Source organism: Coenobita brevimanus, chromosome 76 (genome assembly GCF_032717465.1).
Source record: "Coenobita brevimanus isolate Jiangsu-jjx chromosome 76, ASM3271746v2, whole genome shotgun sequence".
NCBI lineage: Eukaryota > Metazoa > Arthropoda > Malacostraca > Decapoda > Coenobitidae > Coenobita > Coenobita brevimanus.
In genome coordinates, this window is record NC_137029.1 from 32915404 (window position 1) to 33059582 (window position 144179).

Consider the following 144179-nt stretch of genomic DNA (forward strand, 5'->3'; position numbering starts at 1 on the left):
ATTTAGGAGAGAGGTTACACAGCGTCAGGTGAATTCATTATCCCTGTATCTCGGAAAAATAGCATAAAAATTACTTAAGCTTCTAGTTTTTTTCCGGAATTATAAACTAAGCTCTTTGCTGTAGGAAATTTGTAGGAAATATGTTGTTGTGCCTCTCATAGGCCAGAAGAATTAGACTTATCAGACGGAAACAGATTGGTATGGAAAAAATGTCTTACCGTTTAGTACAGTGACGCTCATTTTTTTTTGTAACTTTATTCTTGTTACAGAGAGAGAGAGAGAGAGAGAGAGAGAGAGAGAGAGAGAATTGCTTTAATGAAGGAAATTACACTCTCCATTAATCTTCTCACTAAAAAATGTATCCCTATATCTCCCCGTAAACTAAATGAACTCGTCTTGGCGTAGCTGGATTAAGAATATAAAACACGCTTCCTTGTGGTAGATGGGGTTTAGGTTGACATGAAAACTTGTCATAAAATAATAATGAAGTTCTGAGTGAGGATGAATAGTTACCGGTGTGGAAGTGCCCGAGAGTAGTGGTGTGTGTGTGTGTGTGTGTGTGTGTGTGTCACGAGGAATACGAAGAGATAAAAAGTGTGGAAGGAAGGAAAAGGGATAAAAATGGATGGAAGGTAAAGGTTTGACATAAAAGGTGAGGGGGCGAGTTTTGATGATGAAGGACGATTGGAATGACAAGGGTGAAGGTGATGGAGTGTGAGTGATAGTGAGTGAGTGAGGGTGTGAGATGGTACCATCGAAAGATAAGGTGTGTGTGTGTGTGTGTGTGTGTGTGTGTGTGTGTGTGTGTGTGTGTGTGTGTGTACATTAGTATTGACAGATGACAACGAGGTGTGAAACTGGATTATCAAACATGAGAAAGGGGTGGGCAGGTGAGGTGTGGATGATGATGATGATGATGATGATGATGATGATGATGATGATAAGGGTTATGTTGATGGTGATGATGTTAATGTTGGTAATCACGGTGATTTTGATGATGATTATGATGATGAACGTCAGTACACATACCAAGAGTGCTATGAAAAAAATGTTTGAAAGGGAGACAAGAATGGCCCAGAAATTGAGTTATGCATTAAGTGTTCTACCCCACACGAACATAGCTCAGTGAGGGATATAGGTGATGTGGATGATGATGATGATGGACATTTTTATTATGCGAATGCAGAGGGGGAGATGATGAAAGGGTAGAGGGAAAGTGGGAATGGCTGGTGGTGGCGATGGTGGGAGGTGTAGGTATGAATTAAGCGTTATACATCGGATGAAATGCAGTATGGCGAAGTGTATGAACGGTTTTGCTGGATGAGGGTAGATTATAGGGGCGGAAATGCGGCTGGTTCGTTTGGGGGGCATGCAGTGAGGAATGACGTGCTTAGTGAAGTGAGGTGTGGGGTGAAATGGTTATTATTGAGGGGTTTTATTAGGAGTGAATGAAAGTGGGGCACAATATTCGCTCAGAATGTAGCATTAGGTTTCGGAAAAATCGTGCATTCGCGTTTTGCGCATTTGCGAATGGATCTTTTTGCCATTTTGAATTATGGTAGCTATATTGGACATCCATGAGCTCCTTTTTTACGACGAATTCTTGAAAAATATCAGGAAAATGTAAAAATTTACCAACCTGCCATTGCAAATAATACCGGTAGAGTATCGAAGGTGCTGGAGAAGGACGCCTTCACGTGGTGGCACCAATATAACCCTGCAGCTTCACTGCCTGGCTGTGCAAACATTTAACTCCCTCCCTGTCCCCGGAAAGGAGGAGGATGGACTGCTGGAGAAGAGCAGCTTCAATCTATAGATCACTGAGTGCACGTTTCAGATGAACCTGACGCTGTATATGCTACCGTTGTTATACCTACTGTATTCAGAAAAATTGCTGTGAAGGGTGAGAGTGTTGTGAAAGACGAGGGTGTGCTTGTATGTGGTGAGGGTGGATTGTGAAGGAAAATGAGCAAACACCGTAAGGGCGAGGATAATATTAAAGGTGTTGTGTAGTGAGTGAGCCGTGACTGAGAAGAGTAGAACGAGTTTTACATGACAAATGTGATGTGACTGTAAGAGTATTATAGGTTGTTGTTATTTTTGTTGTTGTTGTTGCTTAACTCTGATCTCTCTTGCCGAACAGACCTGTAGACCACAGGTAAACCACTCTTTCTGTGCGGCCGCCCTTGAGGTAGAGTAATAGTACAGACACCGTAAGGATCCGGCGCCCCTTGTAATAGACAGCTCTTCACCAGGGTCGGATCAGGGTCCTTCCCAAGGCTCTTCCACCCAGCAGCGCCACCACGTGTAGGCTCCCGTCAGCAGCAGTGATCTGGGTAATAAGATGAAGTACGTGATACAGGGTGAGATTATTAGATGTGTAGTGAGAGGAAGTAAACCCATTTATCTTTGGTTGTTGCGAGGAGATAATGAGTATAAACTTTTTACGATGAGGCTAATTGTGAGGGTAAGAGTAATAAAGTGAAATCCGCCGTGTCAAGGGGGAAGGATAATATTAAAAGTACGGTGAGAGGGTGGAAGGAAACACATTATATATCACTGATGGGTAGGGATGAAAAGATGGGAGCCGTAGTGCGTTTATATTGAACAGAATTTGGTCATGATGTGCTGGACACTTCAGTAAACTTTAGGCACGAAACAAGGCAGATACCCATACCGAGAGAGAGAGAGAGAGAGAGAAAACAGAATAGAAGAATTATGCCTAAACACTAAAACTTTTTTATTTTTAGAAGATATCGGTAATCTTTGTGAAATCAAGACAGAAATTTTAGTTCTTGTACAAACATAAACCTAGGTAGTGTGTAAAATCTGGCATTAGCTGGAATAAAAGACAAAGGTTAAGTGTTCAGCGAGGTAGTGTCTAATCTTTCCACGCTCAGTTTTTATGTTAGTTGGAGGTTTTAGAATTACCGGTTCTTGGTCAAATGTTAAGTAGTTTGTAATCTTGAAACGGTGGGTGATTTTTAGCTGAAGTAACTGGACGATGTTGTCTGGAATATAACGCAAATATCGCTTTTTCCTTCGAAGGAGAATGTGTGGCTCAGGAGGTTCAACTTTTCGGCTGCGAACAATATTAAGTTTGAAATATATTGTTCTTGGTTCATAGTGTACCCAGCAATCTTGACCCATTTTCTCTTACTCCCTATTGAATCGTCAGCCACTTTTCTGTGTGTGTGTGTGTGTGTGTGTGTGTGTGTGTGTGTGTGTGTGTGTGTGTGTGTGTGTGTGTGTGTGTGTGCACGCGCTTGTGATTCAGTGCGTGCTTGTGAATGTATGTGTTATATCTGCGTCCAAAGAAGGCTGTCCATTCACCAACACGCCGCGCTGCAATATTTTAGAAACAACATAAAATTTACAGTCGGAAGGGACGCCACAAACACTAGTGCTATTTTGGGATCCATCCTTTTTTTCTTTCTTTACATGGATTGAGGGATACTTTACTATTTTTTTTATGCATCCAACTCAGGACACAGATTAGACGGAACATTCCCAGTGGCCCAGAATTTCTCTGACGGGTGGTAGATGGAAGGGTACCGTCTATTGTTTCGGGATCCTAATCGGTATTTTAACATTGATCGATTGATATTTTAATTTTATTTTATTAATGCATCCGATTGTGGTCATAGATTAGAGTCCATTTCCATCAGCCCAGCAGTTCTTTTAATGGAAATACGCAGAAGGTCTATCATTCTTTCATCTGAATGATCGACGTCGCTGTGAAACAAGACACTTTGCTCAGAAACTTATCCTCCTCCTCCGACGATGGTAATGATGATAATGATGATGGCGACAGATGCTGATGATGGATAAATATATAACTTCTATCTTGAGCAAAACTACATATTCACACTTACCAATCCCTGTTTTTTACAACCCCTTCCACCCATACCATTATTCGTAATTACTCAAACACAGACACACGCTCCCTTGGACCTCCGTTAATCTCTTTCCTTGATACGCCTAATTAGATTACTAACCTCTCTCTCTCTCTCTCTCTCTCTCTCTCTCTCTCTCTCTCTCTCTCTCTCTCTCTCTCTCTCTCTCAACCTTACCCTTCCTGTAACGTGATGCTTCCTCTCTCACATGATTCCAGGGGTCATGTATTAACACTCTCAGGCTTCTATGACCCTCAAATGAATAAAAATCGTCTGTCATTAGCTGGAAGAAAATTGCTAGAGTTGTTCACACTATGGGGGGTTGGTAATGGTATTAGTATTATTAGGTTCTAATGACTCAGCTGAATAAAACTATACGGCGTTAGGTTGAATTCAGTGCTGCAGTTACCCCCGATGCTAGAGTTACCCCAACCATGAGAGGGTTAATGGTCCCCGTAATAATCTTCTTTCTTGGTGCGGCCAGATCAGATTACTGACCTATCTGTCCTACCTCGCCCCTCTCACCTTACCCTTCCCCTGCCATGACCCGCCTCTTTCTCACATGTTTCCACGGCCTCTTGTTGTCCCAAATAGAGTTCTCCCGACCATGAGAGGGTTAATGTTACCAGTGTTAATCTCCTTTCATGGTGTGGCCTAATCAGATTACCTAAACCCTCTCTACCTCGCCCCACTCACTTTAACCCTACCCGTAACACGACCCGCCCCTCTCGCACATGACTCCAAGGTTCCTGTTCTTGTCGGTTAAGGAAACTCCCTTGCACATCTTCCTTTATGGTGTATTTTCCATTTTTATGCCATTTTATCCCCCTAAAGGCTGCTTATATTCTTTAAATGCTCATATAGTTTACATACATTAGTGTATGTAAACTATATGTTAAAATGCCTTATTCGGAAGTAACCTTAAGGAAGAGTTGTCAGAAAGCCTGTAGAACTGACAAAATATTGCTCTTTATCTGTTAACCATCATATAAACAATTATTAGTTAAACTATTATCACTACTATAAACAAGGTGGATATTGCCAGAAACAGAACAGAGTAAAACACAAACGCAGCAACACTACAGTATTATAAAAACGTGTAGGGGAAATGGGCCACGTCTCCATTAACGTATCAGTGGAATCTTCTGAGTCCCTTTATTATTATGCATCTTAGATCTCTGTTATAGGCAAATGGAATACGTGGGTATATAGAATGTGTTGTTTGGTAAGTAGAGGTCGTTTTGTCAGGGTAATCATCACAGGATGCGGCATCAGGCAGTAACTCCGGAGATCAATTTATTAATGTTCATCACCAAAACTCTTGTATTTTCATAGCTGTGCATTACATTTTCGTGCCACAGACGGCTTGATTATATGAGTGATTATCTAGTGATGTTAAGGAGAAGGGAAGACCTATTGTCTAGTTCAGCTATTGCTGGACGCCGACAGACAGACAGACGCGAACAGACAAATAAATAGATAAGAGATAGACAGATCCAGACAGACAAGCAGGGAAGCAGATAGACATTTTAACATTAGATGTGGTAATTTCGTCCTCCCCGCCGCCATATCATAGTCTAGCAAGTTTCATGCTCAGAGATAGATAGCTAGATAGATAGATAGATAGATAGATTGATTGATTGGTTGATTATTTGAGATACATAGATAGAGATTACTTGGTTGGTTGATTATTTGATTGATTGAAAGGCAGCCTTTTGAACTCAAGATGTGGCAGTTCCTCCCTGTCACTGTATCATACGATAGCCTAATAAGTTTCCTACTTTTGTATCTATCTGTCAATATGTCAATCTAGATAGATAGATGGGTAGATATTTTTAACGTGAGGCGTGGCAGTTGCTTCCTCCCCGCCGCCGTGTCATAAGATAGCCTAACAAGTTTCCTACTCAGAATCTGGACTTGTTGAGGCGGCCCCTGAAAGCTTTGACAGAGTTAAGCCAACTTTTAATATGGCGGTGCACCGAACGCTGAGCCCACGCACTCTCTGGAGAATATGGGATTTTTTAAAACTGGAATTTGATGTGCTAAAACTGTTTTATATCTGTTCTTCACCTTGCTGTTCGGTCTAGGCAATGGTATATACCGTATATATATACCATATATATATATATATATATATGAAGGTAAGTGATGTTAACCAAAAATTTTCTGTGAATAGGAGTTATCAAAATGCGTCAGCTGTTTAGCACAGCAAGAATAAACAAGGTAACCAACAGTGTTTCCATCATCATCATCACCATGTCATTCTTAGCTCTTTTCCCACCCCAGGATGGAGTGAAGTAGAGTCCAGGGAGCCACGAAAAAAAATTCTTTTTTCAGGAAACGTACTCCCAGCTATTTTCCGTGTCGTAGCTTTACTGCCAAGTTTATTCCCGACCTCGCAATATGCACGGGAAAGAGAGAGAGGAAAAAGTGAATGAATTATACCCCACGAACTGGAATGTTTTTGTGTTTTCTGTGAATGGAGGTGGTGTGCCAGTGGTGGAGACGTGAACTGTTGACCGTAAGTGGTGTGAAAATGGTGGAGAAGTTTCATTGTTTCTTAGGATCATTGTCACGTAACTAATAGCGATAAAACTTAATCCACTACCTTATTTACCTCAGTAGTATCATTGTTTCTTAGTTTCACTGTCAAGGAACCGCATTTCGTTTCACTGTCAGTGAACAGCTAAACGCAAGTGGAAATGTACGGTAATAGCAGGCCTTGAACAACAGTACCAACCGAAGGAAAATATGTTCTCTTAGCTTCATCGTTAAAAAATATTTACTCATCAGTACGCCCGGTAAAAAATATACATATATATATATATTTCTTCTAGCATTACCAGACCAACCTCACATTCGTATCACACCATTCTACCGCACCCACCTGACCATTTTTTTTTTTTTTCATGGGTGCTTAGTGGGTAGAGAGAAGGTTAGATCAGGTTAGAATATGTGAAGCGGAAAATAGCCCATATCTTCAGCACCCTAACCCTACCCCACTACCAGCCCCACTCCACTCCACCTCTCTTCTCCATCTCGCAGCATCCCTCCCTCCACCACCCTAACCCTCACCCACGCCACCCCTTTCCCACTACAGCACTCTCACTTATCCTACTTCACCTTCTCGCACCCCCCCCCCCCACCGTACCCCAACCTCACAGTCCTCTACCCACCTAGACCCGCCGCCCCTGCACATCTGTTACCACCCACCTCCATTCCTCTCATCCGCTTTCCAGACACACACCACCACTTCTTACCCCACCATTTCCCCACTGCCGTCCGCCTCCTCTCCACCATCCACACCCAGCCATCCAGCCCACCTCTCCAACACAGACAGCCATCCACCCACCTCAGCTCTCCAATACCCCCACCCCCACCCACTTACCCACCTCTACCTTTCCAATACCCACACCCACCCACTCATCCCCTCTAGTACACTTGTTACCGTACTTCTCCATTACCATTGTCTCCAGTACTCTTACCCATACCCCTTATCCATCCCAGTACACTCCTTTCTTTCCCCATCAACACCCTAATCAGCCCCACTACACACCGTTCTTTCTCAGCCAACACCCAAATCAATCCACATCACATTATTTCTCTACCAGCACCCTTCCCAACCCCACTACACCTCATTCTTTCTCTGCAAGCACCGTAATCAACCCACTACATAATCCTCTACCAACACCCAGAATACCCGACAACACCCCATTCTCTTTCTACCAACACCCATATCTACCCAATTACATCCTATTCTTTCCCTGACAACCATCAGCCCTAGTTCACCCCATTCTTTCTCTGCCAACACCAACCCCACAACAATCAACCCCATCCCCCAAGGCCCTCATCTCACTTCCCCCTCCATTCCACCCTCACCAGCAGCCCCCCCTCCCCTCCCACCCTCACTCTTACTGCATCTGTTACCACCCAGGGCAAGAGAGAGAGAGAGAGGGAGAGAGAGAGAGAGAGAGAGGTGGTGCTGGCTGTTATTGATCCTCTTACCCTCAACACTGACGGAATCCCCAACACATTCTCTCGCCAAAACATCCTCGCTAAATATCCACACATTCAAATAAATCTACAGTTTCTATTTTAAACATCCACCTGTTCATATATATCCACACATTCCGTCCTAAACATTCACATTCATAAATATCCACATCTTTCACATTATACATCCACACATTCGCTCTGTCAGTTATGCATCCACCCACCCATTCATTCTTTTGGGAACACATTCACTCTTTCTCACGGCCTTGCTTCCACACATTACTTGCTACACATTCATACATTTTCTTCATTACTGAGTTCATATAGCCACCCACCCATTCATTCTCTTTGGAACACATTCACTCATTCTCTCAGCCAAACATCCACATATTTTTTTTTTCCACATCCTGGTTACCCCCGTCCAGCTGATGGGCATAAATCTAAGTTAGCGTAAAAAGTGGACACACACACACACACACACACACACACACACACACACACACACACACACACACACACACACACACACACACACACACACACACACACACACACACACACACACACACACTCTCAAATATCCATCCTCTTATTTCGGTCAAGAATATTCAACCCTACAACCCTTAGACGCAAGACCAAAGTAGAATGGAAGTGTCTAACTAAAAAAATAAAAAAAAATAACCTAACTGATGAAGAGATTGTTATTTTTGTTACTAATCACCAAGGTCTTTATTTTTGCTCTCAGCGGGACTTTCAACCTTTTTTTTTTTCTTTTTTTTTCTTTTTTTTCGGCGTCTGCTTGGCATTTGGAGCACGTGTGTTGAGTAAGCGTCCTTCTACAGCTTATATGAGGCAGCGGAACAACAGAGCCCCCCCCCCATTCCCTCTCTCTCTCTCTCTCTCTCTCTCTCTCTCTATTGCGGGGGCGGCCTGGTGTGCTTTCGTGAGAAGCGAAAACATTTGACTGTTTCATGAATTCCTAATTAACCATGTAGCCATTTGACGTAAAAAGAAAAAAAGACACAATAAAGTATAAAAAGGGTTAACGTTGACATAGCCATCCCGGCAACACAAGAAAACTGGGTTGCGTAATGTTTGGACTACCCTGTATTTTCTTTCCCCCATCCAGTTCTTTTTCTGCGTTCGCTTGCCATTTGAAGCAGGTGCGTTGAGTAAGCGTCCCTCCACAGAAAACACGTGAGTCAGCTAAATATCCTTCCTCTGGGAACACACGCGTCACAGTACACGGAGGTAATTTCGTCCTTTGAGTACCGTAATGCTTTTTCTTTTATGTGTGTGTGTGTGTGTGTGTGTGTGTGTGTGTGTGTGTGTGTGTGTGTGTGTGTGTGTGTGTGTGGTCAACGTGGCAGCCTGCCTGGCTGCTTACCTGTTTAGGACCTACCTGCCTACCTACCCGTCTATCTTCTTGCATATCTACGCCTACCTACCTACCTACCTACCTACCTATGTACCCCTACCTTCTTACCTACTGTACACGCCTACCTTCCTGCCCACCTATCTACTTACTAACCTTACCTACCCTGCAGCCTACTTACCTACGTATCTATATACTTTTATATTTGTCTTTTGCCTGACACTTCCTCCTGCGACAAGAGGACCTTAAACCATTCCTCTTCCTACTTAGTAACGATCCCTCATCTCACCCTCATCTCACGACATATCACCTTCTTTTACATACTTTGCTCCTCCATCCTCCTTTACATACCATCCTCCTCCTCCTCCTCCTTCTCCTAGCTTGGTTGATGGTCGAATTTACTGGAGGGGTCACTTTAACCAGCAATCAAGTCGCTGTTAGGCAAAGTTAAAGAGAAAGAGTATTATCTCCTTGCCCTTTGCCTTTATTCTTCTCTGTATTCCTTATATACGTGACAGGCACAATAATGTAGTGTTAATATGATGTTACAGCTCGGGACTCAAGATAAAAGATGGCAATGTTAGGCCAAGTTAAAGTGAAAAGGATATACCACCTTGCCCTCATCCCTTATTCTTCTCAGCGTCCTTTACTTACTTCTTCGTAACTTATATTTTTATTAATAACAGAACAAAGGAAGGAAAAACAAATGAATAAAAAAATAATCCATACATCAGATTACTGGCGTCCTCTGTTCATAAAAAATCTGCAACAGTTGGACTTGAACAGATGTAGGATGAAGTTTAGGGGGAAACAACTCTAGGGAAGCGAGTTCCAAAGAGATGCAGTTCGGGGAATAAAAGATTTCTGATTGGCGGAAATTTTGTATTATGGCAGTGTGACATTCCAGTCATGAGCGCTACCAGATGCCCGCCTAGCACAGGGGAAGGCATGGAGAGGTGGCACAATGGATGCAACTTCGTCCGAGCATTTGCCATAGAAGTATGTAAAATAATGGTAAGGAGGCAGCATTCCTTCCTACCTGTAGGGGAGGTAGTTTATTTGTAATACCAGGGTCACTAATAATTCTAACAGTTTTGTTCTGAGTTTTGTCTAGTTGCTTTTGTGCAGCCTCTCCACATCAACTCCACAAGGGTAAGCAATAGGCTGCTCCAGCTGAGAGCTCACATGGCTTGTAAACTATAGCCAACAGCTCGTCAGTGAAGAAACAACGAACTCTGTACAATAATCCAAGTTTCTTTGAGGCGGTTTTAGCAAGTGATCTGACTTGAGAGGTCCAGCTGAGGTCATTGTTAAGTGAAACACCGAGAATTTCAATACTTTTGGAGACAGGAATGTTATTAGCATTGAAGGTAATATCAGAATCTGGCAGTATCTGTCTTTTAGCAAATTGTATATATTTGGTTCTACTAGCATTAAATGATACATGGTTATTTTTTCCCCTTCTCTGTTATTCCCCCCCTCCCCTCCCACGCTGCACTTCACGTCCTCGTAAGGGAATGAAAGGGCAGTAACATCCACGTCAGCAGAGTAATGACAACGCCTCCACCCCAGACAAGCAAGAACACTCAGTCACGCACACACAACCCTCTACCCCCTCCTCCCACACCGCCTTAACTTACATCCTCGTACACACACACACACACACACACACACACACACACACACACACACACACACACACACACACACACACACACACTATATATATATATATATATATATATATATATAAGCAGAACACTGCCTTACCGTGGCCAAGATCCTTATTTATCCCAGCGATCAGTGAAGCTATATCAGTGAGGTGCAATCACACTCTCCAGGCTTCCTGGCAAAGATCACACAAAGAAGTGTATCCCTTGGCAGTCCCCAGTCCCCAGGGCTGTGTACAGCCCTCCTTACGAGCATCATGATAGGTCCGAGTAGTTCACTACTGCCTACTCCTGACAGCAGTGGAGCAGCTGACCAATGCATGGTGTTGATCAGATCTGCTTTAGAAAAAGATTCCTAGAAACTAAGCTTGGCTCGAAAGTCTTTGGCTTAGTCCTGAGAAGCAGACTTTCCTTATCATCATGTAGTAATGGAGGAAAAAAAAAATGAAATAACGTTAAGCTTACTGTGGTCAGTAAATAACACGAGACATTCATAGAGCTGAGCGACTGAAAAATAATGTACTCTAGGCGCAAAGAGGGGAAAAAAAATGATATAGAATTTTTTCTTTACGATAATATGATAGTGCGAAAGAACATTATGCTTGAATTAAAGAGTAAAACATTTTACTGATGTAATAAAAGGTATTTTCCCCACTTAAAATACAGAGGCTTACAGTCACCATATTCTTCCTTTCTGGGAAGGCAAAATCCGGATAGTGTAAAGCTATAAGAGTACTTTGAAACGTATGGAAGCAATAATGTTAGTTTTCAAAGATGAGAATAAGAGAAGTTTTTGAATATGGGGACAGATGAAAGTAGAAAATATTATCGCTACAAACAAATGGCAGACGTGCACTTAATAACGTTGCGTTTTAAATTTTCTTGTTCCAGGTGACTGATGTTTATTATGGTGATACAGAGTACTTGAGTATGCATATGCCACACAATACAAGGGTATATTAATGTATATTTTACATGAGTACGCCAGCATGCACCACATAATAATACATATGCATCCGGTAAATGAATATATTTATGTATAGAGTGCCCGAGTATAAGTGTGCAGTGCGTGTACCTTTAATCTGCATACAGGCAGTCATGCAGGCACCCTCACAATATCTCATAGCCTAATTGAGTTACACTTATCATACGACACCATCACTCGTACCACCATCACAGAGCCATATATACGTCTTCTCATTGATGGGTATAAGTATGCAGTGCGTGGACAACTAATCTTCATACAGGCAGCCATGCAGGCGCCCTCACAGTCTCTCCCAGCCTAATACAGTCACAGTGTTCACGCGGCAACATTACTCCTACCACCATCACAGATCCACATATACGTCTTCTCTCATTGCTGACACACACACCTGCCAAGTTGACCCAGATTTTCCTTTTGCAACATAAGTCTTATCTCAGTACAGATGCACACACCTGCCTCACCTGTCACATATGCTGTCGTCGTTCGCCTAAACTTGGCCCGAATTTTCGTCGTTTTACAACATACGTCTTCTCCCAGTGCTGACTTAACACACCTGCCTCACGTCTCACCTCACCTGAACGTGGCCTGGATTTTCGTCCTGTTAGAAGTCATTTCTCATTACTAACACACACACACACACACACACACACACACACACACACACACACACACACACACACACACACCTACCTCACCTATTGCTTGTTCTTTCATCTTAACTTGGCCCAGATTTTCGTCCTTTCTGCAACTTATTTCCAGTAGTTCGATGGCAGAATAAGAAAATACTACGGCTCTATATTCTTTCCCTAGCACTTCTTCGTGACTGATATCATATTCTAGTGCTAATTTGTTGGTACAGTTTAGAATTTAAGTTGGAGATGAGAGAATTAAGCCAAGTTAAAGTGAAAAGAGCATAGTGAGGGATAGTGTAGACTTGAGTAAGAGAAACTGCCACACAAGACATTCACCTTGAAGAAGAAGAATATGTGAGAGAAATCTACAGTAGTAGTTATGGAGGAACCTCTGTTTATATAGCACGTCTGGCGTCCATTATTTCAAGGGTAATATCGTAACGTGTCATGATAATACCGCTATTGTCTCATGATAATACCGCTATTGTCTGTAAGCCGTATTCTCTTTGGCAGAGAATTCGTGGCTTCTTTTGCAGTTTATTTTGCGTATTGATATTCACGTGAGTGGTATCTGTATCTGGTTAACAGTAACATGATTTTAGTAAATAAAATTCAAGGGGATATTCAAGGTTTAATAGGGAGGATAAGTCGGAAATGAAGAGGTGTTACAAACCCTCTTAGGCAACGAGAATATAACTCCAGTGATTGCTGTCTCTAGGGAGGCTGATGGACAATGCACACCAATATTTTGTGTATAAAATGTGTGCAGGTCGTGCTGGGGCTCCATTTAACTTAATAATTTGGCACGTGTTTGCCATTTGGCTGAGGTGAATATGGTTATTACATATATAATCTGCAGCCTCAGGTGGTTGGGTAGGTAGCTCCTCACCCACTCCCCATTTATTTATTTTTTTACACGAGTTACTGAAGCAGGGAATGATATATTGTTAGGCTTGTGTGTGTGTGTGTGTGTGTGTGTGTGTGTGTGTGTGTGTGTGTGTGTGTGTGTGTGTGTGTGTGTGTGTGTGTGTGTGTGTGTGTGTGTGACGAAACTTGGTGGAAGGGTTGAGAAGCGACCATTAGATTTACCTATCGTTTCTAAGAAAAGCAGGTCAGAGGTTAAGGTCAGAGGGTGAGGTTAACTCAGTTTGATCCGATTTGGATTTAGTGGAAGGGTTGAGGGTCAGACAAGCGTCAAGTAATTCGATTTTGAGAAAAGTTTGTCGAAGGTCGGGGTCACAGGCCAGAGTCAGCCGATTCTAGGGCACGACTTTGAGTACTGTTTCTTTCTTTCCTTTTTTCTTTCTTTCTGTCGGTCTGTCTGTCTGTTTTATTTTATCTTTTTTTTTTAGATGGGCGAATAACAGACACGAGGGTGTTAATATTGGTAAACACTCATGGTCGAAACTACTGTTTTATCCCAGCTAACGCCAAGTTGTTTTATTTAGATGAGTGAGGCATAGGAGCTTGAGAGTGAAAGAAAAAAAAATCCATGGCGTAAGGTCAATTTTTTAGTATCCATAAAAAAAATTCAATAATTTTCAGAAACTTATAACCGAGTTCTGATTATCACTAACAATATCGGAGGTTTAAAATAATGCTGGCCGTCCACAGCTGTGATTAGTTAAATGAATTATTATAATCTACCACAAATTATACTGGTAATTCTTGTTGCAGGTCATAATAAAACCAATGTGTATTTTTATATTAATTATTTCGAAACTGTGATTATGGTATAGTATTTTAACCTCTTCTGTACGACATTACTTTATTCTTCTATCACTGGGGGGGATGGGGCATACGGCTCACTTGATTGAACTTATGCCTAACAAATAATCTGAAGAACAACAAAAATCTGGTCCAACTTAAAGTAAAAGTACTGTATCTTAGAAACGCGAAGATTTTTCACCCGAGCCAAATGGAGTGGCGGAAAGGGTGTGAGGTCTCGTGTGAGCCTTGACTGGGATCCTGCCACATAAAAGATCCAGAACTCCAACTTTGACAAAGGAGATTATAAGGGACAAGGCAGCGTGTGGAGGAGACGTAATCCTCTTTGTCACCGCTCACTACACGCACAACACACCACATAACAACACTACACCCCGCCACTACACTCCATAACACTACACTTCTCATCTCCACACCACAGCACTACACATCTCCACTCTACACAACACTACATCCCGCCACTCCACTCCACACCACTGCACTTCTCATCTCCACACCACAACATTACATCCCGCCATTCCACACTGCTCTACTGTACATTACACCCTACCACCACACCGCACTCTACTGCACCACCTCACCACACTGCTGCATCACACCTTATCACTCCCTGCCACACCACATCATTCTCTACCACACTACACTCTGAGACACCACGCTTAATCACACCACACTTGCCTGCCACACCACACCGTACTATATCACACCTTCCCACACCACACCCTGCCTCACATCTTGGCACAACACACCTGCAAACCATACCTGCCTGTCTTACCACACCAACCTACCACACTACTTTACCACACCAGCCAACCAAACCTACCTATTTCATCACACCAACGTATCACAACACCTGTCTGCCTTGCCACACCTACCAACCATACCTGCCTACCTTACCACACCAGCCAACCATACCTCCTTACCTTTCCACACCAACTTACCACATCAGCTTACCACACCTGCCTGCCTTACCACACCAGCTTACCTTACCACACCAGCCAACCATACCTACCTACTTTACCAGAATGTTCCGACCTTGAGCGGGTTAAAATATGGAGAGAAATGGTTCAGATCCTCTTTTCTAGAACGTTATAAGGGATAGGATGCAGCTGATGTTTACTGCTCTTGCTTCCCACACTAGTGCTGCTAAACTACTTGGGAAAAAAATGTTTAGAATAAGTTTGCAGGATACCTATAAGGGTTTGAATATGTCTGTTGTTGATTGCACATCTCTCGAACGAGAACTGCTTAGTCATATGGAGGAAAAATATATCCATTTTTACAGAGCATAGGATTGGGATACGTCTGTTGTTAACTGTTTTGCTAAAAGTTATGGAGAAAAAATAATCGTTCAGGTACAGTTTTCTAGAACGTATAAGGGTCTGGCTGTGTCTGTCGTTGACAGTAGTGTTAAAACATACGGAGAAAAAAATAGATTCAGTTTCCTGGGTATGAATGAAACTTCGGAAATGTCTATTGGTCGACTTTACTGCTAAAACATTTAGGGGGAAAATAGATTAAATTTCTGAGGTTGAAGACGACTGTTGTTGATTGTACTATTGAAATATGCAGAGAATAAATAGCTCAGATTGAATTTTCGGATACGTGTAAGGTTTTGGATACGTCTATTGTTGCCAGTACTTGCCTTTCGCACCAGTACTCTCCAAACCCGACTAAGCCTAAACCAAACCGGCTTAGAGTACGAGGCATACTTTACGGCAAAGGGGGTTTTCAAAGCGAGGAGAGTGATAGGCGCGTGGTGAATGTGATGGAGCCTGGTGAAATAGGTGAAGGATGGTGAAAATGATGGTGAATTGAAAGTGATGGTGAGTGACTGCCCCTGTGGATAGTGATGTATCATGCAATAGGTGAAGGGTGGTGAAAATGATGGCGAAAGTGATGGTTAATTGAAAGTGATGGTGAGTGACTTTCCCTGTACTATATCTTGGTCAGAGTGATGGAGCCTGGCGAAATTGGTGAGGGATGGTGAAAGTGATGGGTCATGGTGAAAATGATGGTACAAGGGACACACCTTGGTGAGGGTGATAGGCTGTGTTGCAAGTAATAGTCGACCCTTGTGAAAGTGACTGTAAAAGAGTTAACATGGTAAAGGTGATGGAGAAAGTGACAGGCATGGATAAAGCGATAGACAGCTCTCTCTCTCTCTCTCTCTCTCTCTCTCTCTCTCTCTCTCTCTCTCTCTCACACACACACACACACACACACACACACACACACACACACACTGAATAATATACCGGTAATATGGCTGCAGTGAGGTGTTAAATAAAGAAGGCATCGTCGCACCCAAGGGACGAAAAATCATTCATTAAATTATTTCCCCATTGGTGTTTTCACATTATAAAAGATAAATAAAGAGGTAAATAAATACATTGAATTACATCATACACGACTGATGGGCCTAATGAATGAGATACCTGCAAAAGAAAAAAAAAATGGAAGTGTTTGATGTCTGCTTGCTTTGATGTTCTCAAACTGCCTTAATTCTTTTCAGTCAGACTCAAAATTTTCATCACCCCATTGTAGCTGCTTTAAAAATATACTTTTTTTTTGAACGAATATCTATATGCATTGCTTTTTTTTTTTTTTTCTAAACTTTCGACCTATCAATTTTACTGTGACTTATTCCAATCAGTTTTACTCGCCAATAAAAAGCACTCCGGAATGTACAATAAATGTTAACAGACACCTTTTTTGAGTAAATATTCAAACAGCTTTAGCATTTTTTCAGACGGCTTTTTGAAGAGTTAGTATTCTTAGATATTTTGAGTTTTTAATAGAGTTTTTTACAATTTTTTTCCACCTTCCTTGCAGCCTACAGAGAAGCTTCTATTTTTTATCGCTACACAGCAGCTTCATTTCTTTTTTACCATGCAAAGAAATTTCCATATATTTTTAACGTAACACAAAACTATAATTGACTTTTGTTCTGCCCAGAATAGAAAGTTTTCATTACACCTTATACAGAACCCTACACAACGCCCCACTCCCCATGCAACGATTTAATCACGGTCTATTGTTTTTTTGTTTTTTTTGCAACCTACTCCCCTGTCCCACTTTTTTTTTTTATTGGGCCTACATCGTTTTTCGTCGTACCATACATAGTACACAGTAGTTGTACCTTACACTTTTTTTTTTTCCTTTGCAAGCTATACCTTTTTTTCTTTACCTACACTTATTTTTTCACACTTTTTCTGTTGTACTCTGCACCCTTTATTCCATCATGATTCATATTCCTTTATAATGAGTCCAGCACTTTTTATTCAGTGTGCCATACACATTTTTCATTGTGACTTACACTTTTTTAATTGCACCATTCACCTTCATATTACACCCTAGACCTTTTTATTACACCCTGCATCTCTTTATTGCCGTGTACATGTTTTTCTGTTACAAATTACAGTGTTGATTTTGTTGCACATTTTCATTGCACTCTCCAACTTTTTTTTAAATTGTACCATTCACCTGTCATTGCATCATACGTGCTTATTCTTTTTTCCACGTAACACTTCTTCCTGCACTGATGATTTTTTCTTTTTTCATATTATCCAACACCTTTTTCTCTTGCAACCTACCTTTTATATTTATTCTACCATACACTCTGTTTTCACAACACCCAAGACTGTACGCAGGAGTTTACACCCTACACTTTATCCACGACTCCCTGTACAGCAGTTCTCATGCATTCAGCCACTGCGAGTCATTGGGGTTGTTGTCACAGTTTTCCAAAGAGTTTTTTGTGCTAATGTCTTTCCTGTAACTCGATATTCGGTGAATGGACTAATTGCTGGAAGAGAGAGAGAGAGAAAGAGAGAGAGAATGTGTGTGTGTGTGGGGGGGGGGGGGGCGCGCGCGTGTACATTCAATGATTGATTCTTTTGTGCATACATACATACATACATAAATGCGTAAATAGATAGACAGATGAATCTAAGTACACACACACACACACACACACACACACACACACACACACACACACACACACACACACACACACACACACACACACACACACACACACACACACACACACCGATAAAAGCGTACTCCCTGACTTTGACATCCCTCCTTGCTCACCCTCCCCTCTCAGAACCATCACCAGTTTAATGGGCGGCATCAGTCCACAGCACACACACACTGCGTAAAAGTGAGAGAGAGAGAGAGAGAGAGAGAGAGAGAGAGAGAGAGAGGGAGAGAGGGGGAGGGGAGGGTGAAAATGAGGAAGACAAGGACAATGTTGAGGACAAAAAACAAAGTTAGTGACAACAGGAAAACAAGAAGGGCAGACACAACAGTTTCTGCTTAACTTGAACCTTTATCTGGTCTGTATATACTGTAGGAAAAGAGCTGAAGCAAGACGAAAACGAGAAAAAAATACGGTAACGTAAAGGGCACAAGATGCTGATGACAGAAGGGAAAGCGGGGGAAAAATGTCAAGGAAAATGAGAGGTCCAGAGCGTACTGACACCACCAGACAAGGAGAAAAAGAAAAAGAAATGATGACAAAGGGGACAAAGGACGATGAGAGACAGGAGAGCTGGAAAAAAAAGTTGAAGACAAATGGGAGAAAAAAAAAAGGGAGAAATCTAGTGCACTAATAACTGAAAAGGAAAGAGAAATTGCCAAAAAAAAAGAACAGATCGACAAAAAGAAAGGAAGAAATAAGTTGAAGACAAATGGTTGAGGGGGGAAAAAAACGAGAAAAATGTCAGAGGGAAAAGAGTCGAGGAGACATGGCAAAGAGGGGAAAATGAGGACAAGGAGGAAAGAAAACTAAGGCAAATGGCAGAGGGAAAAAGTAGGACAGAGAGCAGATGAAAATTAGAACAAATAGCCGAGGAAAAAAACTAAGACAGATAGCAAACGGGAAAAAGCTGAGGGCAAATGGCGAAGAGAATTGTGGAAATATTTACCAAAGAACTGAAATAAAACGAGCAGACTGACAAGAAACAGCGGTCATAAGTCGACAATATATATATATAAGAAATAAGTTGAGGACAGATGGCAAAGAGGAAAAAACTGAAGACAAATGACAAACAGGAAAAAAGATAAGGACAAATGGCAAAAAGAGAAAGGGAAAGAGTTGGTGTACGCGTTAGTGAACAACAGGGGGGTGAGGGGGATTTGCACATTCCGACTAGGTGTCTCTCTCGCACAGGACAAATTCTCTCTGTCAGTAACATCGGAGGAGTTGAGAAGAGAGAGAGAGAGAGAGAGAGAGAGAGAGCGTTTTCTCTTTCCAAGACCACTAGCCAGTTTGTTTTCTACGGTAACTGTTAACCCATTACTGCCCTGGGTAAATGCATGTGGGATTTTGCGGGTAGGATACTGAACGTACCGCCCTCGGCCTGTCGGTTCGTAGTCTCGAGGCTCATAGGTCCAAGGCTTGGGGTTCTTTTTCTTGGCTAATAGGGTACTTAGAAATGCCCAGTTCCGTCGCTCCTGAAAAACCCTGCTTACAAATGAGTTTGGAGGTTCTGTTATTACTATTCAGAGCAAGTCCCAACACACTGGGGGACGATATCGCTGAAGGCTAGTCATGAATTAGAAGAAATTTTAACTACACAGGGAGTAATTCTGACCGCAAGGGAGAAATTTTAGCTACACCGGGAGAAATAGCAACTTCGTAGAACTTGTTCATTACACTCGGGGAAATTTTAGCTATACAGTGGGAAATTTTACAGTGGGAAATTTAACTACACGGGGAAAATGTAGCCACACAAGGGTAAAATTTAGCTACAATTGAAAATTTTAGCTACATCTGAAGACAGTGCAACTGTACAAGGGGAAACTGTAAACAAGACAGAATATATAGGCTAGGAAGTTTTTCTGGGGGGTCAGTAGTGCAACGAAGTGCCAATATATGTGTCCACACTCGCCCACACTCCATCACTTGGACGTTGCTATGCCTCTCTTGCCGGTGTGGTCCGCCCGCCCAACTCTCTCGCGCACCATTCATTCCTGGTACCTCGACTCTAACAAATAACCTCACCACCCCGCCACGCATTAACCTTGACCAGAGTTGGCGAGAGGAAATGCAGAGAACTGTGCGTTGCATCCTAAGACTTTGCTAGTGACCTTGGCGGTGCAGTGTAGCTTTATCCTGATCGTATATTATGTTGTGAAACTATATGACGTGGTTGATATCGCTTGCTTTATATAGGTGTGTGGTTGTTTTCGGCTGGATATATAAAACTTCATACTGTGCATTGTATATGGTATCAATAATAATCATCGTCGTCGTCGTCGTCTTTTCCCTTCAAAGACGGAAACAAGCAAGTTCCGAAGCAAGGAAAGAAAGCATGCCCTTTGAAAAAGACCACAAATAATGTACTGTATAAGGCGTTTGTTGCCAAGTAATATTGAAATTGCTATCAAATAGACTGAAGTGGCGAAAGAAAGTACAGAATTTCACTTATATCGGTACATTTGTAACGAAATTATTGAACTAACTGTGGGGCCTCAGAGTAGTGAATCGCCCCATAGAATACAGTTTTTCGCATGGCAGATTATATGGCAACACAGACTCCGTGCCACCAAATACATATACCAACAAAGCCATGTGTTTTGCAATAGCTGAGCCGTGTTATTTTGGTGATAGTGATATTGATGGTGATGGTAAAAGCTGCGCAGTTTTCAGAGTGGTGTTTAATCATGCAAGTGAATGCTGGAGGTGCGAGTTTTATTTGATGGGAAACACGGAAAAATTGATTCCCTTCATCAGTGACAAAAATTAAAACACTGGTATTGCAAATCGAGTACCAGTTATTCAGATCTGGATCATATTTATCTTTTTACCTGCTGTGTTTATCTTTAGGTCTGGTGTGTACCTTTTTCTTGAGGTCTGTATCATGATTATATTTTCACGTGATGTGTGTTTCTTTATCATAATTTGATGGGAAGCATAAAAGCTCTTTTCATTAGTGGCCAGAATTAAAACACTGATGTTGCAAGTCGAATATTAGGTATTTAGATCTGCATTTTTTTTTTTTTTCTGTGTGTATCTATAGCTCGATATTTTGAAGATGTGAAGTCATGGACCCTACACAACACCGACTCTTCTGAAATACTGATCCCTTCATTTAATACTTGACAAAATTGGTGTGCTTTTTTTTTTTTACTGCAACATAAAATCATTATTCATTTTAAATAAATATTCTCAAGTTATTATATTTCCAGTATCGGAGTATAATGTACCAGCATATTTCCCCCCGTTTAGAGTTATTTATTTCCGTTTTGAATATTGAACTATCTATCTATCTATCTATATACCTAGGCTGCTTCCCCCAAGGAAAGGGAGGTAGCCGAGACAGGACGACTCACTCTCCATTTACTCATCCATTCAAACACATTCATTCGCATCTTAGCCCCAAAGGGGAGAACGGACAGATCCTCACCGCATCACACCGCACAAGGGTCAACTGCGCAATGCAAGCAGTGACATCCACAGCAGGGCCCGACAGCAGAACTGGTTTACCCCTGCCACATCATAACAGACCCATCCCCTTACCCGCACCTGACCTGACTAGCTGATCAGACCAAATGCAGGAGAATATCCCCTCAGGGCTGCGTCATCACTTATTCATTCACAGTTTCTCTCCATTTATTTCTGTCACGCACAGCCACTCTTCCTTGCTCAACAGACATCCCTCTCGCATCCAGCGCTCTCTTCACACTGTCCATCCATCCTATTCGTGGTCTTCCTCTCAGTCTTCCACCTCTCACATCAGATCTAGTTATCTTTTTCACCAATCGCTCATTATCCATTCTCTCCATATGCCCAAACCATTGCAACACCCTCTGCTCAACTCTACCAGCCATCTCCCGAACAACTCCAGTTCTCCTTCGCACTTCATCATTTCGCACTCGATCCATACGCGTCACTCCACACATACTCCTCAGACATCTCATCTCCATTACATTCAAACTTTTCCTCTCTGCTACACCCATATTCCATGTTTCAGCCCCATATAACGCAGTCGGTACCACAACACCCTCATACAGCCTTCTCTTTACATCCATTCTAAGCGAACGACATTTAAACACTTTTTTCATTCACTCCCAGCACCTTTCCTACTTCATTAATTCTAAACTTCACTTCTGCATCTATTCTTCCATCCACAGCAACATGTGACCCTAGATATTTAAAACAATCTACCTCCTCAAGCAACTCACCATTCAAAACTATATTCATCCCCTTACCATCTATCAACCTCGTACACTTCATCACTTTACTCTTATTCTCATTTACTTTCAATTTCCTCCTTTCACACACCCTTCCAAACTCCTCTACCAACTGTCTCAATTTCTCCTCTGAATCAGTCACCAATGCCGTATCATCTGCAAACAGCAGTTGCTTCAGATTCCACTCTCCTCCATCAACATTTACCAGACTCAGACCACCTAAAACTCTTGCATTCACCTCCCTTACAACACCATCCATGTAAATATTAAACAACCAAGGCGACATCACACATCCCTGTCGCAGCCCCACTCTCACGAAACCAATCACTCACAGCATTTCCCACTCTTACACACGCTCTACTATTTACATAAAAACTTTTCACCCCTTTTAGTAACCTACCATCAAGTCCATACAATCTTAAAACAGTCCACAAAGCCTCCCTATCAATTCTATCATACGCTTTCTCTAAATCCATAAATGCCCAAAACACATCCTTGCCTTTCGCTAAATACTTTTCACACACTTGTCTCACAGCAAACACCTGATCAACGCATCCCCTCCCTCTCCTAAAGCCACACTGCTCATCACTAATCACTCCCTCTGTACCCTCTCTAACTCTCTCATAATTAACACTCTACCATACACTTTACCTACAACACTCAACAGACTTATACCCCTAAAGCTAGTACATTCATACTTATCACCCTTGCCTTTATACAACGGGACCACACAAGCACTTGCCCAGTCAATTGGCACCATACTTTTCTCAAAGCACACATTCAATAATCTTACTAACCAGTCAACAATAGTCACTCCACCACCCTTCAGGCATTCCACAGCACACCCATCCATACCTGCAGCTTTCCCTGTTTTCATCTCCTTTACTGCCTTCTCCACTTCCTCCTTCGTGATCAAAGAATCATTCAACTCTCCCAACACATTTATTCCTTGCCCCTTCTATCTGCCACAATCTCAGCCACGTTTTCCTCCTCTACATTTAACAATCTTTCAAAATACTCTGCCCATCTCTTCCTTACTGCATCCATCTCAATTAACATCCTTCCATCCTCTGCTTTTACTCGTTCTTCCTTCCCAGACTCTCCCTTTCGCACCCTTTTCACCTCCTTCCAAAACATTTTCTTATTCTGTTGAAAATTCTCTGTCAGCCGCCTACCCCACCTCTCATCTGCTGCCACTTTAGCATCACGCACAGCCCTTCTCGCTCTATTCCTCTTTTCCTTATACCTTTCATATGACATCTCATCCTTCCTCTGCAGCCACACTTCATATGCAAGTCTCTTCTCAGCCACAGCCATACTTACTTCCTCGCACCACCATTCACTTCCTTTTCTTACACCACCACCCACACGTCTCACACCACACACCTCTTCTGCATGCTCCACCACAGCACTCTTAAACAACTGCCATTCCTCCTCCACACTGCCATTTTCCCGATCTTTCACTGCGTTCCACTCATCTTTCAATTTCTCCTGATACTCTATCTTTTTCTCTCTTTTATCCAACTCACTCACTTTCAAAACCTCCCCTGCCACACCTAACCCTCCCTAGCTCTCACCCATCTCTTACCTACTCTTAATTTTCCCTCCACCAGGTAGTGGTCAGACATACCTCCACCCTCTCCTCTCAGAACTCTCACATCCAACAATCTTCCTATTACATTCTTGACACAACCACATAGTCCATCAAGGCTCTATCAACAACCCTTCCACCCTCCTGTCTCACCCATGTATACTTATAAATATCTTTCTTCTCAAACAGCGTATTCCCAATCACCATCTCTCGCTCAACACACATCGCTATCATTCGTTCCCCATTTTCATTTCTTCCAGGCACACCATGCATACCAACTACGCCTTCAACTGCTACATTTCCCACTCTAGCATTCAGATCTCCCATCATTACCACATTCACATTCGCTCCAAAACTCTGCAGACACTCATCAACATCATTCCAGAAAGACTCCCTCTCTTGTTCATCCCTTTCACTACCAGGCCCATATGCACTCACAAACACCCACAACTCACGTTCAAATTTCGCTTTCACCCACATCAGTCTCGATGACACCTCCTTCCATTCAATCACACACTGCTGCACTTCCGGACTCACTAACAAGGCCACACCTTCTCTTGCCCTTCCTCTATCAACACCTGACAATCTTCCATTCACACTTCCATACTATAGTATTAGTCATGAAAAAGAGCTATGAAAAGGATGTAGAGTCTTAGTCATGTCTAATTTTGCCACCGGGTCACAGAAAATAAACTGCAGAAGACAAAAATACGTGAAATAAGCAGCAAAAGAACAATATTGTGCCAGGTCAGAGTCAAATGGTTATAGTAGCCATGTACTCTTGGCCTTTCCCAGTAGTTCCCTGTCTGTATCTGGAATCTTTCTTGACATAGAATGAATTGAGGCCGATCCTTTAGCGACGGCACCGCTGAACGAGAGTAGGTGACGGTGATGTGTGAGCTGGCGTTTGGGGACTTGGTGGGTGTTGGCATTAGCTTGTGTGTGTATGTGTGTGTGTGTGTGTGTGTGTGTGTGTGTTTTAGAGAGAGAGACAGACAGACAGACAGACAGAGAAAGAGAGAGAGGGAGAGAGGGGGGTTGGGGAAATGGGAGAGAGGTTAAGGGATAAAGGAAATGGTTGAAAGGAAACAAGGATGGTGGAGAGAGAGAGAAAGAGAGAGAGAGAGAGAGAGAGAGAGAATGGGAGTGTGTGAGAGAGAGCCAGGGTGGGGCGGGATGGTGTGGTGTGGGTAGGCAGTGTGGTGGTGGTCTGGGCGTGTGTGATAAGTGGTAATGGAAGGCAAGGCAACACCCTCACACCAACACCACTGCTTCTGCTGTGAGGGTTATTGCTTGTTGGCCAGAGTAACCTGAAATATAGAACGTCCGAGAGAACAGCAAGGTATAGTAAGCAGAATAGACAAAATAATTTGCTGTGGAAAAGGAGAAATATGAAGCAGACGAGATAAAAACACGCTGACATTGATGCTGATGCTGTTCTTAAAGGTTATTGTTTGTTGGCCGGAGTAACGTGAAACGTAAACGTCCGCGAGAATAGCAAGGTATAGTAGTTAAAACGGGGAAAATATATGGACCACCTTGTATGACAATCTGTCCGGGTGTGTAAGTGCCTGTGTGGTCCATGTCACTGAGAGAGCTGTTTGGTTGTTTTTGGTGGGAATTAAGGTAGTGAAGAGAGACTCCTTCCCATGGTGGCACCGATATAACCGGCTGGCTCCACTTTCCAGATTATATATACTTCCAGTAGCTCCCTTCCTGTCCACCGAAAGAGGATGGTGAACTGCAGGGGAAGGACAACTTCATATTCAAATAAGCCTGGGGTTGTGAATGGGAAAAAAATGATTGGAATTGGGGTTGGAATGATGATGATGAGGATGATGAACACTTTACGTAACTATAAGCTTCCTGAATTAAATGTAATCTGTGCAAAAGTCCACAATTTCCTCCAAATGACGCTGAGTTTATTGAATATATATAAAAAGAAATAATGGTATCCAGAAAATGGTAGAGAAGTCAGTGGGTCTGGCCCCACAGCGACCCCCTGGCGTTACTCCCCGACACCTATTGATTTTGAGGTCATTTAGTGCATTACCCACCCTGTTAGCTGCCACATTACCTTGGCCAGGAGTTTTCACCCTTTTCCAGCTTATTTCACGTGGTCCAGTGGCAGAAAAAAAAAATTCTATGGCGTAATTGCGGAAATAAAATGCTTGGTTTGTACGTCCTTGCCGTAACACTTCTTTGTAGCTATAGTTCTTTCACCTTAACTTGGTTCTGGTCTTTTGTCCTCCTGAGCTTTTTCACGTGGCCCAGAGACAGAAAAAAATAATGCAGCGGTTCCGTGTCATTTCCATAGCACTTCTTCATGGCTAGTATCATATTCTACGGTTAATCTCTTCTTACAAGTCAGTGGTGGAAAAAGATAATGCATAGATAGATAGCTAGATAGGTAGGTAGATTTACAGCTCAGCCTTGAAGATAGAAAGACGGTCATTTTAGCCAAGTTAGTGTGAAAAGAGTATAAGTGCCACATTACGTCAAATGACCATCTCTGCTTGGTGCCTCCCTTTCCCTGTACGGGCTGGCAATTCTCTTGGTTTTTATTCACTTGCATGAGGAGGAGGAGGGGGTGGAGGTCGGGGTCGGGGTGAGGGTGGGGGTGGGGGTTGGGTTGGAAGCGCATGGCCGCGTTCCAGCCAATTTACAAATACTGATGGGCAGGTTTGGTGCAAATTTGAATTTTACCGCTGTTTTTCCTGTCTTTTCGCTCCGATGGTATGGTGGGCGTCATAGGGTAGTTTCCTAGTGCTAAAATGATATGAATTTCGGTGTATACTCTGTTTAACTTGGCCTGAAATTGCCGTCAATTCATCTTAAATGCTGGTCACGAAGAAGAGCTTTGGAAAGGATGTACAGACGTAGCATTCTTATTTTGCCAATGAATTACATGAAATCGGCCACTTAACTACGAATTTGCTGCAAAAAGACAAAAATCTGGGCCGGGATAGGATAAAAGAATGTAGTTAAGTAAATAAGCACTGTGTTTTGCAACGCACTGTACCAGAGTCGAACGATAAAAATTGTTATTGCGTATACTTGGCCTCTTTCTTCTTGTGACAGTTTTGTGGACTTCTAGCCTCTGACTCCTCCTTTCTTGCATAGAGAAAAAAAAATATATATATATACAGTATTTAGACACGACTTAAAAAAGGGGGGGGGAGGCTCTTAATAGAATACCATCATTTATTACTAAAATTATGCATATTGCTGCATGCCTCGAAATTAGCTCATGCAGTACACGTATTTTACTAGGTAATTTGTAACGTTAAGATTAATTTCGAAAACTTCAGTGGTGAACGAACGGATGCAGGACACATTTTCATTGGCGCTTTTTTTGATGGTTCTCATGATTTTGTTTCCTGTTAATGAAGATCCTATGGACCCCATCAATATCGTCATCATGATCGTCGTCGTCGTCGTCGTCGTCGGCGTCGTCTTCGTCGTCGTCGTCGTTGTGCGAGTAATCAGACTGGTTTGGGGGGGAAATTCTGCGAACTCTTAACCACAACAAATTATTATGTATGTCATTCTTACTGCCGCCAAACTGTTATGTTAACAAAAATGGTTGATTGATTACACTAAAATATCGTGGCAGTGTAACAACGGAGGCCATTGCCGTCATATTTTCAGCGTCGGACACTCTCTCTTAACGAAAGAATGGAAAGCTATGTCCCTTAACCCATTTCATCCCCCATTAACCTATTTTATCTCTGTTAAGTCATTTTATTTTATCCCTGTCACCCCCGAACTACTTATATTCAGCCTAGGGAGAGCTCTCGCCACGAAGGAGAAAAATGATTGTATTATAGAAGCCGCGGAGGCGTTCCCAGGTGGGAGTTTTTGTGGCCCTTCCTTCATCCTCTCCTTTCCCACCTCTTTTTCCTCTCCCCCTTCATCTCTCCTTTCTTTTCGACCCTCCCCACTCCCCTCCCCTCGTCTCCTCATCTTCCTCTTATTCTCTCCTCCATCCCTCCCACTTCTTCCTCCTTCTTAATCCTCCCACTTCACTCCTCCCCCCCTCCTGTCTCCTCTAGTCTCCTTCCCCTCCCCATCCCTCTCCATCTCTTCTCCCCTTCCATATTTCCTCATCTTCCACCTCTCCTCCCCTTCTACATTCTCCCCTATTCCTCTCCTCTCTCCTCCTTCATCTCTTCTCCTCCCCATCTCTTCCTGACCCGCCTGCCCTTCTCCCTTCCTATATGATCTTTAACACTTTCAGTGCAACGGTGTCTTTACGTCATTACTTTTTTCTGGCCACCTCCAACTGATTTTCAGCTGACGGGAGACCTCTTATGGTTGCGATAATGATGACTATAACAACCCCTGTAGTTCGAGAGAATTTTTTTTCTTATGCTAAGTAAAATCATCTGGGGATATCAGTAAATGCACAACAAATATATACCCAGACTAAACTAGAAACTATGACATCATCGAGTATTAACCTCATTGCTAATATGACCCCCATTGAATTTATTTCTTGCTTTTTCCCGGCGAACTTAATAAGGCTTTTGAGGTGGAAGGGCTAGATACTGTATATCCTTCATTAGTCCCTTCAGTACTAAAGGCTGTACTACGATGAATAAAATCGTTGGGTATTAGTATAAACGAGAATAAGGCTTCATCAAATTGATGCTGTGAACCCAAAGAATCTGGCGGTGTATATTATTTACCTTGTTGCTTTGTTGTTATTCTTGGAAATCCCTGTTTCAGTGATGGGCTTAAGGAAGGAAAAATCTAAAACTCCTCTCTATGAAAAGACCCTCCTAAGCTGAATAAAATCGTCTGAAAACAATCACAGTGGGGAAAAAAATACCGCGTTTCTTCAAAAACAGTTATAAGTTTCGTTGGGTACAGGTGCAGAAAATTTTTCAGAAATCTTAAAGTGAGAAAAAGTAGGAGAAAGGGGATGAAACTGAAAGAGTGCTCACAAATCAATGAGATATATGAGACAGCCGGAAAGAATATTTTGAAAAATGAACAAAGGCCGGTATGATTGGCTTTGGGGAGGCACGAAGGAGGGAGAATATATTGCCGGGGCAGAAAAAGGGCTCAGAAATAGTTTGAAGAATGTAGAGGGCAACAGGTGTGGATGAGGTGTGTGTGGGAGAGAAGGAATGTGCGAGGGAGGAAGTGCAAAGAATGATTTGTCTTCAGCCTGAGGATTTAGTGGTCAGTATAGGGGAGACTTTTTGAACACACACACACACACACACACACACACACACACACACACACACACACACACACACACACACACACACACACACACACACACACACACACACACACACACACACACACACACACACAAATACTGCCGTGTCACTTACCTTCGTGCCACATTCACATCCTTGTATCGCACACACACACACCTCATTGTCATACACACATTCCCGTGTCATACACACATATCCCTGTTTTACATACACAGCTGCTCCTGTGTCGTGCACATAGCCAACACTTCTGTGTCACACTCACACATATATCCTTGTGTTACACATATCTCCGTGTCACACACACACACACACACACACACACACACACACACACACACACACACACACACACACACACACACACACACACACACACACACACACACACACACACCCATGTCACATACTCACACCGATTCATCACATCATCTTCTGCCAGCCCAGCAGCAAGTCCCCCCCGGCGGGTCACTGTACTCATTACGTCACTACTAAATTAACTGGTAAAGATTAATGACCAATTAAGCTGTTGCCGAGAGGGTGAAGGAGGGAGGGAGGCTTGAAGGATCGCGGGAACAAGGCAGAAGAGGCTGTGATGAGAGAGAGAGAGAGAGAGAGAGAGAGAGAGAGAGAGAGAGAGATGGGGGCATGAAGGCTCTTAGGCACAAGGGAGAAGAGGCTGTGATGAGACGGAGTGAGGGGGGGGTGAAGTATGGAGGAAGGAAAAAGAAAAAGAGAAGAAGAGGGAATGAAGATGTGTGGAAAAGAAAGAGAGAAGGGAACAGCAGGTGAAGGAAGGGGAAAGTAAAGAAATTGGTAGGGAGTAGAGCGAAAAAAAGGAGAGAGAGAGAGAGAGCAGGGAAGGGGGATGAAGGATCGCAGAACAAGGAAAGAGAGGCTGTGATGAGGAGGTCGGAGAGAGGTGATGAAGAATGAAGAGAGGAGAGGGAAGGGAGAAGAGAGGAAGAAAAGAGAGTGAAGAAGAAGAAGAGAGAAAGAAAAGGGAGCTTATTCGTAGAAGTATGAGGAAAGGAATGGGAGGAAGCAGGAAAGGAAAAAAAGGAGGAGGATGGAGAGGTGTTGAGAAAGGAGAGTAGGATAGAAAAGAGACGGTAGATGAGGGGAAATGACAGGGAGGGGATAGGGAAGGGATAAGAAGGGAAGAAAATGGGAAGATGTGAGGGATAGGGCGAGGCTTGAAGGATCACAGGGACAAAGGAGGGCCTCTGATGAAGTGGGAGGGGGGAGGAGAAGGAGGGGAGAAAGGGAGGTTGAGGAGATGGGAGAGGAAAGAAGGAAGGAAATGGGACCGAAGAGGCACTGGAAAGGCAGGTGAAACGGTGAGAGGTGTGTCGAAAAAGTGACATTTCTGTGACAATGATTACGATGGGGTGCTGGAGAGGGACGCATCATGTGTGCTCCGGATGTAACCGTGCGAGTCAGTTGCCTAGTTATACAGTCGCCCCTCAGCTCTCTCCCTGTCCACCAAAATTCAAATGGTAGCCTGTGGTCCACTGTGTTCACGTTCAGATGTGCCCGGAGTTGCATCTCCTACTACTTCAGTTCTGGTAACGATGGCGATTACAGTAATAACGACTACGAAAACTACTATAAAGATGACAATAACGAAAAGACGAGGGGAAAAAAAAACGATCAAGACTAAATTTAAGGAATGGCTGTGAAAATAGTGAAGGGAGCGAGGATAATTAAGAGAGGCCTAGAGCACCCCAGGCCTATACACCCTTGGACATCAACCCAGCCTAATTACGAGAGAGAGAGAGAGAGAGAGAGAGAGAGAGAGAGAGAGAAGAATCTAGGTCATCGTCAGCCCAGTTCAGGGACATCAAAGCATTTTAAAATCCTTTATTAAACCCTTCAGTAAGAGAGACCTTTCTTGGGTTAAGTATAGGGCTACTGCATTCCAACTTAATTAAAGAAAAATGGGGTCTCAAGAGCTCAGGTCCAAGATGTTGCGGGTTATCTCATTTTCTTGCTATCTCCAGGCGATTCTCTTCACGTTAGATTTTTTGAATTGGAGGTAATAGTTACAGCCATCATTGACTCCTTTCATTGCTATACCTTTCTTTATTTTACCCTAATCTGGCCTAGATTTGCCATCCCTTCATCTTGAGTACTGAGTTCCAGCGATAGATTAGCACTGTAATCTGATGCTAGTCACGAAAAAGTGCTATGAAAATGACGTAGAACCATAGAATTGTCCTGTTCTTTCGTTGAGCTACGTGAAATAAGCTGCCGAAGGAAAAAATATCTGAGCCCGATTAAGGTAAAAGGACTGTAATATGCTCTTAGCTGGAGACGTACTGAAATTCTTGCTATCTTGGACGATTTGGTGCCTGAGCCGATATAATTGGGAGGTGGAGCTGTCTAGTTACACAAACGCCTTACAGCTCTCTCCCCAGTCGAAGAAAGGGGGATGGTCGACTGCAAGAGAAGCATATTCAGCGTTCCCCAGATTGTTGGGGCTTGAACTGAATGGTAAAAAAAAAAAAAAAAAATCAGTTCTCTGGGTTCACGACCAGATAAGCCTGGCGTTGCAACTACTACTACTCAGATCTTATTATTTAGTTTAGGCGAGAATTCATGATATGAAGGGAGTTAATGAAGGCTGTCTAAATCCTCCTGTGCGATAGGCCTTTCTAAGCTGAATAAAACCGTCCAAACTGCAAGAGCAAGTAGAGAATATTGACTGACATGTAGTACTTTATAGCAGAAGTGTACATGAAAGCGGGTAGTCCTTGAAACGTTAACTGATATTTTGCTATACTAAAGTTCATTGTTGTTGTGCTGAAGGGTACTGCGGAATGAAAGAGTGACGCATTAATCTGCAAGAACTTCGATTTTTTTTCCACTTTGTGAGAGAACAGTACAGCTTTAATGGGTAGGGAACGCAGAAACAAAGAATATACAAGAGTGAATTTGGAAAAGAATGAGTTTAATTATATGATTTGTCATGTATTTGTAATTTTAAACTTCCTTCTGAGATATGACATTGAATTAAAACGTCAGGCCCCTTAGGCATTTATCAGTACATCGTCCGACTGAGGTGTATTGAGAAGAATTATACCAGAGTGAAATAGTATAGAGTGAGTTTAAAATATGGTCACTCTTTCATTTAGGTATTATTTTAATCACCCCTCTGATATGAAACACTGAATAAAAGCCTAAACCCCACCAAGCATGCATCAATACTGCTTCCAACTGAGGTGTATTGTTGCCGTGCTAAAGATTACTGCGGAATGAAAGAATGGCGTATTAATCTGGGGCCGCTTTAGAATTCCAATTGATTTTTTTTCCCCTCAGCTTTGCAGGAGGAGAGTACAGCTTTAAAGGGCAGGAAACACCGAAACGAAGAATACCGTAGAGTGAATTTGGCCAGGGAGTTTGATTAGAGTGTGGTTTGATTTTACCGAATTCGCGTTGTCATTTTACTGTTCATCATCGTCATTATCATCGTCATCATAATCATCGCTATCGTCGTCATCGTTTTCATCATCATCGTTGTCATCATCATCATCATCATCATCATCATCATCATCATCATCATCAATCATCCAGAACCTTCTTTTCGCACCTCCTTTCCCATCCCTGGAATTATATTAAGCATCATACTGTATATTAGCCTAAAACGTAAAGCTCTTGAAATGCATAGTGGTCCACATTTAACACTCCCCTTCCACGCTGCCTGGCGATTTTGTACGTGTTGCAGTGACGGCACAGTCAGTGTTATCATTGGCTGGTCTGCATCGTTTATACATTCCCCACTCCTTACCACATCCACGCCCACACCAGTAGAATGAGCCGCCCTGCAACACGTAAGTTACCGCCAAGCGAGTTTCTAGTGCAGCGCTATTAACGGACTACCCTGACTGGAATGTTGTTGTTGTCGAGGTAAATATTATTGCAGAAAAGTGGCGCGTTCACCTGGACGAACTTTAGAATTCCAATTGATTACTAGCTTTGTAAAATATGCGTACAACTTTAACCATTTGGCTGTGGGGTACGAATTGTTTATTATATTCAGGAACACCAGACTTTATTTAGCTTATAGAGACACGTAACTTAATAACGATGAAGTTTATACCAGCTAGCGCCACGCAGTTTTTGTTCACCTGAAGTGAAAGTAAAATATCGAAATTAATAATGGGGTAAGGACGTCAGTAACAGAATATACAGTACCATGTCATAGTTTGATGAGAATGCGTTTGTCTAAAATTAATTTTGGATAAATCTTATTGTCGGCAGTGCCTCCACAAAGTATCTCTAAAAAGATGTCTTTAGTATTTATCGTTTTTCCGGCTTGAAACAATGGATGTAACTGGGAAAATCTTCTGTGATCGCTGGTTTATACGTTTTACTGCTGTTTGTATTAATATAAATGTTGCAGGAATCGCAATGCACATCCAGGAATACACACACACACACACACACACACACACACACACACACACACACACACACACACACACACACACACACACACACACACACACACACACACACACACACACACACACACACACACACACACACAACGTCGAGTAAAACATCACCCCGGTCTGGCATCACGAGCGCGGATGTAAATATATTTTTTGTTCTTCTGATGGTTTTCCTCCCTCTCTGGTATTAAAGAGGTCATTGAGGAAGAGTAGCGCTCCACCCTCTTAGCCGTAAATCTGGTATATGCAGTTTGGCCACGACGCTTTAAGATTTAGTGCAGGTTAAGCCACTTGACGGCCTTCACTGATGACTTATTTGCCGGCCATTATGTTCTGTTTACAATACACCTTAATGGACTCGCTCTCCTTATGCTCAGAAGCAGTGCATTTGTTTTTGCGTGTTTGACTGATACAGAAAGTATCTAAACATTCCCATAGTACGACACTCAACCTTCACCGTACACCCAGATCCCTTTTTCAGTTTTAGTTGAGAACATATGCGATATTGTGTCCGATTATAATCATGCAGGTTCGACAGTCACTGTAGCGCTTGTCTCTTACATGACATGATTCCAGACCCATTTCAGTTGGGTAAATGACCAAGTGCAGTCAGATCTGAGTGTTGATTTGACTAGTAACCCAGGAGACTCATTTCTGCCTCATAGTTAAAGCTTATCGAACTTAATGTAGAGAAGCCATGACAGAGTATACAAGTTTTTGGAGTAGCCTAGTTCCATCAGATGAAAACAAATTCACTCTAGTCTTTAACCAATCCTTCAGTCAGTAAAAGCGTGAGAAGACACTGGCAATATCCCATCACTCGTAACCCCCAAAACATGACCATAAAACTGGGCTGCAGAATCCTCAACGTATTTTCAAAGGTGGGCTTTAAGAAGATATATAGGGGTGTGCTGAGTTCCCTGCTTCGTTTTAACGACGGTTGTCTTAAAGGAAATATTTCTCTCTCTCTCTCTCTCTCTCTCTCTCTCTCTCTCTCTCTCTCTCTCTCTCTCTCTCACTGTTCTTTTCCTTCCCCCATCCCTCTCTCCTACCCTTTTTCCTCAGTCTTTCAGTCACTTCGTCCTGTTCCCTCCTTTTTCTCTTCTCTCTCCATTTCCTCCTGCTTCCTTCTTTTCCACTCGCTCGATTCACCATGCTCCTTTCCTCTCCAACTCCCCCTCTTCATCTCTTTCCCCTCCTTGTTTCTTTCCACCCCATTCCCCCTCCTTCCTCTTCTCCCTCTTTCCCTCCCTCCTTTCCCATTCCCCCTTTCTTCCTTTCCAGGCTCTTCCTTTTGTTTTCCCTTCTTCCCCTCTCTCTTCCACTCACTTTTTGCGTCTCTCACTCTCCCCCACTCCTCTCGTCTCTTGATCCCTTTCTCCCTTTTTCGTTCTCTTTTCCTTTTCCCCTCTCTTCATTTCCTCCCTTCCCCCTCTCTCCTTTTCTTTCCTTCCCCCCTCCTCCTTTCCTTCCCTTCCGTCTCTTTCTCCTCTTCTCCTCTCTGTAGCTGTCTCCTTCCCTCTGTCTCCTGTCTCTCCTTCCCTCCATCCATTCTCTCTCTCCCTCCCTCCCTTCATCACGACCTTGTAACCTTGAGTCTTAAAAAATAAAAGAGAAAAATTAGAGCAGCAGTTATCAGAGGACGCACTCACTCCCCCCCCCCCTCTCTCTCTCTCTCTCTCTCTCTCTCTCATTACTCTTCCTTCCATTAGCGCCCGTTCATTCTTTTCCGTCTTTTCTTTCCTTCAGTTTCTCTTTTTATTCACTCCTTTCTCCTCCCCCTCCTCCTCTCATTTCTCTCTCTCTCCTTTGTCTTTCCCTAAATCCTCTCTCATTTAAGTATTTTCTTTCCCTTAATCAATTTCATTTACCTACTTTTTCTTTGTGATTCTGACTCTCCTCTTCCTCTCTCTTTTCTTAATTCACGGCCCACTCTTTCTCTATTTCTATATTCCCTTTTCTCTCTCCCTCTCCTCATTTTTCTTGATTCTTTTTTCTTTTAAAATTTCCCTCTTAACTTGGCTTCTTTCCAGTAGTTTCCAGCTTTCTTTCGTTCCCACTTACATTCTTTCTCCTTCAGTTGTTTCTTACTCCTCTCCAGTAATTACATTCTTAACATTCTCTCTCTCTCTCTCTCTCTCTCTCTCTCTCTCTCTCTCTCTCTCTCTCTCTCTCTCTCTCGTAGGGACCGTAAGGTCTGTGTGGTCTGTGTATCTATGTAACTATGTAACTCTCTCTCAGGCTGGAGTGGTGGGAGCAGTCTTTCCTTTCTGTTGTCATTAAATTGCATCTGTAGTTCTTTCCTACTTGATCTCTTCTCATTCGAGGAAAATATTTTATTGTCAACGAAAGTGAAAATGCTGAAATGGATTCATCATAATGGCGATGGGTTATAAAAAAAATGGAATAGAAATAAATACTGATGATGGTGGTGGTTTTGGAGATGGTAATAAGAATATAATAATGATAATAATAATGATAATAGTAATAATTATAAAAATAGTAAAAGATGTGATGGCGATGATGATGACTATTGTAGTCAGTCGTACTCCAGTTTGACTGTATTCCAGTATTGCGTCTGTAAAGGAATGAGCAAGATATGGTTGGGGGTGAGGAATGGAGTACTAGTCAGTTTACACGTGAAATATAATGTTGTTCAGCTGATGTATGTGATTGCGTGAGTCGTCTTGTAGACTGCTTTAGGGAGCTCTCTTTACTCATTTCACTTAGACTTGGCCTAAAATTACCATCTTTCCATCTTGAATGCTGAGATTGTTTTAGGGAGCTTTCTTCACTCTTTTCACTTTAACTTGGCCTAAAATTGTCTTATCTCCATCTTGAATGCTGAGGTGTAACAATAGAATAACGCTGGAATATGTTGCTCGACGCGAAAAATTGCTGGAAAGGATGAAGTGTCGTATTATTGTTTTATTTCTTCCTTTCTTTCCTGAATTGGGACAGAGATGGCTCATTTCTCTTGACCATGCCACACAGAATTTAGAGTCAGATAGTAGTCAGATAGGCTATACGGGATGACAAACAGACAGGCAGACATATATGAAGACAAACAGACAAAAGCTCTGCAAAAACACCAATGAAAAGCCTGAATTTCCAGAAGCCTGAAAAAAGATTACATTCTGCCCAGACAAAGGAAAGTGGATTTTGTACTCAACTTTTCCGTTTGTTTTTTCCGCCTGGATATGTTTAAAACCAATAACCCGGCGGGGGAGGGATTTCATTTCTCTTACCGACAACCTAGATGTGTGTGAAGACGATAAGACTCGGACGTGTAGGAGAAAACTGTGTGTGTGTGTGTGTGTGTGTGTGACTGTGAGATATAGACACATATAGATAGGTAGATGGTTGGAAGCTAGAGAGAGAGAGAGAGAGAGAGAGAGAGCAGGGAGGGGGAATGAGAGCCAGAAGACCCCACAAGAACGCGAGGAAATGCTGTTAGACGCGTCATTAAAACTTGGAGGCAGTAAGAATGCGTGTGTGTGTCCTAGTAGTGGTGGTCGTGGCTTAGGCTGGTCGTAGGTGTGGTCGTGGTAGTAGATGTTAGTTGTCGTGGTCGTAGCTGTAGTTGTAGTCATGGCTGGAGATGTAGTCGCGGTCGTAGTTGTAGAAGTCATGGTCATATTTGTAGTCGTGGGGGTGGTGGCTTCGGCTGGTCGTAGAAAGGAACTTAGTCGCAGTCATGATCGTAGAAAAAGACGTAGTAGTAGTAGTAGTCGTAATAGTAGTAGTAGTAATTATTGTGGCTTAGGATAGTCGTAAGAATGTCGTAGTCATGGTCGTTGTTGTAGTCGTGGTGGTCGTGGTTTAGCGTGGTCTTGGGATGAGGCTGTGATAGTTGTAGCGGTGGTCGTAGGAATAATCGTAGTCGTTATCGTGGACGTAGTCGTGATCGTGGCTTAGACTGGTCGTAGAATTTCACTCATGGTGGTGGCTTCAACTGGTCTTAGGGGAGTCGTAATCATGGCCATAGGAATAGTAATAATTTTTCTTTTTTTACCTTTGGCTGATCTTAATAATCGGCGTAATGTTCGTGACTTAGGCTTACAAAAAGAGTCGGTGTAGAAGTCGTACTGTTCTTTTATTATTGTACTTATTTATTCATTCATTCATGCATTCATTCATTCATTCCCCCCCGTCAGGAACGTCAAGAAAACAGATTATCAAGCTCTTTAATATGATGTTTTGTGATAGACCAAAGAAGACTTATTTCGGCCTTTTTTTCACAGGATATAAGAGTATAAGATGAAAAAACTGGAGCTAGTTGGTAGTTTACATATATAATTAGGTAAAGAAAAGAGTGGAAAGTCTTATTAATAAAACTCTGAAGCACAAGTTTGACCCAAAGTTTTCCCCGAAGCGCACACAAACAGCTTAAGAGGATATTATTTATGCAAGTGAGTAACAAAACCCACAAGTAAACAACGATAAAACCGACTGTATAATTGTGAAATATATTATGACTGTATCTCTTTGTCGTATGAGAATGAGACCCATGTGTCTGGGCGTGAACACTTTTTAATCTGATTTCAGTGTAAATGGAATGGTGGAGAAACACCCAAGGGGTTGACATACTGTTTTGGAAGACAACGGGTATAAGGTCTGTACCATATGGCAAAGTTTTTTTTTTTTTCCGATGTAGACCAACTTTTGTGGAAGGCTTCAGGGTAAAGCAAAAATTGGGGATTCGATTTGAGAACAATCCAAGGTCAAGGGCGCAGGGAAAGGTCAAAAGTTAGGATCACAGGACAAGGTCAACTCAGTTCTGATGTGATTTAAAGCAACTAGGTCGGAGCTGTAAGGGCTAGGCAAGGATGATGTGATTCGATGAACGCATTCGGCTGAAAGGCAGGATCACCGGCCAGAGTCAAATGTTCGACCCGTAGACCAATTGGTAGACGCATTTGCTGTGCCCTCTGATTGCTTCTTCATATTATTTATTGTATCGTTGTGGCCACAGGCTCATAGGAACGCGAACCCAGTGGACTACAGACAAGTTCTTCTCCTGCAGTCCACTACACCCCTTTCAGAGACGAACTTGCATAATTTTTTTGTATTTAGCCCCTGACGATTGTATCCACTGCATTCAGATAATATTAGTTGTAGCACCAGGTTAAACGTGAATCCAATGGACTGCAGACTGACGTTGTCATTCTTCAGCAGTTCACCATCCTCTTTTCCGGGGTAGAGAGGGGGTGAGGGATGTCTGTATAGCCGGGCAGAAGAGCCGCACTGTTTCATTGGATGCTGCCACGAAAAGGCATCCTTTCCCAGAGTTACCCAGTAATTATACTAAATTCTGCACATATGGTTCATGGTGAGAATGGCTCAGTTCCCTCAGGTGAATACAGACCGGCTATAGTGGTGCTAAATTCCACACAGGCTGCGTCCAATTATTGCGAGTGGCTCAGTTCCCTCACGTGAAAACAAAATTCAGCACAGCGTTAACTGATCGTGAGAGGCAAAATTGCACACAACAGCGTCCCTTAATAGTGAGTGACCCAGTTCTGTCAGGTAAAAACAAACCTAACTATAATGCTGCTAAATTCCACACGGCAGCGTCCATTCATCTCCTCTCCGGAACATTAGGAGACAACAAGCCAGGATGCAGCCTCCCTGAAAATGCATTTATTAATTCTCAAAGCCGTAGCCTTTCTATTGTTTACCAGTACAAAAGCTATTGTTCATGAGGGGATACAGACACACACACACACACACACACACACACACACACACACACACACACGTACTTACGCCTGGCTGGAGTAACTCTGTCTCTGTCTGTCTGTCTGTCTGTCTGTCTGATGATAATAATTTAGCTATAGTGGTGAGTCCTGGTAGTCTAGTTGTATAAGGCAGTTAAACTGGTTGGGCCCAGAAAGGTTACATTTAAGGGTTAGGCTGAGGAATATTGTTCAAATATTACTATTTAAGGAACTGTCGCTGGTCACCCTTGCCTTAAATGTCGGAATTTAGGATCCTAGCCCCGGGCCCCTACGCTTCTGATGGTGTAGAATAGAGTTGGGTAATAAGTAGAACAGAATAGACATAGGCCATAATGCTTATCAATAAAAAAGTTTACAAAAGTAAGCTTTTTATTGTGTGTGTGTGTGTGTGTGTGTGTGTGTGTGTGTGTCTGTGTGTCTGTGAGAGAGAGAGAGAGAGAGAGAGAGAGAGAGAGAGAGAGAGAGAGATAGGGGACATATATACAGTATCCAGCGTATTCTCACTTGGTTGAGACCTTTTTTTAAAGCGATTGTTTTTCCCTGTTACACCGTATGTCTTCATGTTTGTTACTGATGAATACTATGTCGATATTATAAAGGCATGAATAACATACAAGATGATATGAAAATGTAATTTACAAATTGAATGAATCGCCAAGTAGGAAGTGCGACGGGGACCATGTGGGTAAACAGTTATTTCAGGGCAGGATTTTTCCCTGGAAGGAAAGTAAGCCCGGCTGCCTCTATATTGGGTTGTAAGTTAAACTGCCCTGTCGTCACGGTGAAGACAGGGGGAGAGGAGTAAAGGGAGAAATAGAGCTAGAATGAAGATGAGTGGGAGACGTTATTGGTGTCTTCCTCCTTCCAGTATACACGCCTTTACCTTCTACGCCTTTAAGTCCAGAAGTCTTTCCTAAGCTGGGAAAAAGAGTTAAGTCGAATGTCATCCAGAGCCAATCCAAATTAAAAAAAAAAGAAAGTGGAGCAAGAATGAAGATAAGTGGGGGTATGTTATTGGTCTCTCGGCCTTTACACTCACCCCTATATGTTTAATCCTTTAGTTCGGAAATTTCTCCTAAGCTGGGATAAAGTCTTTCAAACTGAAAGTCATTCTAACACAATTCAGACGTAAAAAAATCTGGGAGAATTAAGCAGAAATGAAGATGAATGCGAGACGTTATTGGTGTCTAGCCCTTTACACTTGCCTTTATATCCTGTAAGTCTTTAGTTTGGAATTTTCCATTATTTTAAAGTAATAGAGTCATCTGGCATGTACTTTAGTCAAACAAAAAAAATATTTGCGAAATAGAGCGAGAATGATGACTGTAGGAAGTCTCGAAGATTTATGAAGTCTTTGTTGAGCTTTATCAGTCACTCAATCCAACTTCATTATATATATATATATATATATATATATATATATATATATATATATATATATATATATATATATTTATATGTGTGTGTGTGTGTGTGTGTATGTGTGTGTTTGTGTGTGTGTGTGTATTGAGAGACACATGCAGACAGAGACAAATAGATGGATAGATAGATGTTATTAGTAAAAGTAGAGGAAAATAGTACTTCATATTTGGCGTGTAATATTATTGGGCACGTTTTTACCGGCGACAGCTTGTTATTATGTCTGCAATGTGGAATTATGATATAGGCTAAACAAAACTCCTCATCAAAGCTTTCATTTTATGCCCCACAAATATATTACCTACAGTAAGCTCATTTGCATTTAAAAAAAAAAAAAAATAGCGTATTTTGTATTCGTGATCAATTGGGTGATTAGCCTGGAATACACAAACATTGCATGGCCGCCAGCCTATTAGCCCAACGACAGGTATATATATATATATATATATATATATATATATATATATATATACAGAGAGAGAGAGAGAGAGAGAGAGAATGATTTAAAAGACAGACATAAAGTGTCGATGAAAGTCCTGTGTCGAAATGGACGTCTGTTTACGTGTTTACAAGCTGGAGAGGAAGGGAAAGGGTTAGGGGGGAGGAGAGGAGAAGAGAGGAGAAGAGGAGGAGGAGAAGGAAACAAAGATGAGGAACAGTAGCTGTTTGTTTATATGTTTGCATAGTGCCAGACGTGATCAAGAGACAAAGGGAAAGAGAAAAAAGACGATGATGATAGTGGTGTTGATGGAATCGATAGTGATGATGATGATGATGATGTTGATGGTTGTCTTTGGGGTTGAGAATAGAGGGAGTTTTGTGTACGTGATACATACGAAAAAGGGAAAATAAATGAGAAGAGAAAAATTATGGAGTAAGAAGGGGCGATAGACAAATAAAAATGAGGAAGAGAGAACAAAGAAGAGGAGAGAAAGATCAGAATAGGGAGGTAAGCAACAGAAAACATGAAAAAAGAATTTAAGGCAAAACAGAGAAAATGGTGAGGGGGGGGATGGGAAGAGAAGAGGGAAGACAAAGGGAGACAGAACATAAAAGAGCAAAGAGAAGGGGGAAGAGGAAAAAGGAGGAAAGAGAGGAAGGAAAGAAAGAAAGAAAGAAATGAGGATATAAGAACGAAAGAAGAGATAAAACATGGGGGAACGAAGAAAAAGAATAAGAGAGAATGAAGAGAAAGAGCAAGGGAGAGGTGCAATAAAAAGAGAGGAAATTATAAAAGAAGAGGGGACGTAAGGAAAGAACAGGAAGGGGCAACGGTGAGGGAGAGACAGAGAGGAGAAAGGAGAAAAAAAAGAGGGAGAGGGAAAAGAGAAATAAACATAAGAGGAAAGGAAGAAAGAGAGGAGCAGGGAAAAGAAGAATTGAGGAGAAAGAGGTGGAGGGGAAGAGATAGAGAGAGAAGAGCACCAAAGGAAAGATTAGTTTGGATAAGAGGAGTGGAGGGAGAGAGAGAGAGAGAGAGAGAGAGAGAGAGAGACCAACAAATACCCGGACACTCGGCAAGGGAAAACACAAGAGAAACAAACAAACAACAACAATATCAAACTCCTTCCTTCTCTTCTGATGGTTTCTCAAGAAAAAAAGAAAAAAAAAGCGTCTTGCACAAATATACAGTATTTAGGACAAAAAAGGAGATTTCGAAACAGAAGGAGAGACGAATTAACAAAGTCAGAAACACAAGAATGGAAATATATAAAATGGAGATATACAATACATACGATACAAAAGGAAAGTAGAAAATAGATGCAGTGCCAAGTAGATGAAGAACACACACACACACACACACACACACACACACACACACACACACACACACACACACACACACACACACACACACACACACACACACACACACACACACACACACACATATTCATATGACTATGTATAGTAAAAAAAAATATACAGATTAATAGAGATACAAATGGATGAAAACAGAGAAAGAGAGAGAGAGAGAGAGAGAGAGAGAGAGGACGAGGACAAAGGGAATTTAGGGAGAAGAAAAATGAATAATGGATGGGAGGAGCAAGAGAGAGAGAGAGTAAGGGAGAGGAGAAGACAGGAGGGCGAGGAGAAAGCTGGTCATGAGAGAGAGAGGGGGGGCGGGTTGTAGATAAATAAATTATGATAGAAAAGGGTAGAAACAAGGATATCATGAAGAAAATGTTGTGGCAATAAACTGAACTTGGAGACAGAATAAGGAAGAGGTAATTTCTCTCTCTCTCTCTCTCTCCCTCCCCTCCCCCAAACACCACTGATATAAAACCACAAACACACCATACACAACTCAGAGGGTCCTCACTAGACAGGTTGTGTGTAGTGAGAAATATTGTACGATTTTGCAAAAGAAATAAAGTGGCACAACTCTGCTGGACGCGGCGGAACATTTTGCTATTTATATGCTCGTAAGCCTCCATATTTCAAGGAATTTTTTCAGAGTAGTTTTCCAAGTGCTGTATTATTGAATGTTTGAGAATGCAGATAATGCGTTTTTATTTGTGAGAGTATCTCTGGGCATGGATCTGTCTGGCTCTCCTTCACTAATGGTTATCGGATGCGAGGCACTTTGCTATCGTAGACTTAACGAAGCCACAGCACCCTTTCATCCCACACCATACCACACCACTCTAAACCACCCTCTCACGCCACATCACACCACACAAAATCAACCTCCAACACTACATCACCAGCATCTGTTACTCTCGTACTTGTGTTTAACCTCACGAAGACTCCAAATCCCTCCTAGTTTAGGTGGTGGTCATGAGCAGTCAGAGTAGAAGGTTATTTTGAAGAGTACTAACCTAGGAAATTCATTCGTACCTCGTAACTAAGGCTCATTGATTTTCACATAACCGCGAGTTATGAGAGAGGCTTAGTTCCAAATCCAAGGACACTCATTCATGTCTAATATCAAGGGCCATTGGCGATTCACACAACCACGACTTAGTATTGAAGAGGTGGAAGTGGACAAGTTTCGTCAGGTAGGGACAAACCAACTATGCTTGTTGGAATAATATATGTTTTTGCAATGTAATTTTTGAAAATCCACTCCAGCCTCGTGATGGATGATTTCAGTATTATAAAAGTCCATTAATGTCCGAAGCACGACCATCTTCAGATTTTTAAATATGGTGACCGCTGACAAGGCTCCACTAATAACTTACCTGGCAGTATATTGTGTGTTGCGGGAACAGCGCAGTCGGCAGGTGTGGGCGTAGTTGTGGCATTTGGAGTATATGAATAAATGATGCTGGGTAAGTACTGATGACACTGACTGAGACGTTCCCGTAACATACGAGAAATCGCCTGGCGGAGAAGAAATGAAGCGTTATATATGGACTATCCTGTATATACGGTACAAGAAGCTCGGCCGGCGCATCGTTAACCTGGAGCCTTTTAATGTACCTTCTTTACTTTAACATTGCCTAAATTGTCGTCTCTCGATCTTTAATGCTGAGTTATAGCAAGAGGTTAATACTAGAATAAGATGCTAGTTACGAAAAATGCTGTTACAAAATTGCGAAAAGCCCTCTTACATAACTCGCCGCGATGTAGCCTACATAGTGCTGCTCACCACCTCACACTGTCGGTACCTTGTGATTCTTGGAGTGTCATTGGTTCAAGACAGTCAGCTGAATCCTAAAGTACCTTCAACCATAAGGAGATTATATTAACTTGGTACGTGCGATATTTTTCTGAGTATGAGAGGTTAATAATGCCTCAAGAAGATAATACTCTGCTGCTAAGCCACTGCAGCATCGCAGGCAGTGTAACTTACAGGGATTTTAGTCAGGTTCGTCGTGTATTAGTTGGGATAACACAAGAAGATTTTATTCGTTTGAGAGATATCCGATTTAAAGAGGTGGGGGTAAGATTGGAGTTGCTATTATTTATGGGTACGAAAACAACAGAGAAATGCGAAAACAAAGTGGGATACAAGAGAGACAAACGCAGGGGCTGGGTAAGTTTTGTGTGGCTAATATTCATGGATAAGAAAATAGCTGAGAAATGCGAAAACAAAGAGGGATGCGAGAGAGACATATACGTGAGAGCGTTTCCCCACCCGCCATTGTCTTGAGTAATCTGCCACCACTATTGGCAACGTCACACGAGGAGAGGCAGTGGTGCAACAGTGGAGGAGAGGGAGGGGTAGTGAGGAGAGGGATGAAGGAAGGAGTGGAGAGAGGGGTTAGGTTGGAGAGGTGGGAGTGGATGAGAGAGAGGAAGGGAAGAGGAAGAAGGGCTGATTGGAGGGGGGGGGGAGTGAAATGGGATGGAAAAGAATGAAGAGTGGGAAGGGATGAGTTGAGGAAGAGGAAAGAGTAAAATAGGAAGAGAGAGAGAGAGAGAGAGAGAGAAGGTTAACAGAAAAGGAGGGGGATATGCGGGGGGGGGAGGGAAGAGGACAGAGGCGGAGAGGGTGGATGGGAGAAGGAGATGGAGAGGGGAGGGAAGAGGAAAGGAGAGTGAGCGTTGTGCAACTGCAAGGTAGGAGAGAAGCTTAATCAACATGAGGATTGTAATGCGACTGCAGTGTGGGAAGATAAAACAATGATTGAATATGCTCATTGTTATTATTATTATTATTATTATTATTATTGGTGGTGGTAATAGTAGTAGTAGTGTAGCAGTAGTAGTTGTATTTGGGATGAGAGGTGTTTGCGGAAGACAGAAAAATGGAGAGGAAGCTGTAAACACTGTATATTACCACAGCCACTTTCATAGTCCTCTTTCTCGTAATTATAAACGTGGTGAGCATGATCCAGAAACAGATGAAAATAGTGCCGTAAAATTAGATAAAGTATTATATATTGTTAAACAGCATCTTTTTCAATTTTGTAATATTTTGAGTTGTGATGATTAAAGTTTTCAGTTGTAAGTTATGTCTTTGTTGTGGTGCTAAAGTGTAGTTTAGTATGCTTTGGGTGAATCTACGAGGTATATTCAATGTGTGGGAGCATCTCTGGGAGCGATCCTTTCCGTTTGTCTCTGAACAGCGATTTTTAGGAGTGAAGTGCTTCGCATCCCGTAGACTATTGATTTGTGAAGTCACACCACCCCCTCACACACCATTACACCACACTTGACCACTCACACTACACTACGCCACACCACACCACGCCAAACCCCACACCACACCACACCACACCACACCACATCACATCACATCAAGGACATCAAATGGAGGGCCCTCAAGATCCCTTATCCCGTATATCTATATGGTACATATTCCATTACTACGTTCGTACTCCTCTCATTATTTAATTTTCATTAGAGAAGCAATATTTACACGAACGTACTGATTATTTATGTAAGATTCCATTAAGCCATGACACCTATTTGGAGACACTGGAAAGATAATTAGTACGCTGCTTTTCACTGAGGTACTTTATTGTCCGTTCTGATGAGATCATTTATTTTATTGATATTGTCACGTAGATGCTTTATTAATATGCGCTGTTGATTTTTATCATGCAGAAGAAACAACCAAAGGCTGTAGGTATGTAAAAAGTTTTCCACCTTAAAGAAAACTGTACAAAAGCTTTCCAGCACCTGCCGGTGCTTTATTAACTTTGAAATACTAGCAAAAAATACATTAATTATGTCCAGGCTTTATAACAGCCTTGTTATTAACTCAAGAATAATTTTTTTCAATTCGTTGACGTGGTTCAACTTACTGAGATCACCTTCAGACGATTTGATTGAAGATGAGAAAGAATTTGCTTGTAGTAGTTGTTGTTGTAGCCCAGATTCATTTGAATGAGATCTCAGTGGACTGCAGGCTGATGCTGCCCTTACCTTGCAGCCCATCATCTTCCTTTCGGGAGAGATGGAGGGAATTGAGAGACATTGTATAACAGGACGAAGGAGCCGACAGGTTGTCTTTTTCACCACGTGAAGGCGTCCCTCTCCAGCACCAATAAATGTGTGTGTGTGTGTGTGTGTGTGTGTGTGTGTGTGTGTGTGTGTGTGTGTGTGTGTGTGTGTGTTTAATGTACAGTATATCCATACCCTCCAGTGTGAGAGTGTGACAATTAGAGACAGATAAAACCGTCAGCAAGGAGCGAGATTAAAACGAAATTTTACGCCATTGGAGTGAAAGGGTTTAACTGAATATGCATAATAATTTCGAGGCAGCAAGCGCATTATTCAACCCCTGCCAGACACGTCAACGCCAGGCACATCGTCTCGTCATATTTCCGCCTTGCACACCATCATAATCATCATCATTATTATTATCATCATTGCCCCTCCATATATTTCTTTCCACACTTGCAAACGTAATTTACTTCTCGGGGATTACAATTACGCATCGAGGTATATATTTCTATTGACCTGTTTCAGTTGTATTTAACCTTAGCACAATATGTTCTGGAGAGAGAGGCCCTCATGTGGTGGCATCGATATAATCAGGCGGCTCCTCTGCCTAGCTACACAAACGTCGTCAGACTCATTCCCTTATCTCCAAAATGAAGATGGTGGACTGCATGAGGACACAGTAAGCCTGAAGTCCATTGGGATCAAGTTTAGATGACCCTGGGATTGCAACCACTAATAATAAATCTACGCCATCATCATCATCAACAATAATTTTCATCGATATATTCGCTCTCACTTCTTAAGAAATAATTTGCTCTGTGCACATAATCATCACGCATCGTTGTATTTCATCCGATTTTTTCCTGATTTATTTACTCGAGGCTGTTAACGCTTTCAGCCTCCTTTGACTCATTCTCCGCCGCATAAATTTGTTGGCGTGAGCTGCATAAGAATAGCAGAGTAATGCATACCTTGAGAAGGTAAATTCTCACCCTCCACACCAGCGTCACGCTTCGATGTTGTGCATCCAAATTCTTGCAGCTTAATTCTCGGCTACTATGACTCACTCTCAGCTGAATAAAATCGTCTGGCGCTAGAACAAGAGTTGTTCCCGCCAGTAGAGGGCATATTTTTACCTTCCACGCGAACCCTAATCGATTTAATTCTCCCTAATTCTTCCAACTTAATTTTATCGATATAGATTGATACTTTTCGGACTCAGCTCACTCTCAGCTGATTACTGGAACAGAATATCAGACTTGTCCTCACCATAAGAGGGTCAGTTTTCACCTTCCGCACGACCCCTCATCAATATATTTCTGCTGATTTCTTGCCGGTTAATTTACAGGTTGCAGCAAATTACGGACGGAGCCACGAACCCGTCCCTTTCATCTGCTTCGGAGCTGTAGGAGGGAGGTGGGATTTTTGGGACAGGGACCTTCGCTTTAATTATAACTCCATACAGCGCGCCCCTTTGATACCCCATCGCTAAGTTGTGACGTGGAGGGCTGGCGACGGAGGGGCTAGCCTGTTCCTTAGCGATTTATTTTGCTTATTACACTTCGATATTCTGTTTTATGTTACCGCCTTTGTATGTTTCTAGTATCCCATTATTTTGCCCTAGTAATGTGCAAGCGAATAAAGGAGTTGTGACGCGGGGTGGTGCCAGTTAGCCGTGACCATTAGATGGCTTAGGAACTCCGTAGCACCTTTATCTTATCTGTTTATTTTGCTGGACGCGAGATTTATTATGTTGAACGTTGTAACTCGTATACCTACTACAAGTTATTCATTACCAGGAAACCCTTGTACTAAGCGACAGTTACGTAGAAGAGTAATACATACCCTCCCGGAGAGAGAGAGAGAGAGAGAGAGAGAGAGAGAGAGAGAGAGAGAGAGAGAGAGAGAGAGAGTATGGGGTATAATATGAACATACGCTATAAGGAAGGGTTGTTCCGTTCAGGAAAACATATAGGGACATATGGAACTCGTCATTTCTTGTAATCGGCTTCATTAGTTAATTAAGAGACGGGCTGCTGATTAAACAAAAATGTCATTTAGGAATTTTGGCATCAGTGTATGGCTGCGGTGGTGGAAATAGTACGATAGGGAAATTATGTATTACACTTTCGCTGAGTTTTTTTTTTTTCCAAAGTTCTTTGAAATCGTTCCCTGGTATATCTGCCAGTCTCTATGTCTGTCTGTCTGCCCATGTGCCATTGTCTGTGTCTGTCTGTCTATTTGTATTTATCTGTGCCCGTCTTCCTGTCATTGTGTCTGTCTCGATCGGTCTATGTATATATATCTGGTTGTCCATCTGTGTGTACCCATCTGTCTGTCTGTTCACACACACACACACACACACACACACACACACACACACACACACACACACACACACACACACACACACACACGTACCTAGAAATCCATAAGCGCTGAGATTGATTTTTTCGACAATAGATCCGACCATCCAAAAGTGCATCATTTTTCTCTCTCATCTTTCTCGTAAGCTTTTTCCGGCTTAATTGACTTCACTACTTTTACCCGTGCAGAAGTACAGCGTTACTGTACTTTTTTCAGCGAGTTTACTTTTAGAGTGTGTTAGTTTTTTCTTAGTGTACTTTTTTCAGCGGTGCACATTCTCTGGAGGAGTGTACAGCGGATGCGTTTCTTTTCCAGTGCAGTGTTCCTTTTTTTAGTGCAGATGTATATCGGATGAAGCATTACTGTACTTCTCTCAGCCGAGGGTACTTTTAGAGTGCAGGACTTCCAAGGATATGGTGACGAATCGGAATATGGTAACGGAACGGGATATGATGACGAAACGGGTTGGTGATAACGGGGTATGATGACGAAACGGGTTGGTGATAACGGGGTATGATGACGAAACGGATTGATAACGAAGCGGCATATGGTGACGAAACGTGGTTTAGGTTACGAATCGGGTTGCGACGAAATGGGATATGACGAGATATGGTAACGGAACGGGTTGGTGACGAAACAACTTTATTTTGAAGGGGGCAGTGAGGGAACAGGCAAGGTAGGGCAAAGGGGCAGTGACTAGCCTCTTTGAGCCTTACTTGTGCACGTCCCTCCTGACTCCTTTATCCACTCAGCCACAACCTCCTCCACAGAACTGAGATGTACCAGTAGATTATACTGTGGGCGAATTATTATATGCCCAATAATTGCTATGTCCTTCACTTTATGATAACAAAAGATGAGATCGCGATTCTTTTTTTTTTTTTTTCTGTGCCATGTTCCGTTGACGCAAGCGAGCAATTGGTTTATTTGAAATACATGGAGTTTGATGGAAGCGTTCTGAGTGCACAGGAAACAGACCTATGAGAGTGGCTAGTAGTGTAGGCTATGTGTGTGTGTGTGTGTGTATGTGTGTGTGTGTGTGTGACGTCACGCTGCGATTGTGTGTACCCCTGCTGACGTTATTGCCAGTGATCTGACATCAGTGAACTGGCAGTGAGCGAGTCTGAGCGTCCTATTGAGCTGCTCTTTGTATCCGCCCTGAACGCTTGATGACCCTGCCTGCATACAACACAGTTCTCTCCCTCCAGTCATTCCCAGCCTGAAGTGAATATATATACCGTATATGATCCTTTACAGCCCCAAATGGAGCGTAGAAGGTAAAGCAGTAGTAGTGAGCAGAGTAATTGAATTTAGCACTAGCATTCATCATTATATTCTTTACATCCAGCTTCAGACTAATCATCTATTGTAACACGAAATTCGCTGAAAGAAATGTAAGTTAACAGAAACTCATTTATCTTAACTTCTGTTCACGACCTTATCTTAACTTCTGTTCACGACCCTACATATTTTACCTAATTTGTCCATGTTCATCCACTTTTCCTTTTTTGATATTGGTACATATGTAAAATACCTTGGGATCATACGATCTCGAGAGGAAGCAGGAGCAGCCACATCCCCTTTCGCCCACTCTTCTCTTGACTGAGTGTGGGTACGGGCCGGGGAAGTTTGGTCCTCGTGATCAGTGACTGCGCGCCTCATTAATTTGCGGCCGGTGGGGACGAAAGACGCGAAGTTCTCCAGTTTGCTTCAGAGGCAGCACTGCCTTGCTCGTGTCTTGTGGGTAGCCGTCATTACTCGTGGAGGAAGGGGATTCCAAAAGCTGGACCAATTTTCGTATTGTACACTCTGTTTTCAGTCTGTTGATATAATTCTTTCACCTTAACTTGGTCCAGATTTTTTGTCTGTCCCTATAGTATAATTCACTTATCCAAGTTGAAGGGAAAAAAGTGCTTTGCCACTACGTCATTTCCTTAGCATCTCTAAGTGAGTTGCACCTTATTCTAGTGTAAATCTGTTACCACTGAGCAGTTATGTTGCGGTGGCAATATAAGGACAATTTGAAATGATATGAGTATAGCTGTGGTAGTAGTGTTGGTGGTGTTGAGGGACGTAGCAGCAGCTGAGGTAGCAGTGGTTGTAGTGGTAGTGGTGGTGTGGTGGTGTGAGTCGTTTGATGTGCCCAGTTATCACTTTAGCATCAGTGCTGGTGGGTAATTATGGCGCTGGACTGTTGATTACGTCTGCATTGAGTTGATGTTGCTAAAAGTGATTGATACTGATTGTTGTTGATTGGCGGTGAGAGTGATACATGGTTTCTGTGATGGTGATGCATGTTTTTTGTGATAGTGATACGTGTCTTGTGACAGTGATCCGTGTTTTTGTAATGGTGATACATTGCAGTGTTAGGCTAGGTTAGAGTGAAACGAGTAAAGGAGTGCGAGGCGAAGGAAAGACTGATGCTTAACCAGGCGATTCGTTTTCCCTAGTGATGTAGTCATTACTGCTGTAATTTACAGTGACAATATGGTGCCTCTTTATTAATGGCTATAAATAGTGATAGTACTAGTGGTGGTGGTAGTAGTAGTAGTAGTAGTAGCAGTGGTAGTGTGGTAGTACCTGTAACCCCAGGCTCATGTGAACCCAGTGGACTGGAGACCGAAGTTACCCTCTCCTGCAGTCCACCATCATCCTTTTGGGGGACAGAGATGGAACTGAGGGACGCTTCTATGACCAGGCAGTGGAACCCCCCGGGCATATCGTCACCACCACGTGAAGCTGTCCCTCTCCAGAACATGTATACTTGTATACAGGGCGAAAATAGAACGAAATAAAAGTATGCTTGATAACAGATTGGCAGTTGGATTGATAGTCATTACTGCCGTAGTCATTAGTGATGTAAATGTACGATGACAGTGTAGTGGCTGTTACTGATGGTTACTGGAGCAAATGGTGATAGTACCGGTACTGATAGCGGTGATAGTAGCGAATAGATGAAAGTGACTGATAATGATGGTATGTTGTAATGTGGTGAGAAGTGTTTGTAGCAAAAGGGGCACCGAGTCCCAGCACGGTACATGAACTGTACTCTACTGTACTGTATCCCACAGATGCCGTTGCTTACCTGTGGCCGACGGGTTTGCTCTGGTAAACTGACCGGGGTTAAACAACGGTAGCGGCAGCAATACTGTCAGGCTCCAATGAATTGCTCTCAGCTAACGAAAATCATCTAGAATTGACTGGAATAAAATATTTGATGTGTCCTGACCGTGAGAGAGTTAGTATTAAACACATATATCCCAGAATGACGGTGGGGTAGTGACAGATTAAAGTCAACAATTATTAACAAAATGCTGGTGTATCACTTTTTCTCTAGTTGGCCAGGCAATACCCCGCAAAAATATTCGCGAAACCCGCATATAATTAATCAGAAGTTGAGGTTATACGGTGAGGTCATTATCTGGGAATTTTGTCCGATGTTGAGTTTCGAAGGCTGGGATGATGAGGGAATGAAATGTGACCCATATTCGCTGTACCTATTTGCTGATAACTCGCAAACTTTTTTTGTGAGGGGGGGGAAGGAGGAGGGACATCCTACACACATGATTTTACCACTTGAACAGGGTTAGAATGGTGGTGATGATGATCATGATGGTGGTGATGATGATGATGATAATGATGATGATGATGATAATTGATATTGATGATGATAGTGATGATGATGAGATTTTGCATTAGTGGTTTAGCCTGCTTATCTTTCATATTATGATGAATTCCTTTATTAGTAAAATTGGTATTTGCTGTGCCATGAGTGCACTTCAGATTAGAATGTTAATACTGGATTCTGTTTAATGGTTTCCCTTTTTGGATGCAGCCGAGAAAAAGGTAAGCGTATCGTCATGCTTTATGAAATAAGAAAATGCCATAGGATGTGAATCTGCAAATAGTTGCCCTTTCCAGAGGAAACTTAACGAAAGCCAAAATCATGATCCATTCACTTTGAATGTTACGATGACTCATTTGAAGTGTAACCTATTTTCGGCGGGTACATGCCGGTTTGTTTTCACCCAACAGAACTGTACGATTTCCTCAGCTTAATACTAAGTTGTGGTTGCATGCAAGACAATGATCCTTAGTTTTGAAGTAGTAGTGAGTCTCCTTGGCTTCTGGTCTAATCGACGCTCCAATCTGACTACACTTGGCCATAAACAGAGTTGAAAGAATTAGGGACCTTTGTCAGGACAGAGCAGACGCTCTAGAGTAATAGTTCTGCATCTGTGATTCCCCCACTTTTTTTATATACTCTCTCTAGATGCCTACCCCTCCCTGAATGACGGAAAAAATATTGTTTCCCCTACTCGTCCTTTATCCTTACCTCACAAACCTTATTTCTCATACTCATTTCTTTGTACACCACATACTCGTAAACAAATATCATACACTTCATTTCTCACGCTCATACTTCTTATGCCACATATACTCACACTCACATCTTATACATCTTACTTCCCACACTCATACGCCATACACAGCATACTCATACCCCTTCCTTACACCACGTACTCACACTGCCCCCCTCCTCATACTACTCACATCTTGCAGTCTGTGCTCTTACCTGGGCAGTCCATTCCCGTTATGACAATGTATGGTATCCTGGCAGCCCCATTACTAATATTAAAAGTAATGTAAGGAAGATGTAATGAAATACGTCATGTGTACAGAGTTGTAAAAGAACACACACACACACACACACACACACACACACACACACACACACACACACACACACACACACACACACACACACACACACACACACACACACACACACACACACAAAACCAACGAGTCCATTAAGCTGATCTCCACAAATCCATAGTGTATTAATATTATTGTTGTTGTTTTTATTGTTTTTATTATTACTATTATTATTATTATTATTATTATTATTATTATTATTATTATTAATTACAGGTAAAGGTAGACGATTTTATGCAGCTCAGAAAGATCACAGGAAGATTTAATAAATGCCTTTAAGAGTTACCCACCCCATTCATTCCACTTCCTTCACTCATGTCAGATAATTATAACATCTCTCTGCTCACCGATTCCTACAGTTCTCTTTCCACCTTCATGACTTATCTTGTATTTTTCCCTCTTCCAGTTTTCCAATCGTCCTTCCGTACTCTTTTTTTTTTCTGCTTCCTCCATTCTTTCTTGCATCTATCCTCCTCCTCCTTCTCTTCTGATTTTCATCTACTCCCACTACCATTCTATGGGCTCATCCACCTCTCCTAAATATGTTATACTTCCGCCATTCTTCCTCCCATGTATCCACCTTCACAGCCACCTCTTCTAATTTATTTTTTTCATCCTCGTATTCTCCCATCCATCCACCATCTCTTCCACCACCTCTTCTTTTCCTCCATTGTTAAAAATTCTATCTCACCTCGACAGGCGTGAATCCATTTAAGAATTTGGTTATGTTTTCCTGAATTTAAGCAATTTCGAGACAGAGCTTAGAAGATACGTTTATTACTGTACAAGGAGCTACATGCTGAAGATGTGCGCCATCAAGTGGTGGCACTAATATGACCAAGTTATAGAGCTGACCATTTAACAAACGTCCCTCAATCACCCTCTCCCCCAACAGGAGGATGGTCGACTGCAAAAGAAGCTAAATTTTGGTCTGCAGTCTATTGGATTAGCATTCATATATGACTAGGGTTGCAGCTACCACTACTACTACTACTACTACTACTACTACGACAGAGTAGGACGATCACGCAGGAACATTTCCTTTGCTGTGGCTATATTTCTTTTTATTACTCTGAGGTGGAATGGTCTTTTTACTCTCACCAGCGCTGTCTTCCTTCCTTTATCATATCAAGGAATCTCTCTCACACACACACACACACACACACACACACACACACACACACACACACACACACACACACACACACACACACACACACACACACACACACACACACACACACACACACACACACACACACACACACACACACACATATGAAGGAAACTCTGTATATATCAAAAACTCTGCAAATGTCGAGACAAAACTTGACCAAAAGTTTCTTGCAGTCCGACGCTGACTGGGGTTGGGTACTAGGGGACTGGAAGGAGGTAAAGGAGAGAGAAATGGAGGGGAAATTGAGAGAAAGAGGCATTGGTGAGAGAGAGAGAGAGAGAGGGGGGGTAGGACCCCTCTCTCTCTCTCTCTCTCTCTCTCAGGGTGTACTCACATTCATCTTGATATGTCGACGCGATTTTAAGCCCTAATGGTGATGCATGGATCTCGGGGTCGGCGGGGCTTTTAAAATGCTGATAGAGCCAGAGGAAGATTCGAATCCTTTAGAGGTTGCTGGAGGAATTTCTTACGTGTGATGCCACGAGAGGCTTATGGCTGTATATTATCCCCAACCTCTGATATACGATTGACTGCATTTTTCGTAATATTTTAGCTGGCAACAGACAATTTTTTCGCTTATTTTAACATTACCCTTGCAGTGGATACGTGAATGAAAGATTTGTCATATTACATCGCTTCAAAACTTCTCCTCTTGGCAAAGGAAATCTTATGAAGAGAGCGAAAATATAAGTACAGAGGCCTCTTAATGGATTTAATTAATGTTGTATCAGTATCTTAAAATTCTTACCTTTTTTAAACCTTCCATCAGATTCCTCTGGTACACTATTCAAATAAGATCGTACAGAGTTTTTTCATACTCTCTTTCCCTAACCCCTCTGTCCCTTCCCTAACTTATCAACCTCCTCCCTTACCATTCCACCCTCTCACTCATCGTCCCACCCGCCCCCGTAATACTTCAGCTCCCCTTGCCTTTCCATCCTCTCCCTAACTCGTCAACCCCTTCCCTCACCCTTCTACCCTCTCTCTTACCCTTCTACCCACTTTCTCACCCTTCTATCCCCTCCCTCGCTCTTCTTTCCACTCTGTCATCCTTCCTCCCCTCTCTCATCATCGTATCCCTCCACTTCCTTTACCCCAACCTTTCTTCTCCCCTTCCTCACCCTTCCACACTGTCCCTCCTCAGCTTTCCACCCCCTCCCTCGCCCTGCTACCCCTTTCCCTTCAACACCCCTCTCATCATCCCTTAACCCCCCCTGGATCTAATGGAAACAAGGGGGCGGGTGGTACAGCCTGGTACAGCCTTGAGCAAAAGTTCGCCGACAGTCCTCTGCCAGCAATATGTCGTATCTCCCATAACTTTCATTCCTCATCAGAAAACAAAAAGCATCCTTCATTCATTCATTCATTCATTCATCCTCACACACTCTTTATTGTTTGGTTCCTGTTACTCTCGCATAAAATAAATAATCATGTAACACCTCCCATTGCCATAGTCGGGCGAGATGTCGAAAAAAAAACAAAAAACAATACTGTAACACCTTCCTTTGCCACAGCCGTCAGAGAAGTATAGGCGACCTTCTGCTCCTGGCGGTACCTTTAGTTGATACAGATTGCCATATTACGCCCCATCTCTTGAGGCGCCCATTTGTTCCCATTTCTCTGGTTTCCCAAACACAGGACAGTAAATAATAATAATAATAATAATAATAATAATAGTAATAATAATAATAATGAGTTTACGGCAGTGTCACCTAGGGCTGTATTAATCCGGTGAAGTCTGATGACGTGATGTTTATAATTTTCTTGCTACCACCAGACGGCTTTATTTGGCTTTGGGGAGACCTCTTGTAGTGAAGGGAGTAAATGAAAGTTGTATCTAATCCCTTCAGTTCGAAAAGCTCCACTGAACTGATTTGATCGCCAGGTGGTAGGAACAACAACATGAACAACACGCCATGGGACTGAATGAGTTAATAAAGTTGAGAATAGTAAAAAAATTAGAAACTGAAAATTCACTGGCTCAGTTAAACGAAATTAAAAGCTGAGCACTCCAAATCATATCTGTACAATAATGAGCACTCTAAAACTGAGCACTTCTGGACCGAGCACTCCAAAACTGAGCACTCAAATTATGGACTTAAATTGCGCACTCTTAAATTGTTTACTCAGGTGCGCATTTTAATTGCGCTCTGTAGAATTTCTCACTCAGTGCTTAATATGATGTCGCGCATACAAATTGCGCACTCAGTATTATTAGTACAAAAAAACACTCGTATCATCTCCTCATTCTCCTTCCTCTTCGTCTCCTTCCTCTTCCTCATTCTCTCCTTCACTTCCTCTTCTTCATAATCCTCTCCCAAAATCAGAAATAATTGTCTAGATCCGGAAACAGAAGTACAGACCTCAAAACCCGAAAACCTGTCTGCAGACTTTCGAGCGAAAATTGGGCTACACCTCCATTCACCCTTCATTCAAAGCCAGACAACTCTGCACCAGAATTAGGACTCAGTGATTTGGAGAGTGGAAGCTATCAGGGTATTGTGGGATCTGGTGGATATGCCGAGAAACTGAAGTACTGCGTGAAGTGAAAGGATTGTTTGAGAGTTAAAGGGACGTTTAGTAGGAGATACAGGGCATTGGAAAGTCTGTTAGCGATAGAAGGCGCCATCGTGATATTATCTCATGTACATCTTACACTGACATATCACGCATTACCACACACGAAAAAAATCACAGATCTCGGTCCTGCACCTCTAGTCACACTTCACAACCATCGTACATTGCCACACCATACATTACCACACCTCATACTGCCACACCTGGCAGTCATACCCTGCACCACATGTCATTCTACCACACCTCACACTACTACATGTCACAGTATTTCACCTCACGCACACTGTACACTGTTACAGCACATACTGTCACACCAAACTACAGCTTTATACACACCCACACGCATGGGCGTCCGGAGGGGGGGGGGGCAAGGGAGGGCAGTTGCTCCCTTTGGAGTTCCAAAGTGTGTTCCAGTTCTTTTTCAAGGATGGTTGAGTGATTTGAGTCGATTCATTCATTATCACTTTATGCATTTGATGTAAGTAATGTAACTCATGTAAGTATATGCCTATACCTATTTGGAGTGTGTGTATTTTGGTATATTTTAGCCGCACATATATGTATATTGTACAGTAATTTCTTTTATTTTGCCCCCCCCCCCTTACAAAACATCCTGCGGACGCCCCTGCCCACACACACACACACACACACACACACACACACACAGGATCCATAAGATGCAGGGTGAGGCTAAGGCATTTGTCCCAGCGGTGCAATATGAGTGTCTCGACAGTACCACGCAGCATCCACCCACCCGCCGCCTAAATATTTGTCTTCACCCTCTGTTTGTTTTTCCTCGCCCTGAAGGAGTGATGGCGCGCTGTGGAGGATGCCATATGGGTTTGGTCTCTCTCTCTCTCTCTCTCTCTCTCTCTCTCTCTCTCTCTCTCTCTCTCTCTCTCTCTCTGTCGTGTCCTTCAGTGTATTTGTCACAGAGGTATCTCTCGCACGAGAATTTACTGGTTTACGAAATATTCTTGAGTATTAATCTCACAGGATATGAGTCTAGGTCCATCAGATAGCAAACCAAACCTGTAACACAGAACCAGTCAGAATCTAACAACTGTGCTATACTAAGCTCCTCTGGATCCACCACTAATGATCCTGTGATTTTTGCCTCAGAATCGTTCATAATAGAGCTCATCATCATTCCCTGCCTATCAGCAGTGGTGGTAGTGCCGCCGTACTTGCAGGATTCTCATATTTACGGAGCCAGTGTTGGTATAGATGCAGTATTATGGTTTGTCCCTTGGTGAGACCAAGTTTTAAGTCTTTTGAAGATGTAATTACGTACGATAATGTGAGCTGTCTTAGGTACTTTTTTTTTACCGACCCTTGCCTACCTTTTTATAATGTCTGGTGATCCTTCAGGCTAAGGCGATTGTCAGGTGAAGGCCGAGCATTGTGCGTGTGGGTTCGAATCTGGAAGATAGCAAAAGTTTGTGTGTGTGTGTGTGTGTGTGTGTGTGTGTGTGTGTGTGTGTGTGTGTGTGTGTGTGTGTAGCCACTTTGGGATTACGGCGATCACCTACATAGGTTGGTGACTAAAAAAAGCTTAGCCACAAACCCTTTGATCTTCTAAAGGATGATATCGGCGCTAATATTACCATCTTTTTTTACCATTTTTCCCCTTAATGCGGATGTGTTGTGATGCTATACGAGTTTGTTTTTGTGGCTGTGATGATTTGCAAGCCGGTGTATGAGTCAGGCAGGTGTGTGGCGGCCGGATTTGCATGAGGATTTGTCTTTTGTTTTTTCCCTGGATGTGTTTGGCGGGGGAGTTTGTCAGAATGGAAAACTATGCGAATTTTTTGTGTGGGTAGACCTCTGTGTTTCAGTATGTTTTTAATGTATATAGAGTTATTATGTGTGATTTTCTTCCTAGGGCTTGAATGGTGAGTGAAAGAGTGAGGCCCATTCAGTTAGACAGACTTGTGGTTGTTTTCTCCTGTCAGGTTTTTTCTTGCGCCTAAACCTACCTAACCCATCTAAGGTGGGAAAAGAGGTCTGGATGATGATGATGATGATGATGATGATGATGATGATGATGATGATGATGATGATGATGATGATGATGATGATGATGACGACGACAATGATGATAACTTTTTTTTTTTTTTTTTAGCATCTCCTGCCCTGCTTTTGTGTATTGTTTCTGCTGGATTACTGCGTATTTCATACGTGACAGTGAGATAAAATGCCAGAATGAGGATGAAGAAGATAATCACCTTCAGTTCCGCAATCATAGTCAGGCTTCTAGTTGGACAGTAGGTCTGAATCCACAAATTTTGTTCAGTAAATTTTTAGTTACCTAGATTCCATAGTGCCTTACATAAAGGTTTTTCCGGTCGAAAATAAACAAACTATGCATTGCCAATTTGCAAGCAGTTAGATGGCTGCCACTAGAAACCTGCGGAGAAGAGGGGGCGTTGGGAGGACTGAATAGCCATAGCAAAAGTTCGCCGACACTGCTGGCTGTGGCAGTGAAGCGTGTTACGTAAACTGTTATTGTGTGATAGCAATATGTAGTACACAATAAAAGTATGAAAAGGTTGGATACACTGTCGTTTGGGAAGGAAGGAGAAATATGGAAGACAGGACACAGTGCCGCCAGAACATTGTCGGTGAATTTTTGCCCATGACTGAAAGTAACCTCTTAAGCTCACTGGAATATATATCACTTTGTTGCGGAGACCTGGCATCTCTCCTGCAATGAATATGAAAATGAGCATCAAAAGGACACCACGCACCCTTTGAAGCAGGGGACATTATGTAATATTTTTCTTCTTGCTACATGCAGACGATTGTATTCATCTGAGGCAAGGCATTTTACAGCTGTGTATAACCTTCCTACTTCAAAATGGCTCTATTAAACAGGAAGAAAAATATTGTTTGGGGCTGGACCGACTGATAGAGTATGAAAAACAGGATATAGTTCTCTCACCTCAACTTGGTCCAAATTCAACGTTTTTTTTTTTTTCATGTTTCTTGTAACAATGGCAGAAACAAACAATCCTCCGGCAGTTTTAGGCCAAGTTAAAATAAAAAGAGTATAGCAGAAAACGCAATTCGCCTACGACACACACACACACACACACACACACACACACACACACACACACACACACACACACACACACACACACACACACACACACAGCGCCTGTGAAGATAATTGCTCCATAATTAAGGGTATCACGCGGCTATTACACCACGAAGGATGAAGGACCGGGCCCTGCAACAATTAAATGAGATAATGCAAAGGATGGCACTATGAATATCGTCTTGGAACTATTTAATTTCAATCAGAAAAATACGATGGGAATTTTTCTTGGGTCCGATGAGAATATAGATTAGGATAAGCCTTTTTTTTTATGGGGGGGGATGGAGTAATTATGTCTGAGCTGGCGTGACGCAGTGTTGTTTATGGATTGATAGATAGATGACTAAATTGAGAGGTAGATGAATGGATGAGTGGATGGATAGATAGATAGATAGATATAGACACATAGATAGATACAAGAGAAACAGATACAGACAGGCACACAGATTGATACACAGGTACAAAGATAGACTGATAAAGATGTAGATAAAAAATAAGAGAATATTGTCCATAAGATCTAATGATTTTTTGAATGTGGGTATAACTCTTCCCAGAAAAGGGGAGTTAGAATCTCTCTCTCTCTCTCTCTCTCTCTCTCTCTCTCTCTCTCTCTCTATCTCTCTCATCATCATCATCACTACCACCACCATCGTCGTCATTGTCGTAATCATCATCCCTAATTCAAACCTGAAACAAAGGAGAAAGCCTATAAGTAGCAGGACAACTAAATAGCATAACCCGTGAAATGGCCACGCAGTCATTCACAAATACAAAATACAAATAAATAAGTAAATATAGGTACAGTTTCAAATATATCAGATTATGTCAACAGGTTTGCTTCATAATATTACTGGAAATGCTAGCAAGTCAAATATTCCCAAATCAGGCAAAATAAATAAATAAAAAACGTAACATGCACCAAAAATATATTCGTATTTAACAACCATCCAGCTCAGCGATAAGTGTTCGTTCACATCCCGGTTTTACGGGTTCACGTAATTTATTCAGCATCGGGGGTTGACGTACGAGTTGCTTCATTAAATTAAACTAAAAGCCATTCCGTCAGATTACATCCACGTTAACGTATACAGGGACACGCGTACATACATAACACACACACACACACACACACACACACACACACACACACACACACACAGGCACGCATGCACGCGCGCGCGAGTCGATACGCCAGCATGGGTTTGGCGTCCAGTTTATTCACACAAACGCCCTGAATGTCAGCGATATAATGGCTAATGGCATTTGATTCAAGGCTGGGAGAGAGAGAGAGAGAGAGAGAGAGAGAGAGAATTACGAGTGTGGAAGAAGTCAGAGGGCATCCAGAGAGGTTGTCTAAAGCTGGGTGACTAAAAGCCTCTGGGGCAGCACTGTTTGGGATTTCTTTTGAAGTTATCTGTGGGGAAGATAGCGTGGAGAGAAATGTGCGGGAGTGCTGACGCTGATGAGAAGGCGGTGAAAGACCTTATGAAAAACTAAGAGGAAATTGTGTGTGTGTGTGTGTGTGTGTGTGTGTGTGTGTGTGTGTGTGTGTGTGTGTGTGTTCTTCCTCATGACGTACACCTGCCCATGGCCACTATTTTCATTTCCCATATCAGATTGGAGCTAGTTGAGTTATCCGGAGGTTGATCTAAAATCAGGTTCAGTTATATTCATTTTTAACAAGATACTTCGTAGTGAAGGGAAGCTTGGGGCCTGTTCAAATGGGGTGCAGTAAATCTTAGAAAGCTGAGAGATGTGAGCGAGGGCATATCAGATTGCACTGAAATGAATCTTGATGTGCGTCCAAAGCTTCGACTGGGGTCTGGACTCATGTTGTAGACCAAAGACCACGTTTATCTATGGAACTCGTAATTTTTTGTGGGGGAGATCAGATTTAGCACTCTTTATGGTAACAAAATTACTAAAAATTATATTAATCTCAAATGAAATGGGTCGAGATATGTGTACGAAACTTGGACCGGGATCAGGGCTAATGTTCAATACTAAGAACCCTTCTTATGTGGAGTCCATTTAATCTCAGAGGCCCTGGAGGGGAATAGACATACCTTAACCTACCAAAATTATATGAAACTCGAGTAAAGTTGGTCGAGATGTGTCTCTAAACTTCATCCGGGATCATGGGCTAATGTCACGGACTTTGGGCCACATTGTACTTAGGATCCGAGTCTTAGGGAGCTAGATCGCTTGGGAGACAAATCAAAGTGCCGTAATTAACAAAAATGTATTAAACTTGAGTGAAAGGGGTCTAGCTCTGTGTCTGAACCTTCGGCCAGGATAAGGGCTAATGTTGCAGAGTTAGGGTCACGCTGAACTCAGGGACCATGTTTTTATGTCGGGGATCGGGGCGGGTATCTAGGGAGGGATTGGGCGGCTTTGGACGGGAACGACAGGGTCCATTCCGTGCTGGAGGTTTGGTGGTGGCCACACATAAACAGTACTGTGGTGGGTGTGGGGATGTGGAAAGGGGAGAATTAGGGAGTATAAAAGAAATGGGCTGCGAATGACAAAATTACGATCAATTATCTGTCGTAACTAGGAATGGGCTGAGACTGAGAGTTGAATTCACGGTCTCTTTTCTTCCGTAACTAAGAGTATTTTTGATCGGAATGAAGTACGTGAGGGATTGTGGGAAGGAGAGAGTACATGAAATGCATTGAAATTCACGAACTTTCGACCGGTTCCGTGTGGTAACCAAGATGTGTTTTTCCAGGAATTGGGTACGTGATAGGTTGTGGAAAGGAGTAAAAGAAATGTGCTAAGATTCACGAAGTTACGACCTATTCCCTATTGTAACTACAGTAAAATTTGTATTTCCAGGGAGGGGTAGATAGGGGCGAGGTAAATGAAATGAATTGAGATTCACAAAGTTACGGCCAACTGCCTGACGTAATTGTGATGTGTTTTTGCAGACGAGATATCTGAAGGTCTGTCGGTAGGCGAGAGCAAATTAAATGTTTTGAGGTTCACAAAGTTACGATCCATTCTCATTCGTTTTTCTAGGAAGAAGTTCTGTGAAGATTTGTGGAAAGGAGACAATAAATGAACTAGACTAAGATTCACAGTTTACGGTCAGTTTCCACTCGTATCAATGATTTGATTTTGCAGCACTTGGGTATTGGAAGGTTTTACTGAAACTGATGGCCATATGCTTAGACTTTGGATCTCAAAGTGGAATGCACACTCCCGATTTTTTGCGGTAGCTTCTGAAGTACGTAACAAAGTTTGAACAAGTTTGGCCTTCGTATATGATTGCTGACTACATTCTGTAATATAGGATGTAGGCTGACCATACGTAACACCCACAGACGTTCCATAAATGACTGTCAAAAATTAGGGGTTTGCATGCCACACAGCGATATAAAGTTAATCATACGACTCTTAGACTTATACTTGCATAAAGGGCATGTAAAGGAGAATACAATATACTTCCACGGCTCCTTTTCTTTGGACAGTAACAAATCTTTCGTGTTAGTTTGGTGGTTTTGTTAAAAATGGAAGCCAGACAGCAAAATGATAACAAATAGTAGAAAAATGAGAAAGCGCTGGACTCTTTTACCAGTGCGTGTGATACGCCGGTATAAAATGTTTTGACGCTAATTGGCTGGCTGCTTTTAGACTGGAATTGAAAGCAACTGGAAATGAGAGAGTTTGAGTTCCGAGTACTGAACAGATGAAACTGAAAAAAAAATATATATAAAATTGACCGGGTAGTTTTGAAGTTCACACACGGAAAAAAAGGGGGGCATGGAAAATGAAAGTGAATATGTAGCATGGTAGAAACCAGGTGAATTTTTGTCTGGCAAGAAATCGGATTATTTTCATACCCCTTCACTACGAGAGACTTCCATAAAGCAGAATAATACAATTTGGGAGCAACTAGCTTTAAATAAGAAAGTCGTACTCTTACTGAAATTTTCAAATGATATTGCTTCCAACTTCCTCTATGATAATTCTCCCTTAAACTGAGTGTAATCGTGTAGCGGGAGCAAAAATAATGTAAAAAGAGCCATCGTCATACTGAGGAGAGTAAATTGTTAGTCATCAGATGACAGTGGATCCTATGATCAGGAATAATGTCAGAGCAAAAAAGAGTATTGGAAAACATTCAATAGTTGTAGTAGGTACAACCTCACACTTATCTGAATGTGAACCCGGTGGACTGCAGGCTAAAGATGCCCTTAGTTTGCTGGGCACCATCATCCTCTCAAGGAATAGGGAAAGAAAACAGGATTATTTGTATAACTAGGTATTAAATCCTAACAAGTATTTCGGTACCATCACGTGAAGGCGTCCCTCTCCAGCAGCAGAAGTCATTCAGTAATTTAAGTATGTAATTAGTGTGTATCAGAGATTGATTACATTCATAAATGGTCTCTTTTGTAGAATCGTTCATGTAGATTTTTGGAGGTAATTATTAGACATCAAATATTGAGCATATGAATATTGCATTAAATATATTGTTCAGTGGTTCACATAACAGGTATGTCATTTTTTTTTATTACAGACATTAAAGGGAGGTTGTGTGTATCATGTTCATGGGCTATTATTGTGTGACTAAGAGCAATGACACGCGGGTAAGAAAAAAGTGTTTACGTTGTATATCAAGGAAAATACAGTTGGATCACTAGTAAGGATGATATCTTGATATGATAAAAGTAACAGTAAACAGACACGAGTTTCATTTGAACGGTTTACGAATAGGTTAATTAAAGCTCCGTTCAGCGGTAAGGGCTTTTATTTTCTTAAGAGAAACGTTTCACCGAGTGAAGGGCATCTTAAGACTCGTTTCGCTTAAGAAAAGAAATTCCTTTCCCTCCAGATAATTCATTCATTAACCAGTTTGTCAGACATACTTTGTCACAAAAAAATGAAGAGAACTAAAGAGAAGAAAATAAACCAGAATATCGGGATTAGTAAGACACATACCTGAGTAGCCGTACTCATTAGAGTGTTTACCTCATCCAAGGCAGTACCTTCCCCCCTTAATGTTTTTCGTAACTTTGACATTGACCTTCGATTTTTTTTTCGGCCCAAATTTACTCACATGTCCCTGCGATGGTCCTCAAGCAGTACGAGTATGCTGAATTTGGCGCAGTGCCATTGAATATTTGTTTTTTCCGTTATGTTGCTAACACAGGCAGGCAGGCAGGCAAACAAACATACATTCAGAGCATCACCGCCTTGATAGAAGTAATTATTACCATAAGCATTTATATAATAGGTTTCAGGGGTTCGGAGCCAACAATATCAAGAAGGAAAATATTACTCTCATCAGGTCAACAGAGGGAAGGCAGGCGTATTTATAGGAACAGCATTCAAACCAGTTCCCATTATAACTGTATCAGGTATTCAGCCGGGAGCTTGATTAGATGATTACACAAGATGCCTCTGATACGATTGACCTAAATTTCAGTATTACCGATGTAGCACAGAGAAGAGCTCATCCATTCAGAATAACAGCATATTGTTAAATGTGTAATTATTGTGTGTTACCAGCAGACTTTTTTCATTTAGATTTCTCCTTTCATTTTCTCGTCTTTTATCGTATTTTATTCCAACTAACGCCAGACACTCTCTCTCTCTCTCTCTCTCTCTCTCTCTCTCTCTCTCACACACACACACACACACACACACACACACACACACACACACACACACACACACACACACACACACACACACACACACACAAAACGGCGCCCTCAACTGCATCTGTCGAATTATTATTATTATTTTTTTTATTATTAGTGTTTATGAACATTTCAGTCGATTTTATTCAGCTTTGGGAAAATTCACTGAGCTTAGGAAATAACCTATAGCCTTTGTAAGCCCTTTCAGAACCAGAGATAATTTCCAAGTCGGGTGAAATTGATTGATGGTGACGTGGTTAAAAAAAAAAAAAAAAAGCTGATTGAAAAGGGTAATCAGGTTCATCCTAATAAATTTTTTTAGAGGTAAGCAAGAATGAAATAGAAAAGGCGGTCTGGCAGTGAAGGACTCGACCTCCTCTGTCACTTAACCCCCTCGGGATCCTCACCAAGATAAGACTCTCTAGTTGAACTCTTTTTTCCTTGCTCTTTGTCTTTGATCAGAGCCTCTCCTTTCCTCCTACTCTTCCTCTTGTCTTTACTTGCCGACTCTTCACTTTTCTTATATTCTCCCCCCCCCCCTCCTTTTTTTTACTCCTCTGTTTGTCTCCTTTTACTCTTCTCTATACTTTTTTTTTTCAGCGTTTTTTCTTTGCTCCTTTTCTTAGTCTGTTTAATGGTCTTCATAATATTCTTGCTCTCCCTTCATCTTCCACCTCCTGTCTTTATTTTTACTTTTATGTTATTGTTGGTCCTGTTCTTAGCTTTGATTGAATTCTTAGTTATTTTTTCTCTTTTCATTCCTCCTCTTCATATCTTCTTTGTATTTCCTTTTCGCTCTTCTTACCCTCCATCTTCCCCTTTACTCTTCTCAGTCTTCATCCATCCATTTGATCCCTCACATCACCATCGACTTCAAATTTCTAGGCCATTTTATTTTTAATGTCCTCTGATTCCTCTTTTTATTCTTCTCACCTCCTCCTCTCCTCCTTTTACTCATCTTGTCTCCTCTTCCTCTCCACTTTTTACTCTTTTTCACTGCTTTCTTTTTTCTCTCTCTCTACTTTCACTGCTCTTCCTCTCCTCTTTTTCTTCATCTTCACACTCCTCTTCGTCTTGCCCTTTTACTCATCTCACTCCTCTTCCTCTCCTCTTCCTCTTTACTCCTCTCACTCTTCATTTGTCCATTTGATCCCTCACATCCACAGTCAGCCGTAAATCCCTCAGGCCCTCTTATTCTCTCCTGCCTCCCTGTACGACCTTTGTCCTTCTTGCCTACGTTTATCCCTTCTTTTGATCTGATACTACTTGAAAGTCTAACCCTTCTTATGCTCTAACCATTTTTATGATCTAACTCATCTTTTGATCTAAGTCTTCCATCTTACCTAACCTGGATCTAGATTAGTCCATATTAAGTCCACTGCAGGGTCGAACCTTCTCGGAGGGAGAGTGATAATCAGAAGTAACTATTTTCCATGGTGGTGAAGTACGAATAGGGAAGATGAATGATACAAGACATGCATGTGAGAGCTGTACTGCTGGAATGGCCATGTGTCAGTATCTGTATATTACTGATATAAGCGACAGGGTGCGAACATTAGCAAACATGTGAGAGGACATACTACCAGCAGCTACTTAGGCATCCGCCACGAAATGGGATCGCGTCCTAGACTCAGGGCTCATGTATCACGAGATGAGTACACTAACCACTGAGCCGCCGTAGCCAAAACTGATCTAATCAAACTTTAATTTAATGTTTTCTATGTGTGCCGGACCTAAAGAACCCTAACGATTACACTAAACTGAATAAAAGTGGTCCGGAAGCAAGGAGTCCAAAAGGAAAAATGAGGTCCTGGAGGTGAAAGGGTTAGGTTGCTGTCAGTCTGCCGCCTACTCTCCGCATGGTACTTGTTGGGACACTCGCATCCGAAAGACGTCACCTTCTTCCAGCACTGTAGTAGAGATGGGGTGTACTTGCTTCTCCGCCTTAAGAGTAATATTCTTGGGGAAGACGGTGACTAAGCAGAACCTGATTGTATGCCTCAAAAACTCTCACGCACTAGATAGGCATTAATTTTTCTTTTAATAATAGTGGACGTAGGCATATAAAAAACGTGAATATCTCTAAGAAGGAATATCAGAAGATACCTCAGTACACCTAACACTTTCATAAGGGAAAATAGAGCATTAGTAAAATTTCATTGTGTACCTTAATTATCCATATATATGTAACCGACAGGCATAAATCTAATTATTCTTTTCCGTCTTTTCAGATTAGTGGACACTGGATGTTCTGTATAAAGACCAAAGGATAATCATATTGAAAAATGTTAGAAGTTACCAATACCGCCTAACGCATCAAAAGGACCCCTGCTCGAACACCCTCATCGGAAGCCCCTCACAAGCATTCGAGACGGAATCTTGGAGGGAGCGGCTGCCTGCATCTCTCTCTTTCAGGGGATGGTGAGTGTTGCTGTGATTTTCGGCCATATTCTTAAAGATAATTCCTCCCCTAAATTTTTCCTTTCCTTCGATGAATTTTTCCGTCCCTTCGGTATGCTTAAAGACCCAGCATGCTGATAGTATGTTGGAGCGTTAGATTCATAAATGAATACTTTAAAGCACACATCTCATGCTGGATAATGAAAGCACAACACATTAAAGATACGGGAGGTCGCCAACACATCCATACTGTTGGTTTGTATTCAGCCATAAATACCATTATAGCCAACACCACAGAGATGTTTACTCCTCAAGACACAATATTTTATAGCGAATTATACTGGAGGAATATCATTAACTTCGGTCTGGTTATTCATAAGTATAAGAATCACCTGCTAATTGTCCGTCTCATAAACTTGCATGGCAACCTTGATGGCAAAATTTCCTTTTCCAGGCAAATTACCAAGCAAAATATTTCTTGAAGAAATCCTCATGTGACCCTGGCCTTAATAAAGAAGATTTGTCAGTGTCAGATATAAGACTGGATGAATATAGGAGGCAGTACGTTGTCTGCATTGTTTATGTCTGGCTTAACATCTCAGTCGACATGGGTAACGCTTGAAAACATATACAAATAGCGCTTAAGCATTAGTATAGCGTTGTAAATTGCAGTAGTATAATTATACAGTGACTTCAACATTTTTAATATATATAAGACAATGAACCACAACAGAACGCAAAGAGAAAAAAAAATTGCGAAGGAGTTTTTGAAGAGACGGATCAAGTAATTCCTTCAAATTTCAATAATTTCTAATGACCGAAGGAAAACTCTTTCACCTCGAGCGGCTCAGGAAAGGAAGGAATATTTTAAGAATACCAATGCAACTAAGTATTACCTTGCCATGCCTTTACAAGGGAAGAAACTGTTTAAGAATATGGCCGTTACTTTGTTGTGGTGGTGGTGGTTGTTTTATTTTGTGTTTTTCGTGTGATATTTTATTTACCTGAGGTTTTTGCTATTTTTTGTATTTTTTGATGTTTTTGTTGCTTGTTTTTGCCTTTTTTTTTATGGAAACATGTCGTGCCCTCAGAGTAACGGTAAATGATGATGACCAGTGATGATCTTATTCATGTTATTGTATTAGCTATATTGCTACTTTCGTTATTGATTTGGTGTTTTTATTGCATATATGATTCTTGTTACTGTTTTTTTTTTTTTTAGTGGTTTGGTTTGGTTTTTCTTGTTTATTTTTTTAATACTACTATTATTATTGTGTTGAATTTGTGTTTTCTTTTATTCTTGATGTCATGTTTCTTTATACTGTTACTGTTATTCTTTGGTACCGTTGATAACCCGGTTTTTTTATTGCTTGTGCTGATTGATTTTTTTTCCCTGTTGATTTCACTTCAGGTCATTGTTCGTTACGACCGTAATTTTAAATTAGTTGTGGAAAACCATGTACGCTATTATTGTTATTATTATTATTATTATTATTATTATCATTATTATTATTATTATCATTATTATTATTATTATTAATATTATTATTATCATTATTATTATTATTATTAATATTATTATTATTATCATTATTATTATTATTATTAATATTATTATTATCATTATTATTATTATTATTAATATTATTATTATCATTATTATTATTATTATTTTGTTATTATTGTATACTTAAAAAAAAAATAAGGGATTTTTTTTCCCGGGACAGCTTATACAAAAATCACACACAAAGATGAAGTTTTTATGATGAGATTAGGATACTTTAAATTAGCTTAGAATGTGTGTGGTTAAGTTAGGATGAATTACAGTAGGTATCGTTTGGTTCAAGTGTTTGTGGTTTGATTTGGATACATTAGGACAGGTTAGATTAGATTTGGTTAAGGAAAGATGGAACAGAGAAGGATAAAATATTATGCATTGTGTAATTTTGTGTGTTTCGTTTGAATAGATTCTGCATTGAACGAGGAGAGAGAGCAGGGGAAGAGATAGGGTAGTAAGTGGAGAGGAGAGAAAGATGGGGTATCGTAGCATGAGGAGGGTGGAAGAGGTAGGAAAAGACGAGGAACGGTAGTTAGAGGAGAAGGAGTGTGAAAGAGGATGACCAGAGGCACAGTAGTTTGAGAAGAAGGAGGAGGAGGAGGAGGAGGAGGAGGAGGTCGGGAACGGAAAGAAAGTTGAACGGAGGTTGATTATTTTTCTGTCTTAGCACCAGATGAATGTATTATCCTGTTCATGAAACGTTCGTATACGGCAGTGTCGAACGTCGCTTATTTCTCATATATATAGTCACACCACCACGCAGGACCTCCCCCTCCCCCTTTTTTTACATGCATGTACTTCTCTGTGCTTTTACACAAAATGTCACTTTTTCCATTAGGAAACACACACACACACACACACACACACACACACACACACACACACACACACACACACACACACACACACACACACACACACACATCATCTAATAATTACTGTGTTGGTTTCTGTGTTGGTAATTAACCATGGAAAACAGCGACCGAGAATCTTATCCAAAACTAACATCTCATGGTCGGCACAGCTTTCGTATTCTAGTCCAGTTGACTCCGGGCGATTTTATTTTACTGAATGAGTTATAGGAACCCGAGAGTGTTAATACCAGAAGCATTAACCCTTTCGTGGTCGTATCAGCTCTAGTATTATGTTCAAGCGAAAACCAGACGTCACTGTTCAGCTGAGATTAAGTCCTAGGAGTCTGAGAGAGTTAACTCCGGTCCTGCATACACATTCGTTCATTTGTTTCCTCGTCACTCCTGCTGTCTCCACACACGCTCCACAAACTCATTTCTCCCGGTCTCTGTCCTAACTTTTTGTCGAAGGACCACATTTTTGTGAGCTTGGAGAGTCTCCATTATTTCTTGGCGTTTTGTGTCTAATGTTTCACCACGATATTCTCTTGGATGTTGCATATGTCTTTTTTTTTTTTAATGGATAAGACAGCACGAATATTTTCAGATATATTCATGTCTTTTGTGGCAGTTTGTACACGTCAAGGTTTCCGAGCTATTAAGTCGAGATTGTAACATTCCAACTTGCTTTGATATTGATTGTCGGTTTAGTAATTACATTACGTTTTCACACGTCCAAGATTTTGAGCTATTGAGGCGAGACTGTAAACCATCCAACTCGCGCTAAAATTGCCGGGTTAGTTCTGCAAGGTCATTATGTGTTGACAGTTCCGAGGCAGTGTAACAAAACTGTTGATTGAAGCTTTACCCTGTACACGAAGATGATGCATTGGAGGTCGGTTTTCTTATCTGATATTCATACCAAATGTGTTCTGACTGCAAGATCTCAATATTTATGATTGCCAGTGGTGGTATTATCAGATTGTGTCACAAAAACATATTTACTGCTGTTAGTCTCATCAGTGTGCCACAAAATGTGGTAAAATGCTTTCCCTATTAATACAAAATTGTCAACATTAGTCGTTATAAAGTTGATTATATGTTTAGTCAATCATTGCTATAATGTCTGTTACCTGCAGGAAATTGCTTTATGTTATCCTAAATAAAATGCCTTGATTTGTTCGTATCAGCAAAAAACTTCATCGAGATAATCCATTGGTCAAGCCGAAATGTTAGTACTATCATTGTACCCTTATTCACGCGAATTAATTGTTTTATTGGAATTTGGCATAGCTTCAATCTAAACGGCATTTTTCGAATGAAGAACAGATGAGGATTTTGCTCCTTTCGCTGGAAAACGTCCATTAAAATTTAAATGTCAAAATCTAATTTAAAAAAAAAATCAAATGAAAGATATATAATGCAGTATCGATATCGTCATTTCGGCTTGAAATACTGCCTAATATTTAGCTCTTTGGCTCCTAGGATGAAATACTTGATTACGTCCATAATGGCGGAAATGTTAATCTTGGCGTAATGGGGTTTTGATATAGTTCACCTCTGCAGGGTCCAAATAATGTCCGGGATTTTACGGTCCACCCAGCCGCTCGCTCTCACACCCAAGCTGTAAAGCCCCGCCAAATTTACTCACGGACTCAAAGCAAGATTTTTTTTCTTCTTCCCCCGTGTGTGTTGTGTTGGTACCGGGTTTTCCTCTTGCCTCCCTCTCCTTGCTAGATAATTACTTTTGGCCGTGAAATATTAGCAGACCCGGAAACATAATTAGGGAAAGACACAGACTCTGACATTATTTCGTAAAGCTGGCCAGTGCAACGCTTACGTTTTAAGAAGCAAGATCACTTTTAGCCAGTATGACGACAGATTTTAATATGCATTTCTTAATTTCGCTGCTGCGGTTAGATGATTGCTTCTGTTTGAGAAATATGACAGACCAGGAAACAGCCTTCTGTCATTATTTCGTAAACATAGCTAATACAACACTTACGTTTTAACAATATCACTTTTATCTACTCAAACGAGAGAATTTAACATTCATTCCTTATTTTCGCTTGTGCATTTAGATGATTACTTCTGTATTGAGATATAACAGACCCGGAAACATAATTACGGAGATACAGACTCTGATAAACACAATTACGTAAACATAGCCAACACAGCACTTAGATTTTAACATGAACATCTTCAGCTGGGACAAAAACAAATTTTATAACGCTATCCTTCCTTTTCGCTGCTGCTGTTAGGTAATTACTTCGATCATGAAATATAAGACTCAACACTATCTTAACATAGCGAGTTTAACACTTAATGCAGATTTTAACATGGGCACCTCTGAGGAATACAGAAAATGAAGTTGCACACCTTTCTTTCGCTGCTATTTCGCTACTTCAGCCTGCGAAATACGCTGGTTATGATGCCTGATTAAATATATACCAGTAATTCACTACGATTTCTCCTCACCGCCTGCCAGTTTTATTAACCATGCAATAGGCCTGTCGTGGTAAAGGAGATAAGAGTAGATGTTGCGACTGTTCCTCACGGTGTGTGTCTCTGTGCAGAGGGAATAATTCAGGCGGTGCATATCTCGATTACTCAGCCTGTGGCAGCATAACATGTTGGTGTGTTGACTCCACGATAGCTCAGCGTTAAGACCCGACCAGTGTTGATTAAGTGAACCTTCGAGCTATTTAAATGTTGCGTTGATATTAAGGAAGTTATGTACCGCAACCTTCGTGATTTAATTTTGTCCATGACTTCCCTACGAAAGGATTTTCCTAAGATGAGTGAAATGATCTGACTTATGCCAAAATGCATGAAAATATAAAAGCCAACTTGATAGTGTGAAGTAATTGATCAGTGTACACACACACACACACACACACACACACACACACACACACACACACACACACACACACACACACACACACACACACACAAATAGATCAATATAAATAGATGAACAAATGGATATATTATTTGTGTGTGTGTGTGTGTGTGTGTGTGTGTGTGTGTGTGTGTAGGTTATAATCGTCCCGTTACTGTTAATGCAAATCGTATACTGCTGCTTCATGTAATGTTTTGTCAGGAGCTTTTACTGTTCATTAATGAGGCATAGAAATATTCAACGATTATATTATATAAAGAGTATTACTCGAGTCAGGTCTCCTCATTTTAATGTTGCACCTGTAATATTAAGGCTAATGCTAATCTCCTTATTCAATACATAATTCCTTTGCACAGTACGAACATACTTCTCTATCAGTGGGTTTTTGGTTTCATATGTTGTATCTTTACACTTGCATCGTCCTTACTATTTACGTTGGTCTGCACCGGTGATGTTTTGCGCAGCTTTCATTTTTTGTTTCCAGAAATGGACAGAGGAAGGAAAAACATTTTAAATACAAAAAAATTCCGTGCACCAGACTACAGGTGACCTCCATTTATAAGAAATCTGTAACAGTTGGTCGAAATGCTGCGGGTTGAAACTGGGAATGTGGGGATGGAAGTAAATTCATGTGATGTCCTACTATTACAACAGTGCAACGTGCTAGTTTCTGTGCTTCGAATTGCTAGTGTTTAAAATATTCTTTATCCAGACTGCATTCCCAACATGCAGCAGTACAGGGGCTGGGGAAGGAGTCGAAAGCCCAAGGGAATAGCAAGTAGGTCGACGCACTTACGTTAAAGTGGAGGGAGCGCATGCGACGCCACTTAACGCACTGCACCCGCCCTCGCGCACACTGCCACCTACACACTGCCACCACATACATACTGCATTGAACTACACACAGCCACCACGCATACACTCCTACCACCTACATTCCTCCACCACAACCATCCCTCATACTCCACAGTCACAAACACATTGCTCCCACCGACCTATCGTCGCCACCTTTACGCTGCCAACACCACCATGTACAAACTACGACACATACACTGCAGCTCCTACACACTGCTAACACTTCCACACTTACACGCTGCCACACCTACTTACGGCCAGTACTTACTACTTGCCATCACCAGATACACTGTTTCCCCAACCTCCCTGCACACGCTGCTAGAGCTGCATACTTACTACAACTGCCTCACTTACATGCTGCCACACCTACTTACGGCCAGTACTTACTACTTACCATCACCAGATACACTCTTTCCCCCCCCCCCCGCACACGCTGCTAGAGCTGCATACTTACTACCACCACGTCCCACACATTGTCTCCATCACATACACACTGCCACTGCCCTTAAACAGCAGCATCCACATACTCCCGCCACTTGCATACATACATTCATTACACTTGCTATTGTAGATAGAGAGAGAAGACAAAACGAGCCTAGCTCAAATCCTCTATGCAACCAGGTAAATACAACTAGGTAAAACACACACACACACACACACACACACACACACACACACACACACACACACACACACACACACACACACACACACACACACACACACACACACACACACCACCAAGCCCTTCATCAGCTTATTTCTGTCTGTGTTGCTTCGTAAAATTTTTGGGATCAAGGTCTTAACGAAACTTTCCCGTGTACAATATTTACCAAAACTTAATTCTCTCGGTACGAAGGCGTCTTTATTTTTATTTTATTATTTTGTATCCAGACGATTTTATTTAGCATAGAAGGGACCTCACAGATGTTTATTGTCATCTTCCCCTGATTTTACTCAGCCTAGGAGAGTTTTCGAACTGTAGAGGTTAGACATAGCCTTCAATAACCTCTTAACTACTAGGGTTGTCTATAAAGTTGAATAAGGTTGACTGTAAGCAACAATAATTATAAAACAAAGTATATCCCAGTAGGTTAAACGTATTTCCATTTCAGTATGGGAATAGAAACTGAAAAGCCGCTTAGCATTTTTAGATCTTTCAGAATTCCTGGATATATTTAGATGTTTTTAATCTCTGGAAAACCAACCTTTTCTTCAGTGGATATGGATTGTTTCAGCCACTGACTCTTTACTCGCAACTCCTCCACTACGAGATGTCTGTCCCGAATGGAAGAAAATAGTAGGGTTGTTCAAGAGTATATCGTACAGTTTATATAAAGATTCATCCTATTGACTTTGAATGTTGAGAATGTGGCAGTCCTCTGGTTAATGTAATCTGAATACAGGAAAAGCTCAGTCGGTATTCTTTAATAGCGATACACGGTCCTGTAACACCAATATAAGAGCAGTCTAGCACCATTTCAAATTTATCCCTCCTCCCTCCTTACCTTTCTGACTAGATTTCATTTTTGTTATCCTTATTTAACCTGACACCTTTGAATCGACCTCTGAATCTATCACATCCTCACCCCATATCCTCACCCCATCTTTAACACCGTCGCACCAACACTGCAACACTACTTCACATTCCCTTCACATTGTCACCCCTTTCATATAATCCCTCCACGTCCTTCCACCATTGCGCAAAAGCCATCTCTTCACGCTGTCACATTTAGTTATCCGCACACCATTTAACACCACCACATCAGCACCCTAACTCCGCTTCATACTTCCCTCGTCCTCTCAATCTTTTCCTACCCTCGTTTAACTTTGTCACTTCCACATAACCTTCTGACACCTCGGAACCATCTCGCGTCTCTTTCACATCTCTTTATATCATCTTACCAATATCTTACACTACCAAACGAGCGCACTAACACCATCCCACACTCCCTTCATCCTATCCCCTTCCTTTAAACTTCCGAAATTTCTTTAAACTTCTCTCTCTCTCTCCCTCTTCTTACCTCAGTACCATCATTTGACACACCTCACGGCCACCTTCTGACACTACTGTATTTCTTGTTAATATCTTAACATCAAGCTTTATCACCACACCAGCACTCAAACATCCTTCTGAACTGCTTTTACCCCATATCCTTCTCATACGCTATATACCAACTTGCTCCCACTTTTGCACAGTCCCTTGAAGTCTTTAATGCATCTCTGGAAGCTGGCAGACTATCTTTATACCAGCCTTACTACCATCACAGCAGCACTGTGACACTATTATTTTCACACTGCCCTCGCCCTGTTTCCTTTTTCTGACGCTTCCCCAAATTAGTCACCTTAACAGTACCATTTCCTGACATTATCACGCCTAGTGATATGCTTCCACTAGTCTATAAGACCTGCACACACACTGTTCCACACTGCCCTCACCTTGACATCTCTCTATCGTCTGTCAGCCACCTTTTCATTATTTTCCGACATCTCAAAACCATCTCGCGGCAATATCACATCTTAATGCCCTCGTGCTATCCTTGAACACCACCACAACGGCATCTTAAAACCATCCCACGCTGCCCTTGCCCAACCTTCCTACTTCTGATATTTCCCCAGCTTCTTATCACCTTCACACTTAACCATCTTCTGTCACCTGTCACATCTCATCTTGATACCTTTACACAAACTAATTACACCTCTACTCCGATGTGGTATTTATTGTTATATTATTACTATCTTCTGACGATTTGTTTAACTTAGCTTTTCGAACTGCAGGGGTACACACACACACACACACACACACACACACACACACACACACACACACACACACACACACACACACACACACACACACACACACACACACACACACACATTCCCCCCCTCTCTCTTCCTTTCCCCCAAGCACACGCACTCCCGCCCCTCTTGGCTATCTGCATGTGTATTTTATAGCCCCGCGTAACTCGTAACCTGAGGAAATAGCCAAACTTTAGTGGCGGGGTCGGGGGAGGAAGGATGTGTGTTGTAACCTTCACTGTTTTCTCCTTCCAAATGAACAGCAATGCCTAGAGCTAAATGAGAGCGTGGTCCCTGTGCCTTTTCTTCTCTTGATGCTTCTTCCTTCTCTCTCTCTCTCCTTCTCTCTCTCTCTCTCTCCCTTTAATTCATCTTCATTAACTCACATTATCACTCCCCCACTTTTTTGTGTCGCTTTAGTATTATTTTTTCCTTGACTCTCCCCCCGCTAATCCTGATCACACACACACACACACACACACACACACACACACACACACACACACACACACACACACACACACACACACACACACACACACACACACACACACACACACACACACACACACACACACACACACACACACACTCTCTCTCTCTCTCTCTCTCTCTCTCTCTCTCACAGCCGTGCCCCTTTCATTATTCTCGCTCTCCACCAACCTCTCTGTAGGTCTCATCATCATTTTTTCAGCTCTGTCCACTATTTTTTTTTAATATTTCTTTTTTCCTCGCTCACTCCCTCTCCCTTGCACTCGTTCTCACTTCAGTTTTTCTAGCCACCGATATCCCTTCTATTCAGTCACTCGTCACCTGCTGCTGCTCTCTCTCTCTCTCTCTCTCTCTCTCTCTCTCTCTCTCTCTCTCTCTCTCTCTCTCACCCTTCTGCATACCCTGTCTATTACCATACATTCTCCATTCATCTTCGTCTTCCTAGGCATTCCTTATTGATTACTGAAGGTGTTAGGTGAGCGTCTGTGTTGTTGAAGACGGGAAGTGTGTGTGTGTGTGTGTGTGTGTGTGTGTGTGTGTGTGTATGAAATATAGCAGTATGGGGAGTGGCAAAAAAAAAAATGAAGTGACAGTATGAAGAGCATTAAACGTGTTGCAGCGTGAAATGTGTCAATGTGAAGTGTGAGTGTGAAGTGTGGTACTGTGAAGTGTGGCTTCGTGAAATCTGCCAGTTTGAGATGCAGTAGTGTGAAGTGTGTCGGCATGTGGAGAGGCAGCGAAAGGTGTGTTAGTGTGAACTGTGGTTGTGTGAAAACTGCGTGTGTGAGCTGTACTAGCGTGAAGTGTTTCAGTGTGAGGTGCAGTAGCTCGAAGTTGAAGTGTCGTAATGTATGTAGTGGCTGTTTGAAGTGTGGCAGCGTTTGAAGTGGTAGTGTGAAGTGTGGCAGTGTGTGTAGTACTGTAGTGCGATGTAGTGTGAGGTGTCAGTGTGAGGTAATAGTGTGAGGTGTGGCAGTGCGAGGAGTGGCATTGTGAAGTGTGGCAGTGTGAGGTAGCAGGATGAAATGTGACAGTGTGAAGAGTGGTAGTGTGAGGTGGTGTGGTGTGGTAAGGACAGTGACCCCTCGGGCCCCCTGTATGCAACCCATTCCCTTTCTGGAACTCATCAGGGTCGTGCCATATATTTCTCTCTCTCTCTCTCTCTCTCTCTCTCTCTCTCTCTCTCTCATAAACAGTAGACAGAAAGGTAGGTAGGTAGATAAATAGATGGATATATATACGTACCAGTCATTACTTCATGTTTAATTTTTCGCGGCTCTTTTCTTTAAGCAATTTACCAAAATTTTCTTCATGTGTCAACTTTTTATGTTAAATTTTGCTTCTTCCAGACGATCCTATTAAGCTTAGAAGACCTTTTTCGAGCTGGAGGAGTTAGACACAGCCGTTAACCCAATTATGGTGAGAAATTTTTCCTATTTTATAAAAATTCTCTTGGACGTAGTGTTTTTCTTTATCATATATTGTTTAATATTCTGTTCTCAGTTTGATAAAAACAAATCTCCCATGATATTTTTTTTTTTCAGTAAAGGGATCAACAGCTTTTTCTCCTCATGCTTACGATCTCTAATATTTATTCCATCTGTTTCCCCACATATCCTGGCTCAATGCAAGTATTTCACAAGGTGTCGATGATCCTGATTTTTTCTCCCACGTTTACAATTCGCGTCAGGCGTATCAGGCTGTGTCTCAGTTTATCATATATCAAAACTCTCTCTCTCTCTCTCTCTCTCTCTCTCTCTCTCTCTCTCTCTCTCTCTCTCTTTCTGGACTGTATATAAAAATCAGTCTGTCTGTCTGTCTGTCAGTCCATCCATGCCTGCCTGTCCATCTGTGTATCCCTCCATCAGTCTCTATATTTTCGCGTTTCATCAGCAATTATATCACTTTCTCTCTCACTTTGTCCCTCCCCTCTCACCCTCACGGCCACCATTCCATATAATATCTGCCTGGTATGTTTTATTCATTTATGCCTTAATATTTGAGGCCTCACATCTCCCCTACCCGCACAGCTGCCGCCACCAGCCCCTTCACTACGACGGATTAGTGTTATTTTATTTTACTTTTTCTAATATAAGAAGGTTGAACATAATAAGACGCTTACACTTTAATAAATTGAGAGCCACAGTCGTAGTGGAAGGGTTAACCACATTAACTGGAGTAAATATTGCAGTGGTTGCTAACGTCAGACCACCACAGTTATAACACGCTTGGTGTGTCTGTTTCTCGTCGTCGTCGTCCTCCTCCTCCTCTTCATCTCCAACTTCCTCCTCTTCCTCCTCCTCCTCCTCCTCCTCCTCCTCCACTCTAATCGCTAATCACAGGAGCCGCTAATCCACACTAGCTTCAGTAAATTGAGCTCTCTGGGTGATGAAGCGTAAGTGTGGAACGGTGGCTAAAAGCAGGGAGGGAGGGGAGGGGAAGGGAGGGGAAGGCAGTGGTGTGGAAAGGAAGTGAAGGGAGGGGAAGGCAGGGGAGGGTAAAGGAAGTGAAGGGGTAGGATGGGATGGGATTGGATGGGGAGGATAAGGGAGATGAAGGGAGGGGAGTGGAGGAGAGGGAAGTAGGGGGATGTTTGTATCAAGGTCCAGACCAGACACCTTTTTATACTGAAGCGTTATGATATAAATGGAGCCGGATTGGTTAAGAAGATTTGTGGTAGGAGACATATGATCGGGAAATGAGAGAATTTGGTTAAGTAAACAGTTTAATTGTGTAAGCGTTTAATTCAATAATTACGAAAGGAACCTCAAGTTAAATAAAATCATTTGTCGTTGTAAAGGTAAAATAATATCAATAGCTTATACCGAGAGCAATAACAATGCAGATTGATTGATTTCTTACACCTTCACTTGCAATATTTGCCCGAATCAGAGTTTGTCCCTCTGCCGCTAGCAAAAGAAAAATAGTAATTTTAAAAAGTCGCCGTAAATAAAGGTTGTTTTAAATCGAATGATATGATCGGATGCGGTTTGATGGAGTGGGCGGAAGGTTTGAGACAGATATGACGGAGAAATGAGAGACTTTAGATAAGAAAACAGATTAATTATGTAAGCGTTTAGCTCTTTGATTATGAGAGGAAAACCTAATTTCGAATAATATCGTAACGAGAAGAGAATACGACAAGAGGTGATCGTAGTGAAGAAATTGCTGTAATGGAGACTTTCTTGCTCTGTGTCAGGAATTGTCTCTCCGTAGCTCAAAAAAAGAAAAAAAAAAAGAATGGTAGCAAGAATAAAGAATAGCCATTTATTATTTAAGATAGGGACAGAGAGATATACTTAAGAAATACCATAATGACGACTATCTCTAATCCCTCAGTCAGAAAATGTTTCCTAAGCTGTAAAACTCGCCAGACGTTGGGGAGAAAAACTGTACATAAGAATTTAAAAAAGAAAAGATATGAGCCGGTTTGATTACGCACACGGGAGGTGGGAGACGGAAATGACAGACTTGAAAAGAGTTAGTCAAAGAAACAAAATTAATTATGTAAGCTTTTAACTCCTTAATTACGAAATAAATCCCGTGAGTTATATAAAATCGACTGACGGCAGTAAGGATAAAATTATAATGACCCACCAAAGTTAGGAGAGAAATCTGTTAAGTAACTTGTGACCTACGAAAGTTAGAAGAGGAATCTGTTAAGTTATTCGGATGTAAAATAATGCCTTCGAAATTTTATATAATATTCTTACGGTGCTACTACAGTCATTATACCTTAACCTAGCTCAGATTTTTGTCCTTTTGCAGCTTATTTCACGTAGCTCAGTGGCAGAATTAAGGCAGTACTATAGCTGTACATTCCTTCCACAGCACTTCTTCATGACTTGCATCATATTCTAGCTTTAATCTGTTATAACTCGGTATTCAAGATGGAGAGATGGCAGTTCTAGGCCAAGTTGAGTAAAACGAGTATACCAGATTATTTAATTCAGTTTAAGGGATACCTACCGTAGTGAACGAGTTTGAATTAATATCCACTTAACCTCGCATTTTTATATCTTGCAATAGCTGTCCAGAAGATTTTATTCAGCTCAGGCTTGACCGTTGGTAATGAAGATGTTAAGAGCATAATTATGATAAGACCAGAGCATATTTGATGGATAAAGCGAGAGGTAAGAGAGAAAGATATGACGGAGAAGCTGAGGGAATTAATGAAATATCGGCTAAGTTATTCGGCTTTTCGTTAACCTGTTTTGCATTCTGATATTACGCTGGGAACTGAGTGTGTGATAATGGGATGGGAAAGTGCTTGGTGTATACCTGCGACAGTTTTACATTGTAATCTCATATTTCTTATGTTTATTGCTGTTATTATTATTATTATTATTATTATTATTATTATTATTATCATTATTATTATTTCTGTTGTTCTTATCCATCCATCCATCCATCATCCAATCCTATGTCGCCCCATGAGGAGCGTAGGAACCCTGGGCTAGGCAAGTTGGTCCTGACATTCAGGATGAGAGTGACCACCCTCACTCATCCCTGAGTGGTATTACGTGAGCAATAAACCCCAACCATCCCTTGGATATAAACCTTCACTTGCTCAATCCGATTGGAACACCTCAATTACCCACTAAACCACCAGGCGCCATAGTTTGATTGTATGGTTACCACCCAGCATAGTAAATGGTTTCCTAGTGTACAGGAAACCATTTGGCTTGTCACTCAGTGTAGAGTCATCCATAGGCAGAAAGAAGAGGAAAGAATGAAGGAAAGAAAGACAGAAGAGGGAGTGTAGTATCACCGTAGCCAGAAGAAAGAGGAAAGAGTGAAGGAAAGACAGAAGAGGAAGAATGGCAAAGAGGAAAGAGCAGACACCCAAAGCAGCACTACATCGAATGAGTAGATGGTGAGAGTCCACACCTACCACTGATTATTATTATTATTATTATTATTATTATTATTATTATTATTATTATTATTATTACTATTATTATTCACTTAAATGTCAAGACCAACGTGCCCAGTCCCGGGCTCCTACGCTCCTCATGGGGCAACGTAGGATTGGATGATGAATGAATGTATGATTATCCGTCATCATCATCAACATTTATCAGTCTCATCATTATCATAAGCAACTTTAACACTAGAGTATGGTTTTAGTCACGGAAAGAGGTGACATGTAGAGGTGTGTGGTATAAAGGAGGACTACTGGGCCTTGAGAGCAGGCTGTGAAGCCTATGCCAACGTGGGACACATTAAAAAAAAAATGGAAAGTTTTTGAGCCGTAGTAATGTCTTATTCTGCCACTGGACCACCGGAATTACTCACAAGATGCAAAACGACGAAAATCTCCGCGAAGTTAAGATGGACTGACTATAGTGTTCTGGGCTTTAGGATGTGTAAATATAAAAGATCAGCGCCAAGTTTAAGTCAATAAACTATAGTGTGTCTTGGTTTCAGGAGGTGTAAATAAGTGAAAATAAGTGCCAGATTTGTTGGCATAATATGACACTTGTATCAGAACAAAAGACGCGGGTGTGCTGTTGACCCCCGATGGTGTAGCTGGACACAGGCTGATGTCCATAATGACAATGAAAAAAACTAACCATATGAAATTCACAATTTAAGAAACATCCCATTGGAGGTAAGTCACTGCGTTTTGAGTTGTCCTTTAATATAACCCGATCTGTCTTCAGCATATAATATAGTTTATTCATCTTTTATCTACGGGCGATTTCTCAATAGTCAGAGGTAGATATATCATTGAATTCCGTCTCTGTTACAGGTCCATTCATAAGCTATAAATCGTCTGGAATGACATGTAAAGATACACAAAACCAAATGAATTTTGTGTGAAAAATAACGCAACACACATGCATTGTAGATTCACCATTATCAAGAACCCAGTATCCTTGCAAGTAATAAAAGGACTGCGCCATCAGTCACTCCTGGTAAACGAGCTATGCACATGCATGTAAATTCTATCTTACGGCCTCTTATTTTTGCAACTTTAATTTTACAGTATATCATGATTATGTGGAAAAGAGTTAGGGCTGTACTTTAAGGATATTCTCAGGTGTTATAAGTATATTTTCTCGGTGACAGTCTTTCCCATGCATACTTCATTCAAGCCTTTGGAATTCTGGCTGCACCTCACAGTGTTATCAGTGGGTGATGTAGAGCAGGGGAAGTTGATGTTGTGGTAGGATAGCGTAATTTGTCTCAGCACAGACTGGAGAGAGTATATAGACAGATTTTTGTGGTTTAGTAGATTAATTGCATTATAAGCTTGCTAAGTCGGGACTCGTCACTTCCTGGCCGAGACTCTCAATAATGTTCGTAATTCGATGGAAAGTTTCCTATATCAGAATGAGAAGGACCAGAAATGCAGTCGACGATTAACTAACCTTTGTTTCGCTTCAGCCGTACGCCTGTTTTAAACCAATATTGTTCTATTGTTTTCTCAGTATGATGCAGTACATACTGACCGTATGAAAGGACGGTTCTTTTCGTAAACTTTTCATACAAATATTATTTTTAAAAAGTAAAATTTTGCCTCAACTGTTGTATTTTAAATCTTGGCTTCTGCATTTCTCCATTTTTCTTGCCAACAAACTTTTTTATTCTTGTACCATAAAAATCATTACATTTTAAGTGCGGCCACATTTTTGGCCGGTTGTGCACTCAGTTAATTATAAAATGAATGAGTTTTCTCTAGAGGAAAATGGTTTGACGTTGTGTTTTTATGTCCATATGTTTTTAAGGAATTTTTCAATACTCATGGTGATTCTGTGTGTGTGTGTGTGTGTGTGTGTGTGTGTGTGTGTGTGTGTGTGTGTGTGTGTGTGTGTGATAGAGAAAGGGAGAGAGAGAGAGACATGAGAGGAGTAAACATTAAAACTGGAGAGGAAAACACTGGAACAAAAATTACTGATCAGGAAAATAGTCGACGGGAATATAATGGAGATGAAAATACGGAAAAATAGTTTAGTCATTTTTTTTTACAATAACCGAACAGAGGAAGGAAATACAAAAGATTTAAAAAAATAATCCATATACCAGATTACAGGTGTCCTCCATTCATTAAAAATCTGTAACAGTTGGACTTGAACAGCCGTAGGTTGAAGTTTGGGGGGGAAATCACTCTGGGGAAGCGAGTTCCAAACAGATAAGAAAATAATGGTGAGGTAGGAAAACAAGAAAATATTGGACAGAAAAAGAATAATAGAAAGTAGAGGAAAATACTGCCTAAAGGAAAAGTATGTGAACTCTCACATGAACAGGAAAATATAAAATATAAAACGGAGAAAACGCAGGAAAAATATGCTCAGGTAAAAAAATATGGACAATACCTCTTCGGCAGGAAAATAAAAGGTATAAACGGAAGAAAATGCATGAAAATGGTGGATAATATGACATCGGCAGGAAAACGGTAGAACAATATTTTTTCCTGTCAATTTTCTGCCCCTGTGCGAGTGAAGAGAACAGGAGGAAATAAAAATTGCACCCCGCTTCGCTCGCTCAGTGCCCTGTGCTCTTGTTCAGTGTGTGTGTGTGTGTGTGTGTGTGTGTTTCGCTTATTCTCTCGGGGTCGTAGTGTTGTGTTGTTAGGAGGCTGCATATAGTACTACTGCCTATTTGTATCTGTTTTATCTGACTTCCCCGCAACACGCCTTTGTTTTTCCTTCCTCCATTCATTATCTTAAAAAAAAAAAAAATGTTGAGTGCTATTCATAGATCACCCTGCATACTGAAAAGCATTATAAATAATTTTGTTAATAGATTGACGGACTGAGGTATATAAACGCATATTTTCACATGGTCTTGTCCCTGCGCTATACCCTGAAAATCGTGGCGTGTGTGTCACCTTTACGTGGGGAATCCAAGTCCTCAACAACTAGACGGGTTTAACGAAACTTACCATGCAAATGGAGGCAGCATGTCCCAGGAGCTAGTCAAGAAGTGGCTTCATCCCCTCGTTTGTCCCTGTGCATATAGGTGTGTCTGTCTATCTATCTGTCTGTCTATCTATTTGTCTATTTATTTATCTATTTATCTGTCTATTATCTATGTCTATCTATCTATTATTATACTTCTCCAACCGCTACATCTCTTTGATAGAAATACTAGGAAATCAGTTACCCATTACAGTCTATACCCATAAATAGACGTTAATTAATGATAAAATTTCGAGATCTTTTTATTTATAGGCATTTAAAATAGCTGTAGTGATCGTCTAACAATTTTTGTCCGTTTCTTTGCCTTTTCTTGAGATTATTGTGTTGGGCGAAATTCTGTCATTGTTTGAGAGCAAGTTTAGAAATATTTGTGAATTCGGTTTGCCGGTTCGAAGTATCAGTCAATCTCCCGAGCAACGTTGTAGCAGCCGGACCCCCAGTAAAATACGAGTCTGTTAAAGCATATATCCGAATTCCGTAGGCGATATTTTGTCCGGCACTGATATGAGTATTCGCTTCAAACTGTGCACATAAAGTCAGGCGACAAAAAAAGATTAAAAAAGAAAAGAAAAACAGTAAAAAAAAGAAAATAGTAAAAATGAAGAGAGAAAAAATATCGGAACCTGAAACAAGATTATTAATTACTGTTGAAAGATTTTTTTTTTTTTCCAGAATTATAAATATGATAAAAATATTTTGATATAAAAGTATGAGAATCGTATGTCAAAAAAGTTGAAGGTTATGATGTTAATTGTAATGATATTGGTGGTCATTGTGATGGTGATGTGTGTGGTGATTGTGGTGGCATTGGTCGTGTTGATGTGGTACTGGTATTGATAGTAATGGTGATGATGGGTGATTATGATTGTGATAATTATTGTGATGATTGTAGTGGTGATCGTGGTACAGATGGTGGTAGTAATGGCAGATGGTGACTGATCACGAACGAGGGCTAAGCCCTCCCGAGTCCCTCGTCAAGCAGTGGCATTTTCTCACATATGAGCGTCCCAACCCGGCCCGGCCCGACCCGGCCCGACCGTAACACTTTTAAGAAGCTTTTATCTCAGCGACCACAGGGTGAGTCACGCAAGGTTTGTACCATATGATAGCCCAATTCTTGAAGACATTTTTTGGACAGGTCTCATCGCATCCAGGCAGCGCACGTGGCACGTGACACGCGCCAAGTGCAGCATACTGAAAATCTTCAAAAGAGGGCCACAGGCCAGACAGTTTTGTCGTAAAGGCATGAAACTTGGTAGGTAGCTAGTCATCAACATACTCTAGGCATCCTCGGGGTGTAAGGCGACATTTCGGTGCTTTAGGATTTAAATGGCTGCGCTCGTACCTCGCCGACAATGGCGTTTTACTGGTGGTGATGAGTATGAAGGCTGTAATGATGCTGGTGATGCCTTTTTTTTTTTTTTTTTTTTAATTCTAACCACATCCACGCGATCTTAATCAGCTTAGAGATAATTCTGTCAGTGAAAGAATTAAGGGAGATCATTCCTATCCCCATGAGTGCAAGTGGTTCCTGCTAAACAAAATTGCTATAAAGAGCCTACAACAAAACACAAAATATGCGTGGTAGTGAAGAGACAAATCCACATTGCAGAGTGTAACCAAATATTAAATACTGATGGAAGAGCATCCAGTTAATCTCTACTTCCATTAGATGTTGAAACTTAATCAGTTCAGGGGTTGTGGCGTTGTTTCTCTCCTGTACTATTATTTTTTAAAATATCAGATTTTTTTATCCTACTTTTCATATGTATTCGGGTTTCGTGTATATATCCGACTCTGTACGTGTCGGATTTTATATGTATCCCATTCTGTGTGTATCTGTTTCTGTGTGTATTCGATTCTGTATGTATCAAGATTATTTTTTTTTATGTATCCGACTTTGGGCAATGGCTACATATCCCGTTCCCTTAGGCTCAGCAGTCCTCTTGCGTACACCAACGGATGGCATTGCAGTCCGTCATATGTCACCACTTGGGCAGTAACACCGTCCTGTTAATACTGGATGTGTACTAGAGAAGCCTCATTGATTAATAGTGGGATGGTATCAACTGGGATGTTTTTATGAAATGCTGGATGGTCTTGTGGGAGATGTGATAAGGTGTGTTTCAATATAATGTGATTCCTAAAACCTTAACTCTGCTTCTAATGTTTCATAAAAAGAAAAGAAAACATCTAGTATGCAGTTTAATAGCTTGAGATATCCAGCTCAGGTTCGGGTGTCTGTCACGTTAATTGTCTCCGTGTCTTTCACCTGTTGGCAGGGACCTCGTCAAGGATGGCCATGCGAGGAGTGAGGGTTGCCATGTGAGGTGTGAGTAGTGGCCAAGAGGAGTGAGGATTGGCCATGAAAGGTGTGGAATACATCATCATCGTCATCAAAATTTTTACTTTTATAACATGTGTTGCCTGATTTGTGAGGATGGCGTGTGCTTAGGGAATGGCCAGGAGAGAGAGAGAGAGAGAGAGAGAGAGAGAGAGAGAGAGTAGGCGAGGATGGCCATGTGGAGTTCGGTACTGTCTCTGGTCGCGACACACGACTGATGTCCCTCTTGTGCTCGCAAATTGAACTGTTGGACGAATGGAACATGAGAGAGAGAGAGAGAGAGAGAGAGAGAGAGAGAGAGATGGAGGAGGGTAGACATAATGACTGACAGCAGGTGATGAGTCATCTTACCTTGCACCCCGTGGGACGACACCCTCATTTTCCCCTTCACTACGTGGACGGCTTTTTTTCTAATTTAATTTGTGTTTTTTTTTATTTTGGAGAGAAGGGGTGAGAATGTAGAAATTTTGTGAAAGATTGTGTTTTATTGGAGGGCTATAGATATTTCCACTTTAACTCATGAGAGAATTTTATTGAGAAATTATTTGACCTGGAAGAATCCAGACATTATGGTACCTTCAGTACTCATGTTAGAAAAAAATCGTAAGCATAGAATTTGAGAGAGCTTCTTCCTAGCTGTAGGGGACAAGAGATTACTTCCAATGTTTTATTAAGAGGGCAGTTTTTATACGAGAGATTTTTTTACAGGTGTCTAGATATTTATTGAGCATTTGGAGAGAATTTTATTTAGTTTTGGATTGAAGAGAAATTACTCTAACTGGAAGGGTTTTGATATTACCTTCACTTCTTCATTCAGGACATCACCGTCGTTTAGGGTTTAAAGTATGGCCGTGAACCCTGCAATATAAATCCTAAACAAACACCTGAGGGACCTGTGATCAAGCCTTCCTGATCCTACGTCGTTTCTCCATTAACCCCCATTAGTTTGATGATCCTCCTCCTCCCCTCCCTTTTTTTGTTTATATTATCATAAGGCGATTGTATTCATCTTTGGCGAGACTTCTCGAACTGGAACAATTAATATGTAACCTTTCATAATCCCTTCAGTACGAGTTTTTTGGTACTTGAGTAAGATCGTTGGGAAGTAGCAAGATTATTAACGTAAAAGATGTCAGTGTATCCGTGAAATTAGTCTGATATAATTTTTTTTTTTTTAGTGAGTTCTTGAAGTTAATCTGAAGGTCTTTTGTAAATCCGAATACCTGAACTAGAAATCACAAGTAAATATCTCTTGGACTTGTGACCTATCTCAGAAGTTAGTCTGATTTTTAAAGTTTGAATTTCTTAATTTAATTTGAAATTCATTTGTAAGAGTTAAATTATAACATATGAATCTTATGTAAATATCTCCTAGCCCTGTGATTATGTCTTCCTGGGCTTAATGCCACCTTGTCTGACCATTAGGGTTATCAGCGTTATGAGTTAGGGATTAATGGAGATTTAATGTTGGGCTATAAAGAGACCGGAGCAGTTTGTGATAAAATGGTTCCCCTACCCCCACGCCTTTGCTTATGTTGAGGGTTAGGCTTCATTAAGTCACAAACTAACCCCGTCCATCTACCTACCCACCCACTCACACCTCTTCTCGCCCCTCCTACCTACCCACTCACCCACACCTCTTCTCCCACCCCCCACTTACCCACCCACTTACCCACATCTCGTCTCCCCTTCTCTACTTACCCACCCACTTACCCACATCTCGTCTCCCCTTCCCTACCTACCCACCCACTCACCACTCTTCTTCCTCCCCTCTCCCCTACCTGCCTCTGTTTTGGCTTACCTTCTTTTCATCCTCGTCTTTTTTCCTCGTTTCAGCCGTTCTTTCTGTCTGTTTTTTTTCTCTCCCTGCCTCTTTTTGTCTTCTTTCGTTTCCTTCTTGTTTTCCTTCCCCTACCCCCGCTCACCACATTCGACATCGTTCTGTTCCTCACTGTTCTCCTTTTCACACACACACACACACACACACACACACACACACACACACACACACACACACACACACACACACACACACACACACACACACGCTTGCTCTCTCTCTCTCTCTCTCTCTCTCTCTCTCTCTCTCTCTCTCTGATCTCCGCTTTTTTCTTTTTTTCCTTCCTGTCTCCTCCCCTCCGTCTTTATTCTCTTTTTCATACCCTCATCTCATTTCTTCTGTCTGCCCTTCCCTTCTTTCTACCCAGTCTTCCCACACTTTATCATCACCTCATCCTCCCATTTACTGCGTTCTCCCTCTCCCAGTTTCGTCTCCCATCACTCGTTCTTCCCTCCCGCCCTTTCCTCTTCCTTATCGTATCCTACCTCTTTCCATCGTTCCTCTACCCCCTCCCTCTTTCCAGCCTGTTTTTTCTTCAGCACCTTTCTCCACTCTACCTTTCTCCCTCTTCTCTCCTCCCTCTCCCTCTTCCCCCTCCCTCTCCTCTTTCGCCCCCAGTCACCACCATCCCCCGTATTTTTCCAGACACAAGTTAAAAGAAGTATGTTTAGACACCTGTTCATTTTTCCCCGTCCTGGATAGCTTACGTAATCATCTTCGGTGAGAAACTCGAGTCAGATTAAATTGCCTTCACTATTAAGAGATCTCACCGAAATTGAGTTAAGACGTCACCGAACACCTTCTGTACGAGGAGAGAGAGAGAGAGAGAGAGAGAGAGAGAGAGAGAGAGAGAGAGATACTGGCACACATAACACTAAAACACACAGAGGAAAGAGAAAGAGAGAGAGAAGAAGCAAACCAGTGCACATGAAAAAAGACAAAAAATAGAATGGAGACGAAAGGAAAGTGGTATTGGTCGCAGTGGTAAAAAGAAGCCAGGTCACTCTTAATCTACGTTCACCTTAAATAAAAAGAAAGAACTGGAAAAATGTAAGGAAAAGTTTGGAAAGAGAAGAAAAAAAAAACACAGAGAGAAGAGGCGAAAGAAATGAAAAAGAGAAGAGAAAAACAATGAGCGATGCAGTGGCAGAGGATCAGATAAAACAATTGAGATGTGTGTAAAATAGAGAGGAAAGTAAAAGGATGAAAAAATAGTTGGGAACCCCCTCCCCTAAAAAAATATCAGTGAAAGGGATTGAAAAAAGATTAGGAGCAGATGCAAGAGAGGAGAGAGAGAGAGAGAGAGAGAGAGAGAGGCAGAGAGACAGACAGAGACAGAGAGCAGGAGTGGTAGTGTGAGCAAGATAGAGAGAGGGGGACAGGGAGATAGGGAGAAGAAGTGAAAGATAGAGGGAGAGGGTGAGAATGACAACATGAGCGAACGAGAGAGCTAGAGATGGAGAGGGTGAGAGAGCGAGTGAGGGAGAAAAATCACAAGGGAGATATTGAGAGAGAGAGAAAAGGGCAAGAGAGGGCGAAAAATAGAGGGGGAGAGTTAGGGTGTAAACGACATAGTGAGCGCGATAGCATAAGGAAGAGAGAGAGAGAGAGAGAGCACAAAGGAAAAATTGTCAGTGTATGAGATTGTGTCTGGGTGAGAGAGAATGTGAGCGAAAAGGAGAGGGAAATAAATAAATAAGGAGAGAGAGAGAGAGAGAGAGAGAGAGAGAGAGAGAGTGGACGCAGAAGGGAAGGAAAACGGAAGCTTTTTTTGTTGGGTGAGAAAAAGGAGGGAGAGAGGGGCGGGGGGGGGGGAAGACGCAACAGGGAAGGCAAACTGAAACTTTTACTGTCAGGTAAAAAATAAAAAAGAGGAAAAGGTGGGAAAGGAGACAGAAAAAATACTAGAAGATAGATATTAGAGAGAGAGAGAGAGAGAGAGAGAGAGAGAGAGATGGGGGAGAGGGGAGAGGGAGATGAATGTAGTGAATCTAGTATTCGAGTCGGAATTAACGAAAATCAAATTAAGTCCTTTTTTGTTGTTAAGGAGGACGACAGAGACAGACACAGACAGGGAGACAGACAGGAACAGACAAGGACAGACACAGACAGGCAGACAGGGAATGGCAGAGACAGGGAGGCACTGATAACTTATAAGAGACAGGGTGTGTGTGTGTGTGTGTGTGTGTTTGTGTGTGTATATGTGTGTGTGTGTGAGAGAGAGAGAGAGAGAGAGAGAGAGAGAGAGAGAGGGAGATTAATGATCCTCCAAGAGATTACCAGGAATATTGAAAACAGACAACGAGAAAGATAAACTCCCGCCGAAAGAGGAGGAGGAGGAAGAGGAGGAGGAGGAGGAGGAGGAGGAGGAGAGGGGAGAAAAGAGATAGGTGATGATGATGATGATGATGATGATGATGATGATGATGATGATGAGGATGATGATGATGATGATGATGAGGAGGAGGAGGAGGAGGAGGAAAAGGAGGAGGAGAGAGAGGACGAGTAGAGGGGAGAAGAGAAAGGTGATGAGGAGAAGGAGAGGGAAGAGGAGGAGGAGGAGGAGGGTGGGAAATAAGAAATATAAGGAGAATGGAAAGGGATGAGAAAGAGGAGGAGGAGAGGAGAGAGGAATGAGGAGAGGAGGAAGAGGAAGAGGAGGAGGAGGAGGAGGAGGAGGAGGAGCGTCTGGCGTGGGAACTGACAGACGCTGATACAAGAGAGATGAGAAAATATTCAAATTTGATAAATAGAGAACTTCTGTATAAATAATGAAGAGCGGTTCGTGTGTGATGGACAGCTGGATGGAGAGGGAGAGAGAGAGAGAGAGAGAGAGAGAATGAAACGTGAAAGAGTAAACTCGACAAGCACTTAAAGGAACACATACTGTAGAATAAAATAGAGTTGAGGAATTGCAAATATATGGATGAAGGAACGAAAGAGTGGAAGGAAATAGAGGGATGGAAAGATATTTGAAATGCTCTTAAATTTGTAACTTCAGTGTAAATGAATGACATTTGGTTTATATGCTTAGTTTTCCTGGAAGGAGAGAGAGAGAAAGAAGGAAGGAAGGAAAGAAGGAAGGAAGGAAAGAGGGAAAGCCTGAAGGAAGGAGGAAAAGATGGTAGGAAATGTATATGAGGTTGATGAATGGGAGACTTATGTATAAATAATGTCTGCCGATTTGCCTGTGAGGGACAGGTGGAAGGAATGTGAGAGAAGACGGAAGGAAGAAAGAATGAGAGAAGGGAGAGAAAAGAATGAAAAAAGATCGGTAGTGAGAAAAGATGCGAGAGAGAGTGAAGAAAGAAGAATGAGTGAAAAGAAAGGAGAAAGAAAGAATGAAAGTAAAGGAGGAGAGAAAAGAATCAGAGAAGAGAGAGAGAGAAAAAAAGAATTGAGGAACTGAAGGAGGAGGAAAGAGATATAAGATGTTGATGAATGGGAGACTTATGTAAAAATAATGCTTGGTGGTTTGCATGTGAGGGGCAGGTGAAAAGGAAAGGAAGAAGGACGGATGGAAGGACGGATGGAAGGACGGATGGAAGGAAGGAAGGTGAAGAGGATGGTTGGAGAAAGAAAACAGAGCGATTAAAATCATTTTATATACGACGAATATATGTATAAATTATGAAGAGTGAGTTTGCTTGTGAGGCAGAGGGAGGGAAGAAAGTGATAAAATAGGAAAGGAGAGAAGGAGGGAAAGAAGGAAGAGTGGATGGAGGAAACTGGAGGAAACTGAAGGAAGTGGGAGAAGAGATGGAAAATATGAGTTTGAAAAATGGCCAACTTTTGTATAAATAATGACGGTTGTTTTGCGTATGAAGTACAGTTGAAGAGAGAGAGAGAGAGAGAGAGGAGGGGGAGGAACGGAAGCAGGAACGAGAAAACAGAAATCAGTAAACCAAGGATCTGGAAAGAAATTAGGAACAAAAATAAATAAAATAAATGATACTAACAAACTGGAAAAGAAACGTGATAAAATGAATGAACCTAACAAACTGGAAAGGAAATCGAAAGGAAAGGGAAAAAATTAATAAATGGAAACTGAAAAGAAAATGAAATGAACAAAGTGAAAACAAACTGAACAGACTGGAAAGAAACTGGGAAGAAGCGAACGAGGAAAAATGAAATAGGAAGGAGAAGGATTAAGAAAGCATGACGATAATGAAAGTGGCGAGAAATAATCTAGTATACAGGAGCACTGGCCGTGTGTGTGTGTGTGTGTGTGTGTGTGTTTTGGGCAGCCGAAACTGCACATTCAAATCGCACCAAGATTGGCACAAAAATCGCAAAAAAATTTAGCTGATGTGAAAAAACTTGGTTCCATCACGATTGAAAAACCTTTACCATATTTAATGAGCGATCACATTTTGACCAAAAAACTCCGCACCCGGCGCCCTGTATAGGATCTCCGTAGAATTTTTTGCCCACAGCTATAACTAAAATATATTATAGCAGCGCGAGAGCCCTCCGCAGGAGTAAGTGCGAGGGGCCCGAAGGGCCCACGAGCGCTTGTATGAAAAAAAAAAAAAAAATGATGGTGTAATGATTAGAGAAAGAAAATGGTGGAAAAACAGAGGGAAATGACGGAAAAAGAAAGGGAATAAAAGAGAAATGTTAAAGAAAATCATGAAAATAAGAAAATTTAAAGAATATTATGGGGCAAGAAAGAGAATAATAGAGAAATGTTAAAGAAAATGGTGGAAATGGAAAGATGATAAAGAGTGGATGAAAGGTGACACAAAGAATAAGAAAAAAAAAATTACTCGACAGGTTAAAAAGCATAAATGGAAGCGAATGAGAAAATTATAGAGAAATGTTATAGGAAAATGGTGGCGAAGAAAGGAGGATAAAGATGGGAGTACATGTGAAAGAAAGAATGTAAGAAAAAAATTACCCTGGGAGGTAAAAATCATAAATAGAAATGAAAGGAGGGAAGAGAGCACGAGGGAATGAAATGGACTCAATTAAGGAAGAGAGAAAGGGAGGAGATACCTTGAATAGAGAGAAGAAAGATGCGACAAAGGAAAATTCAAGGGATGGGGGAGACAAGAAGGAAGTAGAAAGTGTGGCTGGAATAAGGTGTGACTGGAAAGAGTTGTAACTGGAAGGAGTTGTGACTGGAAGGAACTGTGACTGGAAGAAGTTGTGGGAGGAAGAATTTGCGGGGGGGGGGAGGGAGGGAAGTTGTGGAGCAAGGATATGTGGGAGGAAGGAGTTGTGGTTGGATGGAATTGTGGGGGAAAGAGTTGTGGGAGGAAGGAGTTGTGGGAGGGATTTGTGAGAGGAAGGAGTTCATGAGAAGAAGGAGTTGTGGGGGAAAAGAGTTGTAGGGGGAAGGAGTTGTGTGAAGAAGAAGTTGCGACTGGAAGGAGTAGTGGGTGGAAACGAAGGAACCTGAAATGCCTGGTGTACCCAGAATAACACAAAAGTGACGTCTGTGAGCTGAAGGCATTAATGGAGATTATTTTTAGCTTCTTGACACGGATAAATCTCTTGAGCTGTATAACGTCACAGAATGATAACTAGAATGTTGTTAACGGAAACTCTCTAACTGAAACGATTAAGGAAACTGTTGTGGCAGGAGAATCATATGGGGGGCAAGGATTATGGAAGGAATGGGACTGGAAAGGGAATACCTGTGTCCCCGGAGTGTCGTATAATAGTATATGCTGAGTGTCATTTGGGTGTCTGGCTACGTTCCTTCTCTCTCTCTGTAGTGGTAAGAGCTTCTCATTCTTCTGTTCTTTTCCATGGTTTACAATTAGTTATCTGTGATTCCCTTCGACATATTCATGTGTAACAGTCTTTCAAATAAACAGTCTAACTCTCCTTTCAATTGACCCCCCCATTTCCCCCCTTTACCTCCCCCTTAAACTCCCCCCTTCAACCCCCTCACCTCCAACCCCCTCACCCCCAACCCGTCTTAAATTTCCCTCATCCCCACCCATTCAACTCACTACGCAACTTCCTCCTCTTCATTTGTCCCCTTTAACTGCCTCTCCTTTCAAGTCCATCCTTAACTTCCCCATACAACCCCTCCCCCCATACAACTCTCAGTTTCCCTCCTCAGTTTCCTTTTATACTTCCCTTAACTCCTTCCTTCAGCTCCTTCCTTTAACTTATACTTTCATTTCTCTGTTAATATCCTGCTTATCTGTCACTTTCACCTCCCTCCCCTTCAACTGCCCCTTCAGCTCGCCCCTTCCCCACCCCTTCAACTCCCTTTTTCCCCATCCCGCTACACTCCATTTCCCACCGCGCTACTCTCCTTTCATCTACCCCTCTTTCAACCCCTTCTTTCTACTCCCCTGCTCAACTTTACTTCCCCCTTCAACTCCCCCACTTCCACTCCCCATTCAACCCTCCCCAGTCCTAAAAGCCAGTGTTTCCATCACACGTGAAGTCTTTTCTCTCGAGACGAGCGTCATATTTCACCATCAGCGGCGTTATTCTGTATTCCTGCCTGGTTTTTAGCCTCTCTACCCCTGGGCGATTCTATTTCGCTGGAAAAGGGCATTTCATACTGTAAGGGTTAGATATAGCCATCAGTAGCTCATTCTTTAGATACAGCCTTCATTAAGTATCTTTACTAGACTTATAATATCCCTTGCATCTCCAGGCGATTTTATTCAGCTGAGGGAGATTTTGGAACTGATGGATTCACATAAACTCTTCACTAATCCCTCTTCAACTAGATTATTACCTCTCTGGGGCGGAGTCCGGCGAGGTATTGTTTTTGGTCGTTTCTTTGTTAGCAACATCACGGAAACACAGCTAAATGAAAATACATGAAACTTTGAGGATATGTGGGCACTGGTCTCAAAAGGAACTGATTAAATTTTAAAGGTAATCGAGTGACCCTGAAAGGTCAAAATCAAGGTCACGGATTTTTAGAGGGCCATAACTTGAAACCGGTTGAAGATTAAGATAATTTCTAGTATCAGCATACAGGAACTCCCATGAATTTTCATTTGGCACGAAGACCTTTGACCTTGAGTGACCTTGAAAGGTCAGACCCAAGTCACGGTCCACGGATATTCAGGAGGCTTTAACCCGAAAGTGGTTGCAGATAGATATTTACTATTAACAGCATATAAGAAGTCCCGTATGGGCCTTAATTCGTACCATGACCTCTGAATCAGGTGACCTTGAAAGGTCACACTCATGGTCACGGATATTCAGGGGGCTATAACTCGAAACTAATAATTACTATTGACAGATAACAAGTTCCATTTCATTTGCGCATTTACCTTAGACATTAGTTGTTTACTAACACTAAATGGCAGTAACGATTCAGTATTTAACAGCAATAAAATAACTGCTGTCGGGCGAGGTTTGTTGTGCCTGGAATCACTTGTTTGGTTTTATTATTGTTGCCTCCAGACGATTTTATTCGGCTTAGAGAGAGAGGGGGGGGGGAGGAGAGAGAGATTAAGGTTGAGAGGAAAGGAGAGAAAGGTATCAAGGTAGAGAGGTGAGGAGAGGAGAGGTTTAAAGGCAGAAGAGAGGAGAGGAATGAAAGGGGTAAAAGTAGAGCAGAGAGGAAAGAAGTGAAAGGGATAAAAGTAGAGAGGAGACGAGAGGAGAGACGGGGAAGGGAGGGGAAGGGCGCAGAGGAAACGGAAGGGGAAGAGGGAAGGTAAAAATGGTGGTGAGGGAAAATTAACTGGCCGGAAGAGCTTTTGTACGCTTGTTAAAGGAGAGGAAACAATGAATACCCATGGTTCATAAATACAGGAAGAAGAGGGAGTGGGTGAGGAAGGGGAAAAGAAGGAACAGAGGACTTACTAAAGGTATATTGCTGTTCTTGCTGTGTTTATATTTGGTAACACGTTTTTATCATCATCATCATCGTCGTCGTCATCACTGTCGTTGTTCTAGTTGTCATCATCATCACATCATCATCATCATCATCATCATCTTTATGATCAACACCTTCGCTGTCTTTGTCGTCATCATCATCATCACGACGCTAATTTTTTTAATGGGATAAGGTAAAGTGCAGAAGCAAACAGAGAGAAAGCACGAAAGTCAGCCTGTCCTTCTCTGTTGTAATGATTAATGTGTTTGAATTCGTCTGTATTCATTCATCTGCAGGATGGAACGTTTTCCAGCCACCCATCGTTTTGACTCAAACGAGGAGAATTAATAACATATTCTACCAATCTAATAGCTCCTTTTATTTTTCCGTATTGTTGTTTTGTCTTTGTGTGTGTGTGTGTGTGTGTGTGTGTTGTAAACATGACTGGTTGATCCGTATGTTCAAATATTGTTATACGACACCAATACTGAGGCATTTTGCATCTTTCCATCACCTCTCCCACACCCTCTTGACTGGAGTGGGTAACAAAGCCTACCCATTCAGCGCCTGTCACCCGCCCCACCGATGTGTAGAACCATCACATCGCCAGGCAAGGGACACAACAATACAAGGCTCATGGAAGCTGTCACCCAAATTCAACACGACAACCGAGGGTCTTAGGGGAGAAGAGATTAGGAGCTCAATATTGCCATGTTAGTTCTCTCTAGTTTATTTTGGCTCTTTATGCATGATTTTATTACCTCCGCCAACAAACTAGGAGGAGGTTATGTATTCACATATGTTTGTCTGTTTATTTGTCTTTCCACACAATATCTCGAAAAGTTCTCAATGGGTTTCAATGAAATTTTGTGGAAGGATGGGCCATGGGCCAAGGAAGAATTTATTAAATTTGGGGGCGGATCCGGATCCGGATCCCACCGCACAGTATCTCCAAAATTTCTCGATGAATTTCAACTAAATTTTGTGGAAGGGTGGATTACGGGCCAGGAAAGAATTTATTAAATTTTGTGGCGGATCCAGATCAGGATTTTACCGGACGATATCTCCAAAAGTTCTCTATGAATTTCAGTGACATTTTGTGGAAGGGTGGGCCATAGGCTAAGAAAGAATTGGTTAAATTTGGGGGCGGATCCGGATCCGGATCCTTTTTAATGCCAGTGGCATTGGCAGAGGTATGCGCTTTCTGATTGCTTTTTAGTTAGAGTTTGTAAAAGGTTAAAGATGGCTGATAAAAGCTGCCTCAGGGGAAAAGCGAAGAACAGAAGAACCTTCATATAGTTTGTTCCTGTTGCTTCTGTAATTTCATCAGCACCATCCATCATCATCATGATCATCATCGTGTCGCCCACAATGTCTCTATAGGACCATCACCACGCCAGGCAAGGAGCCCGCAGACTGTCACCCTAATTCAGCATGACACCTGCGTGCCTTAGGGGAGAGGAGACATTGGGGAATCAGTTACCCCATGTTGAGTTTATATTTTATACTTTCCAGTCAGTTAAAGAAGGCAACATTAAGGCGACCTCGGAGGCGAAAGAAAGAATGGAAGCCCTTTTTTCTAACTTTACGCCAACACCTGTACGCGATTTTCATCATCATCATCATCATCATCATCCTGATTCTCGCCTGAAGATAAAATAACACGTTTGGAGAGAGCAATAATTTAATAAAATTTCCACAGAGCGAAATGCTTAAGGAAGAAGCCAGGATGAAGCGGTTTAACCCTTTTATGGTCAAGACAGCTCTAGCATTTTATTCCAGCTTACAACAGACGACTTTATACAGCGGAATGTGTCATAAGAGTATTGATATGGTCACCGCTAACTCGTACAGATGGTGGGGATATCTCTTGCGCCAAACATTTAATTTCACCTGAGAGTCATAGGATCATCAGTGTGTTAAGAAGTGAAAAAAAAATTTATGCACAAACTCAACTTCCAGGTCACTGAATAGATGGACACTCTCGGAATAGTTAAGGAAATCATACCGGGGAAATATTTCACGGTGGAATATATACCATCTTCCGGGTACATCTAAAATATTTTTCGAATGCCTGAACGGTGAGTGATTGGAGGTTTGGCCTATTATCGCTTGGCACATCGACAATAATATTTTGCCTTTGTGTTTCTCATTCCTGGATCGTGACCAGTGTATTTATAACAGTGGAAATACAGTGATTACGGATATTATCGTAATAGGCAGTGATGGATGGATGATGGATGGATGGGTGAATGAGTGGATGGATCAATGATGGATGACCATGAATGATGGATGATTGTGATTAGGACGATGATAATGATGACTAGGTAAAGTAAACCATCCATTTCACCTGCAGCACACGCTTTTTTTTTTTTTTAACCTCTTTACGACAGTAACGTCTATTTCATATTGTATTCTTCCTTCCGCTCTCTTTCTTCATCATGTTCTCTGTCTCCATCTCACTTTGCCTCTCCACCTTGTTCTTTTTCCCTCCTTCCTAATCTCTCCCCCTCGTTCTCAGTCTTCCTCTCCTTAATCAACACTCAGGCTACTATGACTCACTTTCATCTGATGAGAACTGGGTAAATAAAAAATTTGTAATTTATAAATGTGGAATAGGGATTGCTAAAAATAAACAAACAAGGAAGGATCGCTGGAGAGCACGCAAAACCAGCAACGATTCAAGTAACGTTGAAAATGTAAACCCACAGTTCCTTTTTGACTCTGGTATTAACAGTTTGTAAAGAGTCAAAACAGGGATTTATGGGTTCACATTGTCAACGTCACTTTAATCCTTGCTGGTTTTGCATGCTCTCCAGCGATCCATCCTTGTTTGTTTACTTTTTTTAGCGATCCCTATTCCCCATTATTAAATTACCATTTTTTTTATTTACCTAATTTGCTTGCTTTTTTGTGATCCATTTATGAATTAAACAATCAGAATTCTTGCGTTTCAGTTTCCAGTAGAGCTTTTATGTTATGACACTAAACACTTGGCATTTTCTAATAATTTTCATTGTTGTGGTATTGTGGCTTTGCACTCACTGATTGTTGGTTGTTAGTTTAAAGTCTGGTCTTCATTTTGTTTACTATAGTTGTTAGACCTCTTACAGTGGACATTGATTGTTTCAGAGTCTCTGTATTTTGCAAATTGATTAAAAAAATATATTATTTTTAAGAAGTTACATTGAGTGAATTCTGATACGCTATATATTCAGATTGATTACAAGATAGAATCCAAATCAGCTGTGTATGCTTTGCACGACTGTTTTGCATATTAGTGTTTTTTTTGTGAAATTGAAAATGCAACATTACTACATTAGTTACAGTAATAATTGATGTAGGGGGCACTTCATGTGTCTCCCCCAATCCCTCTTCGTCCCCTTCCTCTGCCTCGTCCTCATCCCCCTCCTCCGTCTCTTCCTCTTCCCCCTTCTCTGCGTCCCCCTGCAGTTGACTCATGAGATGGTTACTGTAACGATGAATTCCAATAACGTTAAAAACTGATCCAAGTTGGGCGTTAGTTCGCATTAAGAAATGGTCAAGATATCACAACGTAGTCACTTCCAGTTAAAGCGCAAAGCACAAACCCATTCTTTTCAGTTGTCTCACGTGACGTTTACACACAAGCCTGCTGGGACTTCAGCGATGAACTAAAAAAAAAAAAGTTAAATAGAGCCTTGGGTTAAAAATTTATGTAATTTTGTAAAATGGCACTGGTGCGTGTTAATTACTCAAAGACCCGTTCCCGCAGTGGTGCTTCACTGCCTGCGTAAGTAATCTACTATTAGAGTTTTCCACTTAGTAATAACATAGTACGATAAAGAAACTGAGTATAGTCACGCTGCTAGAGATACACTGTTGGTACTTGACGCAATTCCGTGCTTGAATGGCTTCTCACGTGCCTGCAATGGCGTACAGGAATCTCTGTGTATCCGGAAGGTGGATGATCATCTTTCGATTAGGTGTTTTGAAATAGGTCATGGACACGCGCACTGACCCCTTGAGTACGACTGGCTAGTTTTTATCCCGAAATACCGAATAGATTTTCTTGTAGACGTGTCAGACAACAATACTCGTAGTAATAATAATGTGAACAAACTGGCAAATTTCTGATGTATCAAACTTTCTTTTAAAACTTCTTTTCCACATTATCAATGCTTGGATGACCTAAATTATTGAAAAGGAACCTCTGGATGTTATCTCAAAAATAAGTTTGCTTTCTAAGACGGTTTTTAGGTGACTGTTCTGTTAGGGTTTTCAGGAAATTCCTGGCGATCCCTGTTGTGAACCACTACCGTTGTTCATGATTCTGTACCAGACTACCAGAGTTGTCCAGACCATGAAGGAGTTCTCTCTCTCTCTCTCTCTCTCTCTCTCTCTCCCCAAGTATTTTTGTGACTACATACACTAAATATTCCCCAGCCATCCTTATTTTTCATCTTTATTTTGCTAAAGTTTACGAAGGCGTTTATCAGGCTGGAAAATGCAACAACACTAGTAACTCTGCACAGCCTGCAACTTTATAATGCAACTTTACTGTCATGGAATATCAATGGGTGGAATAGGTGGAAGGACTGAGACTTTCAATACTTTTTGCTGCAGTGTGTGTGTGTGTGTGTGTGTGTGTGTGTGTGTGTGTGTGTGCGTGTGTGTGTGCGCGCGCGCGCTCTGAATGAAATCATCTTGAGGGAGCATGAATATAAAATAATATCTTCGTTCTTACTCTGCAGTGTATGATACTGAAATAGTAATTTTAAATCTTTCATTGCGGAGGGTGTGTTTTCCGCTGAATAAAATCATCTGGAGTTAGCAGGCGTATTCAGTGACTTGTGCGTTTTATACTGTACAGCTTTTGCAAATAGTATGCTTACCATAGCTGTAGCATGTTATTCTGACCTCTAAATAAAATCGTCTGGCTTTATGGAGAAATAATCGTCAAACGCGTCCATCCCAGTGAAGTGATAAACAATTTTTAACCACTTCTGCATAAATTGCCCCTTTCTTGAGTATAATCGTCTGAGAGTAGCAGAAATTAAGTATCTATCTATCTACCTATCTATTGCCAGACGCCTCAATCCCGTTTGGGGTGGCCACAAACAAATCGCCTCCAAGTCGCCCTGTCCCCTGCCATTTCACTGCCCTGCTCCCAACTCACACCCCCCTCTCTCATATACCTCTCCACCCCATCCCTCCATCTCATCCTCGGCCTCCCCCTCCCTCTTCCCCCCTCCACCTCACTCACATACACTCTCTTCGTCAGTTCTCGTCAGTCTTTCACCCTCCATAAGTATCTGCGTCCTTAAATTACTTGCTATCACTTCCCCTCTACAGTACCAATACAAGATAATCCATTGTACCCACACTATAATGCCACCGCTCCATCACCAGCACCATATCACAGCGCTCTGACTCGCCTCGTGCTCTACACTCTAACAACATTGGCAGTCCTTCAACATATCCCCAACAAAAGATCTCTGGGAGCGACCGGTAGAAGTGTCCTATTTCCTGTGGTCCACCGGGTTCACAAGCTGCCACTAGACAATTTAGAAAGCCCAGGAATGGTTAAATATTCCTCCTTTTCATCCACCACTGTAAATTCAGCAATGCCTATGCAGTACACTGAAAACTGCTGCGAAAATCCTTTGTCGCTTTTAGAGTAATACATTTTCACTGCTTAGAATTTATTTGTCGGCACAGCGAGTAGAATGTGGCCTCAACATGTAGTGCAGGATGGGTGGGAAGGGGAAGGGGACGAGAGGAGAGGAAGGGGAGGGAACAAGGAGGAGAGGGAGGTGAGAGGCTGGAGAGAGAGAAGAAGGAGGGGAGAGAGGGGAGAGGATGGAGAGGGGGGAGAGGGAAGAGAGAGGGAGGGGAGAGAGGAGAAGGAGGAGGGTGTGGATGGATGGAGTGGAGTGGAATGTGGGGTCAGTAATTGGTGATGATGATGATGGTGGTGGTGGTTGCTGCGGTGATTTTTAAGTTAGAATTTTCTTTATAATGTGAAAATCGGTTTTAACTTTATCCTTTTACATTTTTTTTTTTTAATGTGTCCGACCCTGGGCAAAGGCTTCAGGGTCTATACCCAGTGCATATCCCTAAGGCCCGCTAGTCCTCCTACATTCCACATGTCACAACACCGGCGCAAACACCCACCGTCCATATTGAATACATGCAAGGGCTGTCTCATACAGGACTGGTGTATTGGTATTAGCGGAGGTGTTTTTACGATGTGTCGTCGGGGCTTCTGGTAGATCAGTAAAGTCTACTTTTTATGAAATTCAGATCTGTAAACTGTTCCCTGCCCCAGCGGGGATATGAACCTAGGTCCGTTAGGACTGCAGGCCACCTCTCCACTGATTGAGCCATTCCCCCCCCCCCACGTCCTACTATTCCGCTTCTCCTAATATTCCTCCCAGCATTTCTTCTTCACGCGAGCTCATGCAAATATGGAGTCAACAATCCACCAAGAATTATGCAGTAAATTTTCATTTTTTCTTGGGTTACAATTTGTTGTTCTTTTTCCACTCTTTTTTGCTCTTTTCTTTCCTTCTGACTCCTGCCCACAAGATTTATGGTCGTACAGGTGTGGAGCGGGACTGCAGATTACTCGGGGAATGGGGTAGATGAGAGAGAGAGAGAGAGGGGGGGGGGAGGTGAGGGAACGGGAAGCGGAGCAAACAAATATGGAAAAACTAGATGATGAGAATGGAGGAAAGATAATGAGGTTAAGTAGTGAGAGAGAGAGAGAGAGAGAGAGAGAATGGGCAAATGAGGAGTGAGGGGGACATGTTGGAGAATAAGAACCTGTTAGATTGTAGGATGTAGAGACCTCATGGGAAGAGAGTTAGGCAATAAGGAGTGGGGTTGGGGGTGGTAGATGATAAGGGAGATAAAGGATTGGGGGAGAGATAGTAGGGGTAGAGGCTGGATGGGGACGTAGGTAATGAAGAATGCGGGTAAAATTGTAGGGATAGGAGTTGGGGAAACAGAGGATCGAGTGAGGGGATGGGACGATCGAGAATATCAGTTCGGGATGAGGGTGAGATGTTGAAGATGGGGATTTTAATGTGGGGACTACCACTTCTGAGTTAACAGAAAGTGAATGTGGGAGATGGAGAGGATTAGGAAGGGGGTGATACATAATGAATGTGGGGAGATGAGGAATATCGGTTGAATTTGGGGAGAGGTGTAGAACATGGAGACCGTGAGATGGGGAATATCAATTGAGGTTAGAGAGGGAGTTAATAGACAGAGAGTGTGAAATATCACCTGGGTTTGAATGGGGTGTAGAAGTTGAAGGTGACGACTTGGGAAATGTCATTTGGGGTTGGGGTAGGGATTAGTGGAGAGGGTGGAGGGATGAGAAGGAGGAAGTATATGAAAGATGACAAGGATAACCAGGAAGATGCTCGCAGGAGAGACAGAATCAGTAGAAGGATGAAATGTGTGAGAAGAAAGGGAAAGAAAGGGTAATAACCAAAAAACACTAAGAAATACAAAAGTAGAAAAAAGGCAAAGAAAATTGTATCATACAAAACCACAAAAAAACAATCGTTTGAGGCGCCAAACAGCAACAAGGAAGGAATGAAAGAGAAAAGTAAAGAAGGAATACTTATGGAAAGAGTGACGGAAGAGAAATCAGTAAAGACAGGAAGTGGGAAAGTTCAGGAAGCAAAATGAGGAAGAGGTGGGAGAGAATGAAGGAAGTCAGAGAGGACAGTAGCGTGAGGAAAGTTGCCAAGAGAGAGAGAGAGAGAGAGAGTTGCAAACTTCCTCTTACACAACCTGCCTTCCTGCAAGTTTAGTGTTTGAGTCGTGTTGTTGGTTGCTTGGTAAAATGAGCTCCTTCTTAGGACCTCATCCTTAGCTATTTACTCCGCACATTAAATTTCAATATCCTCTTGTGTGATGATGATTAGCCGATATTTAAAAAAGTATAGCATAGGAGAAAATGTTGAGGTGCATGATGAAAAATAAATCGCAAAGGAAGAGGTACTATTACGTTGATATCTACTATAAGACAAGGATAGTATAGAATGGAGACTTAGGTTACCATAAGAGGAGTTTGTTCTGCTTAGGGAAATTCTAATGGGTAAAAGGCAGAAATGTGTCGATTAATCTTGGGAATGCTCTAATTTTCCCTACTTTATTAAAATAATATCGATCCAGCCTGAATATAATACACAAGTGTCCATGGCAACAAAAGTGTTAAGGTCCCCCCTCTCTATCTGCATCTATCTATTTGTCTGTGTGTCAGTCTGTCTGTTTGTCTGTCGGTGTCTATATGTCTGCTTATTTTGTCTTATCATTTTATGAGATGTTAGGAACGTAAATCTCTGTCTAGCTGGAGGTGAAAGGTTTGGAAGTGTACAGTATGTGAGGAAGGGGGGACGGTGATAGTGTGTGATGTGGTAAGGCGAGGTGCAAGAATGTGAAGCTTTTTTGAGGTGTGGCAGCGTAAGGTGTGGAGATGTGTGACGTGGTAGTGTGTCTAGTGGCCGTGTAGTATGGTAGTGTGTGGTATGGTAATGCACAGTGTGGTAGTGTGCGGTATGGTAGTGTATTATGTGATTGTGTGGGTTGGGGTAGTGTGTGCTTTGTTAGTTTTAGGAAAGGAAGGCTGTGGTGAGAAATTGTGAGGTGTGATTGTGTGTTGAATGACAGCGTGTGGTGTGGCAGTGTGACATGTGCTAGTATGAAAAGTGCAACAGTGTAAAATGTGACAGTGCAGTGTGTGATGTGTAGCACTGAGTTGCAAAACAGCTGTAGTAAACTCGCACTGGACTTTAGCGATCAAAACAGCTTAAAATACGTAAAACCTTCCATACTCCACAAATCCCTCCAGATTAAAATACCGTATGTGTAAGTCAGCCCACTAAAGTACAGAAATTAATGAAGTAGACATCAGACACTCTGCCCCTTCCCCTTCCCTCTCTCTCGTATAGCTCAGAGGCCAAAATTCTTTTACAAATGAGCAAACACGGGTATTTAAGTGGGTAATTTCGCCTGCCTCGCCCATCATGTCATTAAAGTGGCCAGCCCCAGCGAGTTGGTAGTCCCCCGCTGTTGTAGGAGGAGGTCGGGAGGGAACTGTGGCTATGAACGAGCTTATGACAGATTTTCACTACTTAGAGAGGGACAGGAATGTTTGATTTACGTAACTATGCAACACTCTGTGTGTGTGTGTGTGTGTGTGTGTGTGTGTGTGTGTGTGTGTGTGTGTGTGTCTTGTCTCCCCTATCAGTTCCCATTCTGTAACCCAACTAACTACCCCCCGTTAACGGTTGATTCCCCCCTCACTCTTAAAACCAAACATGCACACCCAATGATACAACTAGAAAAAACATACACAAACGTAGTTGCCACTCATCTGAAAGCAATACTCTTTAATTTTTATTGGCACTGCTCAGCGCTAGGCCACAATTTACCAAAAAAAAAAAAAATGGAATTGGACCGAAAGCCAACGGTGCACGGGAAATAATTGCCTGGGAACGAAGACATAACTTTAACTCAGAACATTTTATTTTACAGTAGGGATTACTATGATTTAACTCCCTTCAGTTCAATAGGGTCTTTTATTGTTTTCGTGCAGTCACGTGACGATTTATTCTGCCGTTGTTAGGTTTGACTTATAATTACCTTTTTCAAGGAAAATAGGAATCATTGGTTTAGCCCCATGAATGATTTTTTTTTTTTTTTTAATCATTTTCCTAGCACCAGACGTTATATGTATGTATGTATGTTTGTTTATAAAGTTTTCACGCATCAGGAAGAGATTTATGCGTTTCTCAGACATATAAAAATTACTGTGCTGCTTTAATTTACCTGCACTGTCTCAACGTAGGCTTAGCTGTAAACCCATTGGTAGGTCATGAATATCCAAAAAGACGGATTAATGTGCGAAAAGGCAATTTGTTTCCACCTTTGCTCTTGCCGACTCTGTCAGCGGTAATGAAAAAAAAAAAAATCTCAAAGGTGGCCCAAGCAACACTGGTCCTGCTAATTAGGACTTTCACACTGATAGGTCATGTGAATGGCAGTAATTCTGAATATTGCGCTCATCGCAAAAAAGGCAGCCAAAGACTCATTCATATGTAAATTGGATCACCGGGTGTTATTATCGTCTAAACAGTGATGTGCTGTCATTTTTTTTTTCTCTCATTTTTTAAGATGAGGGAGCATTTGTGGGAGCGGCTTTGTCAGTCTGGCACTCGCAAACGATTTTCGGAAGCAGGATACTTCACTCCCGAAGTCTTTTGCGACTTTCACAAAGCCGCACAACACCACACCTTATACCACCCTCTCACACCGCACACCACTCTCACACCCCACACCACACACCGCTATCATCCCACACCACACCACACACCACTCACACACCACACCACTCACCACGCTCACATACCATACCATAAAAGTCATCTTCCCATACTACACTAAGGGCATAATCCTAAGGGCCCTTAAGCGTCGATATCCAGTTCTTTTGTACACCTCGTCTTTCCTGTTCATTCTTGCTGCCACTGGACGATTTTTTCCAGCATACGAGAGACTTCATGTGCTGAAGAAGTTGGATGTAGCCGTTTTTAAATCCTTCACCATGAGATATCTTCATCAGGATGAATGAAACTGTCTAGTACGGAATAAACTAACTTAATGCTTCGTGGTAGAAAAAAGTTAAGAATCTCTCTCCATGACAGTAGCGCGTGTACTCTAACCTGACAGAGATCCCTAACTCGTTTCAGCTTAGTTGATGGCCAAAGTGTAGTCAGGTTGAAGGGTAAATTTGACTACTAATCAAGGGGACTCATTCCTACCTCATAACTAAGGCACATTGAACTTCATGCATCCACGTCATTGTTTTCAAGTTATGCCCAGTTCCTTTAGGTGAAAACAGACAAATTCAAGTTGTGGGAGTGGCCTACTTCGGTCAGCTGAAAACAAACCGACTATAGTGAATGACAGAAAGAACATACTAACCAAATCACCAGTAATGAACAGAAAACAAGAACATTTTACACCATCTCCCACTGTGCATCCCCCTCTCCTGCATAGAGAGAGGTAAAGAAAAATGCCACACGGTTCATCACATTTTTTTCCTTTTGTACACAGTGGTCCCTCGCCCCTTTTCTCACTACTTTTTTTTAGTTCCCTTTTTTGGTACAGTGGTTCCTCCTCTTTATTTTTTGTGGCTATAGGGAGAGAGCCATACCATGCCTTTCTCAGCTTAGTAATATTATGTGGCAGAGAGATGTGAGATTTAGAAGATGAGAAATATTATCAGAACTTTGTATTTAGGGGCAGAAGAATATGTCATGCTTCTTTCAGTGAGGAATATTATCTACCTAAAGAGAAAGAGAGAGAGAGAGAGAGAAGTACGCAAGAATCCTTGAAATATTAGGCATACTTTTGTCTGAACTCAATAGAAGTCCATTGAGTTAACATTCATTAAGTAAATAAATCGAAATGTCATATTGGAATGCGATCAAGGTGTTGGGTACAGATGGGGATTACTAGTTCGCCCTGAATTTCATCAGTTGTGTTTTACTTCCTTCTGCCGGCCAATATTTCTAAGCTGAGAGAGGTACGGTGTGTTTCTCTTTTTTTAGTGTGCTTTATGTTGCTATCAATTATAATAGTTCATAAAGCATCTTTCATCGCTACAGTCGGTAAGGAAGTGTCGGCGAAATTTTGTCCATGGTTGGACATTGATATCTGAGTTACTGGTGAAGCAGTAACTAAATCGAAATATCATGTAGGACTAGAGTGAAGGTGTCAGGTACAGGAGCCGACCAGACACACTCAATTAACCCCTCATCCACGCACCACTGGACCCAGAGATGCCAAACCAAATTCACACACACACACACACACACACACACACACACACACACACACGCACACACACGCACACACACACACAAACACACACAAAATCACGTTCGCCTCCTGTGATGTTTAACTTTGGAAAGACCGACCAACAAAAGATCGTAATGCATAAATCAATTTATTTTAGCCCAGTCTCAACTAACCTATCCATATTTGCTCGAACTGAACCCGGCCTAACCTCGAATAACCTAATCCAACCTAAATTAACCCAACCTAATCTAACTTAACCTCACCTAACCCAGTCTAATTGTATTTAACCTCACAATCTCACGTAACCTCCTCATACCTAACCTAACCAATTCTGACGCAGCCTAACCGCATCTAACCCTACCAAATCCTACCCAGTCTCACTTAACCATACCATACCCGACCTAACCCAACCAGTCAAGCCTAAAATGACCTAATCCAACCGAACCTAACCCAGCCTAACCCAACCAAATAAAACCCAACCCAAAACCTATCAAAACCGACGTATTCTAAAGCAATCTAACCTAATCCGTCTATATCTAGTCGAACTGAAGCCAACCCAACCAAAAATTACCTAATCAGACCAAACCCTGCCCAAAGTGACCTAACCTAACTTTCGATCGGCTATACATTCGCTAAGAAATTTTGCTGCCTGAAAGTCTACGGATGTCACATTCCAAGTTTCGCCTGTTCTGCGTACACGTATAACTTTGTGTGTGTGTGTGTGTGTGTGTGTGTGTGTGTGTGCGTTTAGTAAGGGGTGTGTAACATGTGCACTATAAGGAAATATTTTTACTCTCTCTCTCTCTCTCTCTCTCTTGTGTGTACGTGTGTCTGTGTGTATGGAGACATGGCTGTGTCTAAGCTGGATGTTCATGTGTGTAAGTGCAGTTCTGCATGGGACGGAGAGGCCTAATGCGTTCAGGGATAACTAGATGTATTTAAAGATTTGGCTCCACCCCACTCACATGCATCCAGAAGGATGCATGTGAGTGGGGTGGAGGGGGGGACCAAGGATGATATGAAGTGGAAAGGATGGACAATGAGTAACTAACTAGAAGAGTGCATGTGAGTGAGGTGGAGGGGGAGACCAAGGATGATATGAAATGGAGAGGATGGACAATGAGTAAATAAATCGAAATGTCATATTGGAATGCGATCAAGGTGTTCGGTACAGATGGGGATTACTAGTTCGCCCTGAATTTCATCAGTTGTGTTTTACTACCCTCTGCCGGCCAATATTTCTAAGCTGAGAGAGGTACGGTGTGTTTCTCTTTTTTTAGTGTGCTTTATGTTGCTATCAATTATAATAGTTCATAAAGCATCTTTCATCGCTACAGCCGGTAAGGAAGTGTCGGCGAAATTTTGTCCATGGTTGGACATTGATATCTGAGTTACTAGTGAAGCAGAAACTAAATCGAAATATCATGTAGGACTAGAGTGAAGGTGTCAGGTACAGGAGCCGACCAGACACACTCAATTAACCCCTCATCCACGCACCACTGGACCCAGAGATGCCAAACCAAATTCACACACACACACACACACACACACACACACACACACACACACACACACACACACACACACACACACACACACACACACACACACACGCTTTGTTGCTCAGTTTTCTCTAGGTATTAATTTAGTGAAACGTAGGCTATATTAAAGCCTTCCAGGTCCAGAAGCCTGTCCCAAGCTGAATAAAATCGTCTGGATGGTAGAAGAACAATCCAATATTCAGTAATAACGCCACATGAATTAGATCGTCGGGAAGTATAATAAACCAGTATAATAAATCACTTCAGTAAAATTGTCCAGAAGTAAAGAGAATAAAGCACTAGAATACGTTAGCTTATTCAGTGGGTTAACTCCACTCCATCCCCATTAACCGTACTATTGTGGAAGGTGGAGGAGAGGCGGCCATTGTTCACTGGGCCTTGGGATATTCGGCTCCTGAGAACTAATATCACTGAGGCTTGATTCACGTTCACCTGTATTGTGGCAGACAGACTATGCCTTCACACATACGAGGTTATTGGATTAACGCTCAGGGTCTAGGAATCTCTCAGTTAAATAAAATCGTCCGAAGTTAGGTGGAATAGAACACGGAAGTTGTAACAACATCGTGCCGTAAAGCACTGTCATCTGTGTGGGGCACGAACCCTCCTCGCCACTGCAGGTTTAAAAGATGTGTAACCGTCACGTAATTATGACTTTTTTTTCATATCGGTTCCACACACACCGGCCTATTGCAGGGTGTTGGTAGTGAAGTTAAGCTCTTCTGGTCACAATGATCATGTCTTAGGGATCAGACCTATGCAAGGCCGTCACTCCAGCCGGGTTGTTCAACATTACACCACTAGTAGGTACCCTTGGACATAAAAATAAATATATGAGAATTAGCATGTCCCCTGCAAAGCACATAAAGATCTCACCCAAGTCCCCAGCGTCCCACAAACTCACGCCTGACGCCCACCAACTCGCCCTGAATTTAATTGTGTATTAATTTATAAACTGACAAAACTCGTGGTATCGTTGTCGACTGCACTGAATTGCGTCCTTCATTTCCCAGGAGTTAATTCACGTACCTACAGTGTGTCTACGCGCACTCACACACACACACACACACACACACACACACACACACACACACGCACGCACACACACACACACACACACACACACACACACACACACACACACACACACACACACACGTTTCTTACCAACAAATTGTGTGGTTATTTCTGCCTCAGAATATTTGTGTGTGTGTGTGTGTGTGTGTGTGTGTGTGTGTACGCCGAAAGAGACTGTCTCTTACACACACACACACACACACACACACACACACACACACACACACACACACACACACACCATAAAGCCTCACAGAATCACACACACAGGGACGCGGCCGCCCACCACCAAAATACGAGCACACTTTTGACTTTCCTATATTTTGTTCAGCTTGGTGTAATTCGCACACAAAATTCGCTCTTTTTCCCTTTGTTTACTACACGAGAGGGGAACATTCATTACAGGGGAAAAAAATGTAGGGGTCGGTGATGCGGGTTTTATATTGTGTTATGTTTCGCCTTCACATGGTGGCGCTGATGTAACTGGGAGGCTCCCCTGGCTGTTTATGCCTGTTTTATATTGTGTTATGCTTTCCTGGTATGGGGTAGATTTCTGATGACACATTTTTTCTTTCCTTTTTTTGGTACCTTTTCAATTCTGGGTAGGCTTTTCGAACTGGGGATGTTAAATATAGTAAGAATTAACCCCTACAGAGAGAAGGGGAGGGGGGCTCTCCTTCGCTGTATATAACCGTCTGTAGTTAACATGAGTAAACCACAATGTCTGTTTCCTGTATCGGGCACATATCAAAGGAAAAAAAAAAATATTTTTCTGCTCTCTCTCACACACCACTTTCATCACTTCCTTCAGCACGATTTCCTTTACGGGTTTTCCCTCCATCCGACAAATTTCTTTTCTCACAAGTTTTACCCCCGGACACTCGGTTAAATTCCCTGAACCGTCTACCTTCCCCGTCCCTTACAACGCATCTAGTTTCTGTCCAATAACTGTCTGTTTCTCCCTCCTAGAAGACGTTTCCTTAAATTCCACAAACCTTCCCCCACCAGTCCCTTCCATCTTCGCTCCTATAGCCATCCACCTCTTCCACACCGTTTTCATTTTCTGTCCAACAAATCTCTCTCTTCCTCTGAAGTTTGCTCTCAGACACTCCAAAAATTCCGTGGACTATTCTACTTCCCCAACAGTCGCTCCCACAGTGACCCTTTCCTACATATAGAGATAATTTTTTATAACTCCCACAGTTTATCCAGTTTTTGTCCAATATATCTCTAGTTCTCCCATTTTTCCTTCCAAAATATCCGTAGTATTTCATCATCCCTTCTTTCCCATCCTTTCCCTCCCACAGTAACATCTCCCACGTACAGTACAGTGTATACCTGCCTTTCCCATACCTCTCCAATTTCTGTCCAACTTGTCACTTCCTCTTACCTCCCACAGACGCCTTTATATTCCATGAACCCTCTTCCTTTACCGTCTTTCCCATTCCACGGTCACCTTCCCCACACACAAATATCTTACCCACCCGATTTCCATTTTCTCTTCAGTAACTGTCTGTTTTTCACAAGTTTCCCCTCACAGATAATTTCGTACATTCCATCAACTCTTCATACCATTCTTCTCTCAGTTTTTCACAAATGTCATTCTCCCACACACATTAAATTTCACCTACATTATTCCCAGTTTCTGTCCAGTAGCTTTCGCTTCTCACGATTTGCCTTCCCAGACACTCTCTTAAATTCCATAAACCCACCATCTCTGTCCGTTTCTGTGTCAGTTACTTCCATAGTAACCTCTCACATATATATCTCCCAAACCACGTCCACTTTCTGTCCAGCAAATTTCTCTCTCTCTCTCTCTCTCTCTCTCTCTCTCTCACACACACACACACACACACACACACACACACACACACACACACACACACACACACACACACACACACACACACACACACACACACCTTTCCGACTTGTACCTCTCTTGCACAGATTTCCCTCCCAGTCACTTTCTTACATTCCATAAACCTTCCTTCCACATTAATTTATCTCAGCCAACAGTCGCCTTTCTCTCTCTCACACACATACCTCTCACACCATCTCCAGTTTCTGTCGTGTAATTCTTTCATTCTCACAGGTTTCCTTTCCAAACACTTTCTTACATTCTGTAAACCCTCCTTCTCCATTCATTCCTCTCAGCCATCACCCACAATCACCTCTCTCTCACACATATATACCTCTCCCACACCATCTCCAGTTTCTGTTCCAGTTCAATTTCAGAAAGCTTACAGCGTAGTGGCCAGAGGCATTCCACGTCAGATTGGATTGGCAGTTGGGTGAGGCTAAGGGAAGGGGAGGGAATTCGATTAGTGCAAAGGGAGGGAGGTGACGAGACGCTGTGCAAAGGGAAGGAAGGGGAGATGTGAGGGAGAGAGAAAGAAAGGGAGAGACTGTCCAGGATGAGCGACAACTAGACGAGGAAAGATAAGGGAGAGAAGATGAAATTTGCGGGGAGAAATGTAGGAAAAGGAAGGTAGAAGTGCAGAGAAAGAGGAGGAGGAGGAGGAGGAGAGGAGGAAGTACTAGGATAGAAGAGAGGGAGAGAGAAAGAATAAGAGAGAGAACTGTCTAGGAAGAGCGACAACAGGGCGAGCAAAAATCAGGGTGAGAAGGTGAAATTTGGGGGGAGAAAATACTGTAGGAAACGGAAGGTAGCAGTGTAGGGAAAGAGGAGGAGCTTCCCTTTTTCCTTCTATTCCAGTCCCATGAGGTCATAGAGTCGAGCTTCGATTCTCCACACCCCATCTGAATGTGGGTAACTGGATGATGATGATGATGACTCATTTCACCGTAACTTTGTTAATGCCTTTGTCATTCCGAGTGATGTGTGGATGATTCCGCGTGTTGTGTGGGCGATTTGAGGTGGGTTGTGGTGAATTCCGGCCGGTGTAAAGCCAAGCCTCTTTCAGCTTGGGAATATAAGCCACCAAAGGAGAGTGAGAAGGACGAGGGGCGAAATATTCAGCGAACATTTTTAACAGTGGGCTGAGTGAAATACCAAGCCTATCTCAGCTTTTAATATCAAAGAAAAATGAAAAGTATAAGAGGTGAAATACTAGGCGAACCTTTGTAACTGTAGACAGAGAAACATACAAAGCCCCCTCTCACCTAATGAATAGTGCGATATAAAATGTCATCCGTTAGGAGAACTTTTTTTTTTTTAATCTGTTGGCTGAGAAACATGCCAAACTCCTCCCTGCTCAGGACACTTAGCGAGCAGAGAAAATGGGAGGCAGAAGAGGTGAAATATTAGGCCATAATTTTGTCCCCGACTGTACCTCTTAGGGATGAGGGAGTTGAAGTCGCTTGTTGTCTCCTCCTCCTCCTCCTCCTCCTCCCCCTCCTCCTCCTCCTCCTCCTCCTCCTCCTCTTCCATGATTTAAATTCCCCACCGCCATTCGTTTTCATAAAGTATCACATTTTTCGGGATCTTGCACCTAATCCCCGCTACGCAACACCTCTTCCAACCCAGCCCCGTCCTCTCTTCTGCACTCATTTTCTCGTCGGCATAGGCTTCTTAGCATCTTTTCCTTAGCGATTTAATTTACTTATCACAGATTATTGGTCTCTTGTGTGTTTAATGTCTTCTTGAGAGTTTCGTGGTGCTGCTGGAGGGGGACGCCTTCGTGTGGTGGCACCCACACAGACTGTCCTCAAACCCCTCCCTGTCATTCGAGATTAGTGATCTGCAGGAGGATGGCAATTTCAGCCTGCAGTCTACTGGGTTCACGTTCACATAAGCCTGGTGTTGCAACTATTTCTTCTGATTTAGACAGATTTCATAGATAATATAATAAGAAAACACTAACTGCAGTCCATTCACCGTATTTTGGCCCGAAATCTAGTCCTCTCTGCTGGCTATTTCACGTAGCTCAGTGGCTGAACAAGACGATACTCCGGCGCTACATCCTACCCGTGTCTTTTCTTCATGACTAACATCATATTTTTTTGTTAATATCTTGTTACACCTCAGCATTTCAAGTATGAGAGATTGCAGTTTTAAACCAAGTGAAAATAGTAAAGCCCTGTATGGAAATAAACTGTTAAGGAGAACCAAAAAAGACTTTATTTTCTTCCATAATCTCCTACCTTCATGTAGAGTCGGTGATGTATTGGTTTGCACTGCCAGCTTGCAGTTGGAAAAACCAGAGTTCAGTATTCGGACTGGTCAGAGGCTAGAAGACGCTTGCTCACCCCTTGTCTCTCTTCACCTAACAGTACAGTTGGGGACCTGAATATGACATTGACAGTTGTGAGTTGTATTCTAGAAGACCGGGACTAAATACAGCTAGATTGTCTTACTTATTGACCCTCGTATAATCAGTAAACATCAGTCTAAACCCTTTCAACTTTTTCCATTCTTTCTTACGTCCTCTCACTTTCCCCTCCCTCCAAACTCCCTTCCTTCCTTTCATATCCCTCCTTTCTCTCGAGCACCACTCCCTGTCTCCCCCTTCCCCCTCCAAACCGCCTTCCCATCCCTCCAAATCCCTCTTTTCCTCAAGATCCCCCTCCTCCCTTCTGCCACCTATGATGCATCCTGTTCATTTATCCCGTGAGTTAAGACACAGGTGAAATAAATATTTACTGAGACCGAGAGCAATGGCGGTTTATCTCCCTCCTCTCCCTCTCTCCCTTTTCTCCCTCCAGACTTTTGTCCTGTACTGTCTTCTACCTCCAAACCTCCCTCCACGGTACCTCCAACTCTCTCCTTCCTTTCTCGTCTGCCTCCAAACCCCCCTCTTCCTTACCTCGTTTCAGTCTCCTTCCCCCCCCCTCTCTCTCTCTCTCTCTCTCTCTCTCTCTCTCTCTCTCTCTCTCTCCCTTTCCTTCACTCTCTTCTCTCCCACTCTCCCTTCCTTCCGTCTCCCTTCCCCCGACCTCATCTCTAGCCACTCCCCTGTTCATTTTTCCCGTGAATTACAAGAGGGACAAAATAAATATGCACTAAGACCGCGAGTAATGGCACTTCGCCTGTCTTCTTTCCCTCTCCTCCATTCACTCCCTCTCCCTCTCTTCTGTCCCACCTCTTCCCTTGTCTCAGCCCTCCAAACTTCCATCCACCACCTCCTACTCTTTTCTACCTCCAAACCTTCCCTCCCTCACTTCCTTCCGTTCTGCCTCATTTCCTCGTCCTCTCCTGTCTCTAAAATTCCTTTCCTCTCTCCTTTCCCTCCCTCCCTATTTCTCTTCCCTCTAGCCCCTCCCTCCCTCCACCCCCACCCTTCACCTCCAGCCACTTTCCTGCTCATTTTTCCCTGAGTTACGACATACACAAAATAAATATGCACTAAGGCCACGAGTAATGGCACTTCACCCTTCTTCCTCTGCCTCTCTCGCTTTCCCCTCCCTGTCTCCCTCCCTCCCCTCTCCTCCCTCCCTCCAAACCTCTCTCCTCTCCCTCCAGACTTTCCTACCCTCTCACTCTTTCCTCCCTCCAGACTGTCCTCTCCCGCCCCTCACATCAAACCATCTTCCATTCTCCCTTCTCACACTCCAGCCTCTCTTCCTTTCTCATCTACCTCCAAACTCCTTGTCACTTTCTTACGCCCACTCACCCTTCCCTCCATTGCCCCCTCAACTCAGCCACGTAGTATGCCACTCACCTGGTCATTTTTACCCAAAGTTGCGACAAGGGCAAAATTAATGTGCACTATGACCGTGATCGATATAAAGGAGCTTTTTTTTTTTTTTTTTTTTTTTTTTAACGGAGGATGGGGGCACATAGAAGTGCTTTATTCATTTACTTTGTCAGTCTTAAATCTACCTACTGTCTTTAATCTCTATCTGTCTGTCTATCACCATCCTGCCTTCTCCCTCATCACCTGCCCTCAGTCACGTAGGATGCGATTGCTCCCCTACCCAGCCAGAATTGCACAACTCCACTGCCTGCAAGTTGGATTGTTGCCTCGAGTTACGTTGCCAAATTTACAAACCTTGTACAACTTTCGACGCATTTTTTACTTTGATCAAGCTGGATGAGTTTTTTTTGTTTTTTTTTCAAAGCTGTAGCAGTGGAGATGAATGAAGGAAGGAAAAAGAAATGTTGCCTCCCTTGCATTATTTTACAGATACTTTTATGGCATATGCTCAGACGAAGTTGCATTCATCGTTTCCCCTCTCCTTGCCTTACCCCGCGCTACACTGGCATTATTCTGGTAGCGCGTATGACTGGACTGTGACACTGCTATATTGCAGAACTTCTACCTGTCAGAATTCTGTTACTTCCCTAACTGCATCTCTTTGGAATTCGCTTCCCCAGAGTGGTTTCCCCCAAAACTTAACCTAGAGCTGTTCAAATCCATCTGTTAAAAAAAAAAAATTATGAATGGAGGACATGTAATCTGGTGTATGGATTATTTTTTTCATTCATTTTTTTTCCTTCCTCTGTTGTTACTTTAAAAAAAAAAAAAGTTTATATGATATTTCCAGTCTCTCTCAAGCTGAATGTGGTCTGGATATAAACGAGAATAAGGTGAAAATACGTCACTGCGTTTTGTAGGGGTTAGGTTGTGTACGGTTATATAACTAGTTCATTGTTCTCTTTTCACCACTGATCCAGCTACCGCCACTTTACAGCTAATCAGCTTTCAAAACTGACGTGAAAAATATGCGAAATCCCAAGTGTTTTGTCTCGGTGGTATAGTGCCCTGGAGACGTGTCTTTAAATTGGGTACGGCATTTCATTCGTTGACGTGTTTTTGGTGTATATATATATATATATTTTTTTTTATCGCCAGAAATTTGTGTAATAGTGAAGACGTTCATTTAGGTTATACATAGCCCTTCCATTAAAATGCAAAACAGAACAAAACTGATGGATAATTGTCAAAGTAAAAATAAAACAGTGTAATCAAGTTGAAGATGTTAATGCCATTATATAATCCAGCAAGCTCAAACAGACCCTCCTATAATGAATAAAATAATTTGAAAGAAAAGAAAAAAGTAGGCCAGCAGAATACGCCACCGAATTCAAGCTGCCAAGATCCTGTATAAATGTTTCTCCTAAACCACCCAAACTGGAATGAGTGCTGATGGCAGAGTTTGAGGTGCTTCCCCTAACCACGCGGCTCAGTAGGGGGCACTTTGTCTTCAGGTTTATTCGTTTTTTGCTTCAACCGGCTTCCTTGAGCTGAATAAAGTCGCTAGGAGTCAGCCAGAATGAGGTGAAGTTCATCACTAGCGGACGAAGGGTACTTTTTAACAAACGATCGAAAATTTATATTGTATTCTCGTGCTGGAGAGGGACGTCTTCACCACTCTCTTTTCGTAGGATCCGCAAGTCGTTGAGACATTTATATAACCAGGCATTGGTGCCACCTGGTTATATCGGTGCCACCACATGAAGGCGCCCAACTCCAACACATGTTTATCGTAGCCAAATGATATAAATATCTATTTTTTTTTTTCCCTCGTCCAGACGTGATCAGCTAAACGCGAATCTCCGGAATGGGAATATGTTAAAGTCAGTCCCATTAACCCCATCATGGTCGGAAAAACACTAAGTATTCTATTCCATAAAACGCCAGACGTTTGTAGTCATCTGAGAGTGGGTTCCAGGAGGCTGAGAGTTTTAAAAATAATACGACTGTTATAATGCTAGAGAATAGTAAGGCTTTGAATGCAAGAAAAACCCAATGCAGTAGGTGATTGGGCCTCCATAAATCTTTCACGCTCGTATGACTCACTGAGCTGAATAAAATCGTCTGACATAGGACCTCCGTAAATCTCTCACGCTCCTATGACTCACAGAGCTGAATAAAATCGTCTGACAGTTAAAACAATCCAAGAGTTGACCCGACTATGAGAGGGTAAATAATGACGGTATTAACTATAGGATTCCTGTGGCTCACCTGAATAAGATCATCTGCCTTTATTTGGATTTGAATAATAGAGTTGTCTCGACCTTGAGGGGGTTAACTGAAGAGAATTCGGCTTTAAATCCCTAACCTCGTCTAACTTTGAATAGACCCAGGATGACAGGTTCAACAAACACAAACTTCCCACGCAAAGAGAGAGAAATGGAGAGAGAGGGAGAGAGAGAGAGAGAGAGAGAGCAGAGTGGAAAATGGATCTCTCCCTGCCGTACATACAAACTTTCATGGAGCTTTTGTAAAACGAACGAAAAAAGGAGAAAGAAAGAATAATATAAGAAAATCTTATATACTGTAGTTAGCTTCACTTATAAAGCTGTTGACATCGCATCTTCCTCAGTTATTCACATGTCTTTCTTGGTCTAATTTTCATCTCCCTTCTCATTTTCCTCTGCTGGCTAATATTCCCAAGCTGAGAGAGGCTTGGTACGTTTCTCTGCCCATATGTGGGGAATACGTCTTGTGTTTCGCCTCATCTACTTCTGTTCCCTAATACTACTGAGCTGGGAGAGAAGTGGCATGTGTCTCTTCCCGCAGATACAAAAGTCCCCCTAATATATCTTCTTGACAATATTCGTAAGCAGAGATATGCTTGTTATGTTACTCTGTCAAATTATTTTCATTTTTAAAGCCTGTTTCACGTAGCTCAGTAGGAGAAAGAAAAAATATTGTAGCACTACATCCTTTCAATAGCATTTCTTTCCTAGTAGCGCCATCTTCTGGTGTCAGTCTAATGTTACCATTAAGCATTAGAGATGGAGATGAATATAGGCCAGGTTAGAGTAAAAAAGATATATCTCTTTTTTTCTTCTCAATGAACATCTTCCCCAACACAAGAGACACTTAAACACGGTGGTCCATCAGTAGCATTGCAGTGGAAACTCATGTATGGTGCAGAGACGTCTTCATCCGCTGGTGTGGGCGTACGAGTTTGGCTGTGAGAGTAGATAATGAATGAATGGTGGAGGATATGAATGATGCGTTATATATATTGAATTATAGACCAGCCAGAATTCCCCATTGATTTATATACATTTTCGAACTGGGAAAAGGATCTAGTGTTAATCTCTTTCTATCTCAGCGTTGAAGATGGAGAGAGGGGATTTTTAGGTCAGGTAGAAATGAAAGTAGTATAAAAATATTCTTCTTCTCAGTGAACATCTTATACCACGCTAGAGCCACGTTCATCCTCCATTTCTTTATATTTTCGAGCTGAGGAAGCGGGGCATCTGAGCCAAACGTTTTCTCCTATGTAAACAACCATACGAGAACACAATGGTTTATTCCCGGGGCATTTTGCATATTCATTGAGAGAGGGAAGGGGAGCGAGAAAGAGGCGATGCAAGGGAAGGCGGCCGAGGATAAAGTAAGATGGATATGAGAGGCTGTAAATCGGTGTTGAATTTATGTAGAGCTAAGTGAGTTTATATAGAGCTTTATAGAGAAATACAGAGGGTGAATTTATGTAAAGTTAAATGGATTTATATAGCGCTTTAAAGAAAATATAGATATGTGGTGAAAGGAAGATACAGAGCAGGGAAGAGCTGCAGGGCGGACGATTTATATAAGGCATGCAGGGATGGCCCGACCGGGGGGGATGGCGGGGTCACCCATCCCCAATGTTTGTTTCTGAGTTGATCAAAAAAATAATGAGTGTCAGAAATGGAGAGTAGAGACTGTTTTTTTTTTTTTTTACATAAAAGGAGACTTCTTCGAGTGGACAAAATATTTTTTTTTATAAAAGTTTTCTTTAGAGAGAGAGAGAGAGAGAGAGAGAGAGAGAGAGAGGTTGGGTTACACATGGATAAGTCTAATGAATGTTTGTAGTCAAGATGAATGATTCCTAAATTGCCCTGACGCCCCTCCTTCCATTACACAACATCCATTACTCAAGATCAACATTAAGATACGAAATTAACCCACAGTTTCCTCGAATTTCGAAATTATGTAAGTGTACGGTAGGGGACAAATTGTACTCCGATGTTTCACTGCGTCTGCGCCACGTCTTATGGTATGTCCGTCACTTTCCTGCTTGTTCCATTGCGTCTCCTTCACTCCATTGCGCCCATTTCCCTTTTTTGGCTTCTCCTTCACTTTCATTCTTACTTCACTGTCATATCATGTCACTTTCCCTCCTGTGGCATCATATCTGCACCATCACATCTTCTTCATTATTATGGCATGTCCACTGCTTCCCTCCTTGAAGCTCTATAACTGTTCTATTGCATCTACTTTGTACATATCGTATGTCCATCAGATTCCCCCCTGAAGCATTTTATCTATTCTACTGCGTCTGCTTCACTGTTATGACATCCGATATTTTCCACCCTGAAGCATGTGAGAGACTCATCTATCGGCAGAGAAACATACCACGCCTCTCTAAGGAATATCAGCCAGCAGAGTAGACTCAGAAGCAGAGCAGGTGAAATATTAGACGAACTTTTGTACCAGAGGGGTGGTGTAATCTTAGAACTTTGTATCTATGGGCAGAGAATCATGCCAAGTCTTTCTCAGATTAAGAATATAGCTAGCAGAGGACAGTTGAGAAATAAAGGAAATGAAATATTAGGTGGAGTTTCGTATCTGTGGGCAGAGGAACATACCAAACCTCTCTCAGGATAAGAATATTAGCCAGCCAAGGAATGGGAGAAGCAAAGGAAGTGAATTAATAGGCCAACATTTGTGTCGCCGATTGTACGCTACTGTCCCTACAGCTTAATAGTCCCAGTGGGATTACCTATTAATTTATTTTGTTAATATTAATTTATTCTTGTTTCCACCGTACCATTTTATTCATGAACCCTTCAGTAGTCACTAAACCTCTTTCACCATACAGTGTTCGTGTGATTTATTTTATTCATTCTACTGGGCATATTGTCGTTGTGATAAAAGTTTATGAAGGATTTATCAGACCTAATCAAGATTTGCTAAAAAAATAAAAAAGATGAAACGTCATGGCCTTGAAGAGAGATTTGTATGTAGGCCTATGTTGATAAGCTGTATGTATGTGAATGTATGTATGCATGAATATGGATTTGATATGTATGTATGAATGAATGTATGTATGTATGTACGTATGGATGGATGGATGGATGTAAGTTGCATGAATGTACATATGTATATTTATGTATGTATGTGTGTGTGTAATGTGTGTGAATGCATGTATGTATGTATGCATTGCATCTACCAAGTTACATGTTCTTGATATGGACGGGCAACTCTCCTATACACGTTTAAGCCATGTTTTACGGACCCTGAAGGGCAGCCGATCCCTAGGGCTGAGGAATGCCACGTTCAGTCACTGGAGAATTGATCCGCCGCCACCCAGTGCTTCACGTACGGTTATATGTTATTTTTGCGGTGAGAAGTGTATGCAATAATTTGGTGTCATGAGTGGCTTTGTATATAAGGGTAGGATAAAGTAGTCACTCCTTGCTTTAAAATTCCTTTCTTACTCCATCCCAGAGAGAGAGAGAGAGAGAGAGAGAGAGAGAGAAGTAAAGGTATCAAGAAGAATGGGGGGCAATAAAGAGAAAGAAGAGAAGTGTGGGAGAGGAAAGGATGAGCAATTGTGGAGAGAAAGGTCGTGGAGGAGAGATGAATGTCGGTTGAGAGAGAGAGAGAGAGAGAGAGAGAGAGAGAGAGAGGAGAGTGGGGTTGGAAAGAATTTACTAATTGTGTGTGGGAGGGGGGGGGCTAGATGTCAAGCTGACATTTTGTATGCCCTAAAAATAATCCTGGTTTACACGGCCTTCAGATGCATACATACCACTCTGTGTGTGTGTGTGTGTGTGTGTGTGTGTGTGTGTGTTTGCGATGCAGGGGTAAGGAGTGGAAATGGGAAATGAGTGGGGAAAAAAAAATACAGTAATTGAAAACGAAATACCTATCTATCTATTGCCAGACGCCTCAATCCCGTTTGGGGTGGCCAGGTGAAAGAGGAAGAAATTCGTAAACTAAGGGAGCCAATTATTTCTCTCAGTTCGAACACATCGTTTCTGTTTTATTTTTGTTTTCAGCGGACGATGTATTTAGCTAATAAGAGACTTTTAGTACTGGAGGGGTTAGATACAGCATTCATTAACCCTGGTCACTAATGGAAATCTCTTCTAAATTTAATAAAATCGTTGTTCATTGAGTAAAATATGTGGTAGATCTTCGGACTGAAGGGGTATATAAGTACTTTCTGACTCCCAGTCCGTGAAAGATGTATTTTAATACGTTCTTTATTTTATTTATTCTTGCGTCTGAAAGGCGATTTTATTCATGTTAGAGAAACATTGAACAGGGTAGGTCGGATGTTGTCTTCATTAATTCCATAACTGCTGGAGGATCTTCACATGTTTAGCAAAATTATCTTGTTTTGGGAAGAACTAAAATGCAAGACGTGACCCTATTGCAGTGATCAAAATTATACACAGTTTGAAAGTAAGGCTGGGGAAGCTGTAGTGCCGAAGAGCAATAAGGAAAATATTATAGACACTCGAAAAAGCGTTGATCGAACAGAAGTGTGAAGTTATGAAAGAATGTTAGGCATCTTGAGAAAAGTGGATAGAAAAATAGTAAGTATGGAAGAGGAGGAGGAAAAGAAGGAGTACGGAAATGAGTGTAGGATGAGGAGGAGAGGATAAATGGAAGAAAGGGGAGCAGGGAGGAGAGAGAAGAAATGAGAGAAGGGAAAGGGGTGGAACTGACACGAAAATATGAATATACACTGAGAATTGATCCAACAGACGAGTGAAAGTGTGAGAGAGAGATTTAGAGCATATTGATAAAGCAGACTGGAAAAATAGTAAATAGAGGAGAAAACAGGGGAGGAGAAGGAGTGGGTAAGTGGAGGAAAGAGGAGAAGGGGGAAGAGGATAAGTGGGAGAAAGAGGAGGAGAAAGGATTTAGGAGAGGTGAATGAAGAGAAAAATAGAAAATACGAGCAGACACTGAGCATTAGTCTAGCAGAAGAGTGAATTTGAGAGAGACGTTTAGGAATATTGATAAAGCTTAGTAGGAATATAGTAAAAAAAGGAGGGGAAGGGAAATGAGAGGAGAGAAGCAAATGATAAGAGGAGGAAAGAGGAGAGGAAACATGAGAGGAAAATACCGAGACCCTGAGAATTAGTTTAACAAAGTGACTAGGTGAGAAGGGGGAACAGACGTATTAATAAAGGTGTATAGGAAGATAGTAAATAAAGGAGGAGGATAAGGGAAAGGAGAGAGAATCGACGGAGGGCGATGGTGGAGGTGGAAGAAGAATATGCAGAGTGGAGAGGGAATGGGAGCCAGTCGTGAGAAAAGATGCTATGAATATGGAAGACGAGGGTAAGACCGGAGGGGTGTTATGTATGTATGTGAGGGGGAAAGAGTGAGAATGGATTGCGTCAGGGAAATGGAAGTGTATGAAAGGGGGGTTTATATGAAAGGAGAGAGAAATGAAATGGAGTCTGTGTGAATGAGGTTATGATGGGTGGATTGTAGAGGTGTATGGGAAAGAATGCGAATGGATGGCATCAGGGAAATGAAAGTGGATGAAACGAAGCTAAAATGAATGGGAAGGGAGATGAAGTAGAGTGTGTAAGGTGGACGAAGATATGATGAGTTGACTAGATATATATGTAAGGGGAAAGAGTGAGAATGAATTGAGACCCACCATAACCCCACCTTGACCTTTCCCAACACCACCACCTCCCCCACATCATCATACGCCCACCACACCATGATCCCAGCCACAACCCCCACACTACCATTATCCACCCCAACCACACCCATTACCACCACACCATAACCCCAGCCATAACCCCACACTACCATTCACCCTCCCTGCCACACACCCATTACCCACCCCCACCCCGCACACCCATTACTCACCTCTCACACTCTCATTACCCACCCACGCAACACACTCTTTACCCATCCCCAGACCACACAGCACCACAACCTTTCACACAACCATTACCCACCCCGCACCACCAAACTCCGCCCACCATAATCCACCTTCACCATCACACCACCACACACCATCACACATCAGAACCCCCACTTATACCCCACCCCACCACAGCACAATCACACCCACATCTACATATTTATGAACCACCCCAAGTTTTCCGTTGCCTCCAGGGGCCACGAAAAACAAGCTCACTTAAGGAAAACAACTGTGGTCTAGACTCCGGGCCCCTTCCTGGGCACTGCACCGGAAACAGTTAAGGTCCGCATTCACAGTGGCATGAGAGGCATGGCATCACCTGTTCCATAGCGACTTATTCTTTACATTGTATCTTATTACCGTCATATGGGTGACTGATGCAAAATGTCGATAGTAATCCTTTGAATCTGATTACGCATTTTCTTAGAATATTAGTGCTAGTGAGTGACGCCTTCACGTGGTGGTACCGAAATGATTGGATGGTGGAACTGCCTGGATCTAAAAACATCCCTTAATCCTCTCCCTGTCCCCAAAAGAAATGAAGTCACCTGAAACCAACACATCATCAGGTGTGTGATGGTATAATCAACCTCACTTCTCTCTCATTCACACAGGGTTACCCTCTACCCCCTCAGTCATCTCCATCCACCCACTCAACCTCACATGGTCAACCTCACATTCATTCTCAGTCCCCCTCTTCTCCCTTAACCAGACATAGTAAACCTCACAAAATCAACCTCAACCTTTCCCAGACACACAGGGTCAACCTCTACCCTTACTTTCACCCCCACCCCCCGCGCAAACGCATGGAACCTCACGATCAACCACAGGCCCTCTCTTTCCCTCTCAGCTTTACATAATCAACCTCAACCCTCTCTCAGCCACACATGGTCACCTCTACCCTCTCTCCCACTCACTCCCGCACACCCACTCCGAAAGATGAAAGTTTTGCACGGTGGAAGGAAGTTGCAAGTTGCACTACGCTTTGCGCCACTTGTGAAGAATGCACACACACACACACACACACACACACACACACACACACACACACACACACACACACACACACACACACACAACTGCAGCGTAGATGGTGCGAGATACGTGTAGAGAAAGTAAGAAGGAGAGAATTCAAACTTTTCGGTCCGAGCCCCCTCCCCCCATCCCCCGAAACTGACCACTTGCGATTTGGGGGGCTACAAGGAAGTTGGAAATATCGACATTGATAATATTCGCAGTATCGGCACAAATCATGTTAAGTAATTGTTTATGTGAAAATAGAGTAGTTTAAGTTCGCTGACAGTCCCTTGCAAGCATTGTATCCTGCCTTCTGTTTTTCTCATTCCTCTTCGTACGTCATGTGTGTCCTTCCTTCTCATTCTCCTTTGTTGTGTATTTAAAGTTGCCTTCACAAAATATTTTGTCTTGTCAGTCGGTACAGCCGGTAGGAAATTTTAGGCGAAATTTTGATCGTGGTAATACAAGGTGGCCCGTAATTAGCACTACACCAGAAAGTCACGAGTCAGTATCTTATGTGTTGTGGGGACGGCTCAGACTACTAGTGTGGTCTGGATGTGGCAGTGGAAGTAGAAAATGAACAAACGATGCATGGCAGACACAGACAACACTAAGCCGTCTCCGTAACGCACGAGAAATCGCCCCGCATAGCGGAAGTGGAACGTTATACATGGGCCACCCTGTTCTTTGCAGCATAACTCCACAGCAAAATATCGTAGCGGTGTCAGCAGTCGATAGAAACAACTGACTTGCGCTGTGGTCATGGTACAGTAGAGGGAGCTGTTATAGAAATATAGAGAGATCACAGCCCACAGCCACATCTCTGTCACCAAACCATCAATACTGAGTGCTCGTGTGGACGCTGTATAACACGCCATGGAAAAACATTCGTGCATAGAGGGGGGATTAACTTTACCAAATACCTAGCTATGTGGTTGTGTACCCTTTGTTTTTGTTTTTTTGTGTGTTTTTTTTTTTTCAAACATTTTTTTCAACTTCGTGCCGTTCTTTTTAGTTATCTCTTGTTATCCCTCAGTTTCTTTCATCCAATGACTTTTCAGCTTGGTGCTCCTCCTTTATTTATACACTTATTTATGTGTTTATTTTTTCAACTTCGCTTCCGACGTGGCGCAGTTGTTCTTAGGGCTAGTATCCTCAGACACCTTTTTCTTTTCTTCTCTTGTTTGTTTGTTTTTTAATCTTTGGGTCTTTGAAAGGTACTAATGGGGTCAAACGTCAAAGCATAATTATAAATACGCACGTTTGGGACCATATATTCTAATATATTCATTAATTATCACGGCAATTTTCACAGAAGTATGACAGTGTACCGTAACTGTATGGATGCCATCGGTGACGGCTGTGTCTGCAGGTTTGAGCTATCACGTTCTTTCTTCCGCTTAACATCTTTAATCAGCATCGGAACCGAAGAATCAGTGGATAAAAATAAAGCGGATTTGAAGACATGAAAATGGGAATTAGAAAATGTTGGAGTGTTAGACATAGGTAACACTGAATGTGCCGTCCCTGCAGCGCAAAAGAATTCTCCAGGTATGAGACAAGGGGGCGCATTGCATGGACCACCTTGTGTATAAAAACGTCACGGCCACCATATGCTATCTTTTCACTTTAACTTGGCTGGAAATTCCCGTCTCTTCATTTTGAATGCTAACTTTTAACAGTATAATAACACTAGAATTATTATGATGCTAGTCACAAAGGCATGAAGTGGGAAGGATATCAAGCTGTACTGCTGCCTTTTTCTGCCACTGAGTTACGTAAAATAAACTACAGAAGGACGAAGATCTGGACCAAGTTAAGGTAAAATAGCAGATCAGTTGAAAGAGGCTGGGTTACCTTGTTTCACCGATATTTGCTAAATCCATGGTTGTTTGAATAAGCCATTTCCCCAGTAGACTGAAAATCAAATATCAGTGAGACAACCTTCTCTCTCTCTCTCTCTCTCTCTCTCTCAGCCTTACTGTTAGCATATCTGTCTGATTATTACATGCAAATAATTATATGCCAGAAGCATGAGAAACACGAAATTGACCAAAAAATCTGAATACTTAACCTACTTTCACGTGACAGTACCTCGCCACTCTTTGTTCATAGGTAACCGTAGTAGTGCCACGTTTTAAAGGGTTTTACTGGAAGGTTCACAGTGACTGACTTTAAGTGTGCAGTCGGCTAACAGAAAGCTCAGAGGAACACGCGTACCTGCGCAGTTATATACACTACTTCCCTCACTATGTCCGTTCGTTTTTCTCTCTCTGGCTCTCTCTCTCTTTCTCACCTTTCTGTTTCTTACATTTCTTTCTCTTTCTCCTCGCACATTTCTGCGAAAGGGCGGAGCTGATGCCGTTTTCTCTAATGTTTCTGACTCTCTCTCTCTCTCTCTCTCTCTCTCTCTCTCTCTCTCTCTCTCTCTCTCTCTCTCTCTCTCTCTCTCTCTCTCTCTCTCTCTCTCTCCCGGTCATAATATTAAAGGAGCTAACATGAAAAGTATCCAGGCAGCTAAGGAAACGGGTAGATTTGCACATATTCTTACTAACATGAACTGATCTGCTCATATCCACTCTTCGGTCAACTTCACAGAGAAGCTGGACACTAACTTTTAAAGGGGTAGCAGTGACAGGGGTAGGGATTACAGGGTAAGGGTGACGGGTAGGGGTGACGAGTAGGGGTGACAGGGTAAGGATGACTAGGGTAGGGGTGACATATAGGAGTGATATTGTAGGAGTGAAAGAGGTTGAAATGGCAGGGTAGAGGTGACAGGGGCAGGAATGAAATTGGTAGGGGGTGACAGGGACTAACTTCTCGAGGGACAGGGGTGACAGGTATGGAAGAGGTTGGGGGAAGATACGAAGAGCAGACTAGAGGAGACTTGGTAACGAAGGGTCAGGGGTTGGGGAGAGATGAGAGAAGGAAAGGGTTGGGAAGGGAACTTAAGAGAAGGGATGGAATGGATGAGAAGGGATGTTACACTAGGGAGGGGAACGGAATTGAAGGGAAAAGAGAAGGGAACGTACGGGAAGTAATGGGAGCTAGGAAAAGGAAGGAGAGGGATGGGATGGGACGGGAAAGGAAGTTGAACGGTAGTGCTGGGAAGGTAGAGGGAGAGAAAGAGAAGGGAACGGAATCGGTTAAGTAGAAGTGAAGATTTTATAAGACGGAAAGGAACAGAGAGGATGAAGGTTTGCGAAATGAGAAAACGTAAAGGACTTTCTGGATGGGGAATATATTTCTTCTACATCTTTTTCTGTCACTACGCCTCTTGCATTCTACCTATGTTCGAAAGGTTTTATTCGCCTCAGGTACGACTCTTTTTATTGTAGTCTGTGTATCTGTGTGTGTGTGTGTGTGTGTGTGTGTGTGTGTGTGTGTGTGTGTGTGTGTGTGTTACAGTGCTTTCCACGTTTGGTTTGTAGAACACAGGTGTAAGTTCATTTTACCTGGTTTTTGTTCTGACGCTAAATGCAGACGAGGGAATCTACAGAATGAAAAATATACACGAAAATATTTGCATATGCATGATGCACATATGAAGAAAAATTTAAGGATTTTGCATGCCAGTCCTATGAGTCACTCTTTTCATATTTTCATTCGGCACATTCACTAAATATTCAGTACCGTCATTTCTGGCAGTATATTCGTCATCCAGCCATGTTCAGTTTTTCATTTGAATTTGCCGAGGAAAAATATTTGTTTTTTTTTTCATCCTTTCACTACGACGATTTAGTATTTCATTCTCAGTAACTACTAACTAACTATGCTCTTTTTACTCTAATTTTGCCCAGATTTTCATCCTTTTGCAACCTATTTCGCATTGCTCAGTGGCAGGGGGACAGTACTGCTGTTTGAGTTTTTCATAACACTTCTTCGTTACTAGCATCGTATTTTAATAATTTATCTATTTTTGCAGCTCTCAGATCAAGGTGAAGAGGTGTCAGTTTTAGGTCAAGTCGGTGAAAACAGTATAGGTTATCTTCTTCAGGTTATACGAGATGTGTTTCATATTGTAGGGGTTAGGTTAAACCCTCATTAAACCCTTCACTGCAAGAAATTTCACTCAGACTTGAATTAAATCGCTTGTTGACACCAGGAATCAATAAACACACACACACACACACACACACACACACACACACACACACACACACACACACACACACACACACACACACACACACACACACACACACACACACACACACACACACACACACACACATTCCCCTCCTGAAGCTCTCCACAACACACATAGATTTTACTCTCCCCTTCACTCAGTCATTGACTTATTCTTAGACAATGCCTGTGTTAATTGATTCACCATACACTCTCTTTTCTCATACATTGTCACTTACATGTGTTGAGGGCTAATTGATATTTGGTGGTACAATGTATTTTTAGTCTTTCCACCTTTCCTATCTCATCAGTTAATTTGTCGTTGCCTTTGATGTGTCCCTTTATTTTGAGCAGTGGGTTTCAGTAATTTGTTCCTGTTATTTTTAAGCGTTTATATTTCACATGTTTGAATGATCTCTCCATTTATTTCGAGATGTACATTTCCGTTCTTACATATGACGTCTTGGATAATTTATTCTTGCTACCTGGAGTCGATTTTACATGTCACGTTCAGTGAAACTCTCCTAGACTCTGTTCCTTTGTTTCGATCAAGACATTTTAATAATTCGTTCATACTACCTCTAAGTGATTTATTATTTATTTATATTAGTTTTAATGTTAACATATGTCGAAACTGTAGCATACTGTGTCCCTTAATTTTCGAACTTTAGCTTTCCCCTCTCATAATCCTTCCTGTCTATACACACTTCCCTCCAGATCGTTTGGTACGAGTCATTGATATTGTGCCATTGCTCTGTTCAGACGATTTTATTGGTCATTACTTTTGTTGAAACTCTTGCGTGATGTGTCTCTTGATTTCGAGGTTTGCATATTGGGGACATCTTTAAGTGATAGATGTGATCAGTCTGCTTCGTGATTATAGAGTCTACTTATAACGATGGTGCTGGCGAGGATCTTGCACGTTATGGCTCTGTGAATCCTGGGTGGAGAGAAGCAGCTGTGACTTCCACTCGGCAGACAAACCACCTCATCTCGGTGGTAAGTGGATAGAATGTGTGTGTGTGTGTGTGTGTGTGTCATGGTAGTGTTTTGTTTGTATGAGTATTTATGTATTTTCGATGGTGAAAAGTCATGGGAGAAGTAGTGCAAGATATTCATAGCATTTATGGGCTTGGAAAATGCATACGACAAGGTACACAGGGAGGGACAGTGGAAAGGACTGAATATGTATGACCTCAAAGAGAATACGTATATAACAGAATGTGTAGTGTATTGCTGGGGCTTTATTTACTAACTCTCTTAGGTTTTATCTGTGTCAATTCGTTAATGTATTTTTGTATATTCCTACTACTCTGTTACGGTTTTATTCACCCCCCGCCCCCCTCTCTCTCTCTCTCTCTCTCTCTCTATATATATATATATCCATCCATCCATCCATCCATCCATCATCCAATTCTACGTTGCCCCATGAGAAGCGTAGAAGCCCGGAGCCATGCAAGTTGGTCCTGACATTTAAGATGAGAGTGACCAGCCTCACTCATCCCTGAGTGGCATTACATGAGCAATAACCCCAACCACCCCTTGGTTATAAACCTTCAGTGGCTCAATCCGATTGGAGTGCTGTAATTACCCACAAAACCACCAGGTGCCATAATTTGGTTATATGGTTACCACCCAGCGTAGTAAATGGTTTCCTGGTGTACAGGAAACCATTATGCTTGTCACTTAGTGTAGAGTCACCCATAGGCAGAAGGAAGAGGAAAGAATGAAAGAAAGAAAGACAACAGAGGTAGAGTAAAGTCATCCGCAGGCAGAAGGACGAGGAAAGAATGAAGTAAAGAAAGACAGAAGAGGAAGGAAGGAATTGAGAGAGGAGAGGAAAGGGCAGACACCCGAAGCAGCACTACATCGAGTGAGTGGATGGTGAGCTCCCCAACCTACCACAACATATATATATATATGTATATTGTGTGTGTGTGTGTGTGTGTGTGTGTGTGTGTGTGTGTGTGTGTGTGTAAAACTACAAGAGATCTACCCAGAGCTCAATAAACCCATGTGTAGATAACAAGATACGTAGATAAAAGAGGTTAGATCATGTATAAAATTCTTTGTTTATACACCTGCCTTCGGTTATACACTCCTCAAATACTTCACGAACAAACTAGAGTAAATAACATGAAAAAATACCACCTGACCAAACGATTCCTGGTATTTCTTGCATTTGCCTTGATTCTTCCAGTTACTCCACAAGCAAACTAGAGTGACTGAAAAATACAACAGAACAAACGATTTCTGGTATTACTGGTACAGATGTTTGCCTTTACTGATAGAGCCACCAAATACTTAACAAATAGTGAATATGAGTGGACTTAATATAGGGGATGGAAGTGTTACAGAATGTTAAGCGTAGGAGGTTAGTGGTACAGAGTAAAAGGGCAGAGTGCTACCAATACTAATGCCTCGGTGACATTTTAGACCTGGTGGAGAGGGACCCTTTCACGCGATGGCACCGATATAACGGGTGATTGAAGTGTTCGGGTATACAAACGTCACTCACATCCCTCCCCAACGTCGAAACAAGATTGTGGAGAGCAGGAGAAGGACAGCTGTAGCCTGCAGTCCACGGGGTTGATGTTCAGATTAGCCTGAGACAACAGCAACGAATAACAATAAAAAACAACCATCACCAAAAACCACCACCACCACCACCACCACCGCCACTACCACCACCACCGCCACTACCACCACCGCCACCACCACCACCACCACCAACAACAACAACAACAAAAGCATTAACAGTTCAAAAGCTTACCCTTCACAACGATTATCTCTTCTTTTATATATATTGCTAGCACCAAACGATTTTATTCAGCTGAGGAAGTATCTGTAGTTATGAAGGGGTTAATGAAGGCTGTATCTAACTCCTCCAGTTCGAAAACCGTCCCATAAGCTGAGCAGAATCGTCTTGTGGTCGCAAGAAAATGAAAAATGCGTAATCGGACTGAAGCGGTGAGGACTCTGGCCCTTATGACTCATTCTAAGCCTAATGAAATCATATGGTGAATACTAGAGATTTCCCCAGCGTGAGAGGAAGAATGATGATAGTACCATCATCATCATCATCATAACCCATTTCCCACTCGTACATGCGGTAAGAGAGATCCAGAAAAATGGAAATGAGCACAAAGAAGTGTTCAAAGGATCTCTTAGAACACTTTTAAAAATTCAGACATGCTGAGCAAGCACTTCATTAGCTGGTAATTTGAGAACACTATTATGCTCTTAATGAGAAAAGATGTGGAAAAGATTTCAAACCGCAGCATTGCCTTTTTCTGCCATTACGTTAAATAAAATCAGGCTCAAAAAGGAAAGACTGGTCCAAGTTAAGATAAAAGAACTATGGCAAAATTGAGTAGGCGAAGGTACGGACAAGCCCTATTTTTTTTTTACGATAATTTCTAAAGTACGTAATGATGATGGGATGATGATATTCAGCTAAGAGTTTGTTACATGAGCCAGAGAGAGAGAGAGAGTGGAGGGGAGGGTATGTCTGTGTTTGCCATAGTATGTGTATGTCTCTCCTGGTGTCTGGTTCTTTTTCTCCGGCTTTGTGTGTGTGTGTGTGTGTGTGTGTGTGTGTGTGTGTGTGTGTGTGTAATTCACCGGGTCGGTCAGGATCACTTGATGGTCGTGATCGTCAGCTTTTACCCTCCCGGAAGGGAGCTGAGAGCTCATATAGTCCGATCTAAGGGCAAGGCTGTGACTTTCACACACGCACACACCCGTATCCTTGCTCAAGGGGGACAGTAACCACCCACTTAGTCAGTGAAACTTTTCGCAACCTGAGCGAGGCGCGAACTCTCGTCAACCAGATGGCAAGCGGGAACGTTACCACTGCGCCAGCGAGCGGTGTGTGTGTGTGTGTGTGTGTGTGTGTGTGCTTAGGCGTATATATATATATATATATATATATATATATATATATATATATATATATATATATACATACACAGGTGTGTGTGTGTGTGTGTGTGTGTGTGTGTGTGTGTGTGTGTGTGTGTGGTTCATCGTACGGAAGAAAATGAAATCTTCATTACGTTTGCAACAAGATGCACAAACTGGTAATACAAAAGAGTAGCCTAGGTGGTCGGTTTGTTAATCGGGTTGTCATCGCTCTCTTGACACGCCGGAGAGAATCGACAAGTATAACAGTTGTTCAGCTGTGAGTGTGGGTGTATGTAGGAGGCATGGGAAGAGGAGGAGGAGGAGGCATGGGGGAAAAAAAGAGGACGGGAAGGAAGAACACAAATAGGGGGAGGGGACGAGAAATTGGGAGGGGAAGGGGAAAGGGAGAAATGTGGAGACAGGGGGAGGGAGAAACATGGGGGGGCAGGAGGAGTGGGAGAGGAAGAGTGGCAGGGGGAGGGGAAATAGAGAAGGGAAAGGGAAGGAGGGACAGGAGGGAAAAAATAGAGGGGAGAGGGGAAGAAGGAGAGCTAGGAGGTAGAGAAGTAGAGGAGAGGTAGGTGTGGGAAATGAGAGAGGGAGGAGGAGGAGTGGGAGAATTTGTGGGAAGGGGGTAGGCTTCGCTATCACGATGTACCCTGACCTCACCTCGACGTCTCTGAGCACTTAGTAATTTTAGATGGAGTATCGCAAAGGAAGGGTGAGAGAAGGAGATGAGATGAGAGAGAGAGAGAGAGAGAGAGAGGGGGGGGGAATGAAAGAGAAAAGGTGAGAGTCAGACAGAGGCAGAGGTAGAGACAGACATAGACTTAAGCAGGTCCCAGGTATTATAATTATACCACTGTAACTGAAAGAAAATTAACAGGAAAATAAGAAAAAATATCACTCGAAACTTCTTCGTCTCACTACTGCAATTTACGATCATTCTGTCTCCGACGTCCAACGCACTTTCACTCTGTGAGATCGAAGTGTCATGTTATTTCTTGCTGCGTATTGTGTCGTGGGAAGGGAGGTCGTACTGCGAAGGAACAAAAACGCATGGTTCGAATCCCATTGGCCGGAGGTTTTTCTATCATCTAAACAGTGCTAGGAACCAGAGTGGTTTCCAGCAGCTAGAATAACAAGGACTACGGCAGATTAGCCCGGAGCCCTGTTGCGGTTAATAGGCGGTAATATGAGATTGGCATTTTTAAGAGATTATTATCTGCAAGAAGAACGAAAGACAAATAAATTCTGCTTGCTTCAATTCTCGTCCTTCCTGCAGAATGAGATTTGCTAATGACAGGGTATTCATAGTGAACTTGTGGATCTGCGAAGAGCTTCTCCGTTCCTCGTCCTTCCGCCCTTTCTTTCATCGTCCTTATTCCCCTCCTTCCTTACAAAATGATATCTTAATTTTGATGGGTAATTCATCGTAAGATTAATTATGAATTTCCGACGTGCGCTTCCTCTCCTTCTCCTAACAAAACCTAATCTTAAATATTTCCTCTCCTCCTCCCAGCAAAACCTAATCTTAACGTTTCCAGTCCTCCTCCTAGCAATTTTCTGCCTAGATAAAGTGAACATAGTATAGCTGCGATATGGATTTATATCGTAAGTGCGTTTGTACATCTCCGACCAGCGCCGAGACAATGTTATTGTAAGCTGAAGTGTAAACAGGGCCGGGAAATCAGTGAATTCAGGACTTGTGTGTATTACCATAACGTCGAGCCCACGTAACCAACACGGAGAGAGAGAGAGAGAGAGAGAGAATTACGAAGACGACAGACAGTTGACAGACAGACAGACATAATAACGCAGACAAACAGAAGTGGAGGGAGACTGAATCTGGATGTGTAGGTGGGGCTATGGATGAGTGAGCCAGTGTGGGTGTTTGTGTAGTGCAGGAAGACCGTGTTTATCTAATGTCGTGTGTGTGTGTGTGTGTGTGTGTGTGTGTGTGTGTGTGTGTGTGTGTGTGTGTGTGTGTGTGTGTGTGTGTGTGTGAGAGAGAGAGAGAGAGAGAGAGAGAGAGAGATTGTGTGTAGTGGAAGATTACCGTCCGTTTCTGTTGTGTTATGCATGTATGTATGTGTGTGATATTCAGTAGACGTCTGGCTTTCTCTTGTCTTGGTTGTGTGTGTGTGTGTGTGTGTGTGTGTGTGTGTGTGTGTGTGTGTGTGTGTCGGTTTAGGCTGTTAGTGTTAGATTCGATTGTTCCCTTAGGTTAAACTAAGGTTAATTTAAGGAAGCCTCAGCATCCATAAGTGAGCAAATTTTGAGAGTTGGGTGGTGAACTGTATTTGTTAAAGTGAGGTTAAATTATATTAGCTTAGGCTGATAGGGTTAGATTTGGTCATGTTAGGATAAAAAACATGTGTCCCGCGTGGTAACGTGAGACGCTTCGGGAGGTTACTCTTTGGAAACCTCTAATTAAAAAATCATAAAACAGAGATGTAATTCTTAGCCGTCAGGGAGTTACTTATAACGAAGTGTAGGAGGATCATTTATGCCCATAATGCTGTAACCCTGTTATGTTTTATAATTGCACCCTTATTGATATGGCATTTTTTTACCTAGATATCCGTCGGTCATTGTCTAAGTTATGTCCTTTCCTCTTGGGACACACTGAATAGTAAACAATAATTACGAGAAGAATGAAGAACTCGATGGTAAACTAACTTCCACGCCAGAAAAATGCAGGCAATACGAACAGATTACTACCCTTGTAAGTTTTGGCTGTTTATAACCCCAGAGAATAGATTACGGCTCTGTTTTGGCAATCAGTATCTGCAATCTTTATCCCAGAAAATAGAACGTGGTTGTATTGTCAATTGATACGAGTATCTGTAGAGAATAAGTGATGCATCTGTTTTGGCAATTTATATCCCTAGAGAACATATCATAGATCTACTTTGGAAATTAATATTCTAGAAGACAGAACTTCGCTCTGTTTTGGCAAGTTGTATCCACAGAGAACAGAACGTGGCTCACTTTTATCAAATTACTGTATACCTCAGAAGTAAAAGGGTTCTCCGTTTTGTCACTTTATATCTCCAGGGAATAAAGCGTTGCTCTGTTCAGGCAATTTATATCTCCAGAGAATAGAACTTGGCTCTGTTTTTGGCTTCACCTCCTCCTCATGGAGTCTGAGATTGAAAATTTAATGGAAAACTCGTTCCCTGGGACGGTATCGCTACAAATTTAAGTTCGTCCCGTGGCTAGAGGAGCCCCGAGAAGAAATTTGTTGAATGTTTGTTGCTGGGCCGTTCCGCTGGGCACTCTCGTGATAGTTTTCCTCTTGCATCTGCTTGTTTTACTTTTTTTGTGCCTCCCTGTTCCCGTTTCTCTCTCTCTCTCGTGCTTCTCTTTCCCTCTCTCTTCTACTTTTGTACTTCCTGTTCTTGTATCTTCTTTTGGTCTCTCCTGTTCGTGTTTGTGTTTTGTTGATCATTTTCTAACCTTTGTGCTTTTCTCTTCCTATTTCTGCATTCTTTTGATATTTCATCTTTCTTTGAGCCTTTTTTTTTCATAGTTCTTCAGTGTCGATAATTGTTCTACTCTTTTTCTTTTCATTTTTCCAATTTTTTCCTGCTTCAGCACAATGCTGATAATTCTACCACTACTACTACTACTACTACTACTATTACTACTACTATTACTACTACTACTACTACTACTACTACTACTACTACCACTACTACTACTACTACCACTACTACTACTACTACACACACACACACACACACACACACACACACATCGAAAACAATACAAGACTTCGATACTGCAGAGAAAATTTTCACGTAAGGAAGCGAGGAGGTTTCAGAAAAAGAGTTTTATCAGCACTTGGGGTTGACGAAGTGTTTGATATTTCCATGTTTGCAACGTACATGTTAAATCACTGGGGGGAGAGAGAGAGAGAGAGAGAGAGAGAGTGTGTGTGTGTGTGTGTGTGATGTGTTTTATGATGAGGCTGTGTCAGTTTATGGTGATCATTATTCTTATGACACTCATCAGGGCCTTCACTGCACAGGGAAGGGATGCCAGTGTCTCATTGCATCGCTTTTTATCATTAGCGGTTAGGTTAAGTTAGGGCTGGTTAGATTTTATCAGGTTAGGTTAGGTTTGGTTATGTTACGTTACGTTACGTTACTTTGGGTTAGTTGTGGCAAGGTTTGGTTAGGTTAGATAAGTTTTTTTAAGTTTACGGTAAATAAGTTTTGATTGAATTAAGTTCGAACTCCACAAGGGATGCATACCTTTGTCTCATCGCCTTGCTTTTTTTTTCTTCCTTATTTGCGGTTAGGTTAAGTTAGGATAGGATATATAAGGTGGGGATACGGTGGCTGAGTCAGCAGAGGTGGTCTGGTGTCCCAGTAGACGCGGATTCGAATCCCGGCTAAGGCAAGGAACAGGTTTTATAGATTTTCAGTCGTAATAAAAAAAAAGAAAAAAAATTGATCTACCATATACCCGTCCACATGTAAAAACACCCCCACTAATACCAATACGCCAGTCCTGTATGAGCCAGCCCAAGCATGTATTCAGTATGGACGGTGGATATTGGTCCAATGTGGTATGTGAAGGTGTATGGTACGTAGGAGCACTGCTGGGCCTCAGGGAACGGGCTGTTAAAGTTGGACACATTAAAAGAGAAAGAGAGAGAGAGAGAGAGAGAGAGAGACATTTTTGTAGCGCCAGACGATTTAACTCTGGCCAGACGATTTCATTCAGCACTCGACTCCTACCTGGCCCCATTCGCGTTGGAAATCTCATCTGCTAATGGGTGGGTGCTCCTCCGAGGCCGTACTGCCGCAGATCAATTAATGAGAGAGAGAGAGAGAGAGAGAGAGAGAGAAAAGGGATGCAGAATTAAAGTTGCGGGGAGAGGATAATAAAATAAAAATGAGAGAGAGAGAGAATGAATCCAAAATGACAGTTGTCTAATCTCTATTCTGGTTAGAGTCTTCTTGACATCTGCCTTTCTGTCTGTTTATCTTTATCTCTCCACCTGTGTCTGTATCTGTCTAGGTGCCTGTCTGTCTCTCTGAGCATCAGTTAGTCGATCCATATTTCTATCATGTTATAAGTGGATTATTACCTTGTCTGTGTCTTCTGTCCCACCGTAAGAGAGAGAGAGAGAGAAAGAGAGAGTTACACAGATACTCAAATCTTTCCATCCTAACTAGGTGGTCTGACCTAAAAATCAACAGAAGACTAACACTCCAATTACAGAAGTTTACCGAGAGAGAGAGAGAGAGAGAGAGAGAGAGAGAGAGAGAGAGAGAGACAGAGACAGAGACAGAGAGAGAGAGAGAGAGAGAGAGAGAATCCCTCGATTAAAACTTGGGAATAGGAAGATTGAATTACGCCACAACTTCAGGAGTGAGAAGCCTTATGTTTGGCCTCGCGTGCACACACACACACACACACACACACACACACACACACACACACACACACACACACACACACACACACACACACACACACACACACACACACACACACAGGCCGACAGACTGTTCGGATATTGCAATTGGCCCAAGTCTGTGTTTGTTTTCGAGTCGTTTTTCGTGTGGTTGTGTGTTTGGGTACGAGTCTTGCGTTTACTTGTTGTCTGGTAGCGGTTTAGTCGGGATTTGTTTGTGGAGAAATGCGGAATCTATCTTTTTTGTCTCGGAGGAACGTTTGTAGTTTATGTGGAACGTTTTTTGAGGAAAGTTTTTGATGTTTAAGAGTGCTTATATGTTTTTAAGGAACGCTTGTGTGCGTTTGAGAGACGTTCGTGTATTCTTGAGGAACGTTTGTGTATTTATTGAGGAATGTTTGTGTACTTTTTGTGGAGTGTTTGCGTTTGTTTGAGGAATGCATGTGTTTTAGAGGAACGTTTGTGGATTTTGAGGAAGAGTTGTGTGAGTTGAAGGAACTTTTGTAATTAAGGAATGTCTGTTTATGGAGAACGTTTATGGGTGTATACATAACGTTTGTGAATATTTGAGGTATGTTTTTGAGAAGTGTGTGTATATTTGTGAAAAACATTTGTAGGTTTGTGAGAACGTTTTTCGGTTTGAAAAACGTTTGTGAAGAACGCTTATTTTTGTGGATTCTTTGAGGAACGTCTCTGAGATTCCTAGACGTCTTCCAAAAATATCGTACAAGATAAAAGTTTGCCATAAATTGAATACATTGGCAAGGAAGAGATGTCGAGGGCTTCATGTAGAAACTGGGGCCACCAGAGAGAGAGACAGACAGACAGACAGAGAGAGAGAGAGACACACACACACACACACACACACACACACACACACACACACACACACATATAGTCAGTGTGGAACTGTGTGTGTGTGTGTGTGAGGGGGAGGGGAGAGAGAACACGATTCTCGAGAGACAGAGACTAGGGGCCGTGTGAGACTAAGCAAGTTAAGTTTGTCACACCTGCAGCTCATTACCAGGAAGCTTGCTACCTCACACGTTCACATTAGCATATAAATAGATAACGTGATTACTAAAGGGGAGCGTCTTCCAGCCATTATAATAAGGAGTTAGCTGTTTTTGTAATGGTTTAATTTTCTCCTATTCCATCATTCATTGGCTTCAAGATTACGTGGCCCTTTTTTCTTAGTGGCTTATTCTCCACATCTGATTACTGAGGGGAGCTACCACCTTCCGGCAGAGTAACGAGTATGCTGTATTTTTCTAAGAGTCTAATTTCCCCATGTTCCATCATGCAAGAGCCGAGTTTTAGGTAGTAGCATGCTAAGTGGCCTAAATTTCTTGATGCGTTCATTTTGCTTGGACCTCCAATCCACTTGGTTAACATTTCAGGTTAACCTGGATCCACAGCATACATACATACATACATACATAGAGGAGGCTTTCGGTCAGAATTACTGTGCTCCAAATTCAGACGTAAATCACCTTGTGCGTTATTTGACAACCTTACCTTCTTTTTTTTAAATTATTCCCTGTAAGTTGATAGCTCTTTCACATTTAATTGTCGTAATCAGCGTCAATCAGTTATCATCATTCTTAACGTCATCGTTATTTTCTTCGTCATCATCATCATCATCATCACCGTCATAATTAGTGAAGAAAGGGCCGTGGGGTAAATGAATCAGTTATGTAATGGCTCAAGTAGAGAGAAATTATGTAATCCTCCGTATTTATTAACCCTCTTAAGCTTAGTTATATACAGGGCGGTACATATATAATGGTTCACTTCCATTCTGCAGGGTGATTTCTCGTGTGTTGTGGGCTCAGTCGACGTTAGCAGTGTCTCCTGCATCATTTATCCATATCCTAATCCCACTTCCACACGCCCATAACAGCAGGCTGAACCGTCTTTGCAGTACAAAAGAGAGAATTATTTTAGGACCACTCTGTATTTAAGATTCCCTGTGTATGCGTTTGCCTTGACTCCTACTGCCACCAAACACTTCACAGGTAAAACAGTTAAAACAGCGAATATTAAAGTGACGAAATACAAGAACGAATATATGATAATGGGTAGGCATTATGGAGAAATGACTATTAACAAGTGCAGAAGTATAAGATAGATACAAGACTGTATGGGCCTTGCCAGAGTGAAGAGCCTTTCGTGTAAAAATCTTTAGGCGTGACTGACTGGCCGGGCCGCTCCTCAAGATGCTCCTGCCTCGAAGAATTGGTTAACATCTTTAGTCCGATGATGTATTTTTTTCTTTCTTTTTATTCCTCCTTTCATCGGTTCTATTTACCTGTGGGAAAACTTCTCGATATGGCCAAGTTAGAGATTTTCCTCAGCCCTTTCGTAATGCGGGGCTCTCCTGAGTAAAACCGTTTGGAAATTAAAGAATAATATAGGAAAATAAGTCGTGGGATTGAAGGGGTTAAGATCCTTTATACATACGGCCAGTAGGAGTGTACGCGACAGCTCCAGATAAAAGTAAATAAAGACGAGTTTACATATTTTCAAGATTCCATTTTCTTTGTCGTCTGAGTATGGTTAAAACAATAGGAGGGGAAGGAGATAGCGTCTTTCTTTGTTGTTGCTACCTCCAGGCTCTTTTATACTTCTTAGAAAAAATTCTAATGTTTATTCTTCTTTAGAATCCTGCTTCTTTTTCGTCCAGAGAAGAGGAATGAGATTGCCTTTCTATAGCTTTTCGTGCTTCTTCTAGGTGATTTTATTCAGCTTAGAGAAAACATTTTATTTTTCTTTTAAGTTTTCTTGATAGGAGAATAATGCTATATAATTAACACCCTCACATCAATCTAACCTGTTCTTACCTAACGTAATCTAACTCATCCTAACCTAACCAACGCCGGGCTGCTCTGTTAGCACATCGTAAATCCTAGTTTCTTTCTGGCTAATGAGAGGAAATTATACCGACGCTTTTGCTGCCAGTACTGTCCTTAGCGCTAGATTCATTGTTGATTCTTCTCTTAACGGCATATACGTTTCTCTAGTGAGGTAAAAATAGCGATTATCCATAGCACACACACACACACACACACACACACACACACACACACACACACACACACACACACACACACACACACACACACACACACACACACACACACACACACACACACACTCTCTCTCTCTCTCTCTCTCTCTCTCTCTCTCTCTCTCTCTCTCTCTCTCTCTCACCACCATACCTTCATTAATCAAGACT